The sequence below is a fragment of the Salmo salar genome, chromosome ssa20, assembly GCF_905237065.1.
Source record: "Salmo salar chromosome ssa20, Ssal_v3.1, whole genome shotgun sequence".
Taxonomy (NCBI): Eukaryota; Metazoa; Chordata; class Actinopteri; order Salmoniformes; family Salmonidae; genus Salmo; species Salmo salar.
In genome coordinates, this window is record NC_059461.1 from 64,260,802 (window position 1) to 64,382,697 (window position 121,896).

Consider the following 121,896-nt stretch of genomic DNA (forward strand, 5'->3'; position numbering starts at 1 on the left):
CAGGACGGTAGATCTCCAGGAAGAGGGTTGGACTGAACCTACAGGACGGTAGATCTCCAGGAAGAGGGTTGGACTGAACCTACAGGACGATAGATCTCCAGGTAGAGGGTTGGACTGAACCTACAGGACGGTAGATCTCCAGGAAGAGGGTTGGACTGAACCTACAGGACGGTAGATCTCCGGGAAGAGGGTTGGGCAGCCCTGCTCTACAATAACAGCTACATATCACATGATCATTGTGTTTTTGTCTTCCAGTTCTGGAGCGTCGCTACCCTAAGGAGGTACAGGATCTGTATGATGCTATGAGACGTTTTGCCAGGGTGGTGGGCCCCATCGAACACGACAAGTTCATAGAGAGTCATGCATGTGAGTTTGACATTATGATATTTTACATGCACACACAGTAGACATTTTGATGTTAACACCAATAGAATTGTTTCTTCCAACCCCTCCCCCTCCGGCTACACAGAGGGCAGTCACACATCCAGTGTTCCCCTGTGTTTAATATTGTGGGTAAAACTAAGGTCATCGGCGTAGTAATGAGCCTGTCAGATTATCTTCCGTCCTTACGCAGCAGCAGACCCCAACGGCTGGCCTGCTGGAGGTCACATGACTGGATGTGTGAACTCCCTTTGAGTGAGAGGCGTGTGTCTGTGCATTTCTGTGCGTGTCTGGGGATGAGACATCATCTCGTTCTGATTAAAGGGCTGGGGCTTCAGAATAGCATGGCGCTACTCCATTGTTGTGTCAGAGAGAACAGCCGTAGAGCCTGCCTGGGCTACAACTCTGGTCTGATGTTGGGAAGCACAGATCTGAGGGGTAAAGAGTTTGTCTCCCTCTCTGTCTGCCTTTCTGTTCGTTTGCCTGTCTGTCTTTCCGCCTGTCTGCAGTAGAGACCGGTGAGGTGAGTGTGGACAGGCCTCATTGACCTCGTCCTCCTTGTCTTTCAGTGGAGTTTGAGCTGAGGAGAGAGATCGGCAGGCTACAGGAGTACAGGAGAGCAGGCATCCAGTCTTTCTGCAGTGAGTCCAGTCTACCCATTTAACCCCATCACGCCTACTGCCAGACAGTCCCCCTCAGATGTTGTGTCCCAAATGGCTCCCTATTTAGTGCACTACTTTTGACCAGGGCCCATACAGCTCTAAAAAGTAGTACAATTTGTAGGAAAATTGTGCATTTTGGGACAGAGCCAGAGCCTCATTAGTAACTCCCTTGTGTCAGCCAGGACCCAGGGCTGACTGACTGGACCAGTAACTCCCTCCCTCCTCTGTCCCCCTGCAGGTGCCAAGGTGTATGAGCGTGTGAAGCAGGTGCGGGAGGATGAGCGGAGGAAGAGGACCATGCTAGTGGATGTGCTGCAGTACATTCAGGACGGACGGGCCTGCCAGCAGTGGCTCAGCAAACAGGCTGCCATGTAATCCTTCCTCCTTACTCTTGTGCGGTGTTTTACAATCCATTCCTCTGAACCCTGTGGTTGTACATTCATGTTCAAGTCCAACACTAGCCCACCTGATTCCACTAATCAAGGGCTTGATAAGTTGACTAGTTGAATTAGGGGTGCTAGCACCGGACTATAACTGAGATACCACCCACCTACTCTGTAGTTTACTGTGTGCTTGGCTCTAACGGCAACAAGTAGTGCTTGATATTTAATGTTTTTATGTAGAGCTATTCTTGTTGTTTATCTTAAGCCCAGCTCTTGGGTATTCTCCAAGTTCTGATAATTATTCTTCATAAAGAACAAAACTGCTAGTGTGTGTGATGATTCATTCTCTCTGTGGACGAGGATCCCAGAGAGTGAGAATTGTGTGTGTGCTGCTTGTAGTGACGCTATTATCTCACTTCACAGTGACGCTGGTATCACTCCTGTTGTCACCACCATCACCACATCAGGTAAGGACTCTTCATCTCCCAGTCCCTCCCTTCTCCGACTTTTCTTGTCATGGCAACAGGTGGAGTCATGTTAATGCATTCTCTGAGATACTCATTCAGAAATATGCTCGACAAACAGGACCGATATGTGTTTTTGTCTCTAGCTTTATCTTTCCGTTGTCATTCTGTAACCTCCAGTGCACAAGTAGGACACATCTATATACACTCAGTCATTTCCATCCATTTACACTAATTTGCCTATTGTAAATATTTGTCTTTCTTTTCCAACAAAACGGATTACCTGGATTCATCAACCTGTCAGTTTGTCATTTAAAACAACTGAACAGTCAGGTTGTATGTCTGTTTAAATGTGTGATTAATTGTTCCACAGCAACAGGCAGAAGATGCGCCCCTCCTCTCAACCTGACTGGCCTGCCAGGGACAGAGAAGCTCAACGACAGGGAGAAAGAGGTACAAATAGAATTGCATATAAAATCCGTTCTATTACATATGAATTCTAGGATCTCTATGGATGTAAGGCTCTCAGCCCCACCAGGTAAGTACATGAATTCCCTACATAGTGCACTACTTTTAGTAGTACACTCTCACCCGAGTTGTGACTAACCTGATTCACCTTATTGGCCAGCTAGATTAGGGTTGGTGCGAAAATCAACATTACATTAGCTTTCCAGGAGCAGGGTTGGGGAATACAGTGGAATTTGGGACGCAGTCATAAACAGCGGGTTGGGGTCATAGTGGGTCATGGTGACTGGTATTGTGTTGATGTAACATGGTGTCTCTGTCCTGTGGCTGTCTGCAGTTGTGCCAGGTGGTGCGTCTGGTGCCAGGTGCCTACCTGGAGTACAAGCAGGCTCTGCTGAACGAGTGCAGGCGGCAGGGTGGTCTACGGCTGGCACAGGCCCGGGCACTCATCAAGATCGACGTCAACAAGACACGCAAGATCTACGACTTCCTGATCAAGGAGGGCTACATCAACAAGGCCTAGGCCAGCCTGAGTGACGGGGTGTGTCCTAAATGGGACCATTTTCCCTATATAGTGCACTACTTTTGACCAGAGCCGGGTGCAATTTGGGACGCATCCAGAGTCAGGACTGTTCCAGCAGGGATCATGGCTGGACTGGACACTAACTGATACATTTTATACTCATGTTGTTTTGGTGAAATGATGTTGTCACGTGCTGTGAGAACTAAGTTTCAATGGCCCTCCTTTGTTTGAATGTTTGTTTTTCTATCGTGTCTCTAAATTTGTCATCAACTTCAGGTCCTACATTTTGCCTTGTATATGTTCTAACTTCTAACCAAACTGACATACCTTCCTATTTGTACAGTACTTTATTGTCAGTGACACAGCAGCAGATGAGAAAATGACAGTGTATTTATTTCTCCTGTAATAAAATGTTTTATGTAAAAAGTATTACAGTATATGGTGTAGTATTTTACTTATTATTGTGTAATAGCAGTTACCTGTTTATTAATGCTATTACATGATAACCAACTTTCCATTATAGCATCAGTGCTGAGTTGCTTTATGTAAGCAGGTCCTGTTAGTGACACCTCTCCCAGATTCCCAGTTTAACAATGGGCACCATCTCTGATTTGATTCCTTCTCTGCCAGTGGAGTGGGTCTGGGGATCGTATACATAGTGTTTCAGACCCCCTCCCCCATCCATGTAATCTTATTCTTTAAGATGTAAAAGGCAAAACTGATCCTCGAATCAGCGCTCTTACTTTGAGATGTTAAATGGCTACGTTTTGGTGTGACGAGGGAGAGCTATGTGACTAATGCTAACTACCACCTAGACCCAGTCAGCCAGCCAGCCCAGCGGCCTCTCCCTCCTCTCTCTACTCTGATGGCATTATCAGAGCAGTGGCGTCACGTCAGAGCAGCTTACAATCTGATTACTGCCCCAGATCCCCCCTTTGATGATAAGGAGGAGGCTGCTTCCTGAAATGGAGGCCTTCGGCCTGGAAATGTGCTCTGCTTACAGGGATGAAGAAGCCACAAAGTCTGTTTTGCAGCCTAATGTTATTTTTCTTGTGAGGTTGTAGGTGTATGTGAGAGTTTAAAAAAAGGTGTCAGCATTTAATTAACTTTCTTTCCGCTGCAGTGCATGTTGGTGTAAGCGCTGCCTCCCAGGTACAAAGACTGGGCTCTCGATCAATGTGACTGCGGGGCCACGTGAGCCCTTATCTGCCTTCCAAGTGGGCCCAGGTTAAAAATAGTGCACTATATAGGGAACAGGGTGTCATTTGGGACATACACACTCTGCCACCCGCCTACCTCCTAGTGAAAAGATGGAGGAGGAGGAGTGTGAAACAGGAAAGAGAGACTGTCCCAAATGGTACATTATTCTCTATAAAGTGCACTACTTTTGACCATAGGCCAGGCCTGGTCAAAAGTAGTGTACTATAAAGTGAATAGGGTGTCGTTTGGGGTGTAGACAGTCAGGTATCATGGGAGGAAATCAGGATGAGGTTCTGTGGGCGAGAGAAAACATTTATCAGGCAGTAAGAAGCTCTGGGACATTCATTTTGAAACCAGGGTCTCATGGCCAGGTAAACAAGTTCATTTGTTGCGTTGTCTGGAGTTCTCTGGTTTTATTGCAGCAGTTGAGTTAGATAAGTGCGGTATACCAGGGTTTCCCAAACTCGATCCTGGGGCCCACCGTGTGCACTACACAGCTGATTCAAATAACCAACTCATCAAGCTTTAATTATTTGAATACGCTGTGTAGTGCTGGGGGGGGGGACAAAATGTGCCCCCAGGGGAGGCCCCAGGACTAGGTTTGGGAAACCCTGCGGTATACAACGGCTGGATGTTTTTTGGAATAAGCGTGACATGGAAATAATGAATAAAAAACTCATTAAGTTTGTTCAAATTACAACAGAAGCTGTTGACAATGAGCTGTAGCTTGTCTTGGGGGGAGTGTAAACCCAAGCAGGCTGGGCCCAGCTACAGTGTAAACCCAAGCAGGCTGGGCCCAGCTACAGTGTAAAACCAAGCAGGCTGGGTTTAACTACAGTGTAAAACCAAGCTGGCTGGGTTTAGCTACAGTGTAAAACCAAAAAGGCTGGGCTCAGCTTAAGTATAAAACCAAGCTGACAGGGTTTTGCTACAGTATAAAACCAAGCTGGCTGGGTTTAGCTACAGTGTAAAACCAAGCTGGCTGGGTTTAGCTACAGTATAAAACCAAGCTGGCTGGGTTTAGCTACAGTGTAAAACCAAAAAGGCTGGGCTCAGCTTAAGTATAAAACCAAGCTGACAGGGTTTTGCTACATTATAAAACCAAGCTGGCTGTGTTTAGCTACAGTATAAAACCAAGCTGGCTGGGTTTAGCTACAGTGTAAAACCAAGCTGGCTGGGTTTAACTACAGTATAAAACCAAGCTGGCTGGGTTTAGCTACAGTGTAAAACCAAGCTGGCTGGGTTTAGCTACAGTATAAAACCAAGCTGGCTGGGTTTAGCTACAGTATAAAACCAAGCTGGCTGGGTTTAACTACAGTATAAAACCAAGCTGGCTGGGTTTAGCTACAGTATAAAACCAAGCTGGCTGGGTTTAACTACAGTATAAAACCAAGCTGGCTGGGTTTAGCTACAGTATAAAACCAAGCTGGCTGGGTTTAGCTACAGTGTAAAACCAAGCTGGCTGGGTTTAGCTACAGTATAAAACCAAGCTGGCTGGGTTTAGCTACAGTATAAAACCAAGCTGGCTGGGTTTAACTACAGTATAAAACCAAGCTGGCTGGGTTTAGCTACAGTATAAAACCAAGCTGGCTGGGTTTAGCTACAGTATAAAACCAAGCTGGCTGGGTTTAGCTACAGTATAAAACCAAGCTGACAGGGTTTAGCTACAGTATAAAACCAAGCTGGCTGGGTTTAGCTACAGTATAAAACCAAGCTGGCTGGGTTTAACTACAGTATAAAACCAAGCTGGCTGGGTTTAACTACAGTATAAAACCAAGCTGGCTGGGTTTAGCTACAGTATAAAACCAAGCTGGCTGGGTTTAGCTACAGTATAAAACCAAGCTGACAGGGTTTAGCTACATTATAAAACCAAGCTGGCTGGGTTTAGCTACAGTATAAAACCAAGCTGGCTGGGTTTAGCTACAGTATAAAACCAAGCTGGCTGGGTTTAGCTACAGTATAAAACCAAGCTGGCTGGGTTTAGCTACAGTATAAAACCAAGCTGGCTGGGTTTAGCTACAGTATAAAACCAAGCTGGCTGGGTTTAGCTACAGTATAAAACCAAGCTGGCTGGGTTTAGCTACAGTATAAAACCAAGCTGGCTGTGTTTAGCTACAGTATAAAACCAAGCTGGCTGGGTTTAGCTACAGTATAAAACCAAGCTGGCTGGGTTTAACTACAGTATAAAACCAAGCTGGCTGGGTTTAGCTACAGTGTAAAACCAAGCTGGCAGGGGCAGCAGGCAGATGGAGCAGATGTTAGTGTCAGTGCTCTGTGTGTGGAGATCTGCCATTTCTCTCTTCACCCACACACTGTCTGTTCATATGCACTCACCATCTCTCCCTTCCAGCATCCATCCCTCCATCCCTCCCTACAAAGGTGAAGTGGTACTGACTTCCTTTGGGGGAAACTCTACTCTGTACATCCATTGAAGTTAAAGTGCATGTGATAGCTCCACTTTCTGCATTTTGCATAAAGCACAGAATGCAAGTGGAACATGTTTTTCCCAGCACACAGTACTGTGGTTTTTCATTTTTGCAGCTGTTAATATACACTATATATACAAAAGTATGTGGACACCCCTTCAAATTTGTGGATTTGGCTATTTCAACCACACCCGTTGCTGACAGGTGTATAAAATCGAGCACACAGCCATGCAATCTCCATAGACAAACATTAGCTGTAGAATGGCCTTACTGAAGAGCTCAGTGACTTTCAACGTGGCACCGTCAAGTCTGTTCGTCAAATTTCGTCCCAGCTGAAGCTGCCCAGTCAACTGTGAGTGCTGTTATTGTGAAGTGGATAGTCTAGCAGGAACAACGGCTCAGCTGCGAAGTGGTAGACCACACAAGCTCACAGAACAGTACCATTGAGTGCTGAAGCGCGTAGCCGTAAGAATTGTCTAACCTCGGTTGCAGCACTCACTACCGAGTTCCAAACTGCCTCTGGAAGCAACGTCAGCACAAGAACTGTTCCGAGCAGCCGCACACAAGCCTAAGATCACCATGAACAACTTTGTGGCAACAGTTTGGGGAAGGCCCTTTCCTCTTTCAGCATGACAATGGCCCCGTGCACAAAGCGAGGTCCATACATGATTTGTCAAGATCGGTGTGGAAGAACTTCACTGGCCTGCACAGAGCCCTGACTTCAACCCCATCGAACACCGTTGGGATGAATTGGAACGCCGACTGCCCAACATCCCAAGCTCAATAATGCTCCTGTGGCTGAATGGAAGCAAGTCCCGGTAGCAATGTTCCAACATCTAGTGAAAAGCCTTCCCAGAAGTGTGGAGGCTGTTATAGCAGCAAAGGGTGGACCAACTCCATATTAATGCCCATTGCTTTGGAATGAGATGTTCGACAATCACATGTCCACATACTTTTGGTCATGTAGTGTATGAGATGGATTGGATTGGATGGCATCAGTACCCTTGTTCTAGTACTCTCAACTACAAGATTAATCAGTTAAATTCTGTCTGCCTATGTTCAGTCATCAAGGAAATATGATCAATCAATAGCTTGCAATACATCTGACAAACATGTATTTGGATGAGTAGCACTCACAGCTCTGTTGTGAACACATACACAGTAAGCACAAGACACTGTAAGATAAGATAAATTGACTCTTCAGGGATCATGCACAGGAAGGAATGTTTATTTGCTGATATTTTGCAGAGGCATTGTTCAGTGCCTGTCAGGTCTCACCTCACATGATCTCGTTCTGTGCAGTTCTCAGTGTTGAAGTGAGGAAGCATTTTACAAAGCCCTAAGTATTGTGTAAACTCTGAAGAGACCTTGGATAAAAACACAGCTCTCCTAAAGAAATGGGGATCTTGGTTTTGAAGCATCCCTCGTCTTCCTCAGTATCGATTTTCAACTTCGCTTTGAACTGCAGTGTTATTCGGTGAAAAGGGAAGAGAGATATTTACTTCCAGTTGGTTGAATAAACAAGCACTCTTGGCTTTTTTTCTGGTCAGTGGAGTCCTAGGCTGTGTGCCAAATGACACACTATTCCATATATAGTATACTACTTTTAACCAGGACCAATAGGGTCCTAAATCCTATATAGTATCCCACTATTTAGGGAATTCCCCTACTGTATTTATTTATTTATTTATTTATTTTGCTCCTTTGCACCCCAGTATTTCTACTTTGCACACTCATCTACTGTCAAATCTACCATTCCAGTTTGAATTGCTATATTGTATTTACTTCGCCACCATGGCCTATTTATTGCCTTTAACTCCCTTATCTCACCTCATTTTCTCACATTGTATATAGACTTATTTTTCTACTGTATTATTGACTGTATGTTTGTTTTACTCCATGTGTAACTCTGTGTTGTTATATGTGTCGAACTGCTTTGCTTCATCTTGGCCAGGTCGTAGTTGTAAATGAGAACTTGTTCTCAACTTGCCTACCTGGTTAAATAAAGGTGAAATAAAATAAAAATAAAAAACAGAAATACCTTATTTACATAAGTATTCAGACACTTAGCAATGAGACTCGAAATTGAGCTCAGGTGCATCCTGTTTCCATTGATCAACCTTGAGATGTTTCTACAACATGACTGGAGTCCACCTGCGGTAAATTCAGTTGATTTGACATGATTTGGAAAGGCACACACCTGTCTATGTAAGGTCCCACAGTTGATAGTGCATGTCAGACATTAACCAAGCCATGAGGTCGAAGGAATTGTCCTTAGAGCTCCGAGACAGGATTGTGTCGAGGCACAGACCTGGGGAAGGGTTCCAAAAAAAGTCTGCAGCAATGAAGGACCCCAAGAACACAGTGGCCTCCATCATTCTTAAATGGAAGAAGTTTGGAACCACCAAGATTCTTCCTAGAGCTGGCTTCTGACTGAGCTCCAGTTCCTGTGGAGATGGAAGAACCTTCCAGGACAACCATCTCCGCAACACTCCACCAATCTAGGCCTTTATGGTAGAGTGGACAGACGGAAGCCACTCCTCAGTAAAAGGCACATGACAGCCTGCATGGGGTTTGCCAAAAGGCACCTAAAGGACTCTCAGACCATGAGAAACAAGATTCTTTGGTCTGATGAAAACAAGATTGAACTCTTTGGTATGAATGCCAAGCGTCACATCTGGAGGACACCTGGCACCATCCCTACGATGAAGCATGGTGGTGGCAGCATGCTGTGGGGATGTTTTTCAGCGGCAGGAACTGGGAGACTAGTCAGGATCGAGGGAAAGATGAACAGAGCAAAGTACAGAGAGATCCTTGATGAAAACCTGCTCCAGAGCACTCAGGACCTCAGACTGGGGCGAAGGTTCACCTTCCAACAGGACAACAGGACAAGTGGCCCAGCCAGAGCCCGGACTTGAACCTGATCGAACATCTCTGGAGAGACCTGAAATAGATGTGCAGGATGCTTCACATCCAACCTGACAGAGTTTGAGAGGATCTGCAGAGAATAATGGGAGAAACTCCCCAAATACAGGTGTGCCAAGCTTGTAGCGTCATACCCAAGAAGACTCGAGGCTGTAATCGCTGCGAAAGGTGCTTCAACAAAGTACTGAGTAAAGGGTCTGTATACTTATGTAAATGTAATATTTTCGTTTTTGCTTTGTCATAATGGGGTATTGTGTGTAGATTGATGAGGGAAAAAAATACATTTTAGAATAAGGCTGTAACGTAACAAAATGTGTAAAAAGCCAAGGGGTCTGAATACTTTCCGAATGCACTGTAACCCTGCTTCTGTTCCTGCTGAAAGAAAAACCTCCCTGCTCCCTTCTGCCTGGACCCTTTCCGCCATTATTACTAGGCAGTGATTAACACAGAGGTGAACATGTCTGCCATTGTCAACATGCTGGGTTCCCTTGGCAACCAGGTCTCAAGCATTCTAGAGTTGAAGTCTAAAAAGAGGATTGGCTCGGGGAAGGAGGAGCAATGAGGGGAGCTGTGTCGACAGCCACACACTCGTATATGCACAGCCACACACACATACACACTCTCTCTCTTGCCCTGTTGCTCACGCTCATCTGCTGGGCAAAAGAGTCGTGACTAACCAGAGCAGAACTCAGAATTGGAGTCGTCGTCGTCGTCGTCCCCCCCCCCCGCCCTTCTCCCCACATCCCTGTACGTGTCCCCACATCCCTGTACGTGTTTCTCCTCACTGACTGAGTCTCTGTAACCAAAGCCCGAAGAGCAAGCAGCTGCATTCCATTAATCACATAACACAGTGTTTTTACACTCAATGTGGCACGCTTATTGAAGACATTTACTCCCAAGCATATGAATTATCAATCAGTCAAATCCTTATCCTATTAGGACAAAGAGCAACAACGAAGCTTGCAACCTCCCTCCTTTAGAGCTCTTTGATGCTCTGGCATCACAGGTTCTGCATGGTTTTCTTTGCAGTAGCTAGCAGCAGCTAAAAGTGTTGTTTGATGTGGGAGTAGTCCTGGTCACAGTGACAGGGAGACACCATGCTGAGCCCAGACTCTCCTGTTCTGTTGCCATTGCAAACACTTACGATCCCAGGTCTATTTACTGCGGTTACAGCTGGAGCGATGCAGGGAGGGAGGCGCCTGCGGGATCAATGGCAGCAGCCAGGGCTTAATTTAGCCTGCCAGCCAAGTCCAGCACATCTACTCTCCATCACTGACAACAAAACACTTTCCACACGCCTCGTCTTACCACCTCCCTGCCAAGGAGGAGAATGCGTCAATGGCAGTCCCAAAATAAATGACAGAACAATCCGCAAGTGGCTCTTCCCTTTTGGTTGAGATAGTGTTGCAGCAAGGCTATGTGACAGAGCAGAGGATCAGAGTGGATCAGACTATATTTTCTCAGATATCATAGTATTATCAGAGTATCAGGTGCTGTCTGAACTTTGTCCTACTAAACCGTCTTTACACAGGCCTTTAATTCCACTATAGACTTACTGTACCGACGTAAAACTCTGTGGAAAGATGCCATGCTGTCTAGAGACATGCCCACCTAAACCATTGAAGCTCCCTGGCACACCCCCATACCCAAAGCCAGTCTCCTCTCACTCTAACCTATCTGGAAGTCTCTCTTTCTGGGAAAGCCACTCAGCTGAAGGGGCCTCCTGGCATGGAGGGTGTGGAGGGTTCTGGGAGAGAGCAGTACACTCTTAGAAAAGAAAAGTGCTATCTAGAACCTAAAAGGGTTCTTTGGCTGTCCCCATAGGAGAACCCTTTGAAGAACCCTTTTTGGTTCTAGGTAGAACCTTTTTGGGTTCCAAGTTGAACCATTTCAACAGATGTTTCTACATGGAACCCAAAAGGGTTCTACCTGTAAACAAAACAGGTGCTCCTATGGGGAAGCCGAATAATGCTTTTTTCTAAGAGTGTACTAACGTCTCTTAAGGGGCAGATCTCTCTCAGCTCCTGCCAATGCTTCTGGAGTAACACTTCTATTTCTTCTGTAGTGCTCTCTCTCAATGGGACACTAAAATGGGTTAGCTGTCAGGTCCAACATTCTTCCTAAATGATTAAATTGAACCTGGCTATCGTGCCATGTTTTAATGTTCTTAATGTATTAGTGGGATTCAAGGTTCTCTATAGGAGCCATTGATAAGCCATAGAGAAACAAACGGCATTGTTATCTAGTAGTTATACCCCACCGGTCTTCATTATTTATGTGGTTACATACTACAATGTTATGTGAAAAGATGCCTGTGTGTGAAATGTTTGACACTCCAGCAGGTGTGACAGACGTCACTGTCCATGCTTAACAGCTTTGCTTCCACAAGTCTGCTACAAACAAACTCTGTTATATACAGTAGGCAGCCGTAGTCAAGTCATTGTGGCCCTAGTGCAACCTGAACCCTACGACTCATCTGAGCACCTCTCTGAGTAGTGGGCAGTGGTACCGCCCACCCATTTGGACCAGACCGCTCCATTGAAATGAGGTTGCAGGTGCTTGTTGTTTTGGGGTGACAGTGAGTGTACATTCTTAGCCTCCATTGCAGAAGGCTCTGGAACCATATTAAACCACCTCACCATCTCACCGCAATGCTTGTGACACATCTGACATTTCTGTCTCAATCGAGTCTCTCTCCCCCTCTCTGCAGCCTCCAGCACTCATACATGCTTTCCTCTCTGTGACTCTCTGTCTCTGTCCCTAATGGCACCCTATTCGTGAAATAATGCACCAAATAAGGAATAGGGTTCCATTAGGGACGCATCCCGTCACTCTCCCTCTATCTTTTTTCAGTGTTGTCCTCCCCCTCTGTCCAAACACTCCTTATTAAATCTTACTGCTGGCTTGTATCTCCTTCATTCTATTGGCAGACATTACTATTTGCTCTGCTATCACAATTTGCTCCTTTCCCAATGCATTTCTCTTGTGATTCTTTGATAAGCACTGACATGTAGCATGAGTTAATATCTGCCTGCTGCACCTCGTCCTGTCCTGTTCAATGAAATATGACTTGACAATATAGAAAGAGGAACAATGTATGACTAGCTTTCCACTCCCTGTGTGTGTGTGTCCCAAATTGCACCCTATTCCTTATATAGTGCAATACTTTTGACCAGGGCCCATAGGGAATAGGGCACCATATGGGACGCACAAAGCTTTTCACTCCCCCCTCCTCCCTCCCCCTTGTTTCTTTGCCATCCTGCCCATCCAATCTAGCCAGGCAGCCAGCTCTAAATCACCAGTGTTGTGTTGTGTTGTGGCTGCACAGCCAGGTAGACCACTGTTTGTTTCACAGTTGATTGACTTTGGTGATTATCAGCATTGAAGGTAATTAGGAGTGACTCAGAGCAGGGACCATGCTTGGGTTTATGGCTAGGATAAACCCCCCTCAGGATCTCTTTAAATAACATTAACTTTGACTGCATCCCAAATGGCACCCTATTCCATACATAGTGCACTACTTCACCAATAAGGCTCTGGTCAAAAGTAGTGCACTTTATAGGAATTACGGTCCCACATGGGATGCAGACTTTGTATATCGCAATGGCTTTATGGAAAGCCCTACAGGAGCAGCTTTTCTGCCTGGTCTCAGAGCTGTGCCATGGGTCATGTACGGTCATCTCACCCAGCCAGCAGACTGCCTCAGCACAGCTCACAGCTTTGGCTGCCTCCGTCTGCTCCGCTCTACAAGGAAATCAAACAGATTACTCACAGGATAGGGCCTATAGTAATAGGCCTTTGGAGTCCAGTCTTTGTGAAATAAATGTACCTCATTGCTTGCAGTTATTGTGTGTTTGTGGTTACATTTCCTGAATCACTTAATTCAAATGTAATGTGAAGAATGAAAGGATACCCAAAGGCAGAAAAAGGTCAAGCGGTACACTGTAGTGCATGGAATTCTCCATCCTGTGTTATGTCTCTGAGCCTTTCGTTCAATCCCCTAATGAGACCAGCCAGACCTTCACAAGGGCTTGGTAACTGTCCAACAGCATTCATAGGACTGGGATGTCTATGGTTGTGTGCATTCCAAATGGCACCCGTTTCCTAATGTAGTGCACTACTTTTGACCAGGACCCACAGGACTCTGGTCAAAAAGTAGTGCACTATGTAGGGAATAGGGTGCCATTTGGGATATAACATAGACATCACAGATCTGATTCCTGCTAAAGGTATCAGGTTTTCCTCTGACCTTTTCTCTCTTTGTTTTCTTCCTTCAAACTCCGACCATGAGGGCCACTGGCTGTTCTGACAAACAACAAACACTGGCATTGTGGCATTGTGTCTTGGTTTGGAAAGTTTCAAGTTCAAGTATGCTTCCTTGCAGTTATATTAGGAGACATCGGTCAACTATGGCAGCCACAGGCATGAAAGAGTATGGCAGAACATTTTATTGCTTTTGGTTGCTCTTAACGCACGGCCCTACTTTGACCTGTGGCTGTGACATTTTTTAAAAGATGCAGTTGTTCCTGTTTATGTTTTCAAAGAGAACTTCCTTTTGGAGAGATGTCCCATGTGACCAGCTATGTGATGCAATGTAGGTGAAGTTCTGTAGACTACCTAGTAGCAAGTCAGATTTCACCACCATTTCATGAAAAATAATGTATGGTACTACCAACCTATTGTACCCTATCCATTGCAGGTTACACTGCACTAGATTATCTCTGCCTGCATCAAAGGCAATCATCTGGAACTAGCCAGCCATTTTGTTTTCCCCCCTAAAGCTGATCAGACTGAGTGAGGACATTTGCCCCATCTCAATGAAGACATTTCTGATGGAAAAAGTGATGTTTTTGCAATAGAGAAGAATAACATTTCAGCATTATGCCCACAACCAAAGCATGTATTTCAGTGGTCCAAACTCAACGTTTCCTTACTATAGCCTAATTCACAATCATGCCTCCGAGTCCGAGATCAGTTTGGGAGTGTAAACATCTCTTTCTAGCTGTCTGACAGCTTCTTCTACTGCATTGTTTAGAGGGGAGGCGCTTCAATCTACCACCTAGGTTTTTGCTTCAGTACCGAATGTTTTCCTGCGCGACACGGTTGCTGCGCGAACGTTGGAGAGCTGGCTGAAAACATTTCATTCGCATGGAGTTCTCTTTCTGCTCACTTTGACATTTTAGTGATATTGTTACATAATTATTCATTAATATTCTATTTTATTTCCCACAAGGCTACGACTGTGTGAATTCTCTGCTTTACCTAATGTTCAGAGTTTTAATCATCTGCCTGGAGTGGTGTTAGCAACGCGCTTGGAAAATCACCGCCTCAGGCAAAGTAAAGTGGTTTGGTAAGTTGGTTTTATACTCTATGCTAGCCCACAGATCAAATATCTAGATTTTGTTTTATTCTTGTGAAGATAATATTTTATGTAAAACTCACATATTATGCAAAGCATAGCCTATGCATGTCTTTCTGAATGATTTTCTACATGATCTTATAGGAAGCAGAGAAGGTAGGATATACTGCTTATCAAAGCCTGACAGTAGCCTATAAGTCAAGAGACCAAAACATGTTATCAAGCCTATATGCTCTATATACATTCGCAATTCATTTGCATAATTTGTAGTTATTTTATCATACCCTGCTCATTTGGTGTGACTAAAAGGGGAATAATGTGTTTGCCCTACAATCAAATAGACTACTGTGTAATTTACAAGACATTACAGAAATCATAAGTCCTTGTATTATTGTTGTCTACTGGAATACTGTTCAACACATGGCATACACGCACACATATTCACTTTTCGCACACACACACGAGCGTGCACACACACGTGCACGTACACATACACACAGGTTGAGGTTTCCACTCTCTATGAAAGTAGAAGGGATGAAAAGGAGATGACTACTCAATAAAACAACCTTCCATATGAAATGAAGTATCCTCTTTTCCATGTATCTCCAACCTCTTTTTTAATACTGTACAATGCCATAGTCTGATCATAACAGCTAATACTATACCTGGGACATAAAAATAGTAGGAGATTGTACAATCCTCACTCACTCTCTCACTCACTCACTCACTCACTCACTCACTCACTCACTCACTCACTCACTCACTCACTCACTCACTCACTCACTCACTCACTCACTCTCTCACTCTTTCACTCACTCACTCACTCACTCACTCACTCACTCACTCACTCACTCACTCACTCACTCACTCACTCACTCACTCACTCACTCACTCACTCACTCACTCACGCCCATCATGCCAGCTGGCCATAGGGCAGCAACAAAGGCTCTCCATGTTAGTAAATGCATTATAAATACAGTGATACCTATCATATCATTTATACTGTGTATTTTGCTACAACAACCAACGGATGTGTTCATTCTTTGTGTCTGTATCGACTAGAGAGAGAGGGATCAAATGATATACATTGAACAAATCAAACAGCATAGGCAAAAAAACAACAACATTTAAACATAGCCTTATCTTATGGTCACTCCTCCATAATGTCCTGTCATTAAATGAGCTGGTGCTGCAGGTGGCTGGGGTCAACTTCTCTACCTGGGAGAGAGAGGGACTTTAAAACCCCAGAGCTGGACTCCCTGTGTAGCTGGTTACACGGCAGCTTCCACAGACAGGCGACAAATTGGTGGTGTGAATGAGCAGCACCAGGCGCTGGTGCCATAGGGAGGTGGTACTCTGCTCAGACAGGTGCCAAGATATCCTAACCCTGACCACAAGTGTGAGGTGTCATCTCTGATATACTGGAAAACATACATAACCAACCAGACCAGATTCTCATCTAGCACTTCAAGTTAGGCTGAAGAGGTTCACTAATCTATGGCTGACCCGGTAAAACAACACTTTTCTACGCATCTATCTGGTGTAAGTACCAATATATCATCTTTAAAAAAATATATCAGAATCAGCTAAACGTATAGGTGCAGAGCCCTTTATTGTACATAGAAGGCTCTGGGTAGGTGTACAGTTTCTCACAGCACCCATTTAGCGATAGAATAAAGAGTAACTCTGTGGGAACAATGTCTATGAGGGTGAATTAATATGGATTGCATTGTGGGAGAACAGCACACTGCTGCTTACATCCTTCTCTGTTCCATTCAGACAGCCACTTGTTGATTCAGGAATTTTCGGTGTTTTCAAACACGTCTTGTCCGGCAGGTGTGATTGTCATTGAGCTGCTAAGCTAGCTGCACATGCCCAGTTCAGATCTGGATTCGAATGTCCACATTTGATGTGGGAGAAGAGCCAATTTATGAGCCTCCATTTTCTCTGCAATGTCGCTCAGATTCCCCATTCGTGCTGTCGGAGGTGGAACCAGACCGGCGCGGAATCTCCCCATGCAGAGAGAGAGAGAGAGAGTCGAGATGTGCATCAGAGAATCTGTGATGGGCCCTGTGTTGACAGGCCCTGAAACGCACACTGAGTGATGGGCTGTGTGTTTGCAATGCAGATGTAGGAGAGCCAAGTGAAGTCAAGCACCAGCCACATGGCAGGCCTCATGTGTGGTGAGAACGGGCCCTGATGTGCCTCGAAAGCGGATGGACAGATGGATAACACTGTGGAAGGTGCTAACCACTTTTATAAGCGTCCTGTAAATATGTCTCAAACTGCTCCCTCCATCTCAGCTTTATTTTCCGCTGACATATTTATTCTGGAGAATTAAACGGCAGAGCAGATTCGATTGACAGAGAGACATCTCTTATCCAACATATAGTAGGTTCATCTCTGTGATAGCCCCTGCATAGCCTCCTTACCTCCTCTGCTTCTCTTCTCCACTCCCTGCCTCCTCAGACCCTCTGCCCAGGCCAAGCCGGTTATAAATAGCCATGTGGATGGAGGGAGATAATGTCAGCAAAGCCAGTGCCATGGCACATCAGCACTTTGGAAGAGCCAGGCAGGAGTTTTGTGCTTATTTCCTGTTTTTTCATTCCCTCCATTGCCCTGCTGTTTTGGCCAACAGGTACTGCCTCACGCTGGTCACATGAGCTCTGTTTATACCTAGTTCTAACATGCAGCCTTTGTCCTGATCTTCAAGTGTTGATGATTAAAGACGCATTTCAATCTGATTTTGATGAGATCTTATAAGTGTAAACAGACAAGATCAGGTCATGACAAAGGAGGCATGTTAACTGCAGGTATAAACAGGGCTTAGGTCACTGCAGCAAAACAGTTTGCCTTTATCCTGACTATGGACTAAACTTAGCCTTAAAAAAAGACGCACAAAATGAATCTCCGGCCAGTCGGTGTATGTGGTATGTCCCAGGGGAGTCATGTACCCCAAAGATCTGAGGGCGCACAACGTACATGCCGAGGAGGTGGTTGGATAATTTTGCTTTTTCAAACACCTGAAACAGCTTTTTCCTGCAATCTAGAGCCATAATCATTATCATACTATGTCAAAAATGTATTTTTCTGCATATCTAAGCATACCTCTGGAGCTGTTTGTATCCTCCTGACTGGTGCTTATTATGCTTCTCTCCATCTCTTCTAAAATCTGGTAAAAGATTGAAAGGAATGTGAGTCTTATTCAGTACATTCAGTAATTTCTTCAAAAGCCTAAAGCCTATCAGCCTTGCCAGCAGGCATGCCAGATAAGATAGCTAGACAAGCTAGCTACTCTAACTTGATTGACAACCTGAAAGGTTCCCAATCTCCCAACCTATCTTGGTTAGCTAAAGCCAACTTCATAAAATTGCTCGGTGGATAGAAGTATTACAGAGAAACGACTTTTTTTTTGGTTCATAAAGATGAAATAAATAAAAAGAAGAGGACAAATCTGAGGGGACACGTGCCTCTGTGCCCCCTATGGGCATGACGCCTCTGGCATATCCTGTCCCCTTTCTCCAATTAAATGTCATTTTGAATCAGTCACTATCTGTCTATACACAGTCATAAACTGTTCCTAGTATTGCTGTCACTGCAGGTATTTTTGGTTTATCACCAGCGGCAACTGTGAGAAAGATTGTGGTCAGCTGCACCTAAGTGTTCCGTGGCAACCACTGCATGTGTGAACAGTCAAGGTGCAGACCAGAGTGAATGGTAGCTCGGGAACAAGGGATTCGGTGACCAGGCTGAGAAGATAGATTTCTTTGCAGTTAGCATCGGAGGGGAATAGGATAGCAGGATGTGTGTTAGTCCTGGGGAGGGAGGGAAGGCAAGGGGATAAGGGAGACAAACAACTTGCTCAAACTGGGCCATATAGGTTCATTGATGGGAATGCAGCCTCAGCCCCCAGGCTGAATGACATTCCTGTGCTGTGCACTAAAGCAGAAGGATATTCCTGTTACTACCATTAAAACTAAGCTCTCTGTTAGACAGCAGGCGCTATCAGTCCTGGTTACGGGCATTATGATATGTGTGTGTGTGTGTGTGTGTGTGTGTCATACAGAGAGAGCCTCAGAGAACAACCACATTGAGGTGGAGGGTGACATGGGGTGTGCAGGTGCTTTCAGCACAGACGGCAGATTTAATTCCTATTTAATGTGTTTGATTTGATCCGTGTGGCTTGTTAACCAGACTGTGGCAGAGAGGGAGAGAGACAGCTCCCCCGGCTAGTGTGCAAGGTGTGGATGGGATGACGCACGACGGGTGCAACAGTGTGTGAAGTAGTGCCTTAAGCTCTGTGCTCCCCCCAGATAACTAACTTCAATTTAAATGCAGATGGATGAAGGGTCTTACTCATCAGAGACTGTAGCGATGTGATCTGTATGTAGGAGATCTGGAGGAGCTGGCGTTGTGTATCTGCCTCCAGAGGACTAATGTCCATATGGTAGAGCCAGGCAGGGGGGGAGAGAGACAGACAGTGGGAGACAGAGGGAGATATAGAGGGTCAGAGAGAAACAGGGTGACAGGGTGAGTCAGAGAAAGACAGAGAGAGGCGGAGAGAAACAAAGGAAGGAAGAGGGAGGCCAACGGAGACAGAGAGACAGTAAGACATAGAGAGTCAGAGGGAGACAGGAAGACATAGAGAGTCAGAGGGAGACAAGAAGACATAGAGAGTCAGAGGGAGACAAGAAGACATAGGGAGACAGAAAGAGATAGGGGGAGACAGGAAGACATAGGGAGACAGAAAGAGACAGGGGGACAGGAAGACATAGAGAGTCAGAGGGAGACAAGAAGACATAGGGAGACAGAAAGAGATAGGGGGAGACAGGAAGACATAGGGAGACAGAAAGAGATAGGGGGAGACAGGAAGACATAGGGAGACAGAAAGAGATAGGGGGAGACAGGAAGACATAGGGAGACAGAAAGAGATAGGGGGAGACAGGAAGACATAGGGAGACAGAAAGAGACAGGGGGAGACAGGAAGACATAGAGAGTCAGAGGGAGACAAGAAGACATAGGGAGTCAGAGGGAGACAGGAAGACATAGGGAGACAGAAAGAGATAGGGGGAGACAGGAAGACATAGGGAGTCAGAAAGAGACAGGGGGAGACAGGAAGACATAGAGAGTCAGAGGGAGACAAGAAGACATAGGGAGTCAGAGGGAGACAGGAAGACATAGGGAGACAGAAAGAGACAGGGGGAGACAGGAAGACATAGGGAGACAGAAAGAGACAGGGGGAGACAGGAAGACATAGGGAGACAGAAAGAGACAGGGGGAGACAGGAAGACATAGGGAGACAGAAAGAGACAGGGGGAGACAGGAAGACATAGGGAGACAGAAAGAGACAGGGGGAGACAGGAAGACATAGGGAGACAGAAAGAGACAGGGGGAGACAGGAAGACATAGGGAGACAGAAAGAGACAGGGGGAGACAGGAAGACATAGGGAGACAGAAAGAGACAGGGGGAGACAGGAAGACATAGGGAGACAGGAAGACAGAGGGAGATAGAGGGAGATAGAGAGACAGAGGGAGACAGGAATACAAAGGGAGACATAGGGAGACAGAGGGAGACATAGGGAGACAGAGGGAGACAGGAAGACAGAGGGAAACAGGAAGACATAGGGAGACAGGAAAACAGAGGGAGACAGAGGGAGATAGAGAGACAGAGGGAGACAGGAATACAGAGGGAGATAGAGAGACAGAGGGAGACAGGAAGACAGAGGGAAACAGGAAGACATAGGGAGACAGGAATACAAAGGGAGATAGGAAGATAGGGGAGACAGAGGGAGACATAGGGAGACAGAGGGAGACAGGAATACAGAGGAAAGAGACAGAGGGAAACAGGAATACATAGGGAGATAGGAAGATAGAGGGAGACAGAGGGAGATAGAGAGACAGAGGGAGACAGGAATACAGAGGGAGATAGAGAGACAGAGGGAGACAGGAAGACAGAGGGAAACAGGAAGACATAGGGAGACAGGAATACAAAGGGAGATAGGAAGATAGAGGGAGACAGAGGGAGATAGAGAGACAGAGGGAGACAGGAATACAGAGGGAGATAGAGAGACAGAGGGAGACAGGAATACAAAGGGAGATAGGAAGATAGAGGGAGACAGAGGGAGATAGAGAGACAGAGGGAGACAGGAATACAAAGGGAGACATTGGGAGACAGGAAAACAGAGGGAGATAGGAAGATAGAGGGAGACAGAGGGAGATAGAGAGACAGAGGGAGACAGGAATACAGAGGGAGATAGAGAGACAGAGGGAGACAGGAAGACAGAGGGAGATAGGAAGACAGAGGGAGATAGGAAGATAGAGGGAGACAGAGGGAGATAGAGAGACAGAGGGAGACAGGAATACAGAGGGAGATAGAGAGACAGAGGGAGACAGGAAGACAGAGGGAGATAGGAAGACAGAGGGAGATAGGAAGATAGAGGGAGACAGAGGGAGATAGAGAGACAGAGGGAGACAGGAATACAGAGGGAGATAGAGAGACAGAGGGAGACAGGAAGACAGAGGGAGATAGGAAGACAGAGGGAGATAGAGAGACAGAGGGAGACAGGAATACAGAGGGAGATAGAGAGACAGAGGGAGACAGGAAGACAGAGGGAGATAGGAAGACAGAGGGAGATAGAGAGACAGAGGGAGACAGGAATACAAAGGGAGACATTGGGAGACAGGAAGACAGAGGGAAACAGGAAGACATAGGGAGACATAGGCAGGCATAGGGAGACTTTATTTTCTATTTTTATTTTAATAAATACAATATAAATATAGGACAAAACACACATCACAACAAGAGAGACATCACAACTCTACATAGAGACCTTTGACAACAACATAGCAAGGCAGCAACACATGACAACACAGCATGGTAGCAACATAACAACAACATGGTAGCAACACAACATGGTAGCAGCACAAAACATGGTACAAACATTATTGGGTACAGACAACAGCACAAAGGTCAAGAAGGTAGAGACAACAATACATCACACAAAGCAGCCACAACTGTCAGTAAGAGTGTCCATGATTGAGTCTTTGAATGAAGAGATTGAGATAAAACTGTCCAGTCGCTAGCTGCAGCGAACTGAAAAGAGGAGTGACCCAGGGATGTGTGTACTATGGGGACCTTTAACAGAATGTGACTGGCAGAACAGGTGTTGTATGTGGAGGATGAGGGCTGCAGTAGATATCTCAGATAGGGGGGAGTGAGGCCTAAGAGGGTTTTATAAATAAGCATCAACCAGTGGGTCTTGCGACAGGTATACAGAGATGACCAGTTTACAGAGGAGTATAGAGTGCAGTGATGTGTCCTATAAGGATCATTGGTGGCAAATCTGATGGCCGAATGTTAAAGAACATCTAGCCGCTCGAGAGCACCCTTACCTGCCAATCTATAAATTATGTCTCCGTAATCTAGCATGGGTAGGATGGTCATCTGAATCAGGGTTAGTTTGGCAGCTGGGGTGAAAGAGGAGCGATTATGATAGAGGAAACCAAGTCTAGATTTAACTTTAGCCTGCAGCTTTGATATGTGCTGAGAGAAGGACAGTGTACTGTCTAACCATACACCCAAGTACTTGTATGAGGTGACTACCTCAAGCTCTAAACCCTCAGAGGTAGTAATAATACCTGTGTACACCATAGGGGGACAGGAAGACATAGGAAGACAGGGAGAGACAGAGGGAGACAGAGGTAGATAGGTAGACAGGAAGACATAGGGAGACAGAAGGAGACATAGGGAGACAGAGGGAGACAGGAAGACAGGGGGAGACAGGAAGACATAGGAAGGGGGAGATATAGGGAGACAGGGAGGGACAGGAAGACACAGGGAGACAGGGAGAGACAGAGGGAGACAGGGGAAGACATAGAGAGACAGAGGAAGACAGAGGAAGACAGGGAGAGACATAGGGAGACAGGGAGAGAAAGGGGAAGACATAGGGAGACATAGGAAGACAGGAAGACACAGGGAGACAGAGGGAGTCAGGGAGACAGAGGGAGTCAGGGAGAGACTGTTAAAGGAATAAGTCCCCAGCCCAGTGTATTTGTTTAGTTTACTGTGTTGTTCAGTTTGTTCTTGTTAGCCTCTCCTGTGCTGTGATGGGGCATCTGGCTCTCTGGCTCCCCTCCATATATGCCTTCGAGGCGTTTTACAGCCACTGACCCACCACCATACCTTACCTGAGGGGGTAAAAAGACCCTTGCTGGTACTGGCACTGCAGGCCACACACCCATCTCTCTCTCCTGGAAAAGCGATGGATGACTTGGCGCAACATTTGCCATACACAGAACTGTTCTGTCACAGTACAAGGTCATCCAGAAAGATCCATAAACCTAATTTGATGAGTCATTGCAAATAGCTTTAATGGCACCATCTGATGTAATTGTGTAGGTAACTTCCAAAATAATGGAAACACTTGAGTAAATGAGGGATACCAAGTATATTGAAAGCAGGTGCTTCCACACAGGTGTGGTTCCTGAGTTAATTAAGAAATTAACATCCCATCATGCTTAGGGTCATGTATAAAACATGCTGGGCAGGCCATTATTTTGATTACCATGGATATGCCCCCATAGGATGACAATGCCCCCATTCACAGGGCACAAATGGTCACTGAATGGTTTGAGGAGCATAAAAATGTAAACCATATGCCATGGCTGTCTCAGTCACCAGATCTCAACCCAATTGAACACTTATGAGAGATTCTGGATTGGCGCCAAGTGATGAATGGTGTCGCATCCCTCCAATAGAGTTCCAGACACTTGTAGAATCTATGCCAAAGTGCATTGAAGCTGTTCTGGCTCATGGTGGCTAACACCCTATTAAGACACTATATGTTGGTGTTTCCTTTATTTTGACAGTTACCTGTATGTTTGCCAGTCTGAATGAAAACATTTTTTTATATATATAAATGGAAAAAACTGATGCCCAATTTGGTCTGAAATTGGGATGTGTGCCTTTGTTGTTTCAGGTGAATCTCCTGTTGTCTGGTTCTGCTGTTCCAACATGACCTCAGGCTACTGAAGACTTTTCTGTTATTCCTCCTCCTGCTCTCTCTGTACCACTCTCCTGTCACTCTTACTCTATTCTCCAATGGGTTCCCGCAGCCAAGGCAGCTTTTTCCACCATCACCACCACCGCAGCTCGGTGGTGCCCACGGCCGTGCCCAGGCTTCTCACAGAGAACAGCAGTCTGCTAGGGGGCATCGCCCAGATCACCCCCAATCTCTTCCTGAGCCGGGGCAACGTGGCGTCCAACCGCAGCCTACTGCTGTCCAAGGGCATCACCTGCGTGGTCAACGCCACTATCGAGCTGCCCAACTTCAACTGGCCCCACGTAGAGTATGTAAAGGTACCCCTGGCGGACATGCCCCACTCCCCCCTCTCCCTGTACTTCGACAGCATAGCTGATAAGATCCACAGTGTGGGAAGAAAGCGGGGGGCCGTGCTGGTGCATTGTGCTGCAGGGGTGAGCCGCTCAGCCTCCCTGTGCCTGGCCTACCTGATGAAGTACCACCGTGTGTCTCTGGCCGAGGCCCACGCTTGGGTCAAGTCCCGCCGGCCAGTCATCCGGCCCAACGGGGGCTTCTGGCGTCAGCTCATCGACTACGAGAGGAAGCTGTTTGGCAGGAACTCTGTGAAAATGGTGCAGACACCCTACGGGGTGATACCTGACGTCTACGAGCGGGAGCGCAGGAATCTGTCACCCTACTGGGGCCTGTAGAGGAGGGCTGGGGCCTCGCCAATGGGAGGGAAGGAGACGGAGATTAGAGTGAGCAGGGCGGATGACCGACTCTGTTGCATCCCAGTCCTTCTCCCCTCCAGTCCTCCAGGGCTGCCAGCTCATGCATGTTCCCCCAGCCAGAGATGCAGAGTGATATGAAGCGTGTGACTGTCTGTCTATGTGAAGCTTAATTAATGAATGCATTGGGATGGAGGGAGTCTTAGTAATCAGTCACTACACTGCAGACTGGTTACTGGTGGGTGATGCTACACTACACCGCATCAACCCCCGTCTGTCTGTCTCTGAGAGGGAGCAAGGCCACCTTAAGTCTAGAATCCTCAGGACCAAAGGAGTAACAGAACCACAACCAAGCCAGACCCCAGATCAGCTGAAATGGCCAGACCCAGACTGTGACTTTGGAGTCTAGCTTGACTCCCCAGACTCCAAAGAACAGGAGCATTCTGGGAAGGTGTAGGTGGTGCTTTAGACTCTGACAGGCAGCGGTGTGACTCACTGAAGTCCAGTCCCGACGTAAAGTCATGTGATAGTTTCGTGCCAGTTTTGCTGTTGTCTTTAATGTGAGAACTAGCAGCAGTCCTGTTCTCAGTTTAAAACTGTACAGAAATGTTTTGACAAATTGAATTATGCTCTTGGGAGATATTCGAAATCAAGAAAAGAAAATATATGGTGCCCAATGAATATTTAAAGCTGTTAGTGTATACACATTTTTAATCAAGACATCTAAGGTTTAGTGTATACACTTAAAGGTCCCTATTTACTATGGGGATGGTATTGCAGAATATACTGTACTGGTACTAATATTGTACAATATTATGCTGTTTTAGAATGTCACCACCCTCTGTTAAGAGGAAGACAGTACTGTGTTAGGGGCTTGGGAGAAACACTTTCTATTTCCCTCTTTTTGCCTCATATTGATGTTTAAGTGAAAAGAGGTCCTAGAAAGAATACAACCAGACAGTCCTGGGCTTAACTGGTGTACTGTCATTGATAAACCTTCCTCTTTTTGGGGGTTTGGAAGAAGTCTATACTCTATACACGAAAAGCTTTTAAATAAAATACTAATATTACTGTAGCAAGTGAACAATGCCCTTGTCACAAGCGTAACCAGAAAGCCAAGTTTACATGAATTTAGTGCTCTATTCAATCTATCGCTGAAGCCTTACAGATTGTGCAATAGAAATGTAAAGGTCATTTCTGATTATGCAGCGTTTACCGTGAATGCAGTCTCTGAGAACATATATAAACATACATTTGTATTATGCTGTAACTCTGAACTTCCGCGATACGGATTGAATAGAGCCCTTAGTTTCATACCCTAAGGCATTGAATGATTAACAAGCTAATGTAACTGTTTGTGTTCGAAATTTATGACAAAATAAAATAAATTACTGATATGCATTATTGTCAGTTTATACTTTGCCTTGTAAATATGGAATAGTACTGAAGCAGAGTAACATAATGGATCCAGATACAGCGTGACTGCACTAGTGTATATACAAAATATAATATATACACTGAGTATACCAAACATTAGGAACTAATATCGAGTTGCCTTTTGCCCTCAGAACAGCCTCAATTCATCAGGGCATGGACTCTACAAGGTGTCGAAAGCGTTCCACAGGGATGCTGGCCCATGTTGACTCCAATGCTTCCCACAGTTGTGTCAAATTGGCTGGATGTCCTTTGGGTGGTGGATCATTCTTGACACATGGGAAACCCAGCAGCGTTGCAGTTCATGACACAAACTGGTACGCCTGGCACCTACTACCATACCCCGTTCAAAGGCACTTCAATCTTTTGTCTTGCCCATTCAACCTCTAAATGGCACACATACACAATCCATGTCTCAATAGTCTCAAGGCTTAAAAATCCTTCTTTAACCTCTCCCCCCTTCATCTACACTGATTGAAGTGGATTTAACAAGGGATCATAACTTTCACCTGGATTCACCTGGTAAGTCTATGTCATGGAAAGAGCAGGTGTTCTTAATGTTTTGTATATGGAATGTTTCGGTAAGAATTTGGGGGAGATTTTCAAGTCCCTCACTGAAGCACCTGATTCCTTTTTTGTTTTAGCTGGGCTGAAGCGTGATTTTGGGTACTCTTGTTTTTTTATTTGATTGATAATGGTCAATATTCATCCTTGGTGTTGGTAAAGTCATCGTCAGTTTGAGAGCTAATCAGTTAATTGTATCTGACCATGTAGACAGTCATTGTAATATTCATAGTGATACTCACGTTCATTTGTAAGAAACATTGTTTGTCAGGTATATTATTCAGACCAGTGGCAAATAAAGACGTAATGAGGTTAACAGGACAATCAGTTTAGAATAATTGCAGCATTTTTCACTTTTGAAAGATCCTGTTAAAGTCCTGCTATCCAGCTGTGCCAACAGTGAGGTTGGAATGATTATAACATGGCTCTCTATAGCAACAAGAAGTTGCTGTAAAACATGATTGAATTTCATGGCTAATTTCAAAATACACATTCCTACAACTTAACCGTGTGCTCTCTGTGTTTCTGTGACTTTAAACGTCTTTAATAGAGAGGTTGATATAAAAGTACACTCTGTACACCTGCTCCTTCAACAGAAGACCATGGTTGCATCCCAAATGGCACCCTTTTCCCTATATAGTGCACTTTGTTTGACCAGAGCCCGATGGTGTCTGTTCGCAAGTAGTGCTCAAGAAAGGGAATAGGTTGTCATTTGATTTGGGACGCAAACTATTGATGTTACTCACAACCATTTGCCCCAGAGAAGTCTTCATGTGACAGAAACGTTCTATTCATTTTCATTTGGCATGGCCACAGAGAACCAGACAGACAGTGATGGGAACTGTCTTGTGGCCCATTCTACTGAGGGATCTCCAGAATGGTCTACACAATAAACACCATTAACCACACAGACACTGGCTCCATCAGATGACAGGCCAGGCATGATGAAGATGCAGGAGGGATGGGCCCAAATGATACATTTCTGTACCAGCTTGCTTTCCCCAATGGACCGACGCTCTGTGTATGTGTGTGTGTGTATGTCTCTCTGATTCTCAGGGAATAGTTAGCCATCCTAGAGTAAACACATCTTTCATTAGCAGCAGAATATGACTATTAATCAGGAAACCAGTAAGCAGAGCGATCAACATCACCCTGAACATCAAAGGCAGTAGACTGGGCAACAGTGCCGTAGTGCGGGCCATGCGGAACAAACTGCTGTGATGAACTTGGATGAGATGTCATTAGGCTGTAGGAAGGAGATGTGACTGGCAAATGAGCTCACAACAACCTGCCTGCAGATTATTATGCTCCGCAGAGCTTGGAAGGTTGCACCCACACCAAATTTGTCTCTTAGAAGATCCTCCACTTTAAATTAGAATATGATTAAATGCAAATGATGTGAACAAGCAAATAATATTTCTCATGACACTAACATAGTAGTAATGTTATGTTATGAGGCATCGCATCTCTGTAAAAAAGGAAAGCGTTTCTATTCCATCAGCCTTGAACTTGAATTGATGCCCTGAACACTACAGGTGTAGGATCTTAATTTGAGTCAGTTTGTTACAGCAGGAAAATAATCATTCAGCAACAGGAAATGTGAATTAATTATGTGCATTATAATTCATGGATATTTTTGTAGAGGTTGATACATTTTACGGTAGGGAAAATCAAGTCTCAAATGTTAAAGTGTAAATTACAAACTCTAGGAGCCTTTTTAAACCTTGATTTCACTACAAGTTTGCATTTCCTGCTGTGCAAGTAAATTCTCAAAATAGTGATCAAATTAAGATCTTACATCTGTATAACAGGTGTGGTTTAATTTTGTCTTTTAATCCATTTTAATTAAAGCAGCTCATACTGTTTTTTTCCTGGTATATATCATGCTTTTCTATTTAATAACCAGGCACAGACGAGAGCATAGCCACAATATTCGGACAAATAATAATCACGCTTGTCACACCATTGATGGCATAAGAGAAGACTGCCTAAAAGGGACATGATTTTCTAAAGCAGCAATCAATCCTCACACGGTGGGGGGGGGGGGTCACTTTGTGTGACAATACCTTGACAGCGAATTAAAACTACAGTAACCTTGGTAACCATCACCAATGGCAACGGTGCTGTTAGTGATGAATATTAACACTGAATCAATGCCTGGGCACAGTAATCAATTTCTGTGGCAAGCGGGTGTTGTGGAGGAAAAAATGGTGGAAGAGGGAGGTGAGGAAGAGAGAGAGAAAGAGTGTATTGTATGAATGATAGACTGAGTTCATGTCCATTTGAAATTTAAACTCAATAAAAAATGGAGACAGAATGTGATGGGTGAGGAATAGCCCAAGCATCATCAAAGCACTGTGACAAATACAATTTGATTTGATATATTTGTCCATTACGAAACACTCTGTGTTCATTCCAAAACCATTTGGTACGACAATCATGGATGTTTCGGGAACCGATTGCAGAATTATTGCTCCTTCTCCATAGTCATATAGTTAAAGATTGAAGTTCAATCGAGAGAGAGAGAGACTAAGTAATTCAATTTAAGCAGGGTTGGATGAAGTCATTCTTTATCAGCCAGCGTTTGACTGTGATTCTAGCCTCTCTTCGAGACTGGCTTTCACTCATCTGTCCATTCTCTTTTAGAATGAACACTGAGGAGCTCTAAATCCATGGCCCTACCTCACTGGGTTGTCTGGATCCGTTTATAGAAAGGACATAGATGCTGAATACTGCTATCTATTTGAAAGAAAACATTTATAATAAATGAATGATTAATACATAGTAAGGAATTCTAATAGTTCCATCTTGTCATTGTTAAACTGAACAATTGAAAGTGTCTATAGGAGATATGACAAATCTTGTCAGTGCTTCATCAAATACCCATATTTGACCAGACTTGGTCAACTGAACAGGTTTTCAAATCATTCATTTCAAAGTACAAGATCTTGGACACTCAAGTGAAAATCTCCACAGATCTCGAGCCCTTTAAGCCTTTGAACATCTGCAAAACTACATCTTAGTCTGAAATATCACCCAGATTAGGCTGTGAACACTAGTTTTTATGGCCAATAGGACTACAAAGACCAACGAATTATCTAGGGACACCAAAGTAATACAAATCCTCACTAGAGAATTAAGGATAAAGGCAATTATTTATATTGAAATAAAAAAATATGAAAGAGCCTGCAGCTGAAGAATAGCAGTCAATACAGTAGGGTAGCACTCCCATCTCTCAAGACCAATCCTCCTGAGGTGATCCTCTGAGGCACGGCCCTGCAGACAATACTAGGCATGAAGAAGACAGGACATGGGGAGAGACGGGTGGATATGCATTTCAAATTTACACAGCCTTATTATTCAATCACTGATTTGTAATTTTCTGTAATCCGGCAGCTCACAGTGAGTAGAGGACACGACAGAGAAAGGAATTCATTTTCAGCAGGATGTTCAATTAGGGAATGGTGAGAGATAAAATGTATGTTGGAGAACACACACACACACACACACACACCTGTCCTGGACACACGAGACAGAAATGATAATGAGACTGGCTCCATGCATGGTGCCACTGTAGGCATCTTTTCATTTGATTGTTTTAGCACGCTGTCCTCCAGCAGGCTTGTCTGAGGATAATGTATTTCATTTGGTCACAAAGTGATAGAGATGAGGCCTCTCTGGTCTGAGAAAAAGCATGCTATTGAGTGAAATACAAAAGGTGAGAATCTCAATCCATTTGGCATTTTAGGAGAAGTACTGCTTATATATTGCTGCAATAGATTCTGAACATAATTGGTACAGACTAAACGACTGGTGCTATTGGGACAATAGAATGCCTTCAGGATTCATGTTGACATTCAAACCAACCTTCTCAATTATATCAGAAAAGATTAAAAACAATTCGGCAGAATTGATTAGTATGGTAATAGGCTTCCAGGTAATACATTAATTGATGACTTGATCAATGACCATGAAAAGTATTGAATTTATGCATCAATGTATTATTTATGTAAATATCATCACTTCACATTACAGTTAGTCATTGTAATTACAATATTATGATACTGTAATCCACACAAAGTGCTGCTGAAATAGTAGTCCATAATCAGTTGACTTCATTCAAGACTTAGATCTGCCAAAACATCCCCATCATCAGTGTGAGTATATACACACTGGCACAGCAAGACAGAAAAACAAAACCTACAGCCAACAATCTTTAAGAATTAAGACTCCCTTTCAAGTCCCAGTATCACAAAAATGTTCAAACAGCACATTAACATTCATTTAGATAAAGCAGTCCCTATCCACCAATACAAAGACATTAAAAAGCAGTTAATGTCACACAATACTTAAAATGGTAAATATAAATTAAAATGTTAACAGCCATGGACTATGCTTTTAGAGACCCGAGCGTCAGTGATTCAGTACCAGCAGTGTGATGATACAAGTGACATCATGGGAAACAGATCGCTTTACATCTCAGTTTGTCTCCCAAGTTTCTTCAGCCTTCAATGTTAGTATATTGCAGTTTTAATAGTTTCTTATGGACTTGTTGAGAACAGAAAGAGTGCATTACAGAAAGTGTTGAGACCCACAACCCTATTCATATCACTGTCCACATTTTCTCCTGCTGACATAGGGACTAGACCTCCATTGGGTTAACATAGCACAACATTGGTTAATTATCTGAATACTGTTTCCCAAAATAAATCAAGCCTGCCAGAGAAGTCACAAACATCAATGCTAAAAGGCATCCTGTAACTTACATTGCATTATACTGTATATGAGACCAGACAAAGGAAAAAAGTAACAATGACACCATTAATAAAGTACAATTTTACAATACATTATGATACAGAACAGGCTTTACTGTGTCAAGCCTTGAATTTGTACAAACTAGCAGATTTGCACTTCTTCACCACTGCAAAGAGCATGGAGACTACCTCAGAGAGAGAAGGAAAAGGAGAGAATAGAAGGCTAATAAATAAAGAGAATTCCAGTGACTTCTGAGGTCTCTCTCGCTCTGTGATATCTGTGCTCGCAGCCCAAGGTGAGAGGCTGTGCGGTGTGCAGGGAGAACCCGGCTGCCGCACCTCGCCAGTGTTGATTACCCGGCGCACGTTGCCATGGCAACGTTGTCCGGCGCTCAGAGCAAGTCGGGCAGAATGAGGCCCGGCGGTTTGGGCTCCACGCAGTTAATCCAAAAATTGGCACAGCTGGCGTGGTACTGGTGGCCCCCGTACAGCAGCTTGAAGTTGTCCGTCTCTGAGTTGAAAGCCTGGCGGAAGGGTCAAATAAGGGCGAAATGGGGGTGATGGTTAGGACAACAAGGTTCAACTGAATAGTTAATGAACAGATGAACCTGGCAGTACCTCTGGCTAACAAATAGAAAGCAGTGGTAAAGATAAATCAACAGGAACTAAATAACTCATCTATGAGAGTAATGCTAGAAGCAGGGATTTGTGGGCAGCTTAACCTGCATATCTCCACTGTGGCACACAAACAAGAGGTCAACAAGAACTGACCCTTTGAAAATATGACTCATGTTTGGCACAATGCTCTGTCTACTGATCAATAAGAGTGTTGCTCATTGCTCGATCTCCTGACAGTTAGTTGAATCTATCGAGATAGCTGAATGGCACTCCCACATAACATCTGAATATAGCCGTTGAGAAAATAAACTTAGTGAACTGAGAGGGGCAGAGAGCTGTTACGTGAGCTTGCATTTAGCTGAGCCCAGCAGTAGCAGCAGGTTGGTGATAAGGAGGAGATGCTAATGTTGGTGTTGTGCAGTTTAAGTGTTTGTATCCCTGATGAAATATCCGAGCTAAAGCATGAAAGAGAATGTGGTGAATCATATCCTCCCAGACAGACAAACTGCATATACAACAACCTGGGAACACGCACACACCATATAGTATACTCATACCTGTCCACATGCTCACAAACCATTTACAGTACATTTACTATGCTGCGCACACCTGTTGCCTTTCTCACATACACCGACACACACTCAGGTTTCACAATGTATTCTCATTCCATCTGCCTCATCCAACTTCTTTCCTCCAACCTTTATTTATCCCGTGTGCCAAAGCCTGGACTGTTGGAGAGGAAGAGTGAAAAAAGAAAGAACAGAACACAAAGGCATAACCCCTTGTCTCCTTCTCCCCTCTCTTCTTCAATCCCACCCCCTCTCCACCTCTCCCTCACCTCCATCTCCCCAGTCCTTGCCTGCAGAACCGGGATTATGTGCAATTTACCCATCAAACATGATCGTGCCAACAGACATGTAATGTGGGCGAGAACAAAAGTAGAAAGTGCTGCAGAGAGGATATGCTTGGGAGAGTTAGACCATTGGATGGTAGAATAAGACCAAAATGAAAGGTCAGCATGATTAATCCTAGGTGTTAATTCTAACTGTAATCTAAAGGTTAATGACCCACCATTAGGAAACCAAGAGGACAGTGCTGCTCATGGTGCTACAGGGCTCCAGACTAGAAACACCACCTGTTAATGCAAATGAATAAAGGTGTAGGCTACAGTCTACTGCTGCTTAAGAGGCGAAAATAAGTGAAATACACCCTTACCCTTAACCTCTTGTCATGGTCTTTAGCCAGTGCCTGTAAGTAGCACAAGAGGTGTCAGCATTTTCCTGGTTTCATGCATTGTCCTGAGTAAGCAAAGTGAAACTGTACAATAACTGAGGATCAGTCCGTCAGTATGAACGGAACGTTGGTACACCAAAGGAAGTGAAAGAGCAACCCGTCTCCAGAACATTTCAAGAGCCCCAAAGTGAAAGAATCTAAAGTACCACACTACGATCATCCATCTCATTTTCCAATAAACAGGGATGGGCATCTTTGAAGCAGGATTCCAGACTCCGCAATAGATTTGAGAGAAATACTGTGCAGTCTGCAAACCCATGGAATTAGGCGCCCACTGCCAAGTAAACTTGATTTAATGTTATTGGCCTTTTCCAGAGAAAGTCATAACCAAATTAAACTGAAAAATCACTTCAAATCCTTGAGATATTTCAGAATCTGACATTTATGAATAATAATGCATAAATGATTCTTTGGAAAAAAAGCACACTTCTACTTTTGAGAATAATTGCACTCATTAGCATTTATCATTGGGAGAAAATAGCATTAAACTCAAATTATCACAGAGTTTTATAGCTTGTTGCAGTCTCCAAGTTTATTTTTAATGTATTTATTTAACTAGGCAAGTCAGTTAAGAACAAATTCTTATTTACAATGACGTCCTATGGGACTCCCAATCACGGCCGGATACGATAGAACCTGGATTTGAACCAGGGACTGTAGTGACGCCTCTTGCACTGAGATGCAGTGCCTTAGACCGCTGCGCCACTTGGGAGCCCAAGTAACAAACTATGTTTAGATGCTATCTGTTGCTTAGCCTGATAGCAGATACATTACATGTCCAAAAGTATGTGGACACCTACTCGTCAAACATCTCATTCCAAAATCATGTGCATTAATATGAAGTTGGTCCCCCCTTTGCTGTTATAACAGCCTCCACTCTTCTGGGAAGGCTTTCCACTAGATGTTGGAACATTTCTGCGGGGACTTGCTTCCATCCAGCCACAAGAGTATTAGTGAGGTCGGACACTGATGTTGGGCGATTAGGCCTGGCTCGCAGTCGGCGTTCAAACTCATCCCAAAGGTGTTCGATGGGGTTGAGGTCAGGGCTCTGTGCAGGCCAGTCAAGTTCTTCCACATCGATCTCGACAAACAATTTCTGTATGGACTTCACTTTGTGCTCGGGGGCATTGTCATGATGAAACAGAAAAGGGCCTTCCCCAAACTGTTGCCACAAAGTTGGAAGCACAGAATTGTCTAGAATGTCATTGTATGCTATACCATCAAGATTTCCCTTCACTGGAACTAAGAGGCCTAGCCCGAACCATGAAAAACAGCCACAGAACATTATTCCTCACCCACCAAACTTTACAGTTGGCACTACGCATTGGGTCAGGAAGCGTTCTCCTGGCATCCGCCAAATCCAGATTCGTCCATCGGACAGCCAAACGGTGAAGCATGATTCATCACTCCAGAGAGCGCGTTTCCACTCCTCCAGAGTCCACTCCAGCCGACGCTTGGCATTGCGCATGGTCATCTTAGGCTTGTGTGCAGCTGCTTGGCCATGGAAACCCATTTCATGAAGGTCCTGACGAACAGTTCTTGTGCTGACGTTGCTTCCAGAGGCAGTTTGGAACTCAGTAGTGAGTGTTGCAACCGTGGACAGACGATTTTTACTCGCTACGAGCTTCAGCACTCGGCGCTCCCATTCTGTGAGTTTGTGTGGCCTACCACGTCACAGCCTAGCCGTTGTTACTCCTAGATGTTTCTACCTCACAATAACGGCACTTCCAGTTGACCATGGCAGCTCTAGCAGCACAGAAATTTGATGAACTGACTAGTTGGAAAGATGGTATCCTATGACGGTGTCACATTGAAAGTCTCTGAGTTCTTCAGTAAGGTCATTCTACTGCCAATGTTTGTCAATGGAGATTGCATGGATGTGTGCTCGATTTTATACACCTGTCAGCAACGTGTGTGGCTGAAATAGCCAAATCCACTCATTTGAAGAGGTGTCCACATGCTTTTGTATATATAGTGTGTTTATGTGCTTTAGCCAACCCCCTTGTCATTCGTTGTCATGCCATACATGTTTGACATGACATCAAACATGACTTAGCTAAAACCCAGACTGATCTGCTAACAGGCTACATGTGTTGCTGTTGCCCATCCCTGACTCAACATATGAGGATGATTGGACGAAGAACATGGAGACAGGCCTCCATTGGATAAGATAAAACCCAGACCCGAGTCAGCAGTATCAATGAACAACAACCTAGCTCCAGTCTCTCAATGGTGCCCATCATAATATTATGCCAGTGATGCCATCATCACCACATGCCTACCTCTAGTTGGTAGACAGACAGAACCTACCTGTACTCTGAAGGACGATAGTATTATCGACTTCTGTATTAAAACACTTTCTGTGATTTCATTATTCTCAGAGGGGTTGCTATTCTCTGTTTGGCTTTTATGCTTTCTTACAAACGCTCCACTAGGCAAAAAAGTAATTAAAAGGTGAGTTATTAATCTGATGTCAGGGGAATACAAAAAAACAACAACTATTATTTAGCCTGACTCACTCCACACGAGCGAGCGAGAAAAGCACAGAGTGTGTGAGAGATAAGATAGAGAAACAGAATGATAGAGAGAAATTGCATGACAGACAGACAGACAGACAGACAGACAGACAGACAGACAGACAGACAGACAGACAGACAGACCCTAACCCTCAGCAGATTTCTTAGCACCTGTGCTCCTGGCTCCTGCCTGGTCTGATGAGTGAGGCTGTGACCCACATCTGCTGTCTAAACTCAGTCCAGACTCACATCCCTCTCAGCCATATCAATCTATCTGGCTAAATGATGCAGGGGAACAACGTAAGAAACAATCAAAGCAATCTTGCCCTGCAGACCGTACAGTCAAACTATATTATAAATGGTCCCCAATTTGACACCTAGTTACTGATGATCAGGTTTTGACAAGTGGAAAAGAAAGTGTCACAATAAACACATTTTAAGCCATAGTAGAACTCAAATGATGAGATGAGTAGTTAGAACACACAGATATGGATGCATATGGCATAGACTTGCTGTTAGTAGCTGGTAAGAGGTGAAGTGAAAGGTGGCCGTCAGATGAAGGCATCAGCGCTACAATCCCGTTATTGTCAGAGTAAAGTTGAATGCTTCACTGACCCTCCAGAAACCTTCCCACAATTCCCTCAGCCCAACCAGAGGTGCCAAAAGTACAACTTTACTCTTATCACATCCTGTCTGTCTCCTCCAACTCTATTTTTACCTCCCTCTTTTTCTCCTTCTCTCCCTTCCAGCAGAGTTATCATCTTAACAGTTATCATCATCTTCTCTAATAAGACTCAGAAATGAAGATGACCTGAAATTATTGTGGAGAGGAATTTGGTGTAATAGGATAGCCTGGTCATTTCTAACGCCTCTGTGCATGGACACAGTGCTGCCTCTGTGCATGGACACAGTGCTGCCTCTGTGCATGGACACAGTGCTGCCTCTGTGCATGGACACAGTGCTGCCTCTGTGCATGGACACAGTGCTGCCTCTGTGCATGGACACAGTGCTGCCTCTGTGCATGGACACAGTGCTGCCTCTGTGCATGGACACAGTGCTGCCTCTGTGCATGGACACAGTGCTGCCTCTGTGCATGGACACAGTGCTGCCTCTGTGCATGGACACAGTGCTGCAGCTGTCGGCACCGGTAACGTCTCCAATGGCACTCTATTCTCTAAACAGTGCACTACTTTTGACCAGGGCCCATAGGGAATAGGGTGCCATTTGGGATGCAGCCAGTGTGAAGGGAGGGAGCTGTGAGAAGAAGAATGTGCTGTCATTTTGGCACCACATCGCCTGTCTGTCAGTGGAGAATTTGGCCCCCAGTAGGAGAGACTGAAGTGAGATTCAGTTGACAGTTCACCGCATCATACTCTTTTAAACAGACGTCCAATAGTTGTCTCTTCTTTGCTCTGCAAAATGTTCAATGTCAAAGAAACAATCATTTAGTTATTATGCGTCAACCACTAGTTTAAAAACAACTCTCAAATGGCAAAATGATTCATGGTTTATTCAACTTGAGAAATGTGTTGGAGCATATTTGTAATCAAATGTTTCAACAGTTGTTGGGTCCATCTGTTGAGGGATTGAGGGTGTGTTGGTTGGCAATCGTGATTGTGTGTTGACTGACAATTAGTGTATGTTTACAGTATATGTGTTGACTTGACACAAGTGTGTGTCTGTACATGAGTGTGTGTGTGTGTGTGTGTGTGTGCAGACCTTGCTGCGTGAGTCCACGTTGAGCAGGCACACCCCACAGGCCAGCTCCTTGGCGTTCTTGATGCCGTGTCTCAGGATACAGGAGGAGAAGTCCAGCGAGCTCTCATCAGGCTGGACAGAGAAACACACAGATGCACACGCACACACATTTTAAATACTTTATTTGAATCCACAAATCAAATTACATTCAAGAAGGATTCAAAACATTTCAACGGTCTTTGTATGCATGGACACTTAAGGACAGCTGAATAACAGAGCAGTACCTAGTAATTATTTTTGCTTTAGGCAGGTCTTTAGGCAGGTCTGTCTTTCTCTCGGAGGACCTGAGCCCTAGGACCATGCCTCAGGACTACCTGGCATGATGACTCCTTGCTGTCCCCAGTCCACCTGGCCGTGCTGCTGCTCCAGTTTCAACTGTTCTGCCTGCGGCTATGGAACCCTGACCTGTTCACCGGACGTGCTTGTTGCACCCTCGACAACTACTATGATTATTATTATTTGACCATGCTGGTCATTTATGAACATTTTAACATCTTGACCATGTTCTGTTATAATATCCACCCTGCACAGCCAGAAGAGGACTGGCCACCCCTCATAGCCTGGTTCCTCTCTAGGTTTCTTCCTAGGTTTTTGGCCTTTCTAGGGAGTTTTTCCTAGGGAGTTTTTCCTAGCCACCGTGCTTCTTTCACATGCATTGCTTGCTGTTTGGGGTTTGAGGCTGGGTTTCTGTACAGCACTTTGAGATATCAGCTGATGTACGAAGGGCTATATAAATAAATTTGATCATCACATCAAGAACCATTTGCTACTTCACAAAACACTGCATGAAATGAGAGATCTACGGTTGACAGTTGAGGAAAAGTACCATATGTGCAAGGAGTTTCATCATTTAAATGTACATTTAAAAAACAAGTTATATATTTAAGCAATAAGGCCCGAGGGGGTGTGGTATACAGCCAACATACCATGGCTAAGGGCTGTTCTTAGGCACGGCGCAACGCATCAGGGCGCGAACGACGCGGTTTATAATACCTGGATACAGACCACTATACACATGGATTTTGTGTTGTAGATATGTGGTAGTAGAGTGGTGGCCTGAGGGCACACACTTCATGTGTTGTGAAATCTGTTGGGAATGTATTATAATGTTTTTAAAATTGCATAACTGCCTTCATTTAGCTGGACCCCAGGAAGAGCTGCTGCCTTGGCAGAACACTGCTCTAAGGAATACACATTTCTCTATTAATTTATTCATTAACCAGCTTAATAAACTGAAGTAGAAATATGTCTTTAATCTGGGAAATGAAAGTAAATACAGTCCATTAGTCTGTTGGCAGCAGAGCTGTGTGAACAGGTGAGTGTGCCCAGACAGCTCCTCTCTCTCTCTCTCTGAGGGCAGAGCCTGCAGAATCAGAAAGCAGCTGCAGGTCTACGGTCTGAGATAACGCAGATTACTACTCACTCACTCCGTCTCCCTCTACCTCCCCCTGTCCCTCTCCGCTCCACTAATTCTCTCTCTTTCTGCACTGACATTATCTCGAGTCAGGAGATGGCCGGTCTGTTTTATCTGCTGGCATTTGAGAAGCAATGTTCTTTGTGAGGCTGACTGAGGCAGTGAACTGTCAACTGGATCTCACTGCCTCTGTTCTCCACACATCACTACAGCCTACAACAGACTGCTCTACACTCCCCATCCCCACAGCTACACACACTAACAGATACCACCATAGGGCTTGGTTTAGTACACTGTCACACAATCAAGGTTTCATTGATAATCCTACTTGGCATGAGTCATTGATAATCCACTCAACATTTCATCAGGAACATTTTCTAGACAAAGCAGCTAGTTACAATCAAGTGTCAATTTCTCAGGTCTATGTGTAGCCTAACCCACTGCATTGGAGGAAGGGAGGTCTGTGTGTGTGTGTGTGTGCGTGTGTGTGCGTGTGTATGTGTGTGTGTTGACTGTATGTTTCTTACCGCCAGGTTGGCCAGGGACATGAAGCCCATGAGGTTGTTCCAGACGCGGCTGATATCCTTCAACAGCTGCTGCAGCTTCTCAGAACACACGGCCGTGGCCTTGATCCCCAGCTCCACACGCTTGGTCACGCGGTACACCTCCACCACACCTGCCACATAAACACAGGTCGACATTAACACACAACCTTAACACACCTGCTCCCAGTTCTCTCCCACAGCCAGCTCCAACATAAGCCAAGGTTAGACAGTGAGAAATACAACAAGGGCAATAAAAAAGATGCTTCCAGGAAAACAGCTAACATGATGCAGAAAAATGTATCCATGCTTTTGTTACTTCTAGGTTGGACTACTGCAATGCTCTACTTTCCGGCTACCCGGATAAAGCACTAAATAAACTTCAGTTAGTGCTAAATACGGCTGCTAGAATCCTGACTAGAACCAAAAAAATGTGATCATATTACTCCAGTGCTAGCCTCCCTACACTGGCTTCCTGTTATGGCAAGGGCTGATGTCAAGGTTTTACTGCTAACCTACAAAGCATTACATGGGCTTGCTCCTACCTATCTTTCTGATTTGGTCCTGCCGTACATACCTACACGTACGCTACGGTCACAAGACGCAGGCCTCCTAATTGTCCCTAGAATTTCTAAGCAAACAGCTGGAGGCAGGGCTTTCTCCTATAGAGCTCCATTTTTATGGAATGGTCTGCCTACCCATGTGAGAGATGCAGACTCGGTCTCAACCTTTAAGTCTTTACTGAAGACTCATCTCTTCAGTGGATCCTATGATTGAGTGTAGTCTGGCCCAGGATTGTGAAGGTGAACGGAAAGGCTCTGGAGCAACGAACCGCCCTTGCTGTCTCTGCCTGGCCGGTTCCCATCTCTCCACTGGGATTCTCTGCCTCTAACCCTATTACAGGGGCTGAGTCACTGGCTTATTGGTGTTCTTTCATGCCGTCCCTAGGAGGGGTGCGTCACTTGAGTGGGTTGAGTCACTGACATGGTCTTCCTGTCTGGGTTGTGCCGTGGCGGAGATCTTTGTGGGCTATACTCGGCCTTGTCTCAGGATGGTAAGTTGGTGGTTGAAGATATCCCTCTAGTGGTGTGGGGGCTGTGCTTTGGCAAAGTGGGTGGGGTTATATCCTTCCTGTTTGGCCCTGTCCGGGGGTATCATCGGATGGAGCCACAGTGTCTCCTGACCCCTCCTGTCTCAGCCTCCAGTATTTATGCTGCAGTAGTTTATGTGTCGGGGGGCTAGGGTCAGTTTGTTATATCTGGAGTATTTCTCCTGTCTTATCCAGTGTCCTGTGTGAATTTAAGTATGCTCTCTCTAATTCTCTCAGGTCAGGGTTCCATGCCTCAGGACTACCGGACATGATGACTCCTTGCTGTCCCCAGTCCACCTGACCGTGCTGCTGCTCCAGTTTCAACTGTTCTGCCTGCGGCTATGTAACCCTGACCTGTTCACCGGACGTGCTACCTGTCCCAGACCTGCTGTTTTCTACTCTCTAGAGACAGCAGGAGCGGTAGAGATACTCTCAATGATCGGCTATGAAAAGCCAACTGACATTAACTCTTGAGGTGCTGACTTGTTGCACCCTCGACAACTACTGTGATTATTATTATTTGACCATGCTGGTCATTTATGAACATTTGAACATCTTGGCCATGTTCTGTTATAATCTCCACCCGGCACAGACAGAAGAGGACAGGCCACCCCTCATAGCCTGGTTCCTCTCTAGGTTTCGGCCTTTCTAGGGAGTTTTTCCTAGCCACCATGCTTCTACACCTGCATTGCTTGCTGTTTGGGGTTTTAGGCTGGGTTTCTGTACAGCACTTTGAGATATCAGCTGATGTAAGAAGGGCTATATAAATACATTTGATTTGAACATGTCTACCGTCCCCTATGTTGAAACCTCCTCTGAAGTTGGATCATTAGACCAAGCTGGGATACTTTTGGCAGTGCCACGAGAAATACCTGGAGGATAACAGCAGCAAACACATTAAGACTCCTTATGTAAAATAGCCCTCTGAAGCTGGATCAACCTGACATAATGTTGGCTGTAACACTACGCTCTCTCTAAGGGTTAACGTGGAATGGTGATTGACAGAGTTGTTGTTCTCCGTTGAGAGGGGCACAGCTCAAAGGTTTATAATGGTGTGTTTTTGGAAGAAGACTCACAGCAGAGGTGGTACACTGTGTTCTGTTCTCAGCCCCTCACAATGGTATGTGTGCCTGTACCAATCTCACAGCTCATTAAAAAGAGACACTGCTGTCTGTCTGTGTACACACCAAATGACACCCTACTCCCTACATAGTGCACTACCTTTGACAAGAGCCCTATGGGGCCCGGTCAAAATGAATAAGGTGCCATTTGGGAGGCATCCACAGTCAGGCCGAGCAAAGATAAGCCATCACTAGTATCCACAGTCTGTCAGGCCGAGCAAAGATAAGCCATCACTAGTATCCACAGTCTGTCAGGCAGAGCAAAGATAAGCCATCACTAGGATCCACAGTCTGTCAGGCCTAGTAAAGATAAGCCATCACTAGGATCCACAGTCTGTCAGGCCGAGGAAAGATAAGCCATCACTAGTATCCACAGTCTGTCAGGCAGAGCAAAGATAAGCCATCACTAGTATCCACAGTCTGTCAGGCCGATCAAAGATAAGCCATCACTAGTATCCACAGTCTGTCAGGCAGAGCAAAGATAAGCCATCACTAGTATCCACAGTCAGTCAGGCTGAGCAAAGATAAGCCCCCTCTAGGATCCACAGTCAGTCAGGCCGAGCAAAGATAAGCCATCACTAGTATCCACAGTCTGTCAGGCTGAGCAAAGATAAGCCATCACTAGTATCCACAGTCTGTCAGGCCGAGCAAAGATAAGCCGTCACTAGTATCCACAGTCTGTCAGGCCGAGCAAAGATAAGCCATCACTAGTATCCACAGTCTGTCAGGCCGAGCAAAGATAAGCCATCACTAGGATCCACAGTCTGTCAGGCCGAGCAAAGATAAGCCCCCTCTAGGATCCACAGTCTGTCAGGCCGAGCAAAGATAAGCCCCCTCTAGGATCCACAGGCAACTCTGTGGTGCTGGACAAATCTGTCAGAGGGGATCAGGCAGAGTTTGGGGTTCTAGCTGAAGACTGTTCGGCCTTTTTAAAGCTCAGGACCTCCCTGTCGGCGGGTGTCGGTGTGTGTGTCAGTGATGTGTGTGTGTCAGTGATGTGAGTTTGTCAGTGTTGTGTGTGTGTGTGTGTCAGTGTGGTGTGTGTGTGTCAGTGTGGTGTGTGTGTGTCAGTGTGGTGTGTGTGTGTGTCAGTGTGGTGTGTGTGTCTCACCCAGCAAGTACTCCATGCCCTGAGCAGACTGGATGACCTCAGTGCAAACAGTAGAGCTGCTGATGCTGTTCAGGGTGTTGTTGGCTTTAGTGATGACCTGGGGACAGAGACGGACAGCAGAGTGGGTTAGGGTTACACACACCCACATGTGTGGATATAGCAACAAAGGAGAGGGGGAACAGTCCTGTACAGTATCTTACCTGTAGAGCACTCACCAGACACCTCTGCCACTCATATGCATAGCGCTCACTCTCCTGAAACAACATGCATAGTTGTTAGAATGAGTTCAGATATACATTTTTATTTTATTTCACCTTTATTTAACCAGGTAGGCTAGTTGAGAACAAGTTCTCATTTGCAACTGCGACCTGGCCAAGATAAAGCATAGCAATTCGACACATACAACAACACAGAGTTACACATGGAATAACCTGTTAGGGCTAGGGGGCAGTATTGACACGGCTGGATAAAAAACGTACCCGATTTAATCTGGTTACTACTCCTGCCCAGTAACTAGAACATGCATATAATTATTGGCTTTGGATAGAAAACACTCCAAAGTTTCTAAAACTGTTTGAATGGTGTCTGTGAGTATAACAGAACTCAAATGGCAGGTCAAAACCTGAGAAGATTCTGTACAGGAAGTACCCTGTCTGACCATTTCTTGGCCTTCTTTGCCATCTCTATCCATTACAAAGGATCTCTGCTGTTACGTGACACTTCCTACGGCTGCCATAGGCTCTCAGAAGGCGGCAAAAAGCTGAATCGTGGCTTTGCAGGCTCTGGCTGAAAAAAAGTAGCGCGTTTGGGTAGTGGCTGGTTACAGTACTGTGAGACTCAGGCTCGTGCCCGCGTCGACCGAATGCTTTGTTTACCGAATGCTCTGTTTACCTAAACGGAGATTCCCGGTTGGAATATTATCGCTTTTTTACGAAAAAATGGCATAAAAATAGATTTTAAACAGCGGTTGACATGCTTCGAAGTACGGTAATGGAATATTTAGAAATCTTTTGTCACGAATTGCGCCATGCTCGTAACCCTGATTTACCATTCCGGATAGTGTCTGGAACGCACGAACAAAACGCCGCTATTTGGATATAACGATGGATTATTTTGGACCAAACCAACATTTGTTATTGAAGTAGCAGTCCTGGGAGTGCATTCTGACGAAGACAACAAAGGTAATCAAACTTTTGTAATAGTAAATCTGACTTTGGTCAGGGCTAAACTTGGTGGGTGTCTAAATAGCTAGCCCGTGATGGCTGGGCTATCTACTGAGAATATTGCAAAATGTGCTTTCACCGAAAAGCTATTTTAAAATCGGACACCTCGATTGCACAAAGGAGTTCTGTATCTATAATTCTTAAAATAATTGTTATGTTTTTTGTGAACGTTTATCGTGAGTAATTTAGTAAATTGTTAGTAAATTCCCCGGAAGTTTGCGGGGGTATGCTAGTTCTGAACGTCACATGCTAATGTAAAAAGCTGGTTTTTGATATAAATATGAACTTGATTGAACAAAACATGCATGTATTGTATAACATAATGTCCTAGGTGTGTCATCTGATGAAGATCATCAAAGGTTAGTGCTGCATTTAGCTGTCTGCTGGGTTTTTGTGACATTATATGCTAGCTTGAAAAATGGGTGTCTGATTATTTCTGGCTGGGTACTCTGCTGACATAATCTAATGTTTTGCTTTCGTTGTAAAGCCTTTTTGAAATCGGACAGTGTGGTTAGATTAACGAGAGTGTTGTCTTTAAAATGCTGTAAAATAGTCATATGTTTGAGAAATTGAAGTAATAGCATTTCTAAGGTATTTGAAAATCGCGCCACGGGATTCAACTGGCTGTTGCGTAGGTGGGACGAATTCGTCCCGCCTAGCCCAGAGAGGATAAACAAAACATACAGTCAATAATACAGTAGAACAAAAGAAAACAAAAAGTCTATATACAGTGAGTGCAAATGAGGTAAGTTAAATAGGCCATGGTGGCGAAGTAATTACAATATAGCAATTAAACACTGGAATGGTAGATGTGCAGATGAATGTGCAAGTAGAGATACTGGGGTGCAAAGGAGCAAGATAAATAAATAAATACAGTATGGGGATGAGGTAGGTAGATAGATGGGCTGTTTACAGATGGGCTATGTACAGGTGCAGTGATCTGTGAGCTGCTCTGACAGCTGGTGCTTAAAGCTATTGAGGGAGATATGAGTCTCCAGCTTCAGAGATTTTTGCAGTTCGTTCCAGTCATTGGCAGCAGAGAACTGGAAGGAAAGACGACCAAAGGAGGAATTGGCTTTGGGGGTGACCAGTGAGATATACCTGCTGGAGCACGTGCTACGAGTGGGTGCTGCTATGGTGACCAGTGAGCTGAGATAAGGCGGGGCTTTACCTAGCAGAGACTTGTAGATAACCTGTAGCCAGTGGGTTTGGCGACGAGTATGAAGCGAGGGCCAACCAAAGTAGTGATGCTGGACGGGCGAGCAGGTGCGGGCAGTGATCGATTGAATAGCATGCATTCAGTTTTACTTGCGTTTAAGAGCAGTTGGACGCCACGGAAGGAGAGTTGTATGGCATTGAAGCTCGTCTGGAGGTTAGTTAACACAGTGTCCAAAGAGGGGCCAGAAGTATACAAAATGGTGTCGTATGCGTAGAGGTGGATCAGAGAATCACCAGCAGCAAGCGCGACATCATTGATGTATACAGAGAAGAGAGTCGGCCCGAGACTTGAACCCTGTGGCACACCCATAGAGACTGCCAGAGGTCCGGACAACAGGCCCTCCGATTTGACACACTGAACTCTATCAGAGAAGTAGTTGGTAAACCAGGCTAGGCAATCATTTGAGAAACCAAGGCTGTCGAGTCTGCCAATAAGAATGTGGTGATTGACAGAGTCGAAAGCCTTGGCCAGGTCGATGAATACGGCTGCACAGTAAATTCTCTTATCAATGTAGGTTATGATGTCGTTTAGGACCTTGAGCGTGGCTGAGGTGCACCCATGACCAGCTCTGAAACCAGATTGCATAGCAGAGAAGGTACGGTGGGATTCCAAATGGTCGGTAATCTGTTTGTTAACTTGGCTTTCGAAGACCTTAGAAAGACAGAGTAGGATAGATATAGGTCTGTAGCAGTTTAGGTCTAGTGTCACCCCCTTTGAAGAGGGGAATGACCGCGGCAGCTTTCCAATCTTTGGGAATCTCAGACGATACGAAAGAGAGGTTGAACAGGCTAGTAATAGGGGTTGCAACAATTTCGGCAGATAATTTTAGAAAGAGAGGGTCCTATATGAGAAGACATTTATACATTTCCATAAAAAAATACTAAAAAACTAACTTATTAAGGCCAAAGTCTCTGTGGTTTGCTAATGAAATCAATGTCTACTGAATTTGTAAACCCTCCACAGAGCATCTGGATAATTGGCAAACGTAGTTAACATGTCTGGGATAGCGTGACTGTGTGTGGGTCTCACCTCCACCTCCCCAGTCAGGTCCTTGTACTTGTCTCTGATGACGGGCAGGGCAGGCTTCTTCTCACTCAGGGTGCTGGAGCGGTCTCTGAAGGGCTGCTCTGGGGCTGGGGAGGGGGGCGAGCGCCCAATCTCCTTCTCCCCCAAACTGTGGCTACGCTTGTGGGAGCCTGAGGCAAGGACATGAGGAAAGAGTGTCTTGATACATACATATATAGTATATACAGGCAATGTCTGGCATACATACAAATGCCCTTTTAAAAATGGTCACTTATACCAACCCAGAGATGTTGGCTAATTCCAGATATGCACCTGTTTGTTTACTATGGCATAATTGTGACTTTTTACCAGAGCTCATATTCTGTTGTGGCTAATTACTTCCGGACAAGGACACAGACGACAAACACTTCATTTACAACAAATGCTAATTATGTACAAAACAGCGCCACGGCAACCAACGCAAGTATAAATAATTTATGAGGGCTCACTCGCTCACACAGAAAAAATGGACAGGTACACACACACAAACACGAAAATAGACAGGCACACGAAAAAAGACAAACACACAGTCACATGCTGAGCCCAAACTATTCAACACGGGCTCTGTCTCTCTGAGTCTGTGTGTCTGCGTGTGTGTGTGTGAGAGAACCAGGTAATCACCTCCTGCAGAGACATGCATCATCTTCCCCACAACATGACAGCACTTATACATTCCCCCACTACCACACAACGATCAGATAACCATTCAATAAGGACAGGGGAATAACAACTGAAAACTAATTACGTTTAACACTGGGAGAGAAATCAATGAGGCAAATTAGCTTTTATCACTTTGGAGGTAGGAAAAGCTAATGAACTATGCATGAAACATAACACCGGAAAACAGCAGTAAAAAATGAACACCCAAGGAGTGAATACAGTTAATTTTGTATAGGCACGGATTTCTGGGCTGTGTTGGTAATTTATCTCAACTGCCTGTGTTGTGTACCAAGGATGTGTTTTACAGTCTCTGGGCTGTAGTCACAACACTGCCATCTATTGTCTGACAGTGGAACTGCACTGAGCTGCCGGAGGGGCCACATATGCTCCAATATGAGGTGATGAAAGTCCTGACATCAGGGCCAGCTGATCTGCTTCACACCACTACATCAGAACTAGAAGGCATGGTGTAACTGGATGCAATTTACATTTTGAAACCAGCATCTACTGACAGGATCAGAAAATGAATGTATATCTACTTATCAGTTGACTTCTGAAAATAAATCAACAAGAGGAAAGAGAGAATACAGGTCAGGTGACTCACCTTGTACGGAGAGGTCAAAGGTGGCGAGTTCGCTCTTGATCATCTCTTCACTGGACTTGACCTTGGTCTGAGAGCTGGCCTTCAGAAAGTCTGACTTCCCAAACTTGGCTTTGTCCCCCTGAAAGGCGCCGAACTCATCTGAGGCCTCATTCAGGTTCCCCTCGGAGCCCGGCTCGGCCGCGGGGGAGTCTGACTTCTCCGACACCGTGCTGGCAAAGTCCCCAAAGTCATCATCCTCGTCCCCACCCAAACCTACCGGCTCACAAGATCCAAAGTCAGCAAAGGCCTCAAACTTGCTGTCGGTCAACACACTATCCTCTGTTGAGAAGGTGGTGATCTTTGTCTGGCAGGTGTGTGTGATGGGGATGTTCTCTGTGCTGCCGAACGGCGTCTCCTTCCTGTGGACTATGTCTGAGGAAGGGAAAGAGGAGGAAACACCAACACCGTCCAGGACCAGATGCTTTTTGGCATGACCCTGAGCAGACAGGCATTCCTCTCTTTCTGACCAATCATAGCTGGCCAGCCTGCTGACTGCTGATGTTCCGAAGGGGTCAAACTTCATGTCGTCTCCTTCTGTAATGACAACACAAAATATACACTGGTGGCTCTAAGTGGGAAAAGCATAGGGTGCTGAAATGATAGCAACTAGTCAGTCAGCCATGATAAAGTGACAAGGCATCTGGCGAAGCTATGATATCTTATACGAAACATACTTACTGTGGAAGCCATATTCTGTTTCTGATGCTGAATTTGTGTTGACTTACAAGAAGAAGCTTTACTTTGGTCAGAGTAACACCCCATCTCCCCTACATTATGACAGTGAGCTCACATGCACTGCATTTAATCTAGTGCTGCACTATAGTTTGGGTAAGGGTTCACTTACTGGTGACATAGATGACAGAAAATATAGGGGTACAACATACGTCACTCACATACAGAATCACTTGATCTGTACAGTCGTGGCCAAAAGTTGAGAATGAGAATGACACAAATATTACTTTTCACAAAGTTTGCTGCTTCCGTGTCTTTAGATATTTTTGTCAGATGTTACTATGGAATACTGAAGTATAATTACAAGCATTTCATAAGTGTCAAAGACTTTTATTGACAATTACATGAAGTTGATGCAAAGAGTCAATATTTGCAGTGTTGACCCTTCTTTTTCAAGACCTCTGCAATCCGCCCTGGCATGCTGTCAATTAACTTCTGGGCCACATCCTGACTGATGGCAGCCCATTCTTGCATAATCAATGCTTGGAGTTTGTCAGAATTTGTGGGGTTTTGTTTGTCCACCCACCTCTTGAAGATTGACCACAAGTTCTCAATGGGATTAAGGTCTGGGGAGTTTCCTGGCCATGGACCCAAAATATCGATGTTTTGTTCCCCGAGCCATTTAGTTATCACTTTTGCCTTATGGCAAGGTGCTCCATCATGCTGGAAAAGGCATTGTTCGTCACCAAACTGTTCCTGGATGGTTGGGAGAAGTTGCTCTCAGAGGATGTGTTGGTACCATTCTATATTCATGGCTGTGTTCTTAGGCAAAACTGTGAGTGAGCCCACTCCCTTGGCTGAGAAGCACCCCCACACATGAATGGTCTCAGGATGCTTTACTGTTGGCATGACACAGGACTGATGGTAGCGCTCACCTTGTCTTCCCCGGACAAGCTTTTTTCCCGGATGCCCCAAACAATCGGAAAGGGGATTCATCAGAGAAAATGACTTCACCCCAGTCCTCAGCAGTCCAATCCCTGTACCTTTTGCAGAATATCAGTCAGTCCCTGATGTTTTTCCTGGAGAGAAGTGGCTTCATTGCTGCCCTTCTTGACACCAGGCCATCCTCCAAAAGTCTTCGCCTCACTGTGCGTGCAGATGCACTCACACCTGCCTGCTGCCATTCATGAGCAAGCTCTGTACTGGTGGTGCCCCGATCCTACAGCTGAATCAACTTTAGGAGACGGTCCTGGCGCTTGCTGGACTTTCTTGGGCGCCCTGAAGCCTTCTTCACAACAATTGAACCGCTCTACTTGAAGTTCTTGATGATCCGATAAATGGTTGATTCAGGTGCAATCTTACTGGCAGCAATATCCTTGCCTGTGAAGCCCTTTTCGTGCAAAGCAATGATGATGGCACATGTTTCCTTGCAGGGAACCATGGTTGACAGAGGAAGAACAATGATTCTAAGCACCACCCTCCTTTCGAAGCTTCCAGTCTGTTATTCGAACTCAATCAGCATGACAGAGTGATCTCCAGCCTTGTCCTCGTCAACACTCACACCTGTGTTAACGAGAGAATCACTGACATGATGTCAGCTGGTCCTTTTATGGCAGGGCTGAAATGCAGTGGAAATGTTTTTGGGGGATTCAGTTCATTTGCATGGCAAGAGGGACGTTGCAATTAATTGCAATTCATCTGGTCACTCTTCATAACATTCTGGAGTATATGCAAATTGCCATTATACAAACTGAGGCAGCAGACTTTGTGAAAATGTATATTTGTTTCATTCTCAAAACTTTTGGCCACGACTGTAGTTGTGACAGTGGAATATTTGTTTTGATAATACCAATAGGTTTAGGCTAAAGTGATACTTAGGTATTGTGGCAATGAGGCCCTTTATCTACTTCCCCAGAATCAGATGAACTTGTGGATACCATTTTTATGTCTCTGTGTCCAGTATGAAGGATGTTAGATGTCGTTTGGTGAGCCAATGCTAACTAGCATTAGCACAATGACTGGAAGTCCATGGGTATCTGCTAGCATGCAGATACCCATAGACTTCCAGTCATTGCGCTAACGCTAGTTAGCAATTGCACTAGCGCTAGTTAGCAACTTCCTTCAAACCGTATGCCGAGACATAGAAATGGTATCCACAAGTTCATCTGACTCTGGGGAAGTAGATAAAGGGCATCATTGCCAAACTCCCGAAGTATCCCTTTAATTGCTACTGAAAAGGAGAACATAGCATTGACCTCTATTAATTTGATGTGTCACATGTAAATTAACCAAGGGTTGAGTTAGCTGTCCCCTGATACAAATGAAATAGATGTCCTGTCAGGGTTGGCTGCTGGGGCTGTGAGGTAGATTGGAGATCAGACAGTTCTGAGGCAGATAAGACAGGACATGACGCCCTGCTGTAGAACACCTCTCTATGGTTTTCTCTAGGTGTGTGACAATACTGCAGCACAAACTATTAGGAGCAGACAGTTCTGCTAACATGACGATACAAAATGATATGCATTTCATGAGATTGCCATGGCAACATCAGTCGTGGAGTGGAGCAGTTCTGTGTCTGTATTGATTATCTACCCCACAAACTGTGTTGTACAAGCAGAACACTGCTCAATTCATAACATATCAGGCAGGAATCATATAATTACTGGCAACACAAACAAGCACACATTCTTACAAGTGCAAACAGTCACACACACTCAGAGATACACACTCCTTCTAAGATACAGTATAACCTGCAGGCACATGTGGACCCCAGTCAGTGTAGCCTAATGCCTGACACAACCCTTGCACACAAAAAAGCAATTTGTGAAATTGACAAGGAGCTAGTGTAGATGTAAGCCTAATGTAGCTAGATCATAATCTGCCCTCAGGATAGGGAAGGGAGAAAATAAGACGGTACGCATTTCAGCAATACCAATAGTAATATTTATTACGACAACATGGGTAAAGAGAGAAAGATCACAAAATACACTGAGAGAGGTCTATTGTTACAAGAGGTTTGTCAAACTAACACTTGTAAAAGTATATTTGAATCATTTAGACTACTACGGCATGCAGAGTCAGAAAATAAGAAAAACAAACGGTAAAAGAAAGAAAAGCCCCAGAAGAATATAGATGCAGAATGAGAAGGCACATTCACAGACTAAAATGAGTAGATCTCGGTAGAAGACGACACACTGTAGTTGTACTAATAGGGTGGAAAGCAACAGGTTGATTGATAGAAAGATAATTGAATACAGAACATTTGAAAAGCCAAGGTGATTTAAAGGACAGGTTCAAGGCAGGAGAGTGATTAACCCTTTGAGGACCTGAATGCTTCTCTACTGTTCTCGCCATGATAGTAACTCAAATGTCAACAGCAGACTTTTGAGCTAAAATAAACAAGGGTTTTGTCATTTTTAAATCACAACTGTTTGTGTCTTACTACAATTACATAATGTCAACATCATATACATAGGATATATTTCAATGGTCTAATACATTCTATTGCTGAGAATTTGGAGGAGAGGTATGGATCTCCAAATTCATTATTTAGCACATGTAAACTTGTCAAGTGATCCAGCTACATCTCTCCATTTGTGTTTTTTGCATGAATCTTTGTAAAACCATTCTGCTCAAGCTCTCAAAGGGTTAAATAAAACAAGTGGACTATCCTACCACAAGACCTAAGAGAGGATCTTCATCTTGTCCAATCACATGTGACAAAATAGATTTAAAGAGACAGTATCATTTTTCTCTCGCTACCTGTTAGTTCTAGGCTCCTGTGTACAAGCTCTTAATAGTAGCCATTCAATAACTAACAGCAAGATAGGGTTTCTCAAGACAACAATCAATCTTTGATTCTGAACCAACCTAAAATATTTTCCAGAACTTGACTATCCTCATATATACATTTCATCTTCAAATAGTTTACACAACACATTGTTTAAAATAATATCAGGAAGTCTATCTAGTTTGAAAATAAATACGAATTTTCCTGTAATAAAAATACACTATTAAATCTGTATACATTGTCTTTTTTTCTTTGCTTTAATAAAAACAACTAGTAATACTGTTATGCAGAAAAATGTCATCCTATAATATGTTCTTGTCAATTTCACAAATTGAACAGGCAGGCACACTGCAGCAAAAAAAGCAAGGCAGGGAGGGTATCACTAACTTCAGTGTGTTCTCAGAGAGCCTGTTCATGGACCCACACATAACAAAACATACCTGAATATCAAAGACAAATGAAAAGGCTTCCTTTTGAGCTGCTCTGACCCAAAGGAGCACCGGGTTGGGAAAAATAGATACTGTCTCTTTAAGGTTGGTTACATTTTCTCCAGGATTGAACGCAGTGCAAGCATGGTGAGGCTTTCACACTCCAAGGCCTGCTACTGCCCGCTTTCTCAGAGATGAGATTTGATTGGTGCTGTCCAAGAACAACAATACTGACTGGATTAACGTGGGTGAGAATAAAAGGAGAAGCAATTAACAGGTTCTGAGGAATGTTTTCAATGCTCCACTACACGAGCTTCATCATAAAAATGGCAACCATTTTGCTGCAGCTCCTGGATCAGTTGCCATTGGTTATTGTCTTACTCTCTCCTTCGAGAGTAGCCTAACCATTTCAGTTAAACTGAAAGTTGATTTATTCTGATGTGCAATAAAACTGAAACAAATAAATTGGCATCATTACATCGATCATTTTCGATTTAGAATAACTCAAATGCTCAATTCCTAGATGGAATTTGATTGAGATGCCCCTTTGCCCAAACTGCTAAAACCAATGAACTGATATGTTGGCTAGTGTTGAAATATTATAGTCTATATAAGGACATCTCACTGCAAACTGGGTGTTAAAAGGAGTGTGCTGCTCACACACAGAGGCTGTAAGGAGAGACCTTGTACTTGAAGGAATATATGAGACATGACATGGAAGATGAGATGCTTGGTAAATTAATGATGATCATGGGAAGGGAGAGGAGAGGGTGCTGATATGGACAATGCCTGGACATTAAGGCTAATTAGATTCCATGAGAGTGTTTCCATTTAGAGGTTCAGGGCAGGGCAGACCCTGAGAGCAGTGCCTTTGTGCCTCTACTGTCTGCTATGCCAACCTTTGACCTCTTTGTAGTGATGTGGGCTGTGTGAGACCACTTAGGTTTAGGGAGTTGGAACAAAAGCACTATGGGAGATTGATACCCAACACTGGGAGTGCCAAGGAATACTATATGGGTACTCTCACACACCGTAGGAAAACTCACTCGTACACATACAAAACACAATCAACCAATCACACTCACACATAACAACACACAATGAGCAATCAAAACGATTTACTCAATGCAATATTAAAACTGTAGAGGTGAGGTGATTTCTGCCATTCAAAAAATACTTTCTGCCTTTTCATAAATACTTTCTTTTCACATAATAAGTATGTCCACTATCAGCGAACATCTTTACACATTTGTCTTGTACGCCTCTTATTATCACCATGCTTGATTTGATAACTGAGCATTAAGCGTCAACATAATATAATCAATCTGAGGAAGAATTTGGCTCGCTGTGAGTAAAATGAAAGCCTGTTGCAGCATACAGGAACTGGCCAATCTGAGAGTGATGAGAATAAATAACATCTCCTGGTACAAAAACCCATCACCACTACATGGCCCTGTGTTCATCTGCATTCAGCTATTTTAGTCGCATCCCTCAACACAATCACGACTGGGGAGACAAAAGGTGCATTGAGGTGATGAGCGATGTGGGCTATGACAGCAGACAGGGAATGAAGGCCAGTGGTAGCATAGAGCAGACTGACTACATCACATCAACCTGACTGTCTCTCATCAACTCTATATGAATGGAGTTCAGAGGAGGCAGAAAGGCCTGTGCTTTTTGTCTGTGATACAAATGCTAAACAAATGAACAATAAATAAATTCATCTAATGTACCTTAATATGTTTAATAAATAATAAATAAATAAATATTAAGTGAATAAATATGCTGAAATGAATACCAGGTAATGATGGGTTTGGGAATGAATAACTGGTGGGTGTGATGAGATGATATGCTAATAGTGTGTGGCGTTTGACTGTCTCCTCATGATTCAGCAGTGATGTGGATGAGCTAGCTCACTGCTGTGCCCTCTAGTCTAACTCCTGGTTTAGTGGCCGCTAAGGGGCACTGAGGGGGGTGTAGACAGAGGGGCCACCACCAGGCCTACGATTGGTTCTTTATGTGTGACTGGGCGGGGCCTCACCAGAGGAGGCGCACTAGTTCCTCACCTGCGGCGGGGGGTTGGTGAGCCGAGAGGCCCGGCAGATCCAGAGAGCTGTCTGACATCACGTGCTTCAGGTCTCCGCCCATGTCCGACAGCTTCATGTCCAGCTGCACTGACAGAGCGTCCTCAGAGTCCTCCTTGCCCACGCTGCTGCCCCCGATGGATGGGAGGTCTAGGGACTTGACTGAAGTCGAGTCCTCCTTGCCTCCTTGTTTGAAGGCTGCCACCTTATCCACCAGGCTCTTTTCCGAGGCCCCCAGCGCTGTGCAGAACTTGGACGACTGGAAGTCGGTGAAGTCATCTGCTTCGCTCCTAAGGGAAGAGAATGAGCCGCCGGCGCTGTGCTTGTTGTCGTCGTATGCCAGGCCTCCTTCCTGAGACAGCTGCTTGAACACGTCATACTTGTCAGAGCCCTGAGGGGAGCGCTGTGGAGCGGTGGTGGTCTCTCCTCTCCCCTGTGCCCTCCCCTCTCCAGACCTCAACCCCTCACCCTTGGCCTCCCCCCCAGAGCTGCCGAAAGCCATGAAGTCTGCAAAGTCATCATGAGACGCTGCCACACCCCCTCCCACATCAGGGCCAATAGGAGCAGCCTCAGAAGAGGAGGTCGGGCCAAAAAGGGAAAAGTCACCAAAGTCCTCGGCCCCGCCCCCGGGGGGCTTGGCCCTGCCTGGTGGGAGCACTAGGGAGGGGGGCACAGAGGGGAAGGGACTGGGCTTGATCTCAGCAGGGGTGGGGGCTGAGGGAGTCATAGAGGAGAAGAGATCCAGGTCAGCCATGTTGAGAGGGTTTTTAGGCTGAGAGAGAGACACTGCTGGTTGTTGTTGTTGATGTAGCTGGTGTTGTAGTTGTGGTAGAGACTGAGAGTTAGGGAAAGCAGGAGGGAAGGCTGGCTGAAACATCTTGGCCTGGTCTGGAGGTTCTAGTGGAGAGATGCTGTCGGCGGTTTTAAAGTCTGTGAAGCCATCATCCACACTGACAGACTTGAAATCGGCAAATCCTTCCCCTGCGAAACAAACAGAACAATTGAAAGGCATTGCAAAAGCATTTAACACAGCAGCCAGACAGGGAGGACATTGGCATAACACAAAGTAACATCAGTCGCCTCAGTTCCGGATTTTTTTCAAATTTCACAATCCTACAAGAAAGAGAGGGGATTAGTTACGCCTCTGTCACATAGCGGAGGCTCGTGGTGAATTTCAAGCTGTGGAGAGAACTGTGCTGGGCTGTAGTCCGAGACACCGCTATGAGAGAACAGCAGCAGCAGACAGCAGTGCACAAACCAGGCTGGGCTGTCTACAGAGACATGCACTTGCCATCTGTCAGTCCCTAACTGGGACAGCACATGATTAAGCTGCGACTTCAGAGGAAAGAACTCCCTTACGACAATCTACAAAGACTTCCTCAGTAGTGTCATGTTTTTAGATTTTTAGAACCACACAATCATTGACAGGAGGGCTATAAGAAAACCCACAAAGGAAAAGTGGGTAGAGAGAGTTGTGGTTGTAGGGGCTGTTCACACCACTGCAATGACAGGAGCATGAAATAGTGTTCACACCACTGCTGTTTTGTGGGAAAGATTGAACTAATGGGCTCACTATGGAGAGTGAGCCTGGCAGGCAACACACAGGAAAGGTCACTGCAATCAGACTCAGGCAGGACTTACTGGAGTCATGGGAGCTGCTGTCCCCATCGGAAACTGTTCTAGTGAAACAGGGAACAGCAGGAAACAGACCGACATCAGGGATACTGCTGAATGTACTGAGTACTCTGGAAATGTGTGCAACATAAAAGCACACAGACCACTCAGATATTATACAAACAGCATTCTTCTTGGTACACAGTCTCTCTCCAACCTATTTCTGTCTACCTACAAAAACAAGTCATCCGAAGTATTTTCTCCTCCAAGGCTGCTGTGACTTTGTGTTTGAAGGTCTGTCAGTTTCTTCCTCTAGCCATCTGTTGAGTACAGGGACCATCTAAGAGCCCAGTCCCACTACGCAATCTCTGTCAAAAGGCTTGGAAGCTGTGGGTTTTGGCTTGGGAACTGTGTGTGTGTGTGTGTGTGTGTGTGTGTGTGTGTGTGTGTGTGTGTGTGTGTGTGTGTGTGTGTGTAACCCAGCCCAGAGCCAGGGAGGAGGGAGAGCTCTACTTACCAACTGGTTTCCTGTCACCTGGTGGCTCTAGCTGTCGGAACACACTGTATTTGTCTCCGTCAAAATCTGGGTCAAACGAGATAAACAAAACAGGTACGCTTTCAACTGAATGATAAATCACAGCATATTTGGCAGGCAGGCAAATGTACTGTACTACAATACCACTTAAATACTATTAGGCAAGTATTCTATGACAAACATCATCAGAAATGTCTTCTATTTTCTACACATCTGTTAGTTGTGGTGGAGGATGTGTATCAGTAGTGATTAGTTGTTGAGGTTTGTGTGTGTGTGTGTGTTGTAGGGCCAGGTGAGTGTGTACCTGAGGCAGGCTGAGAGGGCTCTGGAGGCTCCTCCACAGAGAGCTGCTTGAAAACAGCATACTTATCAGAGGATGACGAGGAGGAGCCAGAGACCGGAGTCAGAATGGCAGGAGCACTGCAGACAGACAACACACCATGCTCAGTCCACAGGGGAGTCTGGGGTTGCATCCCAAATGGCACCCCATTCCCTACATAGTGCACTACTCTTGACCAGGGTCCTGGTCAAAAGTACTGCACTATGTATGTAGGGAATAGGGTGCCATTGGGGACACACTCTGGGGGTCAAGGCTTCGCCCATCTCCTCTACCTTAATCCCCTTAAGCTGCCTGAGCTGATTGGACACATACAATGGTGAAATTCAACTGCAGTTGTACACCATACTGGACTGCAGATAAGACCCAGGAATCAAAAGCCTGGAGGGAATGAGGGATCTCTCCTGAAGCCTTCCACTGAACATCATCTCGTTAAGAGCCATTGTACTGCTGCTGTCAGAGTACACCTGTCTATCCTGACTGGCTGAAGATTCAGCATGGGGCTTCCTTTAAATTAGAAAGGGATCTGAGACCAGGGGGATTGGAGATACGCAGGAGGAAACAATGAAGCTTTTGTTTTTGAGGAAGTGGAAGGGGATTGTAAGTGACGATGCCACTCAAACGTTAGATCCTTTATTTCCACATTCTCTTTGTCTTATAAGATAACGGGCTTTGGGCTGCCTCTCCCTGAGAGACAGACTCCCCACGCAGGGTTTGAAAAGTAATATAAAGCAACTCTACTGTCCATTGAAATGGATTCATTAAGAGATGGCGAGGTGCAATTGCTATGCTGGAGAAACTACTACAAGCAACTAAGGGACCATGTACCTGTTACCCACAATACCTGTATAACATGTAGTATTCAGCTTTACTTCCATACAGAATGTGTAATCTGATTTAAAGTAATACCAAACACTGATCCAGCCACTGAAGTCAGTCACTCCAGTCAGTCAGTCAGCCAGTCAAGTCAGTCAGTCAGTCCAGTCAGCACTGTACCTGTTCTGGTGCAGAGAGGGTGTGGTGGTGGGGAAGGTTTCCCCTGACTCCCCCTGGAACTCAGTGAAGGACTGGTCCCCTCCTCCTGCCCTGGGGGCCTCCTGGAAGTCCTGGAAGTCATCATCGTCTGCTTTCCCCTAAACACACCACCAAGACGATGGACACATGACCAAAGTAAACACAGAATGAATGCACACACTACTGTAAGTCGCTTATACATTACTATTATACATAATGTGAAATGAAACCACATGCATCTGTATATACTATGGAGAGGCTTGGTTGGCCCATTGGCTGGATGTGTTACCTGCACATGTGGGAAGTTGGTGATGAAGTTGGTGGGTGGTTGGGCGGAGGGTAAAGGAGCAGCAGGAGGAGCCCTGCCCATGACTGCTGGTGCTGGTGTAGGCATGGCCATGGACATTGGGACAGGGGGCTGAGTCATCATGGGCTGCTGGTGTTGGTGCTGGTGCTGCATGACAGGGGCCATAGCCATGGCCAGGGCAGGCAGGTTGGGCACCGGGGGAGAGGGGAACTGGCTCAGGATCTCCACATTCATGGCTGGAAGACCACTCTGAAGGGGAGGGATGAACAGGGATCAGTGGTCAGGTTCAGATAAGGCTGCGTGACATCACTGAAAGTCCCAGTTGAGTAACTGCTTAATGCGTTAATGTGGATTTTCATATGTTAGACATTTAGAAAGTTACTTAAACGGGGGCATTAAACATCGCAAAGGCACCGTCATCATATATTGAACAGACAATACAGTGTCAGTGTGAGTGCATCGTTATTATAAAGCAGTGATGGTGGAAAATTTAGATTTTTCTTTCATCCAACCCAATCATCTATTAACATTCTATTCCATCCAGCAGGACCCAGACAGATGTTTTGCTGAAATAAATAATTAATTAAAGTCAAGTTCCATTTTAACAGCATCCACTGGCGCCGGCTTCCCAAACCTTTTCATCACTCTACAAAGGACGCAGCTCATGGCGGCACTCCCTCAAGGCTCTTACATTTACATAACTAAATAAGTGTTATTATTCTCGCTGTGGCAGGTGGCGGTGGCGTGCAGAGTGAGTTGTGAGGTGCCTGGGATTGTCAGACTCCCAGGGGTGCTGGTGAGCGGCAGGGCCGGGCCAGGCCAGGCCGGGGGAGATAAGAGGTCTGCTGTCACACTAGGCTGAGAGGAGATTCAGTCACTTTCACCTGGCTGCCTGAGCTCAGTCACACCACCACCACCCTCCCAGAGCAGAGATTCAGCACAGTCACTCACTATCAGCCTCCCTTTGCACACGTCATAGCATGTCTCAACTGCACACGTCATAGCATGTCTCAACTGCACACGTCATAGCATGTCTCAACTGCACACGTCATAGCATGTCTCAACTGCACACGTCATAGCATGTCTCAACTGCACACGTCATAGCATGTCTCAACTGCACACGTCATAGCATGTCTCAACTGCACACGTCATAGCATGTCTCAACTGCACACGTCATAGCATGTCTCAACTGCACGCGTCATAGCATGTCTCAACTGCACACGTCATAGCATGTCTCAACTGCACGCGTCATAGCATGTCTCAACTGCACGCGTCATAGCATGTCTCAACTGCACATGTCATAGCATGTCTCAACTGCACACGTCATAGCATGTCTCAACTGCACGCGTCATAGCATGTCTCAACTGCACGCGTCATAGCATGTCTCAACTGCACGCGTCATAGCATGTCTCAACTGCACGCGTCAAAGCATGTCTCAACTGCACGCGTCATAGCATGTCTCAACTGCACGCGTCATAGCATGTCTCAACTGCACGCGTCATAGCATGTCTCAACTGCACGCGTCATAGCATGTCTCAACTGCACGCGTCATAGCATGTCTCAACTGCACGCGTCATAGCATGCAGTAGGCCTAACTACTGAAGTGAAGCAAGGTGCAATGAAACATAATATTAGGGACTGTCCTTTACTTCACATGAAGAAAAGATCACAGTGAAGGATGGTCTTACAGGATGGTCTTACTGACAGAAAAAAGCCTCAAATCTTTCTGTTGTTAATAACTCCGAACCTTTAAAAAACATAAGGTGATGCAAATGCCTACCTGTGCCACACCAATCAGAGCCAGGACTGTGTAGAGCTCCTCCTTGGTCAGCATGCCAGGCGTGGTGCGATTGGCTGAGGCCCAGATCTGGCCCAGTGCTTCCCTGGGCAGGCCTGATGACATCAGGATGGGGTAGAGCTTGGGTGTGTCGATGCCCCCCGGAGTCATGGTGAACTGCAGGACCTTTTTGAACATCTCTGGAAGGGAGAAAGAGAAGGCATAGCAACAGGTCAAACATATTACAGAAAGACTGGGTAGAACTAGGAAGTTTTCTCTGATTGACTTGTTGGAAAGGATCTGAGTAGACACGATAGACCATAATACATCATTGGTAGAAACCTGTTCCAAAACGTAGGCGTTTACCTGGGATGAGGCTGTCGTTGTAGAGCCAGCCTGGTACCATGGGCTGGATGTGCTCTTGTTGAGGGTAACCACCAACACCTGCTGTCAGCAACACAGGGACAGTTAGGTTAGGAGCTGAAGCAGAGACTTAGGGCTGGGTGTACTACCTGCTCTGCTCAGCATCTCACCAGACCAGAGCCTGCCTGTATAGTATTCTCCACCTGTCTGGAGATCTGAGTAGAAGTGTAATGATGCTCTGCACTGATTCACTAAGGATGCATCCCAAATGGCACCCTAGTGCATTACCTTTGACCAGGGCCCATATGGATCTGGTCAAAAGTAGTGCACTATAATGGGAATCGGGTGCCATTTGGGATGCCGCATCCTAAGCTTCCTGGTGCTTCATACAACTATTCATCTGTCCTTGGACCAGAACCAACTACTCCAACATCTCCTGAGGGGAAAGAGAGGGTTGGATTTGGGTTGTTAAACAAATAAATGAGCCTCTCTCTTCAATTCATTCTAACATTGATCTAAATCTTCTGTGCAACCATGAGGTCATTTTTTCATTAGTGTACTAGGGTGGAGTTAGTGTTTCAGCAGGGGTAAAAGCAGCTCCTAAAATACACTTAACAAGGTGCATTTGGAGAGGAAGATGCCTCAATGGAAGCCTCAGACAAAATGACAAATGTTGACTCAAGCAGCTAATCCTCTCATCAGACCTCTAAGATGAGGAATCTCCACATTTCCCTGGGACAGACAGCGAGCTACTGAGGAGAAAGACAAACAAACGAGAGCAAAGAGATAGTAGCAGAGTGTCAGAGCAGCAGAGTGGCTGAGTGGCAGAAAGGCACAAAGGCTGAGCTGCAGAAAGGCTGAGCAGCGGAAAGACTGAGTGGCAGAGGGCTGAGTGGCAGAAACGCAGAGCGGCTGAGCAGCAGAAAGGCAGAGCGGCATGCAGAATCCAACTGAGGCACCAGCTCTAGACCCACGGGACTCCAGTAGGTACGGGTCAATCCAAGCGTAGCATCTCATCCGTGTAAAACCCAAGCAGTCAGTAGCATGCGTCAGTCTCTCTCTGACGGCGTCAAATGACACCTATTCCCTACAGAGCTCTATTTAGGGAATAGGGGCCAAGCAGAAAGATTCCTCAGCTATATAGGAGAGTTCCAAAGCAGTTACCCAACAAAACTGGATGAATGACATCAAGAGCTTTTAGGGTTGGTTAGTATGATTTCCATTACAGATAGGACAATCAAGAGAAGCATCAGGGGTATAGACAGTAAAATCACATTGTCTGAAGTCTTACTAGTCAACGTTGAAGTGTTTGCTGCAAAATAAGAGATAGGAATCGGGGGCATTCGACCATTAGCTAGAAAAAAACAGGCCCCATGCTCCGCGCTGATTGTGTGTTAATTCTGCAGTGATCGAAGGCAGAGAAAGAGACTGTTAATAAATGGTTTCTTTTCTCACCACCGTCACTACTGGTTTGGGGAGGAGGGGGGTCGGCTGCTGGTGAGGGGGCTGTGGGCCCCGGTGCTGGTGCCTCTGGTTGTGGTGTTTCTATAGTGAAAGCAGAACTCAGGTCCCCAGGAGCCTCAGCCCAGTTCCGGGCCTTGGTGCTGGAATGAAACTGGGTCGAGACTGTAGCTCGGTTAGGGGCCAGGGTCCTCTGGGACTTAAAGCTAACCTGGGCCTTCTTTTCAGCCATTAAATCACACGAGGAGAACAGTTTCTCTTCCAGGGATGGGCCTAGAGAGGTGGGTGAGGAGGAACACAGCTGATTGATATCACAACCATTCATAATGCCTGTTTCTTAGTTCTATTGGCCCCTCCTCAGTAATGAGGGTAGAGCGAATTTGGATTTAACAGAAACGGACCATCATTACTTTACAGCTGTCAGTCAGCGTGCAAATCTCAACTCAGGGACACTTTAAGAGTGTAGAAATGTAGTGCTTCGGCAGCTTCACACATTACATGACAAATATGTTGCACCTAGGTGGAGCTACTGGCTGCTTATTGAATGCTACTGATAGGCTAGGCTATCACTTTCCAGGTCGGTGGCACTGGCAGCATATCAAAGAGCTAGAGCAGAGGTGTCAAACTCATTTTGCCCCAGAGGCTGCATTCGGCCTTCAGTGAGGTCCGGAGGTCCGCACTGAAAATTGGTTGGAATTTTCGATGCTCCATGTCTGTTTAGCTTTCATTTCGGTGATTATAAGCGAGCTGGAAACAGTCAAGAAACTGTAGGAATATAGGTCCATTATAATTTCTACAGTTTCTATTTGATTTAAGTCATTTTAAAATACATTTTAAAATGACCACCCGCGGACAGGATTGGACCCCCTCGCAGGCCGGATCCAGCCGGATGTTTGACACCCCTGTGCTAGAGCAGGTTTGCGCCATCTAATTGGCTCATGACAGATGGGAGACAAGTATCAGCTCTGTCTCCTGTCCTCCTGATGTGTTTACTGTCTGTCAGAGTCTTCCATCTCTTCCTCACTAGAACTGGCTTATCAGGGCCTCTGCCAACCAGAGTGAGCAGTGACAGTCACGTGCTACTGGGAGTATTTTACTAAATGTCAGTACTGATTTTAATGGAGGCAGAACCGGTTGTTAGGTACAGCACTCACACGGTTTACTTTGTAGTGTGCGTTAACTTAAAGGCTGGAGCGATCTGACCATCTGTCGTGCCGTCTGTATGCTTACACACAGTAAACTGACTACAAACCGAGTCTGACGCTAGAGGGTTTTCAACACCACGATGCGGTATGGCCTATCGTCGCATCAGCAGCACTGGTCACAATTTCCAAACTGTATTATTGGTTGATTATGTACACTAAACAGTGACTTAAGAGGTTGATGCGAACAAAAAACAGTTACCTTGAAATGCAGATGGGGAGCTGGAGTTGACAGTAGAGTGTTGGGTGGCAGTAAGAATGGACATAGAGGCAGGGAGGGACTGGGGGAAGGGGGCAGAGGAGGGTCTCTGACAAGGACCTGGGTCTAAAGAATGGGGATGGGCCTGGGAGGAGGGGGGGAAGGAGGAAGAGGCATCTAAGGGACCCTGCATAAAGTCACTAAACTCGTCATCGGGGAAAGCAGGGGGGAGGGAGTGAGAGGTGACAGAAGAGTGGGATGGCGATGAGTCTGTAAAAATGGAGAAATAATCATAATGGCAGAACAAGACAACACAGGCTACGATGACGGGAGGTGGACACAGTGCACAGTGCTATAGTAGAGAAACAAAGGCTAGTTTGTGCAGGATCAGAAAATGTATCACGCATTTAAGAAAAAATATTTTTGAATATGTTTATCATACGAAATAATAAATATGATAATGTCCATAGTTAGTATGAACTAAGGATGTCAGATCAGTTAATACTAAATAAATAAGGTGGTTAGTTTGATGTTTGCTAATAGACAACTTTCTGTAACGCACAAGGTAATGACAGTGAGAGACACAGTAGGTCAAGTTGAAGATTTAAAGCAAAGTGAAACGTGACAGAAAAACAGAAGATTATGTTGGTCTCCTACTAAGTATGATATAATCTTTGTGAGACACAGAGGCAGATACAGACTGCTCTGTCCATTGCAACAGCTGCTGTCACATAGGCTGGTGACTGCCAGACTGTCTCGTCTGACTGTCTGTGTGCCTACACCCCAGAGGCAGCCTTATCATTCTCAGGGGAGGCTGTTCAGTCAGGCAGCAGGGGAGTGGAGCTGTGTCCTGACTGAACAGCCTGAGGACAGATAAGCAGGAAACACAGAGTGAAGGACAATGACTGTACTGATGAGTGTACCTGGCTTCTTGGGGTGCGAGGATGGCGTGGGGTGCATCTTGGCGTCTCTGCTGAACCCGTCCAGATTGCCTTTGATGGCCTCCAGCGCGTCGTCCCGACTCGTCCCCATCTGTCCCTGTGGATGGGACAAAGCAGGGCTCAGGAGGGGAATGTGACTGACAGCATGGATGCGTCCTACATTGCACCCCATGTGTCTTTATCACACTCTGGGAACTAGGACCGAACGAGGGCAGTACTGAGGCAGTAGCCAGGCATGATGATGATGTGGCTCACCTTGGGTTTGACGCTGCTCAGCAGCCTCAGCTTCTGTTTCTGCTCCTCAAACTGCCTCCTCTTCCTGTCCTCCTCCAGCATCCGCTGCTGCTGCTCCAGACGCTTCCTACACAACATAACACATAGAGAGCATACAGCTAACACACACACTGACCACATAGACAGACAGAACAACATGTAGAGAGAGAAAAACAGAGAGGGGAAAGAGAGAGAGAGAGAGAGAGAGAGAGAGAGAGAGAGCAAGGGAGAGCAAGACAGACAGAGACAGAAAGGCTCTTACTGGTGTTCCTCAGCCATCTGTTTCTGCATGTCGGCAGTGTACTGGGGCCCGGGGCCCCTCATGCTCATGAACTGTGGCTGGCCCATGAACTGCATCCCAGGGGCCTGCATCCCCATGGCCATCCCACCCTGCACAGAACGAACGAACGCACGCACACACACAAAGCGGAAGTCTCGTTAGCAATCATGGCATTCCTTTCATTCAATATTATCACAGCAGTAGCAGGAAACCAATGTATTTCTAAAGTGGTTGTCATACAGCAATCACTGCATAACTACAACCACTTAGACTGGAAATAATGTGTGCTATTAACACTATACAATGCAGAGATGTCGTAACATGACAGCAGTGAATGGAGGAAAAGCTGTCATTTGATAAAAGAAAGAGCAAAGAGACAGAGATAAAGGCAGAGGATTTGGTAAGGATGAGGCAATGCCCTGCAAAGGGCTCCTTCTTCTAAATGTCTAGCCTGAATGAGAGGTAGCTTGAGGCAGTCTGCTCTCTTGTAAAGAGCAGCATTACAGGAGAGATTGTCTTGACCTTCTTATTTTGACTTATTTAAAAGCTCAGAGGACCACATTGCCAGTCATGTAAAACAGAGTACCTTTCACTCTAGAGTAGGGGTGTCAAACTCATTCCACGGAGGACCTAGTGTCTGCAGGTTTTAGGTTTTTCCTTTCAATTAAGACCTAGACAACCAGGTGAGGGGAGTTCCTTACTAACTAGTGAACTTAATTAATCAATCAAGTACAAGGGAGGAGTGAAAACCCGCAGACACTCGGCCCTCGGTTGAATGAGTTTGACACGTGCTCTAGAGTAATGAGAGGAATATGTTGTGGCCATTGCCTTCAAATACACACACTCATACACGCACACACAACCCACCTGCATAGGCATGGCACCAGGAGGCATCTGGCCTCCGAAGTTCATTCCCATCATTCCTTGCATGTTGGGCTGCATTTGGACTTGAACCATACCAGGGAATCCCTGTTGTTGCTGCTGCTGCTGTTGCTGCATGGGCATCATACCTGGACGAAAACACACAACAAATGTCCAGTCAATCATAAGCTCTGCAAATGGCTATACTGACAAAGGGTTGTTGCAAACCGTAAAGATAACATGTAGTCATTAAAGCGTGAACATGTACTATATAAGTAGAGTTGGCCCCACTGGACTGGAGTGTGCTATTGGAACTCCCCTAGACATAGGCTAGATGAGCATTGTACAGTGAATTATTATTGCAAACACATTTCCTGGACAGCGAAGAGTAAACAGAGGCTCAGCAACAAACCAATCTGTTTTGCCCGTGTGAGTGGAGTGCTGTGACAGCTCAGAGCAAAACAGAGGAGTACTAGGGAATAGAACTAGAGAGAGTGTTTGTTTGCACAGATGCTCTGGCTGACAGTCCTCCTGGAGCCTCCACATGATTTACCATATAACACCTCAACCAGGCTGAATAATGGGTTATGGCTCATCCAAACAAAGTGCTGCATGCATTCTGATGCGTATTTGCTGAAACATCTAACGACCCCCAACACACCACAAGGGTGTGTGTGAGTTTGTTTACCTAAAACACTATCAGGAACAGATAGGACATAAGCCTAGGCCCTATGTATTGTATTTGACTGATGTTGTTGTTGATAGTGCACAATGCACATCTGAACTGACTTCACTCTGAACTCTGATAGATAAACATCATTATGAGTTATTGGTTAGGTCTATTTACTGAATTCAAAAACTTCTCAAGAAACCAGGGCACATAGGAGAGTGAAGTGCCTGGGGAGATTAGGAAAAGTAGCGCTGACTGAGAGGACGCGTCACAAATGGCACACTATTCCCTATATAGTGCACAACTGGTCAAAAGTACTGCACTAAATAGGGAGCCATTTGGGTTGTAGAGTGTAGGATGACTCACCTTGTGGCGGACCCAGGCCCCCTCCACCAGGATAAATAAAACTGCAGGAGAGAAGGAAAAACACAGGTCAATAACACAGCTAGAGACAAGCCTAAAGGGAAGACTAATGGAGAACATCTAGGCTGAAATCATTCAACTGTCACTCATATAGGTTCAGAGATGTTAGAAATCAAACTGGATGGACAACAGAAGTAGAGGAAGGACTGAAAACAAACTAAATATAACTATTGTAAAATGGCTTGTGTCTGTAAAATGTGCATAATATGTATAAACTGAAGGTAGTGTTATTGTTTATCAGTTTGCTCCAATTGGGGGAGGGGTGGTAGGGTTTGCGGGAATAATAAACGAATATTCAAAAAAAATGTGTATGTATGTTTATGCGAATATATATATATATTTATATACACACATACATACAGTTGGAAGTCGGAAGTTTACATACACTTACGTTGGAGTCATTAAAACTCATTTTTCAACCACTCTACAAATTTCTTGTTAACAAACTACAGTTTTGGCAAGTCGGTTAGGACATCTACTTTGTGCATGACAAGTAATTTTTCCAACAATTGTTTACAGACAGATTATTTCACTTATAATTCACTGTATCATAATTCTAGTGGGTCAGAAGTTTTTATACACTAAGCTGACTGTGCCATTAAACAGCTTGGAAAATTCCAGAAAATTATGTCATGCTTTAGAAGCTTCTGATAGGCTAATTGACATAATTTGAGTCAATTGGAGGTGTACCTGTGGATGTATTTCAAGGCCTACCTTCAAACTCAGTGCCTCCTTGCTTGACATCATGGGAAAATCTAAATAAATCAGCCAAGACCTCAGAAAAAAATGGTAGACCTCCACAAGTCTGGTTCATCCTTGGGAGAAATTTCCAAACGCCTGAAGGTACCACATTCATCTGTACAAACAATAGTACGCAAGTATAAACACCATGGGACCACGCAGCCGTCATACCGCTCAGGAAGGAGACGTGTTCTGTCTCCTAGAGATGAACGTACTTTAGTGCGAAAAGTGCAAATCAATCCCAGAACAACAGCAAAGGACCTTGTGAAGATGCTGGAGGAAACAGGTACAAAAGTATCTATATCCACAATAAAAAGAGTCCTATATTGACATAACCTGAAAGGCCGCTCAGCAAGGAAAAAGCCACTGTTCCAAAACTGCCATAAAAAAGCAAGACTACGGTTTGCAACTGCACATGGGGACAAAGATTGTACTTTTTGGAGAAATGTCCTCTGGTCTGATGAAACATAAATAGAACTGTTTGGCCATAATGACCATCGTTATGTTTGGAGGAAAAAGTGGGAAGCTTGCAAGCCTAAGAACACCATCCCAACCGTGAAGCATGGGGGTGGCAGCATCATGTTGTGGGGGTGCTTTGCTGCAGGAAGGACTGGTGCACTTCACAAAATAGATGGCATCATGAGGAAGAACAATTATGTGGATATATTGAAGCAACATCTCAAGACATCAGTCAGGAAGTTAAAGCTTGGTTGCAAATGGATCTTCCAAGTGGACAATGACCCCAAGAATGCTTCCAAAGTTGTGACAAAACGGCTTAAGGACAACAAAGTCAAGGTATTGGAGTAGCCATCACAAATCCCTGACCTCAATCCCATAGAAAATTTGTGAGCAGAACTGAAAAAGCGTGTGCGAACAAGGAGGCCTACAAACCTGACTCAGTTACACCAGCTCTGTCAGGAGGAATGAGCCAAAATTCACCCAACTTATTGTGGGAAGCTTTGACACCTTTGACCAAAGTTAAACAATTTATAAAGGCAATGCTACCAAATACTAATTGAGTGTATGTAAACTTCTGACCCACTGGGAATGTGATGAAAGAAATAAAAGCTGAAATAAATCTCTCTCTACTATTATTCTGACATTTCACATTCTTAAAATAAAGTGGTGATCCTAACTGACCTAAAATAGGGAATTTTCAATTGGATTAAATGTCAGGAATTGTGAAAAACTGAGTTTAAATGTATTTGGCTAAGGTGTACGTAAACGTCTGACTTCAACTGTGTACATATATATATATATATATATATATACTGCTCAAAAAAATAAAGGGAACACTTAAACAACACATCCTAGATCTGAATGAAAGAAATAATCTTATTAAATACTTTTTTTCTTTACGTAGTTGAATGTGCTGACAACAAAATCACACAAAAATAATCAATGGAAATCCAATTTATCAACCCATGGAGGTCTGGATTTGGAGTCACACTCAAAATTAAAGTGGAAAACCACCCTACAGGCTGATCCAACTTTGATGTAATGTCCTTAAAACAAGTCAAAATGAGGCTCAGTAGTGTGTGTGGCCTCCACGTGCCTGTATGACCTCCCTACAACGCCTGGGCATGCTCCTGATGAGGTGGCGGATGGTCTCCTGAGGGATCTCCTCCCAGACCTGGACTAAAGCATCCGCCAACTCCTGGACAGTCTGTGGTGCAACATGGCGTTGGTGGATGGAGCGAGACATGATGTCCCAGATGTGCTCAATTGGATTCAGGTCTGGGGAACAGGCGGGCCAGTCCATAGCATTAATGCCTTCCTCTTGCAGGAACTGCTGACACACTCCAGCCACATGAGGTCTAGCATTGTCTTGCATTAGGAGGAACCCAGGGCCAACCGAACCAGCATATGGTCTCACAAGGGGTCTGAGGATCTCATCTCGGTACCTAATGGCAGTCAGGCTACTTCTGGCGAGCACATGGAGGGCTGTGCGGCCCCCCAAAGAAATGCCACCCCACACCATGACTGACCCACCGCCAAACCGGTCATGCTGGAGGATGTTGCAGGCAGCAGAACGTTCTCCACGGCGTCTCCAGACTCTGTCACGTCTGTCACATGTGCTCAGTGTGAACCTGCTTTCATCTGTGAAGAGCACAGATGAAGATTGGCGAATTTGCCAATCTTGGTGTTCTCTGGCAAATGCCAAACGTCCTGCACGGTGTTGGGCTGTAAGCACAACCCTCACCTGTGGACGTCGGGCCCTCATACCACCCTCATGGAGTCTGTTTCTGACCGTTTGAGCAGACACATGCACATTTGTGGCCTGCTGGAGGTCATTTTGCAGGGCTCTGGCAGTGCTCCTCCTGCTCCTCCTTGCACAAAGGCGGAGGTAGCGGTCCTGCTGCTGGGTTGTTGCCCTCCTATGGCCTCCTCCACGTCTCCTGATGTACTGGCCTGTCTCCTGGTAGCGCCTCCATGCTCTGGACACTACGCTGACAGACACAGCAAACCTTCTTGCCACAGCTCGCATTGATGTGCCATCCTGGATGAGCTGCACTACCTGAGCCACTTGTGTGGGTTGTAGACTCTGTCTCATGCTACCACTAGAGTGAAAGCACCGCTAGCATTCAAAAGTGACCAAAACATCAGCCAGGAAGCATAGGAACTGAGAAGTGGTCTGCGGTCCCCACCTGCAGAACCACTCCTTTATTGGGGGTGTCTTGCTAATTGCCTATAATTTCCACCTGTTGTCTATTCCATTTGCACAACAGCATGTGAAATTTATTGTCAATCAGTGTTGCTTCCTAAGTGGACAGTTTGATTTCACAGAAGTGTGATTGACTTGGAGTTACATTGTGTTGTTTAAGTGTTCCCTTTATTTTTTTGAGCAGTGTATATATATATATATATATATATATATATATATATATATATATATTGGGTATGTATGTATATATATACATATTTACCCCAAAAATATATGGGGGATTGGAAATTACATTGATGGAAGCAACAATCTATCCGCAATATTAAAGCTGATCCACCCCCTAAAAAACGATAAATAAACAAAAACTGTCTCTCATAATAGGCTATGGCATAAAGATAGGAAAGATTGAGCTATTCATCGAACATCATTCAGGAAATGGATCATTATCAGTTCACACACCAATCATTTGTCAGACTTTAGGCAATGTGACACAATAGCTATCATTTTAACAATGGAGTCATCATTCACATCACAAAGCATTACCAAAACTGGAGATTAGATGTGATTTCCTTACAATGGCACAGAGACCAATAATAAACATGCAACTGTATGGTGATGTGGCAGCACCTAGCCTCCCTTTCTCTGTTCCGTCTTTTTATTTCGGGCACTTTTCTGTTCGGCTAGGCAGCCTGGACTTGAATTCAGTGTGGCCCTTACTGTTCTAGCTCACCGCTTTCCAGGGAATGCATGAATAAATATTGCATTGATCGCGAGGACTAAACTTGACAGGCAGGAAGAAAAATGTATCAAATAACACTTTGCTGTTGCTCAGAACAACATTTATCAATCAGGGAATGAGCTCCTCTGACAACAGCCATTACGGAATACTTTTCCTAGTGTATCCGTGCTCTAATTTGCCATAATGGTTAAGTAATAACAGCCAGACATATGGTTTTAATGGGAATGCACGTTAGTGGTTGTTTCATGTGCTGTAATTGATGGAGAATATGTTTAGATCATGATGCGGCAGGGAAATTGAGACAGAGCAGGAATCTATAGAAACTTCATTATCTATAGCAACCCAAAATATAGGCTAGATTCTAAGCGCAGACGGAGTCAGAGAATGAGGTAAGAGACAGAGGGATAAAGAGTGAACAAGGCCAGCTTGGCACTATGACGCAGTCTGCTTCTTCTCTGACACCTCCTCTCACTGGCTCTGTGGTCACACTGATGCTGGAGGAGAAAAGAGATGGATGAGGATACAAGCAGACAGCATTAGCCTTCCTGCGCCCATCATAACACCTGAGACTACCAATACCCAGCTAAGCCCACTAGCCCAGTCCATCCTACAGAGCAGTACACTGGACAATGAGGCTTCACTTCACAACTGCCATTTCAGGCAAATCCATTAATCCATCCAAATGGCACTTGCAAGCTCGGCTTTTTTCTCTGTTGTCAAAATAATCCTTTCCCAATGGTACCAAAGTGTCATACGAGACAGAAAACTTTGTTTTTCTATTTTAGAATCCCAGAATCATAAAATGATCATTTGAAAAAACGTAATATTCCTTTGTTTACAAATGCAATAACAATACCAGGATGCTTTCCCTTGACCTGGGCTTGATGTGGAGTGAGAGATTCTGGCTCACATCTGTTCTCCCTCAGATTTAGCCTGTAGCTTTACAGAGCTTTAAAAGCAGCGCTATACTACGCAACCACAGCAAATGAAACCCCCTGGAACAACAGTGCAGATTAACCCAGAGTGAGATCAGCAGTGCCAGTGATGCGAGCTGTGGGCTCTGTATAGGCCAGCGCATTGTACAAGGCCTGTGTTCATTGATACAACATCGTAGGACTAATTTAAGGCTTGAGCCATGCCACCAGGTGCTTCTACCACAGTAACTAGCGTACCAGATCCTTGTCTATCTTTAGGCCTAATGTGCTTACTCCTTTTCACTCTGGTAACAAATTTCAACAAAAGCACTGATCATTCAACATTAATGAACACCTCATATGAGCCTTAAATTATGTAGTGCATCTATCTATTGCAATGTGCACTCACTGCACTGTAACCTAAAGTAAACCATACTTTTGAAGTCTTTCATACTTTGAATTCTCTTGGCATTTTGGACACAATTAATGAATACTGTGCATACTGAAGGTTCTGGAAGCACCAGTTAGGCTATTAGCTAGGTTGTTGTCCTACATCTTAGTCATGTACCCTCCCAAAATCAGATTAAACAGCTCGGCTTTAAAACATTAATATGATACTTAACTATGAACCTATTAAATAACAATTTACCCAGTCTTGAGCAATTCATCCAAGTACAATTTCTCAGTCTCACTCATCCAACCACTTTGAATGAAGATGAATGCTACATATAGCTGAGGTTTTCCCACAAGCTCAACAGAACTCCAAAAGTTAGCTAGTACCTGTTGCTATAGTACAGCTCTCCTATCGCAACTCCCTATAGGCCTAGTGGTGTGCTAGTCATATCAAATCAAACTTTATTTGCCACATGTGCCGAATACAACAAGTGTAGACTTTACCGTGAAATGCTAACTTACAAGCCCTTAACCAACAGTGCAGTTCAAGAAGAAGAAAATATTTACCTACTAGGCTAAAATAAAAAGTCATAATAAAAAGTAACAATAACGAGGCTATATATACAGGGGTACAGGCTGGTTGAGGTAATCTGTACATGTAGGTGGGGGCGAAGTGACTATGCAGGATATATAACAAACAAACAGCGAGTAGCAACAGTATACGGGGGGGGTGTCAATGTAAATTGTCCGGTGGCGATTTTTATGAGTAGTTCAGCAGTCTAATGGCTTGGGGGTAGAAGCTGTTGAGGAGCCTTTTGGTCCTAGACTTGGCTGACAATTTTATGGGCTTTCCTCTGACACTGCCTATTATATACAGGAAGCTTGGCCCCAGTGATGTACTGGGCCATTTGCACTACCCTCTAGCGCCTTACGGTCAGATGCCGAGCAGTTACCATACCAGGCGGTGATGGAACCGGTCAGGATGCTCTCGATGGTGCAGCTGTAGAACCTTTTGAGGATCTGGGGGCAGATGCAAAATCTTTTCAGTCTCCTGAGGGGGAAATGGTTTTATTGTGCCCTCTTCACGACTGTCTTGACTATGTTTGGACCATAATGATGTGGACACCAAGGAACTTGAAACTCTCGACCCGCTCCACTACAGCCCCGTCGATGTTAATGGGGGCCTGTTCGGCCCGCCTTTTCCTGTAGTCCACGATCAGCTCCGTTGTCTTGCTCACATTGAGGGAGAGGTTGTTGTCCTGGCACCATACTGCCAGTTCTCTGACCTCCTCCCTATAGGCCATCTCATCGTTGTCAGTGATCAGGCCTACCACTGTTGTGTCACCAGCAAACTTAATGATGGTGTTGGAGTCGTGTTTGGCCACGCAGTCGTGGGTGAACAGGGAATACAGGAGGGGACTAAGTACACACCCCTGAGGGGCCCCAGTGTTAAGGATCTGCGTGGCAGACGTGTTGTTGCCTACTCTTACCACCTGGGGGGCAGCCCGTCTGGAAGTCCAGGATCCAGATGCAGAGGGGGGTATTCAGTCCCAGAGTCCTTAGCTTAGTGATGAGCTTCGTGGGCACTATGGTGTTGAATGCTGAGCTGTAGTCGATGACCAGCATTCTCACATAGGTGTTCCTTTTGTCCAGGTGAGAAAGGGCAGTATTGAGTGCCATTGAGATTGCATCATCTGTGGATCTGTTGGGGCGATATGCGAATTGGAGTGGGTCTAGGGTGTCCGGGAGAATGCTGTTGATGTGAGCCATGACCAGCCTTTCAAAGCACTTCATGGCTACCGATATGAGTGCCACGGGGCGGTAATCATTTAGGCAGGTTACCGTCACTTCCTTGGGCACAGGGACTATGGTGGTCTGCTTGAAACATGTAGGTATTATAGACTCAGTCAGGGAGAGGTTAAAAATGTCAGTGAAGACACTTGACAGTTGGTCCACACATGCTTTGAGTACACGTCCTGGTAATCCGTATGGCCCAGTGGCTTTGTGAATGTTAACCTGTTTAAAGGTTTTGTTCACATCGGCTACCGAGAGCATTATCACACAGTCATCCAGAACAGCTGGTGCTCTTGTGCATGCTTCAGTGTTGCTTGCCTCGAAGTGAGCATAAAAGGCATTTAGCCTGTCTGGTAGGCTCGTGTCACTGGGCAGCTCGCGTCTGGGTTTCCCTTTGTAGTCTGTAATAGTTTTCAAGCCCTGTCACATCCGACGAGCGTCAGAGCTGGTGTAGTAGGATTCAATCTTAATCCTGTATTGACACTTTGCTTGTTTGATGGTTCGTCTGAGGGCACAGCGGGATTCCTTATAAGCGTCCGGATTAGTCTCCTGCTCCTTGAAAGCGGCAGCTCTAGACTTTAGCTTGATGCGGATGTTGCCTGTAATCCATGGCTTCTGTTTGGGATATGTATTGACATCATTGATGCACTTATTGATGAAGCCGATGACTGAGGTGGTGTATTCCTCAATGCCATTGGATGAATCCCGGAACATATTCCAGTCTGTTTTCTAATGATTGCTAGCAAAACAGTCCTGTAGCTATGAATAATACAGATGAGAACTCTCTTGGTAGATAGTGTGGTCGACAACTTATCATAAGGTACTCTACCTCAGGCGAGCAATACCTCGAGACTTCCTTAATATTAGACATCACGCACCAGCTGTTATTGACAAAAAGACACACCCCCCTACCCCTCGTCTTACCAGAGGTAGCGTCTCTGTTCTGCTGGTGCATGGAAAATCCCACCAGCTCTATATTGTCTGCGTCTTCGTTCAGCTACATCTCGGCGAAACATAAGATGTTAAAATTTTTTATGTCCTGTTGGTAGGATAATCTTAATAGTATGTCATCAATTTTATTTTCTAATGATTGCACGTTAACAAGGAGAATGGAAGGCATTGGATTTCACTTATTCGCTTGCCTCCGGCTTCTCAGAAGGATCCCCGATCTGCGTCTCGTTTCCCGGCATCTTTTCTTCACGCAAAAGGCGTGGATCTGGGCCCGTTCCAGTGAAAGCATGATATCCTTCTCGTCGGACTCGTTAAAGGAAAAAGTTTCTTCCAGTCCGCGGTGAGTAATCGCTTTTCTGATGTCCAGAAGCTGTTTTCCGTCATAAGAGACGGTAGCAGCAACATTATGTACACAATAAGTTAAAAAATAAGGTACACAAAACGCAAAAAAATTACAAAATTGCACAATTGGTTGGGAAAATGTAAAACATCAGCCATGTTCTTCGGCGCCATCTTTTCTTTTCTTAGTCCCATGATATGTCAGACCTTCTGGTCAAAAGTAGTGCACTGCATAGATAATAGGGTGCCATTTGGGACATAACATCAGTGCTATGCCAGGCAGCAGGGCCAGTGAAGAGTAGACTCATGCCTCTGGCTCCTGCTGACAGCCTGGTATCAGGATGGGTTTCATTATTTCCAGGCTTACCTGCCAGCACAGCGCCTGCCTGCTCCTCTTCCCTGGCTCAGTGTGCCACATTCTGTCATCAAGTAGCATGCCCACACCACACACTATCACAGTCACACACAACACAGCAGAGCTATGCACAGCTAGCCCCGGTCACATTCGCCGATCTGAGACCACTCTTCTTGAACTGCACTGTTGGATAAGGGCTTGTAAGTAAGAATTGAATGGTAAAGTCAACACTTGTTGTATTCGGCGCATGTGACAAATAAAGTTTGATTTGATTTTATAGACTCCTCACTAATAGAGAAGGGGGAGAGGCCTGAATAATACCCATAAAACCAGAGAAGCAGTCTTCTCTACAGATCTTAGATTTCAATATGGATGACTTCAGCTGCTCAGCACTCTAAATCAGCACTTCACCTATATCTGACCCCCACCAATGGTCTTCAAGTACACCAATGCCAGGACAAGAAATGTCTCCAGAACATTTGTTAGCCAGAGACAAACATCACCTGTTATTTTCTATGAGACCATATGTGAGATAGACTACTCTGGCCAGCCTAATCTGTAAACCTAATCTTAAACTATATGGTTTCCTCAGCTGCAGTATCTGTATCACCTAGCTGGTCGGGTTCAGAGGCATGTATCAGGCAGACATTCATTATTCACACTGCTCAGCTCAGGCCCAAGCTGCTGATGAAAAAGTCATGAGGCTAGCCTTTTCATCTCCACTGTAGGACGAGCTGCTGCTTCACCAATATCAACAGGCTCATGCAGGAGTCAGCAGGACTCAAGATTGAACTAAATATTTACCATTTATCTTAGACCTCTACACCAATCACTAATAACTGAGAGGAGATTTAAAACCAAGGCTTTATTTCACTACAACTGCTCAGGTTTAACACTTGAACTGCCTGGCCTTTCAGCCTAGAAGTACGCTGGTGATTCGCTGATCCACCTCTATGCAGAAAACACCATTCTGTATACATCTGGCCCTTCTTTGGACACTCTGTTAACAAACCTCCAAACGAGCTTCAATGCCATGCAACACTCCTTCCGTGGCCTCCAACTGCTCTTAAATGCTAGTAAAACTAAGTGCATGCTCTTCAACCGATTGCTGCCCGCACCCGCCTGCCCGACTAGCATCACTACTCTGGACGGTTCTGACTTAGAATATGTGGACAACTACAAATAACTAGGTGTCTGGTTAGACTGTAAACTCTCCTTCTAGACTCACATTAAGCATCTCCAATCCAAAATTAAATCTAGAATCGGCATCCTATTTCGCAACAAAGCTTCCTTCACTCATGCTGCCAAACATACCCTAGTAAAACTGACTATACTACCGATCCTTGACTTCAGCGATGTCATTTACAAAATAGCATCCCAACACTCTACTCAACAAATTGGATGTAGTCTATCACAGTGCCATCCATTTTGTCACCAAAGCCCCATATACTACCCACCACTGCGACCTGTATGCTCTCGTTGGCTGGTCCTCACTACATATTCGTCGCCAAACCCACTGGCTCCAAGTAATCAATAAGTCTTTGCTAGGTAAAGCCCCCACCTTATCTCAGCTCACTGGTCACCATAGCAACACCCACCCATAGCACACGCTCCAGCAGGTATATTTCACTGGTCATCCCCAAAGCCAACACTTCCTTTGGTCGCCTTGCCTTCCAGTTCTCTGCTGCCAATGACTGAAACGAATTGCAAAAATCACTGAAGCTGGAGACTTATATCTCCCTCTCTAACTTTAAGCATCAGCTGTACTTGTACACAGCCAATCTGTAAATAGCACACCCAACTACCTCATCCCCATATTGTTATTTATCCTCTTGCTCTTTTGCACCCCAGTATCTCTACTTGCACATCCTCATCTGCACATCTATCACTCCAGTGTTAATGCTAAATTGTAATTATTTCACCTCTATGGCCTATTTATTGCCTTAGCTCCCTACTCTTCTACATTTACACACACCGTACATAGATTTTTCTATTGTGTTATTGACTGTACGTTTGTTTATGTGTAACTCTGTGTTGTTGTCTTTGTCGCACTGCTTTGCTTTATCTAGGCCAGGTCGCAGTCGTAACTGAGAACTTGTTCTCAACTGGCCTACCTGGAAAAATAAAGGTGAAATAAAAAAAATATACAAAAAACACACTAGAGAACGTAACCGGGCATCTCCTTTAGCATACTCATCAGATTCATATCAACCCGCAAGGTGCACAAACATAAGCACTTAGACTTGATAAATAGTGCATAAACAATTGTAAAGCATGAATTGCATGAAGAAATATTGGTGAAAATATATAACCAAATATAACAATAAAATAACGTCGGCCTAAAGTATATTCGACACTTCCAGCCAATGCCACATTAACATTTTAAAAGTCTAATAAATATATTTCATATATGCTAATCATTTGGTTGTGCTTATAACGGTCTTAGGTAACATTAGAAAACGAAAAAACTTATTTCAAAGAACATAATAGCATTTTCATTAGTTTGTTATTTTAGGCTATAAGTAAGTCCATCACAAAGAAGTCTATTATAATTTTGTTTTGGTAGGTCTAAAGAAACATTGCAGAAATAAGAAAAAGTATTTAAAAGAAAGCAGAATAGCATATTTTACATTTATTATGTTACTAGTCTTTGCTCAGTTGCCAGAGCAATGTTGCCACGCGGTCATGTGCTGAACGCATGGACAACACAAATATTCTTGGAAAAAGTAACATTTGGAAATAGAGCAGCACCTCTTGAATTGAGAGTTATTTGACAAAGGTAAGTGTCATAGAAACTGCAGAATGTCTTTCTGATACTATATAGAAAGCAAAAAAATTTACACGCATGTGACTCTGAAGATGCACCCATCTCTTCATGTACAATTTGACAACTGATAATATTATCACTCAGACTATTGTCAATTTAATCTTGTCTATAGGCTAGGTCTATAGGCTAACTCTTATTATGCATGAAATTATTTTTGGTATAGTTTAGATGTAGTTTCGATGGGCCGGCTACGCGGGGTGACTGGCATCGTTTGTTTCCCCTTGCTCGTCAACTTGGATAGCCAAGGACACATTTTCATTATTCTAAAGGCCTAGTACAGCACATAGCAAGTTTTTGTTTCCCTTACAATAAATGTGATTAATAATATAGCTAAATAAATAAATCAGTACTGTAACAGCTTCTTTTTAGCAAAGTAAAACATCAAAAGAAAATTATATTAACATGCTGTGCCCGGTGAAATTATTTGCCATAAACATGAGCGCCAACGCTGATAAATTGGCATAACACAAACTCATCATTACAATATTGTCTTTCTAAATTAAATTAACCTCTTCACCCTCCTTATCATTCAGTTAGGCCTAATTTTAATTCAATTGTGAAGTAATGTGCACAATTATCACCCATTCATCCAGTAAGGAGAGAGAGACGTATTAGCGCCTGGGTAGGTATAGGTGTGAGAAAACAGTTAAAAACATTTAGGAAAAGTTAGGGCAGGCTCAAGACCTTGCTTTTTTGGGGGGGCAATTTTTTTTGTACAAAATCAAACGTCAGTGTTTATTGGCCTATGGTGGTTCTAGTGTTAAGACATGACTGATCGAGCTGACTGACTGAACTACAATAGATGTATTATAATAACATCAGACCAGAAAAGCAACGTTTTTAGTCTGAGCATAGAGGATTTATCTTTCATGGGGGAGATCTAGGCTATAAGCAGGTGTGAGGAGATCATGATAAAGCCTAGATTTGGTCACTGAAACTATAAGGCCATGGCAGCTTGCACGTCATGATATCATCCCACATCTGATCAGACATCAACTTTGTCCAGGTAGATTCACCATGGCAGCACAGGTTAGCTGCTTTAGTGCTTGAACGTTTAGGGGATAACATCTTATGGGATATTTACATGATTTGACCTCGTTTTTTTACGAGTTCCCAGTTGTCTTGAAAGCACCATCACCATTGAAGGAGGTTGGGGAGAATGTGTGGATGCTCTGATGTAACGTTAGTTGCTACCTTATTAGCTCGGGCTATATGTTATCTCGCTAGCTTGTCAGCTCAATCCAACAATCTGAAAATGGCGGTGTGTTTAGGTATCGAATCATTTTAGCACAGGTATGGATTGGCAGGCTGTTTGCACAGGCTAGTTAGCGTTTCAGTAACGTTAGCTAGCAAACATCTGACAACTCAGCTGACCTGGCTACCAGTTAACTTTAGCTGGATGGCTAGTTAGAAAACTACATTACCGTGCTGCAAATACGCCTTATATCAGCTATAATACATTATTCATGTTATGATTGACTATTATTATTCGACAGCCAGCAAAAATGTGACAGTACAGCTACCGTTAGCACTTCACCAAAGCTGCATTCCTATGAGAGTTAGCTAATTAGGTAAGGTTATTAGCTGTCTGGCTAGCTCGTCTCGCCTACCAGAAACGCTCATTCTTCACTCGCTATTCCGTGTGTAAATAGCATTTTCGAACAATTTAAACCGCCACGGTCAAGTGCAGAATACCGTCAAACAAATAATTGACTCGTTTCTTATATATTTTACACACAAAATAAGTACCTGCCACCTCCCCCAGATCCTGGCCGTAACGCCATCTTGATAACAGTGGTCTGTGACAAAAACAAAATCGTCGGCAGTGACGGTGTGTGACGGATCTTCCGGGTCACAGTTTTTTTCTTCTCCACTAGATGTCGCTGTTGTGCTTCTGTCAAACTCAAAATGTTTAGTCTTGGCTATCAGGAACATGATGCCAAGGCTCTTGGCAGGTTTACAGTAAGTATGTCGATTGTGTACCTGTCTTCATTATATGGGGAAGATGCTTCTCATATCATGATGGGTCTAGTAGAAATAATTCAAATCAAATCAATTTTTATTAGTCACATACACATGGTTAGCAGATGTTAATGCGAGTGTAGCGCAATGCTTGTGCTTCTAGTTCCGACACTGCAGTAATATCCAACGAGTAATCTAACCTAACAATTTCACAACAATTACCTTATACACACAAGTGTAAAGGAATGAATAAGAATATGTACATAAAAAAATATATGAATGAGTGATGGTATAGAACGGCATAGGCCAGATGCAGTGGATGGTATAGAGTACAGTATATACATATGAGATGAGTAATGTAGGATATGTAAACATTATATGAAGTGGCATTGTTTAAAGTGGCTAGTGATACATTTATTACATCAATCTTTCCATTATTAAAGTGGCTGGAGTTGAGTCAGTATGTTGGCAGCAGCCACTCAATGTTAGTGATGGCTGTTTAACAGTCTGATGGTCTTCAGATAGAAGCTGTTTTTCAGTCTCTCGGTCCCCGCTTTGATGCACCTGTACTGACCTCGCCTTCTGGATGATAGCGGGGTGAACAAGCAGTGACTCGGGTGGTTGTTGTCCTTGATGATCTTTTTGGCCTTCCTGTGACATCGGGTGGTGTAGGTGTCCTGGAGGGCAGGTAGTTTGCCCCCGGTGATGTGTTGTACAGACCTCACTACCCTCTGGAGAGCCTTACAGTTGTGGGCGAAGCAGTTGCCGTACCAGGCGGTGATACAACCCGACAGGATGCTCTCGATTGTGCATCTGTAAAAGTTTGAGTGTTTTTGGTGACAAGACGAATTTCTTCAGCCGCCTGAGGTTGAAGAGGCACTGCTGCACCTTCTTCACCACGCTGTCTGTGTGGGTGGACCATTTCAGTTTGTCCGTGATGTGTACGCCGAGGAACTTAAAACTTTCTACCCTCTCCACTACTGTCCCGTCGATGTGGATAGGGGGGTGCTCCCTCTGCTGTTTCCTGAAGTCCACGATCATCTCCTTTGTTTTGTTGACGTTGAGTGTGAGGTTATTTTCCTGACACCACACTCCGAGGGCCCTCACCTCCTCCCTGTAGGCCGTCTCGTCGTTGTTGGTAATCAAGCCTACCACTGTAGTGTCGTCTGCAAACTTGATGATTGAGTTGGAGGTGTGCATGGCCACCCAGTCATGGGTAAACAGGGAGTACAGGAGAGGGCTGAGAACACACCCTTGTGGGGCCCCAGTGTTGAGGATCAGCGGGGTGGAGATGTTGTTACCTACCCTCAACACCTGGGGGCGGCTCATCAGGAAGTCCAGGACCCAGTTGCACAGGGCGGGGTCAAGACCCAGGGTCTCGAGCTTGATGACGAGTTTGGAGGGTACTATGGTGTTAAATGCTGAGCTGTAGTTGATGAACAGCATTCTCACATAGGTATTCCTCTTGTCCAGATGGGTTAGGGCAGTGTGCAGTGTGATTGCGATTGTGTCGATTGTGTCGTCTGTGGACCTATTGGGGCGGTAAGCAAATTGGAGTGGGTCTAGGGTGTCAGGTAGGGTGGAGGTGATATGGTCCTTGACTAGTCTCTCAAAGCACTTCATGATGACGGAAGTGAGTACTACGGGGCGGTAGTCATTTAGCTCTCTTTTAGTCATTTAGCTTTCTTGGGAACAGGAAAAATGGTGTCATTTAGCTCTCATTTAGTCATTTAGCTTTCTTGGGAACAGGAAAAATGGTGTCCCTCTTGAAGCATGTGGGGACAGCAGACTGGGATAAGGATTGATTGAATATGTCCGTAAACACACCAGCCAGCTGGTCTGCACATGCTCTGAGGACGCGGCTGGGGATGCCGTCTGGGTCTGCAGCCTTGAGAGGGTTGACACGTTTAAATGTTTTGCTCACGTTGGCTCCAGCAAAGGAGAGCCCACAGGTTTTGGTAGCGGGCCATGTCAGTGGCACTGTATTGTCCTCAAAGCGAGCAAAGAAGTTGTTTAGTCTTTCTGGGAGCAAGACATCCTGGTCCACGACGGGGCTGGTTTTCCTTTTATTGTCCGTGATTGACTGTAGACCCTGCCACATACCTCTCGTGTCTGAGCCGTTGAATTGTGACTCCACTTTGTCTCTATACTGACGCTTAGCTTGTTTGATTGCCTTGCGGAGAGAATAGCTACACTGTTTGTATTCGGTCATGTTTCCGGTCACCTTGCCCTGATTAAAAGCAGTGGTTCGGCTTTCAGTTTTGCGCGAATGCTGCCATTGTCACAAGACAAACCTTTTCAAATAGTCCCACATTTCTCAGTTATTTTAGATTTGAGATAAATTAATTTCACTAAGTCACTGTTGATGATTAATTGTCCTAGGTCTGTTCCATATCACTGACATTATAACCCTCTCCTGGGCTGTATTGGATTAAACCTGCCTCTGCAAGGTTTGCAATATGTGTGTTTTACATAAATACAGTCAGTTCAACACATGCATCAATCATGGTGTTTTTTCAGTCGCTCAAACACTGATTTTATTTGATTACATGGGAAAAGTTATCTTCATGGGTAGGCCTACTGCAACATGAGTTCAATTGACTTGACCCCTCAGTCTTCCTAATTGATAAGATTACATTTCCCTAATACAGATGTAGGATCTTAATTTGATCAACCTGTTGCAGGATAACTTTCCCACCATGGAGGACATTTTAAACATTTAGTGTATTTGAGGTTTTAAAAGGCTTCTGAAGTTTGTAATTTCCACTTTGACATTTCATACTTTATTTTCCCTTACGAAATGTTTTATCAACCCCTACAGAAAATGTCCATTAAATATAATCCACATAATAATGAACATTTCCTGTTGCTGCATTATTATTTTTCTGATGTAGCAAACTGGCTCAAATTAAGATCCTACATCTGTATAACTGTTATCAGCATGTCAAATAAACAGATATTCTTTACAGATTGTTGTATTTCATGACACCTGCATTTGTCTCATGAAGGATTTGTCTAACATTTATACAGGATGAATGAGGTATTGAGGCTATTGTGTGGCCCCTCACATAAATGTTTTCAGCAAGCATCTTCATTGTTGCACCAGGTAGAGTCACAAGGATGAGCCCTTCTCCCATTGTTCTGTGGGTGTTGTTGTGAAAGATTTACAGTTTAATGAGGGTCGGGTGAGACATAGGATGACAGGCCCCTCTGCTATCCATCACCCGGTCTGCCTCACACCCAGCCTCTGCCCCGGATCTATTCAATAGACACGTTCACAGTCATATCCACAACAGAAAGAGCAAAGCCACCAGCTAGGATTGACTGCATTTATATCATTTTTACTCTGAATGCATCTGATGCTTTCAGTACTTCACAGTTCAGGGTTGATCCTGATTGTGTAGAATAATACCCAAATATGCAAAGAAGGATATTGTATATTTATACCTTTGTGTATAACAGTGTGCATCCACATTGGTATACTGTACTTTCTGACATAAACTACCATTGCCAGGATACAAATTGCTACAGGTAAATGACTGCACTACAAATATAAACAAATGACTTAACCCCTCATTCCACATTGAAGCCATATTAAATACACTGACACATGGCTAATGACACACATTTAACTGATACTTGGTGCAATACATTCTTTGAAATAAAATACTAACTACTCTTTAATAAACTCTCATTACAGATACACTTATTAGAAGTTGTCCTATCCTGTGATATGTTTTATTGCGAAGTGCTGATTTATACATTATCTTTTGAAGTAATTTTACTTTGTTTGCTACTTTTTGCTCCTTGTGAATCTCCTCAGCAGCTCCTCATCAGTCTCCTCAGTCCCTCCTACACAGCTCTTTGAATCCATTCACAGGCCTTGAAGAGAGCATGGGTCTCCTACCCTGCTGGGAACCAAGAGTTTAGCTGGAGGCCAGCAGAGTCAGGCAGGTCCCCCTACTGTGGAGCTGCCTGGGCAGGCTGTGGGCAGGCAGACCCCAGAAGTAGCCCTGTGAGAGAGGTGGACATTAACCATGGCCCACTCTGGGCATCCCACCATTCTCCATAAATCATTAACCTCTTCAGCACCAGGCCAGTGACAGCATCAGCATGACAACTGCAATCTGTCAGGATCCTTCTGTACTGTATATGATCTGTCTCTGACAGGAGAAGACAAGATGAGACACATCTCATTTACTATCCATTTAGGAACAATGGGCCAAAAAGAGCCCTCATTCTTATTCTGCCTTATTCCTCTGATGGCCTGCTAGTAAGATTGATTCCCTCAGGCTGTGAAAGGACTCCCCATTCGACTTATTTATCCTTTAACAATGTTATGTATCACATCTGATGGTTTATGGCCTACTGGATAAGATCATTTGTTGATATTTGTAGGGCAGTAATTTACTTGGAGCAATTTGTATCCTGGGAATGGTTGTTTCTGTCAGAAATTTTAGTATAGGCTACTGTGACAATAACTCTCAGAAGTATAGCACTTACGTAGCTCTATTGACTGTTTGTTTCTCCACTTCAGTTGTGTTGTCTCCTGTGTTTATGATACACAACTGTCAGGCTCTCAACTAAATTATGGCTTGTAATTGATAGACCATCTTCCAGGAGGATTTGTCACACTTTTTCCATGCTAATTGATCCCTTTGTGTTGATCTGGACAACTACTTTTTAATTCAGTATGGCATAAGGGGTTATATACTTGCACGCTGAAGGCAATAAAGTAATTCCACAACAATGACTGAGTAGGTTACATCCACTTACAGTACTAGACATTTTTACTTGACATAGGAATTTCTGTCAGTTTAATTGCTAAGAAAAATTACTGTAGATTAATTATATGCCAAGGAAAAAAGGGGATAAAATGGTTTCAAAATATCACAAAAGCAAAAGAGTTTTCAAATGTAATCGGAACCTACAACAACAAAGAATTGCATTGAAATGCGTCTGTAAGAAAGAACCAAAGGCCTCCTATACTGTCTACACTTGTCAAACTACATCACTGTAGGTGGTGGTGAGGGAGATGTACGGTGAAGGGTTGTGATTGTTCTAATTCAGGCCTGTCTGAGAACAGAAGCACAACAGAGGATCTCTCTCTCTCTCAGTCAGATCAAGGGCTTTGATGGAAGACGCCTCTATCAAAGCTGCTGTATACATGTGTATGTATTTCTCCATGGAGGGCTGGCCGGTGGGCCTGAACTCTGTTCGCTGTGGCCAATTAGCCCTGGTGGAGAGTGGCCTCCTGACCCCTGACCCCTGCTGGGCAGTCTTATCCATTAACCTCTTGGGCCCAAGCTGGAGTTGATGTAGTACCCATTCTTTTGGGACTGCTAAACACACGGTCACATTCACCCTGCCGCTTCCACTTTCCGTCCCTTTGTCCAATCCCTCTGTTCCCCACGTGTCCATCTCGCTCCTTGCGTTGACCTCTGGGTCCACACTGGAAATGAAGATTCACTCCTCTCTCTTGGCAATACACCAGTGAACAAATGTAAACTCTCTGGGTGGTGAAACCTATCCTTACATGTTCTACTCTCTTATTACAATTTAGCCATGTTGTAATTGGCATCTGTATGGCTTTTCTCTTTCCGGCTTAATTTTCTCCTCTACCTCCCTTTATCACCAACTCTACATCTTCCTTTTTCTGTCTTCTTTCTTTTTCACATTGTGGTCCAATGACATTAATGATGACAACACCATGTCGGTGATTAACCTGAGCTCTCTGCCTAGAGATTCCATAACAGAGAGAGACTGGGTGACAAATGGGGACAGAAGTCGGGGAAGAGACTGTAGGTTAATTTGTTTAACAATGGTTGATGGATCAACATCACACCAAATACTATTGAAACAAAAACAATGATGTAAGTCTAAAATAAATGCACAAATACAATCACTAGATTCTATGTTCAGATATGAAGATATTACAAGCTGCCTAGCATTTAGATTGCCCACCAATTTTAGTTAGGATATAATATTTCAAGATAGACAGTCAAATATTTCCTCTCACAGAGCCAAAATACAAACGTTGCCAAATGATGCAATAAAACACATAATGACAATGTACAATATTACATATTCAGTCCAATGCTATTGTCAATATGTGCTCACATGAGCAAACATAATCTGTGATTTCAATTGTAAATCAAATGAGCCCCAGAAAAATGTAACTATTTATTGAATTATACTTTTATTGAAATAGTTGTGTTAGCCAATAGGCTATTGGGTGACTTTAGTGCTGTATAATATAGCATTGTAAACTGCCTTTTCCAAAAGGATGCAAATGAGTATAGTTCTCTTTCTTCTATAACCTGTGTTTCTTTCAGTGAAAAGTAGTAGAACAGCAGTAGTCAGATCTTCAGTGGCTCCCTGGGCCTAAAATCAAAGGGCTCATTGATAACCAAACAAAGCAACATCATTGGATTACAAGGGTTTCCCCAGCATGACTCCTCCTCTTAGAACTATGGAGGACAGTCTCTTTCAGGGTCTTTCAGTTCTCTTTAAACTCAGGATAGAATAGCTCAGACAAGAGTATTACTAGAGTAATTTCCCGTCACATTACATTAACTCTTACAAGAAATATCCAATCACCCTCCTGTATATTGCTGCCCCTCATTGTGTATTCAGGTTTTCTTGGACAGCGCACAATAAATTGCATTGTAACACTTCGTAAAATAACATGCTCACTGACTCACAGATTAATTTATCAAAGTTGTCCCCTTCCAGAGAACAAAAAAACATGGGGGCTAATCTTGAACGTTGCTTTTTGTATGGCTGAGATGAGATCCTGTCATAAACAAATGATATGCAAAGCACTCACTGGTGTCAGTGGGGGAGAGCCGACCTTGAGAGTTGGACACTATAAACTGGAAGAATGCTATACTAAAACCATATCATATTACTCCACAGAGGATGCCGTTTAAGTTCAGACTTGAGACACTATATGTTTGTTTTAGTTTTGAGAGAATGTTGTAGTATTGTACAGGTGAATTTGTTTTGTCTAACTCTGACTCCCACTATAACTGTGTTTTCAAAACAGTTTCAACATATGAATATTTCCATCCTCCCCATGTGTCATCCTCCCCATTTTCAACTGTTGTAATAAAGTTTGCATGAAGGAAAGACCCTTGGGTATTCAAGCAAAGAAATGATAAACTAACCTGTTAATGATTCACTCATTTGAAGTGCAGTACATTTCCAAATCATTTCTTTCTCAACCATAGCAAGTAAAATGTATTATTACTTTGATAAGGAAATAGTGTATACCAATTGGTTTTATATTTGTAAGTATAATCAAGTTATCAGGGGCCTCGTTTATTTAAAAAATGTTTTTGCTTAATTACAAGCAAATCTGCACTGCACCTATGAACGTTTTTGGAATGAGGCCCCCTGGAATGTCAGGATATTACAGTATGTGCAGGTCAAACGTTTGCACATTCAAATACACACACACAAAAATTGCTCAACAGCAGTCAGGTCCTCATTAATTCGCCCATCATGAAACAGCTGAATTCTCACTGGAGACCTGAAAGCCTGAAAGTCGGTTAGGACATCTACTTCGTGCATGACAAGTAATCTTTCCAACAATTGTTTACAAACAGATTATTTCACTTATAATTCACTGTATCACAATTCCAGTGGGTCAGAAGTTTACATACACTAAGTTGACTGTGCCTTTAAACCGCTTGGAAAATTCCAGAAAATTATGTCATGGCTTGTCGTCATCATGAGACCAAAATGCAAGCGGGATGTGGATACTCATCTTTAATGATAAAGAATAACGCAAACACGGAAAACAATAAACAAGAATGACTCAAGACAGGCTAACAGGCTATACATACAAAATAATAGCAGTGCTAGCGCAACAACCCACAAACCCAAGTGAAAAACACACACCTAATATATGACTCCCAATCAGGAACAACGATAACCAGCTGTCCCTGATCGGGAGCCACACAGACCAACATAGAAACATACAACCCAGAACAAACATACACAGACATCTTCTGCCACGTCCTGACCAAAATACAATACAACTACACCCTCTGCCGGTCAGGACGTGACACATGGCTTTAGAAGCTTCTGATAGGCTAATTGACATCATTTGAGTCAATTGGAGGTGTACCTGTGGATGTTTTTTAAGGCCTACCTTCAAACTCAGTGCCTCTTTGCTTGACATCATGGGAAAATCAAAATAAATCAGCCAAGACCTCAGAAAAAAATGGTAGACCTCCACAAGTCTGGTTCATCCTTGGAATAAATTTCCAAACACCTGAAGGTACCACGTTCATCTGTACAAACAATAGTACGCAAGTATAAACACCATGGGACCACGCAGCCGTCATACTGCTCAGGAAGGAGATGCGTTCTGTCTCCTAGAGATTAACGTACTTTAGTGCGAAAAGTGCAAATCAATCCCAGAGCAACAGCAAAGGACCTTGTGAAGATGCTGGAGGAAACAGGTACAAAAGTATCTATATCCACAGTTAAACGAGTCCTATATCGACATAACCTGAAAGGCCGCTCAGCAAGGAAGAAGCCACTGCTCCAAAACTGCCATAAAAAAACAGACTACGGTTTGAAACTGCACATGGGGACAAAGATCGTACTTTTTGGAGAAATGTCCTCTGGTCTGATGAAACAAAAATAGAACTGTTTGGCCATAATCACCATCGTTATGTTTGGAGGAAAAAGGGGGATGCTTGCAAGCTGAAGAACACCATCCCAACCGTGAAGCATGGGGGCATCCTGTTGTGGGGGTGCTTTGCTGCAGGAGGGACTGGTGCACTTCACAAAATAGATGGCATCATGAGAAGGAAAATGATGTGGATATAGTGAAGCAACATCTCAAGACATCAGTCAGGAAGTTAAAGTTTGGTCGCAAATGGGTCTTCCAAATGAACAATGACCCCAAGAATACTTCCAAAGTTGTGGCAAAATGGCTTAAGGACAACAAAGTCAAGGTATTGGAGTGGCCATCACAAATCCCTGACCTCAATCCTATAGAAAATTTGTGAGCAGAACTGAAAAAGCGTGTGCGAGCAAGGAGGCCTACAAACCTGACTCAGTTACATCAGCTCTGTCAGGAGGAATGGGCCAAAATTCACCCAAGTTATTGTGGGAAGCTTGTGGAAGGCTACCCAAAACGTTTGACCCAGGTGAAACAATTTAAAGGCAATGCTACCAAATACTAATTGAGTGTATGTAAACTTCTGACCCACTGGGAATGTGATGAAAGAAAAAAAAGCTGAAATAAATAATTCTCTCTACTATTATTCTGACATTTCACATTCTTAAAATAAAGTAGTGATCCTAACTGACCTAAAACAGGGAATTTTTCTCGGATTAAATGTCAGGAATTGTGAAAAACTGAGATTAAATGTATTTGGCTAAGGTGTATGTAAACTTTCGACTTCAACTGTACATACCCACCACCCCTCCACTGTCCTCTTCTGTAGACAACATAGGTCATCGATTGATATGGGACTAAATGTATACTTATGACTTAGCAGCAGAGGAAGGTCAGAGGCAGAGCTATAGAGATATGCTGTATAGTTCTGGACAGAGACACCCAAGAGGGCCCTGGGCATCCTCTCACATAGCCTCTCACATGGCCTCTCACATGGCCTCTCACATGGCCTCTCACATGGCCTCTCACATAGCCTCTCACATGGCCTCTCACATGGCCTCTCACATAGCCTCTCACATGGCCTCTCACATAGCCTCTCACATGACACTCTCACATGTCCTCTCACAAGGTCTCTCACATGGCCTCCTACATGGCCTCTCACATGGCCTCTCACATGGCCTCTCACATAGCCTCTCACATGGCCTCTCACATAGCCTCTCACATGGCCTCTCACATAGCCTCTCACATGGCCTCTCACATGGTCTCTCACATGGCCTCTCACATGGCCTCTCACATGGCCTCTCACATGGCCTCTCACATAGCCTCTCACATAGCCTCTCACATAGCAACACAATCATGCTCAACCTCAGCTGAGCAATGTGAGAGACGGTGTCCAGGGTCTGTGTATGAATTACACGTCATACATGTTGTTAGCAATGGCTTCCCCTCTGTGTGCCCTCTAAAGGCCTAGCCCATCCATAATAACAATGTGAGACTCCCAATATGGTGCTTACCGAGACACCAGACAGGGCCTTTCAAGTTGTTCTTTCTGAGGGATATTTCAGTTGTTATTCCAGACAGGTAGGAGAGGTCTTCCACTGACTCCCTGTACTGTTGGTCTGTCTGTCGCACAGGGAAGGAATGAAAATAATTCTCTGCAGTGACAATATTATGATTTAATATGGGGACGTTTTCATGTCTTTGCTCAGATCATAAGAAATGTACTGATGATGCTTAGAACACACCACGGTAGGTGCACTTTAGATCTACAAACTTCAAAGGCACTGTCGTCTTATCACATAGGAATACAACAGATCTTTGTAGAGGGCGCTGTCGTCTTATCACATAGAAATACTACAGATCTTTGTAGAGGGCGCTGTCGTCTTATCACATAGAAATACTACAGATCTTTGTAGAAGGCGCTGTCGTCTTATCACATAGGAATACTACAGATCTTTGTAGAGGGCGCTGTCGTCTTATCACATAGAAATACAACAGATCTTTGTAGAGGGCGCTGTCGTCTTATCACATAGAAATACTACAGATCTTTGTAGAGGGCGCTGTCGTCTTATCACATAGAAATACTACAGATCTTTGTAGAGGGCGCTGTCGTCTTATCACATAGAAATACTACAGATCTTTGTAGAGGGCGCTGTCGTCTTATCACATAGAAATTCTACAGATCTTTGTAGAGGGCGCTGTCGTCTTATCACATAGAAATACTACAGATCTTTGTAGAGGGCGCTGTCGTCTTATCACATAGAAATACTACAGATCTTTGTAGAGGGCGCTGTCGTCTTATCACATAGAAATTCTACAGATCTTTGTAGAGGGCGCTGTCCTCTTATCACATAGAAATACAACAGATCTTTGTAGAGGGCGCTGTCGTCTTATCACATAGAAATACTACAGATCTTTGTAGAGGGCGTTGTCGTCTTATCACATCGAAATACTACAGATCTTTGTAGAGGGCGCTGTCGTCTTATCACATAGAAATACTACAGATCTTTGTAGAGGGCGCTGTCGTCTTATCACATCAAAATACAACAGATCTTTGTCGAGGGCGCTGTCGTCTTATCACATAGAAATACTACAGATCTTTGTAGAGGGCGCTGTCGTGTTATCACATCGAAATACTACAGATCTTTGTAGAGGGCGCTGTCGTCTTATCACATAGAAATACTACAGATCTTTGTAGAGGGCGCTGTCGTCTTATCACATAGAAATGCAACAGATCTTTGTAGAGGGCGCTGTCGTCTTATCACATAGAAATACTACAGATCTTTGTAGAAGGCGCTGTCGTATTATCACATAGGAATACTACAGATCTTTGTAGAGGGCGCTGTCGTCTTATCACATAGAAATACTACAGATCTTTGTAGAGGGCGCTGTCGTCTTATCACATCGAAATACAACAGATCTTTGTAGAGGGCGCTGTCGTCTTATCACATAGAAATACTACAGATCTTTGTAGAGGGCGCTGTCGTCTTATCACATAGGAATACTACAGATCTTTGTAGAGGGCGCTGTCGTCTTATCACATAGGAATACTACAGATCTTTGTAGAAGGCGCTGTCGTCTTATCACATAGAAATACTACAGATCTTTGTAGAAGGCGCTGTCGTATTATCACATAGAAATACAACAGATCTTTGTAGAAGGCGCTGTCGTATTATCACATAGAAATACTACAGATCTTTGTAGAGGGCGCTGTCGTCTTATCACATCGAAATACAACAGATCTTTGTAGAAGGCGCTGTCGTCTTATCACATAGAAATACAACAGATCTTTGTAGAGGGCGCTGTCGTCTTATCACATCGAAATACAACAGATCTTTGTAGAGGGCGCTGTCGTCTTATCACATCGAAGTACTACAGATCTTTGTAGAGGGCGCTGTCGTCTTATCACATCGAAATACAACAGATCTTTGTAGAAGGCGCTGTCGTCTTATCACATAGAAATACTACAGATCTTTGTAGAGGGCGCTGTCGTCTTATCACATCGAAGTACTACAGATCTTTGTAGAGGGCGCTGTCGTCTTATCACATCGAAATACAACAGATCTTTGTAGAAGGCGCTGTCGTCTTATCACATAGAAATACTACAGATCTTTGTAGAGGGCGCTGTCGTCTTATCACATCGAAATACAACAGATCTTTGTAGAGGGCGCTGTCGTCTTATCACATCGAAGTACTACAGATCTTTGTAGAGGGCGCTGTCGTCTTATCACATCGAAGTACTACAGATCTTTGTAGAGGGCGCTGTCGTCTTATCACATAGAAATACTACAGATCTTTGTAGAGGGCGTTGTCGTCTTATCACATCAAAATACAACAGATCTTTGTCGAGGGCGCTGTCGTCTTATCACATAGAAATACTACAGATCTTTGTAGAGGGCGCTGTCGCCTTATCACATAGAAATACTACAGATCTTTGTAGAGGGCGCTGTCGTCTTATCACATAGAAATACTACAGATCTTTGTAGAGGGCGCTGTCGTGTTATCACATCGAAATACTACAGATCTTTGTAGAGGGCGCTGTCGTCTTATCACATAGAAATATTACAGATCTTTGTAGAGGGCGTTGTCGTCTTATCACATAGAAATACAACAGATCTTTGTAGAGGGCGCTGTCGTCTTATCACATAGAAATACTACAGATCTTTGTAGAGGGCGCTGTTGTCTTATCACATCAAAATACAACAGATCTTTGTCGAGGGCGCTGTCGTCTTATCACATAGAAATACTACAGATCTTTGTAGAGGGCGTTGTCGTCTTATCACATCAAAATACAACAGATCTTTGTCGAGGGCGCTGTCGTCTTATCACATAGAAATACTACAGATCTTTGTAGAGGGCGCTGTCGTGTTATCACATCGAAATACTACAGATCTTTGTAGAGGGCGCTGTCGTCTTATCACATAGAAATGCAACAGATCTTTGTAGAGGGCGCTGTCGTCTTATCACATAGAAATGCAACAGATCTTTGTAGAAGGCGCTGTCGTCTTATCACATAGAAATACAACAGATCTTTGTAGAGGGCGCTGTCGCCTTATCACATAGAAATACTACAGATCTTTGTAGAAGGCGCTGTTGTATTATCACATCGAAATACAACAGATCTTTGTAGAAGGCGCTGTTGTATTATCACATCGAAATACAACAGATCTTTGTAGAGGGCGCTGTCGTCTTATCACATAGAAATACACCCGGAGACACCTGAAACCCCACCTCTTCAAGGAATACCTGGGATAGGATAAAGTAATCCTTCTAACCCCCCCCTTAAAGATTTAGATGCACTTTTGTAAAGTGGTTGTTCCACTGGATATTATAAGGTGAATTCACCAATTTGTAAGTCGCTCTGGATAAGAGCGTCTGCTAAATGACTTAAATGTAAATGTAAATGTAAATACTACAGATCTTTGTAGAGGGCGCTGTCGCCTTATCACATAGAAATACTACAGATCTTTGTAGAGGGTGCTGTCGTCTTATCACATAGAAATACTACAGATCTTTGTTGAGGGTGCTGTCGTCTAATCACATAGAAATACTACAGATCTTTGTAGAGGGCGCTGTCGTCTTATCACATCAAAATACAACAGATCTTTGTCGAGGGCGCTGTCGTCTTATCACATAGAAATACTACAGATCTCTGTAGAGGGCGCTGTCGTGTTATCACATCGAAATACTACAGATCTTTGTAGAGGGCGCTGTCGTCTTATCACATAGAAATGCAACAGATCTTTGTAGAGGGCGCTGTCGTCTTATCACATCGAAATACAACAGATCTTTGTAGAGGGCGCTGTCGTCTTATCACATAGAAATACTACAGATCTTTGTAGAGGGCGTTGTCGTCTTATCACATCAAAATACAACAGATCTTTGTCGAGGGCGCTGTCGTCTTATCACATAGAAATACTACAGATCTTTGTAGAGGGCGCTGTCGCCTTATCACATAGAAATACTACAGATCTTTGTAGAGGGCGCTGTCGTGTTATCACATAGAAATACTACAGATCTTTGTAGAGGGCGCTGTCGTCTTATCACATAGAAATACTACAGATCTTTGTAGAGGGCGCTGTCGTGTTATCACATCGAAATACTACAGATCTTTGTAGAGGGCGCTGTCGTCTTATCACATAGAAATACAACAGATCTTTGTAGAGGGCGCTGTTGTCTTATCACATAGAAATACTACAGATCTTTGTAGAGGGCGCTGTCGTCTTATCACATCAAAATACAACAGATCTTTGTCGAGGGCGCTGTCATCTTATCACATAGAAATACTACAGATCTTTGTAGAGGGCGCTGTCGTGTTATCACATCGAAATACTACAGATCTTTGTAGAGGGCGCTGTCGTCTTATCACATAGAAATGCAACAGATCTTTGTAGAGGGCGCTGTCGTCTTATCACATCGAAATACAACAGATCTTTGTAGAAGGCGCTGTCGTATTATCACATCGAAATACTACAGATCTTTGTAGAGGGTGCTGTCGTCTTATCACATAGAAATACTACAGATCTTTGTAGAGGGCGCTGACCGTCTTATCACATCAAAATACAACAGATCTTTGTAGAGGGCGCTGTCGTCTTATCACATAGAAATACACCCGGAGACACATGAAACCCCACCTCTTCAAGGAATACCTGGGATAGGATAAAGTAATCCTTCTAACCCCCCCCCCCCTTAAAGATTTAGATGCACTTTTGTAAAGTGGTTGTTCCACTGGATATTATAAGGTGAATGCACCAATTTGTAAGTCGCTCTGGATAAGAGCGTCTGCTAAATGACTTAAATGTAAATGTAAATGTAAATACTACAGATCTTTGTAGAGGGCGCTGTCGCCTTATCACATAGAAATACTACAGATCTTTGTAGAGGGTGCTGTCGTCTTATCACATAGAAATACTACAGATCTTTGTTGAGGGTGCTGTCGTCTAATCACATAGAAATACTACAGATCTTTGTTGAGGGTGCTGTCGTCTAATCACATAGAAATGCAACAGATCTTTGTAGAGGGCGCTGTCGTCTTATCACATCAAAATAAAACAGATCTTTGTAGAGGGCGCTGTCGTCTTATCACATCGAAATACAACATATCTTTGTAGAGGGCGTTGTCGTCTTATCACATAGAAATACAACAGATCTTTGTAGAGGGCGCTGTCGCCTTATCACGTCGAAGTACTACAGATCTTTGTAGAGGGCGCTTTCGTCTTATCACATAGAAATACAACAGATCTTTGTAGAGGGCGCTGTCGTCTTATCACATAGAAATACTACAGATCTTTGTAGAGGGCCATAAACACAGAAATTGACCAATAGGGCTCACTGCTTCAAGGGTTATGTGCATTGTGTTACACATTGCTCCAACTGGCAAGACACACACACACACACACACACACACACACACACACACACACACACACACACACACACACACACACACACACACACACACACACACACACACACACACACACAGGGATAATGTGACAATGTGTGCTCCTGGGAATTCAGTGTGTCAATGAGATAGCTTGAATAAACATGATTTGCAAAAGCATGAGGTGTGTGGGGTCATCTGGTCAATAGGAATACATTCCTTTCACACTTCTCATAAGGAAACGGTCAGGTGAAAAGGTAACACTAGGGAAGGCTAATGTTGTCAAATGCCAGGAAAGTTTTGGCTAAGGTTAGGGTGATAACCATTTCCCTCAAGGTCCCTCATGAGTCATGACTAAGTATACATTTAGCAAGGGAGGAAGAATCAATGTATTATAAAATCTGTCAACCACTCTTCCCACTGGGCAAAAACTGGTTGAATCAACGTTGTTTCCACATCATTTTAACAAAAAAGGAAATGTGATGACATTGAATCATTGTGGAAAACTGATTGGATTCGAAAAAAGTAATCAACTTAAGGGAATTTAGTATTTTTTTCACACAACTTTTAACCTAAATCCAATGACATCGGTGAAATTGTTTGTTGATTTCAGGTTAGTTGACAACTCAACCAAATGTAAATGAAAACTAGACGTTGAACTGATGTCTGTGCCCAGTGGGTTATTATATCATCAAAAAATAGAACCTTTCTGTTAATACACACCAAAACAGAAAACACTGACCAACACTGATTCATTCATTTTGAAAAAAAGCTTTACTTGAATATCGACATTTTCTCAGAAAGTATAAATAATGATTTTAAAAGATTGATTTCCATTTAATACAAAAATAATACATCAAAGAGAAAATCACTTTGTCTGTCATCTACAGTTGAAAGTGGCCCTGCATGCCCTCTGGTTAGATGGCAGTGGGATGTTTACAACAGATTGAAACAAGGTAGTACACAATAATAACAAGGTAGTGACCTATTGAAAGGGAGTCTGTATGTGCCTACACCAGAATATGGAGGTGGAGAGGGTATGACTTCCATTTAGAAAATATAATATAAAAATAATTATTCAGAAAACAAACAGACAGTCAAATGCAGGCTACACAAATACTCATGATAAAAACCAGATTGTTTGTAACCTGTCGTTGTTTTTCTGGACCCCCCTGGTGGATTGGGATTGCAAAAGTAACTAATATTGTTTGTGTGGCTGGGTGTCCAACACTCCATAACATTCCTTAACCACTGTGGAATCCAACCTGATTACAACGGTTGCTGTCACAACAAGAGGTGCTTTCATCTTCTACCCCTTCACAAATTAGAAGACCCATATCACTGTTTTGCTTGCAAATACTTGTAAATATTGTCATTATGATTATATGATTTATGACGGAGAATATATGATTTTAAAACGCTCCAATTCCATATGTGTCTTTAAATGAGGAAACGTTGGGAATGAGGAAGTGGAAGGAGAGGGGATGGAGCCTGAGAAGGCTAAAGTCCCATTCCTGAAGTTCACCTGAACCCTATGCGCAAACATCAGTCAGAGAGAGGTCTCCCAGGAAGGCAGGCAGGCAGGCAAGGGATTGGGACTATGTGTGCATCCTAAATGGCACCCTATTCCTATTTTGTGCAAAACTTTGAAATAGTGGATTATATAGGGAATAGGGTTTGGGACAAAGCTATAACTAGGTTTGAAGGCATACAGTGAATATTTCAGTCAACCCTCACACAAGGCAGACTTTGTTTATGATGTCATGGCACGCTGACTCTCTCTTCAGAACGAAACATGGGAAATGGGTGAAAGAAAAACACCCAAAGTGTCCAACTGAATTTCTGTCTACTGTTTATACAGGATCTACTGTACATGTATATAAAAACAAAATAAAACTTTGGTGTAAGGTTTTGTGTCGTGTTGCGGGCAGCTCTGACAACAGAAGCAACATGAGGGTCACTAAGTTCATAGAGTAAGGATGAGTCTCATAAATTCCTCTGTCTAAGTGTGGAGTACTGTACACGTTTCAGTCTTCTGAGGCTTCATATGCACTTCATATGCACATTGCAAAGTCCTTCAAAATTCTAAAGATTGTCATATCTTTCAATCACAGTTTAAAAATGGAACCAAATAAAAAATACAAATATATTGTCTATTATATTTCCCCCGTGTTGGGAAATAACAAAGGTTGAAATCCTTTAGACACATAAACAAAGTTATAATTATTGGCACTATTGACTGTTCAGTACAGAAAATCACATTATGAAAAACCAATATGGAAGACTCCTTCAAACAGAACAGATATATGGTATATGAAATATCTATCTACAAAAACCTATACAGTTGCTCAGGACAAGGTTAATATGATTGTCATCCAGTAGTTCTGATAGTGGTGCATGGACGTTGATAATATACAGTATAGTGGGGATCAGATTATTCAGATCTGTCATTATGAGTGGGCACTGGGCCAGATGGAATCACCCAGTCCCCCATACACTCCTTCCCCACCACAGCCCAACATAGCTGTGCCGACTGAGGCAGATTGTGTCCTCTCAACTCAGCATCCATATATCTTCATCTTTCCACATCGCATCACAGTATCATGTTAGTTCTTCATGGACATCCACTCCACCAGTCTTATTCTTACATACCACAGTGTGTCAGGCATAATGTGAAGATCCATTTGTTTTGTTAGAGAAATGAATACTGTGTTCACAAAATTGGTTGTAGTGAAAAATCATACATCCTTGTTGATCCTCTGTATGTCAGAGGAAATTCAGTTTCTCCTCCCTTCATTTGGGTGTCTATTAATGCAAACCTGCAGTGTTCGTTTCTCTCCCCATCTCTCACTCCTCCCGCCCTCCACCGCCGCCACTCTGGATTTATTGACTGACTCATTGTCCAGTGCGCTGTTGCCAGTTATTAGGAGTTGTCACAGTTACCACAGTGAGAGGGTGGAAAAATGTGCTCCTGTTGCTAGGCACCAAGGAAGTCAGGTGCGTACTCTCACCAGGCTTGAAGAGGACACTGCAAAAAGAGAGAGCGAGAGAAAGGGGAAACAAACATCAGAGTGAGCACATCACACAAATAAATTAAGAAAATCTATTCAAAAACACAAGAACCATTTTCTGGTGAGGATGTATTTAATATGTGGTGTCATGATAATAGGTCCCATTTCTAAAGTCCCCTGGGTATCAGATTCAGATTGGATGTAAACGGCCTACCTACGCCACACCTGACTAAATACATTCCACATTCTTCTTCCGCTTCACTCTGAAAAGCCTTGTTACATTCAAATGGCCTTTTGGAGATTGTGGAATTTATTTTTTCCTTTCTCTCAAGGGGTGCAGGCAGTTGACCAGCAAACAGCCCTACCTGATAAAGGTGGCCAGCTGCTCAGACCACAGTCTTTAGACACTGTGCTCTAAGTGGAGGTGAGTTTAACATGGGGTGGGAGGAGAGGGGGGTCCTCAGCAAATACGAGAGTTATAAAGCCTCAGCATGTTGGTCATGTCATGAGAAGAGCCTACTGGTCTCTCTGCACCACCCAGTCCAAATAAAGGCCTGATAAGAGGAGAGGCAGCCTGGAAGAGCCTGCTAGCTAATAGCTGTCTAAACGCTGTCTGGTTTAATTGCTGGTCCACCTATAAAGCTACAAGTATACCATGATACCATCAAAGCATAGCTCAAATCTAGAAACCAATATGTTGAGGTTTATTTGCTTTGCTCTGAAAAAACATTACTGATGGCCGTCTTAGGTCTCGTTACTCAACACATTACACAGGGTCAATGTAGAACAATGGGTCCTACATATATATCAAACCAAAGGCAGCCAGTCAGTATCTAGTTTAACCACTCTATCAAGGGGACAGGTAGCTTTCAAGCCAATCGGAGCATCTGCCAGAATGTTGTCCTGTGCGAGACATCTCAGCCCATCAACCCAATGAGCAGTGACAGTGCTGCGGCCGGGCGACATCAAGTGCTCTGTCTCAGGCAGCGTGGGAAATTGAGCGTGTGAAAGCAAAGCACCGAGGAAGGCATTTCAAGCTAGAGCGATCACTGAGACCAGGGAGAAGTAGGAAAGAGGAAGAGCTGTAATTACAAAAAAGACCCCCCCCCCCCCCCACAATAGCAGGGAAGTAAGTAGCAGGACACAAGCCTCCTGAACTTTGATTAACAGTGGGGTTCATTTCCTGATCAGGGGACTAGGTCTGGCCAGGGATTGACCGGCCTGTTCTCTCCCCAATGGAGAGGAAAGCGAAAAGAGGAATCGTTAATCAATTTAAGTTCAGGATGAGGGCACAGGTGATTGATTGGTCCAGCCTTTCAAAGGAAATAGGAATTCTGAGGAGTATCCATACACCCGACTCCTTGGGCCAATGATTGAGATTTGTAGTCCACATGCTCTGACAAAATCAGAGTGAACTGAGTACTAGCGTCAAACACAGCATCAAAGGCAGAGCCAGGCAAAACATTAGCTGTGAAACCGTTAAGTAAATAAATACAGGTTGTATTAATCCAAATCTCATTGGTCTGATCTCATATTGGCCGTCATTGACTTTACAAGCATAAGAAAGGTAGTGTGTCTTGATTGTGTGAGTTAAGGTTCCTGTATCAGTCTGTATAAACATTAATTTATGCCTATAAAGTAATGGAAAGCACACACATGTACTATGCAAAATATGGTATATTGCACACAAATATTCATTCGAATGTTCTTGGCTTTGGGACAACAACACATCCCATTTGGACGAATTCACTGTGCCAGTCCAGTTAAACTAAGTTAGCCTGGTCCCAGATCAGTTTGTGCTCTTGCCAACTCCATTGCTGTAATTTTCAAGACAAACATAGTTGGCATGATGGCACAAACAGACTGGCACTCAGGCTAAAACTAAGTGATTTTATTGAGTGACCGTACTAAGAAAATAGTATTTACCCAGGAGAGACCCCCCAGTTGCACCATCTTGTTTACGGTAGAATCCTAATGTAACAGGGATTAAACAAGTCAACACACAATCACAACTCACACACCTAGTGTGTGTTCCAAAAGGAATCCTATTCCTTACATATTGCACAACTTTTGCCATGAGCCCTATGGGCACTGGTCAAAAGTAGTGCACTAAATAGGGAATAAGGTGCAATTTCAGACATAGCCCTACTGTATCTATCCTAGTCTATCAGCCTACCGTATCTATCCTATTCTATCAGCCTGCTGTATTTATCCTAGTCTATCAACCTACTGTATCTATCCTAGTCTATCAGCCTGCTGTATTTATCCTAGTCTATCAACCTACTGTATCTATCCTAGTATATCAGCCTACTGTATCTATCGTAGTCTGTCAGCCTGCTGTATCTATCCTAGTATATCAGCCTGCGGTATCTATCCTAGTATATCAGCCTGCGGTATCTATCCTAGTCTATCAGCCTGCTGTATCTATCCTAGTCTATCAGCCTGCTGTATCTATCCCAGTCTGTCAGCCTACTGTATCTATCCTAGTCTGTCAGCCTACCATATCTATCCTAGTATATCAGCCTGCGGTATCTATCCTAGTCTATCAGCCTGCTGTATCTATCCTAGTCTATCAGCCTGCTGTATCTATCCTAGTCTATCAGCCTGCTGTATCTATCCCAGTCTATCAGCCTACTGTATCTATCCTAGTCTATCAGCCTACCGTATCTATCCTAGTCTATCAGCCTACTGTATCTATCCTAGTATATCAGCCTACTGTATCTATCCTAGTCTGTCAGCCTACTGTATCTATCCTAGTATATCAGCCTACTGTATCTATCCTAGTCTGTCAGCCTACTGTATCTATCCTAGTCTATCAGCCTACCATATCTATCCTAGTCTATCAGCCTGCTGTATCTATCCTAGTCTATCAGCCTACTGTATCTATCCTAGTCTATCAGCCTACCGTATCTATCCTAGTCTATCAGCCTACTGTATCTATCCTAGTATATCAGCCTACTGTATCTATCCTAGTCTGTCAGCCTACTGTATCTATCCTAGTCTATCAGCCTACCATATCTATCCTAGTCTATCAGCCTGCTGTATCTATCCTAGTCTATCAGCCTACTGTATCTATCCTAGTCTGTCAGCCTACTGTATCTATCCTAGTATATCAGCCTACTGTATCTATCCTAGTCTGTCAGCCTACTGTATCTATCCTAGTCTATCAGCCTACCATATCTATCCTAGTCTATCAGCCTGCTGTATCTATCCTAGTCTATCAGCCTACCGTATCTATCCTAGTCTGTCAGCCTGCTGTATTTATCCTAGTCTATCAGCCTACTGTATCTTTCCTAGTCTATCAGCCTACTGTATGTATCCTAGTCTGTCAGCCTACCATATCTATCCTAGTCTATCAGCCTACTGTATCTATTCTAGTCTATCAGCCTACTGTATGTATCCTAGTCTGTCAGCCTACTGTATCTATCCTAGTCTGTCAGCCTACCGTATCTATCCTATTCTATCAGCCTGCTGTATTTTTCCTAGTCTATCAGCCTGCTATATTTTTCCTAGTCTGTCAGCCTACTGTATCTATCCTAGTCTGTCAGCCTACTGTATCTATCCTAGTCTATCAGCCTGCTATATTTTTCCTAGTCTGTCAGCCTACTGTATCTATCCTAGTCTGTCAGCCTACTGTATCTATCCTAGTCTGTCAGCCTGCTGTATTTATCCTAGTCTATCAGCCTACTGTATCTATCCTAGTCTATCAGCCTGCCGTATCTATCCTAGTCTATCATCCTACTGTATCTATCCTAGTCTATCAGCCTGCCGTATCTATCCTAGTCTATCATCCTACTGTATCTATCCTAGTCTATCAGCCTACTGTATCTATCCTAGTCTGTCAGCCTACTGTATCTATCCTAGTCTATCAGCCTACTGTATCTATCCTAGTCTATCAGCCTACTGTATGTATCCTAGTCTGTCAGCCTACCATATCTATCCTAGTCTATCAGCCTACCATATCTATCCTAGTCTATCAGCCTACTGTTAGTGAGTGCTCAGTTTGGGGAGGGGGTTGTGTGTCGGTTGTGAGGAAGATTTGGTGTGTTAGTAGATAAAGAAATGGATCAATCAGATCTCTAATGGGAGGCTTGCACAAGATACAGTACAAAGCCTCAAAGCTTTCCAACTTACATTTAGAACAAGCTATTTTAGTTTAAATGCAGCTTATGACCGCAATTTATGCAAACATCTCCCAGAGAGTAGCAAAAGTGATTATTACTAACATTATACATGCACATGCTCTAATACACAGAGAGGTCAAATATCGCAGATGTACAGACACCGAGGACAGACACTGAGGACAGATACTGAGGACAGACAGAGAGGGGAGACTGTATTGACTGAGTCAGGGCCAGGGCCATGGGGGAGGGGCCTGATTGTGGCCTGTGTTAGGTGACACTGAGTCATGTTATTGACTGACCTGTTTGCTGGATGACATGGAGCTAAGAGTACTGAGGCTGTTGGCGTCTGTCACAACCATGGCTGAGGGAAACCGTGACTGGTGGGAATACTGCGGTGGCTCCTGCTTATGAGGGTACACTGCCAAAGACAAAGACATAGAGAGAACGTCTCATTGTTAATTTTACCCCAATAGATTCACCTTTATTAATGGGTTAGCAATAGGTTTAGGATTAGGGTTAGGATTAGGCTACATCTGTACATGCTGAAATGTTGTTTTAAGCTCTCTTGCCAACTCCTTATGGAATTGTCATGCTAAACATGGCGTGTCAATCAGTGAAAAGGTGCTGGCAAGACAGCCGACAAATATCTGGGACAAGGCTATATTGGCATTATATCCCATCTATGACATGGCATTAGCAACCGTTTAGTGCTTACTAAGAGGCAGGTACTGACTGTGTGAATGAGTCACGGTGGCCATGAAGGGCTGCTGGTTCATGTGGCTGGGGGACTGCTGCATCAGGCCATGCTGGTGGGGACTGTGGAGCTGCTGGGAGAACTGCACCGGCTGCAGCGCTGCAAGGCTCCCTGCCACGCTGTTGATCACCGGCACTGACTGGGACTGCGACGTGTTCAGACCTACAACCACATAGAACTTAAGTTATTTGGCTCATATCAAAAGCATAACAATACAAGCATGACTATATTTGCAATGCAGTGCATTACTTTTGACCCCTATGGGGCCTGGTTAACATTATTGCACTATGTAGTGATTCAGGTGCCAATTGGAGCTCTACCATTGTGTACATACGAACATAGAGGTCATACGAGAATATGTGCATAAAGAGAGGAGAATAAATGGGCAGTTATTACAGTAAGAGAATCATTTGTGGAGACATGGGGAATACAGAGCACTGGCTGGTTGGTTGATTGGTTGGTTGACTCACTCTGTGCGATGGTCATGACTCCAGAGAGAGGCATGATGAGGTTCTGTGTCTGCTGGTGTGTGTGGTGGGAGCTGTGGATGTTGGTCAGCGTGCTCACAGGTGGCAGACCTCCACCTGACGCAGACATCTAGAGAGAGAGACACACTAAGAAACTTAGTGATACCATTCTGGACCAAGAATGAAGTCATGTACTGGCAATATCCTAAATCTAACATGCTAACTAGATATAAGGATGGTTAAATCAGTAATATAGTAAAGCATGGCGATCACTTTAGAAGTGAAACCAAATGTTCTCAGCAATGCAGCTCACACAGATAAATGTTGAGTTAGTTCTGCTGCTTTTGTCTAACACTGTGCTTGTGTAACTCCAGTCATCTACAGCGAGCAAATAATGAGGAAAAAATAAATACAAAATAATCCAATAATGAAGCATAAAAGCACAGATTGAAGGTAGTAGTGTGTATGCATGTGTGTGTGTGCGCGTGTGGGTGTGTGTGTGTTCATGCACGCAACTGTTTTCACATTTCCTGCCAGCTGCTCTGAGAGGAGGGGATGGTCAGACAGTGGATTCGTCTCAAATGGCACTATATTCCCTATATAGTCCACTACTTTTGACCAAAGCCCTATCGGCCTTGGTTAAAAGTAGTGCACTATATAGGGATTAGGGTTCCATTTGGGACTTAGACAGTCATCTGTACGGTACCCATAGATAACAACCTGTCTGCTCTGACCTTTTCCACATTATACTGACCGGCTCTCCCTTTGAAAATCGAACTTCCTACTGACAGGAGAGGATGATATATGCACTATGAATCATCAGGGATATTCTCACTAAATAAATATTGTGATGTTCAACTTTGTTGGATTTAAACAACACAAATCTGGTTAGTGCCATAATATCATTATTATTCTGATCCTAAGAATACGATATCATCGTTTTTTGGGACCAGCGTTCAAGAGAATGTCTGAATGTACGGTACTGGCCAAGTTTCGCTTTCACCAATCAAATATTGGAATAGGACAGAGGGCTGAGTTTCTCCCCTCTAGCTCCCTTTTCTGAATGTAGAAAAAACATTGAACATAATCAAGTGCTGTCGTCATTTCCATGGCAGAGAAAGCAGTGCTGAGCGCTCCACCCTCCACTTCTCTTTACAGGGCATTTAATCAATAAGCTCAGAATGTTTCTTTGTCAAGTATATTGGCTCAGCTCTGGACCTGCCCAGTTGACTTTGGTGGTGAAGGCTGTACTGTATGTTAGGCCTCAGCCATGGCCTGCCACCTGTCTCCACTTTCCACTGAGAGCAGCACAATGCTCTAACTGTTGTTCCCTACAGACTGTTCCATGGGAGTCTGGCTCAGGGACCTGCTTTATATGTCTATGGTTGCGTTCCAAATCTCACCCCATTGCCTTATATAGTGCACTACTTTTGACCAGGGCCCATAGGACTCTGGTCAAAAGTAATGCAGTACAGAGGGAATAGGGTGCCATTTGGAACGTACCTCATGTTAAACGCAGCCCTGGTCCTTATCTAATCAGAGGCTAGGAGGGCCCAGGTGTGTTACTCACCATCTTGGCGTCAGGTGACAGCAGACTGTGGCTGGGGTCCAAGCTGCCCGGAGACACCTGCTGTAACACCGACTGGCTGGTCGCCATGCTGCCGTGGTGACTGATGGTCGTCGAGGAGCTGACCTCACCGGGTCCCTGTTGGCTGTACCGCACTGGTGAGAGAGGGAGAGAGAGAGAGAGAGAGAGAGAGGGGGGGGGGGGAGGGAGGGAGGGAGGGAGGGGAAGAGAGAGGGAATGAGAGAGAGAGAAGGATGGAGGGGAATAGAGAGAGGGAGGGAGAGAGAGAGAGGGATGGAGGGGAAGGGAGAGAAGGAGACGGAGAGAAAGAGTGAGAGAAATTGAGAGATTGTTAGATTGAGAGTTTGTTTCTTGACCTAACAACATCTGTGTCACACAGGATAACAGTATATAGGGCAGAGAGATACAGTAGCAGGCCTCTCAGTATGACTAAGTGTGCTGTGTCCAAGCAGTCGCTCCAACCCACCAAACTCACCTGCTCTTTGACTCAGACAGGGAGAGCAGAGCAAACACACACACTGACCCCTCCACTGGTGCTATCAGCCCAGCTCAGCCAAGGCCATTCAGTGTTTACAATACACCGTACACCAGCCCCCCATAACCCCAGTCCTAGACTTTATGAACTCATGCACCAATTTTTTATTCAGGGGAACCCATTGAGACCAGGGTCTCATTTACAATGGTACCCGGAGGACAACAATACAAATAACAAAACATCATCAATAAAAACAAAATAAACTACAAATTAGAGAATCGACACTACAGCTTCAAACATCACAAATACAATTATTTACATTTGTTCCAAACAGTTGCAATTCAATTCCGACAGTTGCAATTAAATTCATTCAACATTCAAGTCCTAAACTGCCTTAGAGGCACCAGAGAGTCAAAATGTAGGGAGTTTTGTAGGCTATACCAAAAAATGGGGGGCACTAAAACTGAAAGCAGATTTACCTAGATCGGTGCGTACTAGAGGAAACTTGAAAGGTAACCATCCCTGTGAACGGATTTGGTGTCTCATGTTTTGTATTTTAACAGTGAAGTGAGTTAGGTCGGAAGCTTGTGTAGTAGATCTTTTAAACAAAAAGGGTGTAATGAACTTTAATGAGGACCAGTCAACCTTTTGATACAGGATGCAGTAATGCGTGTTAAAACTGTCATGTGATAAAGCAAAGGGCACTATGGTAGATGGCCTCCAAAAGTTTAAGAGTAGTGGCTGTTGCATTCTGGTAAATGGTGTCTCCATAGTCAAGAACTGGCAGGCAGGTTGACTACAATCTGCTTCCTGCTGTTTAGGGAGACGTATGATCTGTTTCTTTAAAAGAAGCCTACTTTACACCTCAGCTTCTTGCCTAGCTCATCTGTATGTTTTTTAAATGTCAAATTATTGTCAATCCAAAAGGCCATATATTTATAGTCGGCAACCTGCTCGATGAAAGAACCAGCCAATGCATAAATGCGTAAGCCATCTGAAGTACTTCTATGAGAATTAGAAAGCAGCAAACCTTTCGTTTTTCCTGCATTAAGTACAAATTTTAAATCATCAAGGGCTTTGTGCAAGGCAACACAATCAGATTGCAGCTCCAACATAGCCTAGTCAGCCGTAGGGGCAATAGCGTGCATAACAGTGTCATCTGCATACAGATCAATGTTACAGGTTTTTTCAGATAGACCAATATTATTTATATAAATAGTAAAGAGGACAGGTCCCAAAATCGACCCATGACAAACACCTTTAGAAATATCGAGGTTCCTTGACACCATCAGAAAGCACACATTGTATTATGTCTGGCAGACAGTTCCCAAACCACTTGCAAGACACCTGGCCGAGGACCATTTCAGACAACCTTTAAATGAGTAGGGGATGGTCGACAGTATCAAAGGCCTTGGATAGGTCTATAAATATGGCAGCATAGTGATTCCTACCCAGCATGGAAAGGATCTCTCTGTGCCCAGGTAAAGGTATGGAAGTGAAGAAATGCCTTCTACATACAGTATGTCATCAATAGGGAACCCTGTCATGTTCTCACCTATCCTTCCACTGTCCAAACACTTAGTCACTGAATTATGTGACATCACTGAATGACCCATCTCTTAATCCCGTGTCTAGACCCCTTGTTGTCTCCCACCTCCGGGGGCCAAAGGAATGCTGCTCTCCTCCTGTCAAATGGATGTTTGCCAATCCTGGCCCCCTTTGATACCAACAGAGCAAACATTACACAATTACAACCAATGTCAAACACATTCTTATCCTGTAGTCTCAGTCTCACACAGAGTCTCCCTCCCTCCCCCCTGCAGAGCAGAGCAGTGGGCTGTGACACTGGGCCAGTCTCAAATGGCACCCTTTTCCCTATATAGTGCACTATTTTAGACCAGGGCCCATAGTAGTGCACTATGTAGGGAATAGGGTGCCATTTGGGACAGTGTTTACTCTCAGATCCCAGATCTTCCCTGGGCCCTCTGTCCCTGACCCACGCATGTCACACTGAGTGCCCTGGCTGCCACTGTCCCAGATAGTCACAGACAGTCACAGACAGTCACAGGCAGTCACAGACCGGGGACACCAACCACCATATGTCTGCCATAAAATAATGGAAGATCGTATCTCACCCAAAATAAAGTTTATCCTTAGCAAAAACATGATCTACTGCCTGGGGGAATACAACTAAATCAGACCAAAGAATTGATCATTTTCATCTTGACTGTATTTCATCCACTAACAACTAACATGTTGTCCAGTCTGTCCAGGCAGGCCACAATAGAACCACAGACAGACCTCATATTGTCCTGATGAACACACTAGCAACCCCACAGCACTCCACTGTGTCTTGTTAACACTGCTACAGGACAATAATGCACTCCATTGGGCCCATAACCACCATAGCCTCACAATGGCAGAGGACTCATACACAGGCATTTATCTCCAAGCTGGGCAACCTGTAAAGTGTCAAGGGAGTGAGGTGCTATTCAAGCCAGTTTGTCTCCCTGTGTCAGGCAGTAATTGTGGCTGCAGGGAACCCTAATCCCATTAAGGAAGGCTTCCGTCGTCTAGTTGGTGTGAGGCTATTGGTCATTTGGAAGGAGGAGAAGGCCTCCATTTCTGGGACACCAGTGGGGCGGCCAGCAGTGTTATTGGGATATTATAAAGACGCTGTCAATATAGCTTGAGATGAAGAAATCTTTCTTCTTCAAGATAACATTATATTGCAGAAAAAACAACCCAAATTTTAAACAACTACTGTACTTTTGTCTGCAAGACATTTGACCAGTTTCAGACTGTGTCCCACATCTGCTCTTATTTACATTCTAAAAAAGGTAGCTATCTCCCCTATATCACTCTCTAAATTGTCATCTTAAATATTGGGGAGACTAGAAGTAGACCAGGGGGAGGGTGAGAACCCTGCGAAGGGGAGTGATAGTGTAGGCAGCAGGGAGTTGCAGCAGGCTTAAAAGGCTTCAGTACTCTATGTGACCCATGTAATATCAAAGCCTCTCTCCCCATCCCCAGGCACTGGTAATTGTAACTCCAGTGCATATGAGAGACCTCCCGGGTCTCTGCAGGACGTAGCAGGCCTTTGTACCTCTCTGACCAGGCTGGGGCTAACCTGTGGACAGAGCAGGGCCAGGCATAGGGCAGGCCTTGCCTCTCTATCCCTCGGCCAGGCCAACTCCCACATAGCCTGGGGTGACACAAGGCATTGAGGCAACACAACCTGCTCACTGTTTTTCCCTCCTATAATATATGGTGTTTTACTCTCACTGTTGTTAAATCAAATCACACTGTTTTCAGAGGATTACCAAATGAACGGAACGTGCCCATCACACTAGTCTACCAGGTATTGAACCACACTCTCCTTACTGCCGTCTTAATCTTACAGCTAAAACCTTTCCAGTGCGTCAGATTAGGTTGGAGATTCCTGAATCAGCAGGCTTTGCCGTGTGAGAGGAGGGAATAGTCTTCAGAAAAACGAGATATCAGCAGGTTATCAGGCATTCAATTCAATCTCTTAGCACATTCTGGTGAAAAAGATGCTACTGTTGCTGAATTATCTGTGCTGATTGGCCCATCAACGTTTCTATCTCAACTTTGATGCAGGTCAACATAAAGGAAGTCCTATTTAGAACCTAGACAGAAGCAACAAAAAAGAAAAGCCTCCCACCTCTATACTTTGTTGCGAGATGTATGAAACTTGCTCCCCATGCTCAGCTTTCAGATTCACCCTCAAAGTGGCCGAAATGTTAATCTTTTAACTTAAAATAAAACAATGACTTTTTCATGGTCAGCGAGCGTTACGCCTTTTCTTTTTCAATGATAATCACATTTTTAGGTTGTACCTCGACTCACGTTGGTTGAGCACCCTCCACTTCTTTCAAAGAAATAAACCTGACAACTATAAACAACACAACAGTATGGTCACGACATCCTTTTCACATGAAGTATGGTAAAACACAGACACACACGTATTGGCATCCGTTTGTATTAGAACAGGGTTGAATTCCAATTGCCTGTTCTCATCTTTTCTATAAAAGCACAGGTTGTATGGTTAAGTGAATGATCCAAGGGGAAACTACAGCCCTAAAAGTATCATGGCTTCAGACACAATGGATCCTTCAGCTGATGAAACAGTTCGATTAGACCAACAGTATGTGTGCATCACCTATTTACATATTTAGACGTGACTAGTAACAGAAGAGATCTATACATTTGTTTTGTTTGGTCTTTTGCCAAACATTGACAGTAGAATAACCTCGTCTGTCCCCAAAAAATACTATTTCACTTTGTTGCCCATTTTGGCCAATCAAGTTACCTCACCTTTATCAACAGAAGTAAGAGAATCAATGAAAACTCCAGGAGTAAGAGGTTTTCTTTGATGTGACACTTTAGTGACCTCCCACACATTACTATTGTAGTGGCGATAGCTGGACGGGGGGTTACCCACACACACCTCTCTATAGACTGGAGCACAAGGGGTCATCAGTCCTGTCTGGCCAGAAAAGAGCCAATACCCCAGAGGACAGCTCATGCTGCTCTGGTCTGCAGAGCGCCCAGCCCCAGCCTCCCTCAACCACTATACTGACGCCCCATAAAGGTAAGGAGGGCTTTAAAACAGACCCTCCCCAAGGCCCAGCTGAGATAAAATAACCTAGGTTACAGTCACTGCAGTCTTCTAATACACCACAAACAACTGGGACCCCTGCCAGGCTGGGGTATAGAGAGGAGAAGTCAGGGGAGCCCCTTATCGAAGGCCTGGGAGATGTAGTAGCCAAGGATTTTAATTGTCCATCAAGCATGCATAATACAGTCCGTGGCCTAGCAACACGATGAGGCAACCTGCTGGGGTGCTATTGTCAGGCCAGGGGCTGACAGTGAAAAACAGTCGATGCTGTCGGCAGGACACCTTGTAAGCAGGCAACCGAGGACTAGGGGGAGCAAAGTAGCTTCTGCTTCTGACCCTTACCCTCTCCCTCTCTACAACCAGCCCCTTCTCCCTCACCTCCACACAAGCCTACCACTGAACCTGCCTCCTCACTTTGCAGCCTGAGGTCAATGCTTGGTCAGGTGTGCTGGGAAAACCCCCAAGCAAACAGAGCATGGGCTAATGGGCCCAGTATAACCAAAGGTAAAAGAGCAACCCGAGGCAAACGGCTTGTTGTTCTAGAGAGTTGACCTCGTGTTCTAACATGAAAGAACAACACGAGGCTTTGATTGAGTTTCTCCAATCATTGTTTTTATGGTGGTTTGCGATGGCACTGAGGATAATGCTATGCCAAGATATCAGCTCCATTTTATGTCTTATAGAGGCCGAGGTAGATGGCTAAATTGCACTGAGTGCAAACAGCATTATGATATCAAACGGTCAGTTCATTGGATTTCCCATTTACAACTTCAGGAACTTTGTTGATCCCCCAAAAGTCACAAGCAACCGACTGACCTTATGCTTTTATGAATGTGGAAGTAGTGGTTGTAGGTTCAGCTACTGCTGAATCCCTCCGTGACCCTGCCCTGACCCTGGCCTGTCACAGGACTGCTGCTCTTTGTGCCACTCTCCTGCTCCTGCCTGCCTGCCTGCCTGCCTGCCTGCCTGCCTGCCTGCCTGCCTGCCTGCCTGCCTGCCTGCCTGCCTGCCTGCTTGCCTGCTTGCCTGCCTGCCTGCCTGCCTGCCTGCTGACTTTGGAGTGGACATTGCAGGTACAATGTGGATTGTTCTCAGTGTGTTTTTAAAGATCATTATAACAATGACATTTTCTCAGCTCCCTAAGTCACTCTTATTGATCACTTGCCCTCTCTCTTCTCTCTCCCTGATGTCATCAACCATTTTTCTTGCCACTTTTCACTCTCGCTTGGGGATGGAAATAAAATCATCCAAATCTTTTGCCAACCATTGTTCTTTAACTGTCAAAGGCATGTCCCTGATCAAGATGCCATAGTGATTAAATGGACTCAGATCATGGCTGAGACAGGTACAGCAAGAGGAAAGACCACATTTGAATGATTCCATTGTTGTGTAGTATTATATTAGATATAATAGCAGAGTAATGTACTGTGGTATGCATGTGATGTGGAGACGCTACCTTGCATCTTACTAGGGGGGGATGCGCTGATCTGGGAGCTGTGGTGGTGTGGGGAGCTGTGGCTGTGAGACAGGAGAGGGTTCATGCTGTGGGTGGGTATGGGGTAGGCATCCATCGCCAGCTTCTGACGGAAGGCCTCCTCCTTACGACGGTTGGCAAACCAGTTATAGACCCGTACCTCAGTGACCAGGTTAGAGCCCAGCCCATGCGCTTTAGACGGAGACACCCCTCTCTGAAGACACTCAGCCCTATAGGAGGAGAGATTGAAATATTATCAATGGAATACAATGGAAAAGAACAAAGGGAAAACATAATGATAGTTGCATTGGAATGATAGTTGGATAGTGTAAACAAAGAGAGACATTAAAACCTGTCAAAATCATTCTAAGCTAAGGCCATGTGCTGCAGTAATGATGGCGTTAGTATCAAATAAGATGTGCCAAACATTCAATTATTCAATGAGAAAACAAAACTATATCCCAAATGGAACCCTATTCCCTATATAGTGTACTACTTTTGACCAGAGCCATATTGGCACCAGTGCACTAAATAGGGAATAGGGTGGCATTTTTGACGCAAGTCAAAAAGGTGCAACTTTCTCATTCTCCAAAGCCTCCTCCCCTCACCTGTTGCACTCCTCCACCAGCGCCTCCCGCTCCTCCTTGCTGGGGTTCTTCTGTCTTTCATAGGCCTGGTAGAGGATCTGTTGGGATGCAGGCCCCCATTTAAAACGGTTCCGTCTCATTTTCTTGCAGGAGGGTTCAGAGCCCACCTCCTCCCCTTGCTGCCCCATGCCCTGACCCGGAGGGTTGAACTCTGGGAAGAAAAACAGCACCTGATCCTGACCGCCTTTGTCGGTCATATTGCTGTCAGAACCTTGCACTGCCTGGTTGAATTCTGGAAAATAAGAACAAGGTACATTGATACATCTCATGTCACATAAAACATTGTATTGGGGGGAATGGAGACAAAATAAACCAATAACACAATAACAAGAAATAAGACATAATTTAATGAGGGACAATTGCACAATAGTAGCCTAGGCCATAATGATAAATCAGACACATTTGAGGCATAGGCTTACTGGAATATGTTTCTGACCATATGTAGAGCCGAGATATGAAATTTATTTTCATGCACATTGTGTTGTGGATGACCATTAGAATTATGACGCCCAGGCCAACACACCTCTGTGCCTCTAACTGTATTGAAGGCTGTGTGAGAAACTCAAATATTAACTTACGTCTGAGAACTTCCCGCTGTTTCCTGACATACCAGGTGTAGAGCGCCGCTCGCTTCTGAGTTTTCATGGGCGTGCCTTTGTTGAGGTGCTGTGAGAGGTGAGACTGATTTAGCCCGGTTACATCCACCACCTCACGTTGTGGTATGTTGTGCTGTTGCATGTAGCCTTTGATCATGCGAGCGGCACGCCAGGGGTCCTCACTGCGGTTACATAAAACACATACAACAATATTCACTTCACCTTGCTAAATCCATGTTATTCGTTCTATTAGAACCCGAATAGTGTTATGTGTATAATGGCCTATAGGTTGTGGTGCTACATTAGCACTCACACTAATAGCACTGCTAATCATCAGCTAAATAAGTTCCTAACCTAGCTACAGCACCTAGCTACAGCACCTATCTACAGCACCTAGCTACAGCACCTATCTACAGAACCTATCTACAGCACCTATCTACAGCACCTAGCTACAGCACCTAGCTACAGCACCTAGCTACAGCACCTAGCTACAGCACCTATCTACAGCACCTAGCTACAGCACCTAGCTACAGCTACAGCACAAGCATTTATTTCCCTTGGTTTATTCTATTAGACTTCTTCGCCTGATGTTATCCATGTTATCCCCAAGTTTTGGGGGGTTGGGTCAATTGTTAATAAATGACTGTTAATCATTATAAAATAATGTACTTTTTACTCCATACATTTTCCCTTACACCCAAAAGTACTCTTGAAAGCATTTTGAATGCTTAGCAGGACAGGAAAATGGTCCAATTCACGCACTTATCAAGAGAACCTCCCTGGTCATCCCTACTGCCTCTGATCTGGAGGACTCACTAAACACACATACTTTGTTTGTAAATGATGTCTGAGTGTTGGTGTGCCCCTGGCACTAGATTTTTTTTTTTATCCAAAAAATAAGGTTTGCTTAATAAGAAATTTGAAACGATTTATACTTGTACTTTTACTCTTAAGTATATTTGAGCAATTATATTTACTTTTGATACTTCAGTATATTGACAACCAAATACTTTAAGATTTTTACTCAAGTAGTATTTTACTGGGTGACTTTCACTTTTACTTGAGTCATTTTCTGTTAAAGTATCTTTACTTTTACTCAAGTATGACAATTGGGTACTTTTTCCAACACAGGTGGTTTCATAATACATTCAATAACCTGAAAATACTCAGAATCAGACCTATTTTCAATTCAGTGTATTTACTGTAGCTAAGAGGCACAACTGAAAAATTAGAAAATCTAAATCCTAGACCTTGGCCTATAACTGATCCACAGTTTTTGAAACGTCAATATTTCATAGCGAATGTGAGATATCAAGGATATAGGATACAGAAATATATTACAAATGTTACCAAATTAGGCTATCAAATGATCTAAACTCCACGAATTGGATAGGCCTAGAGTACATTGGTTTAGAAGTGCAGAATTTTATGTCAGCTGAGTCCTACACACTAACGTTATAGCCTACATTTTCCCATTTGGACAATATGCCCATAGGCCTAATTAAATTCAGACTGAATAATCCCAGAATCGAGTGTGAATCAAATAAAATAAATAAGTGATTTGGTAGAATAAAATCATGGTGTTTGGTTAAATGTAGGAAATTGATAATACATTGATAAGAAATTGAAGAAATTGATCAGTTCAGGGCTTCCATCCAAAATCGCATTTAATTATCGAAGAATACATTTGCCCATGGGGTAAAATCATCTGAATTATTCCAATGCTTCAATTATATCAATAATAAACACAATTGAATTGCACCCATCGATGACAACGCAATAGGACGCTTTATGTCTATAAGAAAATGTATTTCAAACTATTTAAAAGGCCTAGCCTATATGCGCAGCGTGCTCTAAAAGATTGCAGTGAAACTACACTTACTTAGCCTAAACCATCGCAGTCATCTCAGATTAAGTATGGACTTCACATGGGTAATTGTTGCAAATCTACACACAACTGTTTGTTTTGGAGAATTAAGTCTGCGGGTTTATACGTTGGTTTAGATGTTGGTTTATAACTTTCGACAATGAATAACCAGATCTCCATTCACTCTAATCATACGACACTGTGTATCTTTCAGTTGATGATTTATAGAATACAATTAATAATAACTTAACTACACGTGGGTTAGTTTTGATTTTCTGCAGGCCAGTTGATAATGTTACTAGCGTAATGAATGAACATTTATAAATGGCTTTTAGAAGATAAATTAAGACAATAACAACATTTACAAAGAGTAAGGCCTTTATAGACTACATTCATAAAACAAAATAATATTTGCTTTAAGAAATGTTGGAATATTTCGCAAGAACATTTTTATTATTATTATTATTAGAGCCTATATGTAGTGCAACATTGCATCCTACGTAATAAACAAATACGTTGATGTGAATTAACTTTCTCATCTTCCATTGCCAGATATAATCTAGGTGAGAGAGATCGAGTAAAATAAATATAAATAGATCTCGTTAAGTTTATATTTTGCTAAGGGGAAGAAATAATAACCCGTGTGGATAATTAGTAAAAGTACTATTGGCGCGTTATTTTCATTTGATAACATAAGGAACATTGAGACCTATTGCCAGGCGCTTGATATGTAAATTAAAATACGTTTTTACACTAATTTTGTCATCATTCTAAAATACAGACACAATGCAGATACACTTCTGAGTTTTGCGGTCAGGCAAGTAGGCTATAGTTTTCATGGGCCACGCTCTGAAAATTAATTCTGGAAGAAATAACTTTAACAGGCAGATAACCCTAATTGTTGTCCTAATTTGCCCTAATTGTTGTCCTAACTTGCCAGACAATGTTAAATATAAAACGCTTTAAATGCACTGAAATGACACCTACATCTAAAATAAGTAGCCAAATAAATAATACAATATTATTTTGGTTATGAGCCTATACGCTACACATTCATTCGGTAATGAACATCCCTTAATGTGTGAAATTAAACATTTAAAGTTCTATTCACTTACGCTAATATTCGGTCAACTTCTTCCCTCTGTTCCGCTGCTTCCTCGGTGTTAAGTGACTGGAGTTCTTTCAGTATAGGTGGGGTATCGAAATCGTCCCCGTCCTCGGACCCCTCATCTCCCGACAGTTTGCCCTTACTGTGCCCATTGGTCAACGTAAGAAATACCGGCTTCGAATCATTTCCGTTGATTTTAGAACTTGGCGGAGACATCTGTAGATTCTCCAATTTAACTCCAAAGCCATTCGGGCTAGGGTCCATATCGTCCAACGCTTGGATCAGAACATCTTTGGTAACTCCGGAATCTAACAAGGCGCTCAAGAGCTCCTGTTGGAGAGATGTCAACTTGGACACCATTTTCGAGAACATTAAAAAAAGTTATATTCTGAACTAAAAGGGAAAGGAAGGTTGGGGAGAAGAAAGATCTAGAAAATACAAAAAAAGTCCGTTCTCCCCTCCTCTCCTGCTCCAGTGGTTATGTGAATTCCCTACTCCTGACACCTGCTCGGAGAATCTGGTTCACTTCCCAGTTGAGAAGAGTGATATAATTTGCCATGATGCTTTCGGAGGGCAAGGAATATAAAACATGGTAATTTGTGGGCTGGCTGATGGGGCCTTTATGCAAATCATAAGAAGAAGGCTGCACTGACTAACTGAAGCAGGTAGACCTGACGGTGTTTACACTGCAGAGCTGTTGCTTTTATTGGCTCTGCTTATCAGCAGCACAACTTTCATGAACTTCGGACTGTTGTATAAAGACTTTGGTGAAAGAGGAGGGATGGTATACTTGTGATAATAATAATACTAATAATACTAATAACGATAATAATAATACATTGTAATTATAATAATATTGTATAGACAATATAAGATATTATTAATTATAGCATTTATCTTATCAACTTTGTTTATTTTAGTGGTTCTCTTTAAATTCAACAGAAAAACATGCAATGTGACAAATTCTAAATGATTCACCTACTGTATAAAAGGTCTGTCAGTCTTGGGCTTGTGTTTTTGTTTTCTATATCTTTCTCATACGCTTTATAGTCTATAATAATATCTGACCCTTTTAAACCCCTATTACAGTGAGTTTTTTTTTCATATATATCAGAATAAAGATTAGAGGAGGAGCCCTTCCGTGAACAGATCGGCGCTGTGATCATGGCCATAGTTCAAACGCTCCAGAAGCACAATGGCACGCTGGGGGACGCACGAGATTCACGGGGCGAACAAGCAGGTGCTGCTGATTATCCTAGTGGGCCTACATCATGGGGCAGGTTCGGTGACCTGTAGGACGGGGAAAGCTAAACAAAGAAGTAGGCTACTAGTGAAGAGTTGGTCGCTATAGTCATAAGACCAAAATGTCGCCTGATATGATTTTATTTTTAATGTAATATTAATAAATGTATTAACATTGTTCAACAAATTGGTTAACAATATGTTCATTTTATCATATCTGATACAGTGGTATTACCTGACAATAATTATACAGGCCCTACTGTCAGTGTAGTATCAATACTCGTGGTTGATCATTATATGACCAGAGGACAGAGCAAACCTAAGGGAATTTGTCTGCAAATAATGTTTACATTATGCCTATGTTATGCCCCATGTCATGTCAGGATAATGCTCATAAACTAAGACTGTACTGAATTGTATTACTTAGGCAATTCCTAAATATATACACGTTTTCTTTATAAATATATATTCATTATTGTAGGTCTAGGCCTATACACTATATATACAGAAGTACGTGGACACCACTTCAAATGAGCTGTTGCTGGCAGGTTGAAAAAAATTGCGCACACCGCCATGCAATCTCCATAGACAAACATTGGCAGCCTTACTGAAGAGGTCAGTGACTTTCAACGTGGCACAGCCATAGGATGCCATCTTTCCAACAAGTCAGTTCATAACATTTTTGCCCTGATAGAACTGCCACAATCAACTGTAAGTGCTGCTATTGTTAAGTGGAAACGTCTAGGAGCAACAACAGCTCAGCCATGAAGTGGTAAGCCACACAAGCTCACAGAACAGGACCACTAAGTGCTGAAGCACATAGGGCATAAAAATCGTCTGTGCTTGGTTGCAACACTCACTACCTAGTTCCAAACTGCCTCTTGAGGCAACGTCAGTTGGGAGCTTCATGAAATGGGTTTCCATGGCCAAGCATCCACACACAAGCCTAAGATCACCATGCGCAATGCCAAGAGTCAGCTGGAGTGGTGTAAAGCATGCCGCCATTGCACTCCGGAGCAGGGGAAAAGCGTTGAATCTTGCTTCCAATGGATGAATGTGAGTTTGGTGGATGCCAGGAGAACGCTGCCTGCCCAAATGCATAGTGCCAACTGTAAAGTTTGGTGGAGGAGGAATAATGGACTGGAGCTGTTTTTCATGGTTCGCACTACGCCCCTTATTTCCAGTGAATGGAAATCATAATGCTATAGCATACAATGACATTCTAGATGATTCCGTGCTTCCAACTTTGTGGCAACAGTTTGGGGAAGGCCCTTTCCTGTTTCAGCATGACAATGACCCCATGCATACAGAAATAGTTTGTTGAGATTGGTGTGGAAGAACTTGACTGGCCTGCACAGAGCCCTAACCTCAACCCCATCGAACACCTTTGGGATGAATTGGAACACAGACTGCGAGCCAGGCCTAATCACCCAACATCAGTACCCAACCTCACTGATGCTCTTGTGGCTGAATGGAAGCAAGTCCCCGCAGCAATGTTCCAACATCTAGTGGAAAGCCTTCCCAGAAGAGTGGAGGCTGTTATAGCAGCAAAGGGGGAGCAACTCCATATTAATGCTCATGATTCTGAACGAGATGTTCAACAAGCAGGTGTCCACATACTTTTGATCATGTTGTGTATCTTATAAAGAATCTAGATCATGATGTTTGGGGGCAATTCACAATGTCCACATACTTTTGGACATGTAGAGTATTTTATAATTTACCATTTTATATTGTAATATTATAATAGATATATATACTGTATATTGGTGGGAATGTGTGAATGGGTTATGTCCTCATTGAATGTCAATTTGTTTGACGGTTTTGATATCGTTCATCGTGATCTGTTACACCATTACAACAAACGTAATACTAATATAGAAATATACTTTTGTTTCTTCAAACATGCATATGTCATGTGAAATAATATAAGTATTATTGTTTTAATTACCCACAATCCTCTAAAATCAGAGTCACGTTCCAAGATATGAAATTAAAGATGATTAAAACCAAAGACTTCAAATGAGTTCAATCACTCTATTGTCTCTCTCTTTGGTTATCCACATGAAAGATACTTACATTTTGAGCAACATATTTAGTTCGATTTATTCTAAGATAGTTTTTGGTAAAATGAAAGGAACAAATAATTTAAACAATTTGCACACATTCAAAATATATATATTTTGGGGGTATCTTGACACTTTATTGAGACAATTATGAAATGACAAAGAGACAGGTGGGAAAAGCAGGTTGGGTGGGAGGGTTGGAGCGGGGATTTTAACCCCGGTCTTCCGTGGGGAGAGGGGTAACGTTTCTCATCCGGGTGCGTTATCACTAGACCAAGTGCTCTGCACGACCTGCGTTCATTTTTATTAACTATATGTTGGTTGTTGTTTTTTTTTGTCAATTTCAATTCACTCCTGAATAATTTTTTTCAGTGTGGTTAACTGGGTAAAATTCCACCGAAATGTGCCATTTTACTGCCTAAATACTATCTTAATCTGTCTAAATAAAGCATTGAAAAAATAAAGGTGAAATTCCACAAAAGAATATTCTCCATTGACTCTAATCGTGAATCAATATTTAGGCAATAAACCATTTGCATGTCTAAACCATTGATTGTTTGAGAAACACCGTTTTTGTGTTTTGGTGCTGCTATTTACATGTACTGAAACCTTCAAAAATGGTTTTTATGACACTCTCTTAATTAAAGACACCAATATTAAGGTTGAAGAACCACTTTGGGTGTTTAAGTTATAAAACATTTAACTTCAGTTTTAAAACACATTCTGTGCATCAAAACACTTACATTGGGTTTAAACACCATCCAAACAGCAGATCTCAGCTTAGGTGCACTACTTCATGGTTTCATTACACAATCATGGTGTTTTGAGACTTTCTATTTTGACAGTATAGTGACATTATCATCCATTCATGATTTGTCTTTGTTTTTCAAAATTGCATGTCTTTTTTCTGCTTTAAAGTGCTTTGAGATTCTTTATGTAATGAAAAGTGCTATAAAAGTTGAATACATTTTTATTATTATTAGTGTAAAAAATAACTCAATAGGAAAATAAAAACAGGTATGATTGTAACATTTCCTGAAGGTCATTAGTGAAGTGATTCATGTTTGTAGATGCTGGAAATGACTAAGGTGCTGGTTCCTATTATTTTCACATGCCTCCAAAAGATCTGTCAACTATTAACAACAAATGATAATAATCAGCAAAAACTGTTTATCCAAAACACAGTGCATCATCTGGCTTGGCTGTTATGAAAGAAGCAGACTGTGTGTTGGAGCATAGCAGATAACACTGACAGACACAGGATTCTCATATGAGTTAGTGACACAGGCAGGGACAGTTGGGCAACAGAGACAGGGACCATGTCTGTGTCCCAAATGGCACTGTATTCCCTATGTAGTGCACTACTTTTGACTACACTGCACTACTATGAGGCCGGGTCAAAAGTAGTGCACTCTATAGGGAATAGGGTGTCATTTGGGATGAAGACCATCAGAGGAGGTCAGCAGTAGTCCTATTACAACCTCAGTCATATGCAGTGCAGTGGCCTCGGAGTTTGGTCTTCAAACCACTTCAGTATAACTATCTATATTTGGTTGTACTTTGGACTGTTATGGATGGTACCACTGACAACTGTTAGAGTATTCATTAGAATATTGAAATCAGATTCAGCTGAAATAAAAGGACCACCACACCGAAGGTTATGCAAATCATTACCCAAAATATATATCAACGGGGCCTAACAAACTGGGATGCAAATTGAAAACAGTGAGATTATTCAGGACTGCTTCCATAACTCTTGGGAGTTGTATGAAACAACATAGATAGAACAACAGTAGCACATTCATCCACATAGTTTACACGTCAATACATATTGTATGTGGT

At 43.9% G+C, this 121,896-nt stretch overlaps 4 protein-coding genes across 23 annotated transcripts in view; 2 read left to right on the top strand and 2 right to left on the bottom strand.

Annotated features, from left to right (window-relative positions):
- Nucleotides 1-3,307, top strand: part of LOC106581187 (transcriptional adapter 2-alpha) — a 13,747-nt gene extending 10,440 nt beyond the window's left edge. Inside the window, exons 10-15 of the mRNA XM_014163083.2 lie at nucleotides 256-366; nucleotides 951-1,022; nucleotides 1,282-1,414; nucleotides 1,850-1,893; nucleotides 2,264-2,343; nucleotides 2,693-3,307. Of these exons, the coding sequence (XP_014018558.1) occupies nucleotides 256-366; nucleotides 951-1,022; nucleotides 1,282-1,414; nucleotides 1,850-1,893; nucleotides 2,264-2,343; nucleotides 2,693-2,878 (626 nt within the window). The 3' untranslated portion in view covers nucleotides 2,879-3,307. The remainder of the gene's footprint in view (nucleotides 1-255; nucleotides 367-950; nucleotides 1,023-1,281; nucleotides 1,415-1,849; nucleotides 1,894-2,263; nucleotides 2,344-2,692) is intronic.
- An 11,133-nt stretch (nucleotides 3,308-14,440) lies between these two features.
- LOC106581186 (dual specificity protein phosphatase 14) lies at nucleotides 14,441-25,937 on the top strand. 2 transcript variants are annotated; one of them, XM_014163081.2, is made up of 2 exons: nucleotides 14,441-14,779; nucleotides 23,767-25,937. In XM_014163081.2, the coding sequence occupies exon 2, from the start codon at nucleotides 23,889-23,891 to the stop codon at nucleotides 24,516-24,518; it is 630 nt and encodes a 209-aa protein (XP_014018556.1). In that variant the 5' UTR covers nucleotides 14,441-14,779; nucleotides 23,767-23,888; the 3' UTR covers nucleotides 24,519-25,937. The 2 variants fall into 2 exon arrangements, with proteins under 2 accessions (XP_014018556.1, XP_045559730.1); XM_045703774.1 differs by lacking the exon at nucleotides 14,441-14,779 and adding an exon at nucleotides 16,743-17,031.
- A 4,577-nt stretch (nucleotides 25,938-30,514) lies between these two features.
- Nucleotides 30,515-80,345, bottom strand: LOC106581184 (synergin gamma). 15 transcript variants are annotated; one of them, XM_045703781.1, is made up of 25 exons: nucleotides 80,260-80,345; nucleotides 66,736-66,776; nucleotides 65,706-65,848; nucleotides 64,821-64,948; nucleotides 64,541-64,646; nucleotides 64,268-64,382; nucleotides 63,348-63,614; nucleotides 61,938-62,216; nucleotides 60,486-60,566; nucleotides 60,123-60,319; nucleotides 58,325-58,591; nucleotides 58,018-58,154; nucleotides 56,989-57,104; nucleotides 56,667-56,732; nucleotides 54,518-55,516; nucleotides 47,523-48,095; nucleotides 46,223-46,389; nucleotides 42,952-43,005; nucleotides 42,752-42,848; nucleotides 39,415-39,563; nucleotides 37,435-37,545; nucleotides 37,089-37,127; nucleotides 33,122-33,154; nucleotides 32,978-33,041; nucleotides 30,515-31,812 (listed from the first exon to the last, which is right to left on the bottom strand). In XM_045703781.1, exons 1-24 carry the CDS (start codon nucleotides 80,292-80,294, stop codon nucleotides 33,006-33,008), a joined length of 4,236 nt encoding a protein of 1,411 aa, XP_045559737.1. In that variant the 5' UTR covers nucleotides 80,295-80,345; the 3' UTR covers nucleotides 30,515-31,812; nucleotides 32,978-33,005. The 15 variants fall into 15 exon arrangements, 14 of the variants coding, with proteins under 14 accessions (XP_045559737.1, XP_045559732.1, XP_045559739.1 ...); XM_045703776.1 differs by lacking the exon at nucleotides 32,978-33,041 and having other exon boundaries at nucleotides 60,486-60,563; XM_045703783.1 differs by lacking the exon at nucleotides 37,089-37,127.
- A 16,403-nt stretch (nucleotides 80,346-96,748) lies between these two features.
- LOC106581182 (hepatocyte nuclear factor 1-beta-A-like) lies at nucleotides 96,749-117,324 on the bottom strand. Of its 5 annotated transcripts, none has more exons than XM_014163063.2 (10): nucleotides 116,754-117,324; nucleotides 113,754-113,953; nucleotides 113,137-113,407; nucleotides 112,523-112,758; nucleotides 105,920-106,071; nucleotides 104,353-104,479; nucleotides 103,844-104,044; nucleotides 103,428-103,546; nucleotides 100,931-100,975; nucleotides 96,749-99,021 (listed from the first exon to the last, which is right to left on the bottom strand). In XM_014163063.2, the coding sequence occupies exons 1-10, from the start codon at nucleotides 117,116-117,118 to the stop codon at nucleotides 99,001-99,003; spliced, it is 1,737 nt and encodes a 578-aa protein (XP_014018538.1). In that variant the 5' UTR covers nucleotides 117,119-117,324; the 3' UTR covers nucleotides 96,749-99,000. The 5 variants fall into 5 exon arrangements, with proteins under 5 accessions (XP_014018538.1, XP_014018537.1, XP_014018539.1 ...); XM_014163062.2 differs by having other exon boundaries at nucleotides 112,511-112,758; nucleotides 116,754-117,322; XM_014163064.2 differs by having other exon boundaries at nucleotides 103,862-104,044; nucleotides 112,511-112,758; nucleotides 116,754-117,321.
- Between the last annotated feature and the right edge of the window lie 4,572 nt (nucleotides 117,325-121,896).

Bases quoted from the DNA above. Each gene is read 5' to 3' on its own strand.
- LOC106581182 (XM_014163062.2), bottom strand. From the start codon at position 117,118: ATGTTCTCGAAAATGGTGTCCAAGTTGACATCTCTCCAACAGGAGCTC. The intron at 103,547-103,843 runs GTAAGCACTAAA...TGTCTTTGGCAG, and splicing joins CAGTCAGTACCTGCCTCTTA to TGTACCCTCATAAGCAGGAG. The intron at 99,022-100,930 runs GTAAATACTATT...CTCTTTTTGCAG, and splicing joins AACTGGGGGGTCTCTCCTGG to TGTCCTCTTCAAGCCTGGTG.
- LOC106581184 (XM_014163069.2), bottom strand. From the start codon at position 80,294: ATGGCGTTACGGCCAGGATCTGGGGGAGGTGGCAG. The intron at 64,647-64,820 runs GTAAGAGCCTTT...TATGTTGTGTAG, and splicing joins CAGATGGCTGAGGAACACCA to GAAGCGTCTGGAGCAGCAGC. The intron at 39,564-42,751 runs GTGAGACACACA...TTTATGTGGCAG, and splicing joins GGGCATGGAGTACTTGCTGG to GTGTGGTGGAGGTGTACCGC.
- LOC106581186 (XM_014163081.2), top strand. From the start codon at position 23,889: ATGGGTTCCCGCAGCCAAGGCAGCTTTTTCCACCATCACCACCACCGC.